We start from the raw sequence: 109,787 nt of genomic DNA on the forward strand, positions 1-109,787 counted from the left end.
CACTGTATTATACTCCTGGATCACTGTATTAGTTTTGCCATGGAGTCACAGACAATCCCTTTACTCTCTTTAGCTACTCTTTACCACCCAGGCAAACAGGACTTTGTGATAAAAGGTTATTAAAACTAAAAATTACGTATCTTCGGTTCTTCCAACCCCAAAGGATCAGTCACTCACCCCAGGTCACTGGATGCATCTTGACTCGATCTCACACTAAAGATACATGGTAGTCAATTTCTTTAGTAAACTAAACTAAAGATTTATTAGCTAAAAAAAGAAATGAGAGTTATTAATAGGTTAAAGTCAGTAAAATACATTACAGTTGGATCAGAGTTTGTAGTCCAAATGATTGCAGAGGTGTAGTAGTCTTCCAGTCTCTTAGAGTCTTTTCATAAGTTCCTCAGGTCTTCCCAAAAAAATGTTTTTGGAGCCCTCTCTCTGTTGTCTGGAATGCCTCCAATAGCATTCAGATAAATCAGAGAGGCAGAATCTCTCCCAGTGTGCCTTTTTATAGATGAAAACAATCTAGTAAGCATTTTTATCATCCCACTGGTCTTGCTTTGTTGACAAAAAGCAAAGTCTGTGGGTTTTCCATTGTCTTTCACATAATGACCCATGCTTAGAAGTCAACAACCTTCTCATTCAAAGTTCTAAGGTTTCAATTCCAGTTGGGTCATTTAGCAATAATGTAAACAAAATGTGATGGGCAGGAACAATTCTTCATTAGATTTTATACATTGAGTAACTTCACTTCTAAATCTTTAAATACAGGCCTTTTGACGTAATGTTAATTAAGCAGAATTGCATATAATATAAAGATAATTACAGAGTTACAGGACATGAAAAAGAATATACTTTGCAACAACAGGTTAATTGAGTTACACTAATATACATTAAACAGAATGTAGGTAGATGAAGACAAATACAATTAACATCTATTCTAACAAATGAATTGTCTAGATATACAATAGTATCTTTTAACACGTCTTTGAAGTTCACCCATCCATGAATTTGGTACACTTAACACTTCTTTAAAGTCTTGACCAGAACTAGCTAGTTGCCAGCACTCGAGTTTGTTTCATAGACATTTTTCATAGATCATTTTATCTCAGGCTGCTAAAAAAGTCAAAGTAGAGGAAAGTTCAAGGGGAAAGCTGTGCCTGAAACAAGGAACGTAATTGATCTAGTGTTGGACCTAATTGTGTTGTAATCTGCATAGGATAAATGCTGCAGTTCTTACTCAGGAAAAACATGGAAATCAACTCAGTTTGTTGTGATTTTTCATAAATAAGGCTGACTCTGCAAAGGATGTGGTCTACTCTCTTACAGCTGGCACCACAGCTGGCTTCCACTGTGGGAATCTGATTCCTTTGGCTGCCTTTGATGTCTTTTCTGTCTCTGTCATATGATAAAGCAGGCAGCAGATTGCAGAAAGGGAGAGGGGAAGAGTTAAAATTAAATCAATGTTTTTCAATATTTCTTTTCCAAAATGGATGCTTTTTTGATACTGCTCCACCTGGGTACACAGCAAATAAGAGAGATCAGATTATGCAGAAAAATACAATATATTCAGTGGAGCAACTGATCCTCAGAACCTCTGAAATTTAGGCTCCAGTAATCTCAGTTAGGGCTCCCACAAAACCAGCAGGTTTTTGGAAAATTTTGAGCTGGCTTTTACTTTCATTGAGCTCCCCATTTCCATTGACCCAAGATTTCTTGAATAATATACAGACATCATTTACAGTACAGGGTCTGATACAAGGTAATGGAAGACATCAATAAAGATTCCCATTGGCTTCAATGGGTTTTAGATCAGGCCTACCTAGCCCAAACTGGCAGACCTTAAAGGTTATTTTATGAAGATTTCCAAGTCTTCCGTGACAAGTCTGATTATTTGGCACATTTGTGTTAAAAGTTTCAGGCTCTTCATTGACCTTTTTCCCATGCAACTCTGTCAAAGTCTGAATTTGGTGTAGGTGTAGTATATATCAATAATATCTTTTAGCTAAAACATAATTAATTCTTCTCTTCCTTCAGTGATATGTTACCACTATGTTCACTTTATTTAATGCATGCATATATTCCCCAAACTTGATTGAGCTGTTGCAGGTCTTAAGACTTGAGCAGCAGGGATTTGTGTGTGTTTACACTCAGTGTGATATGCATAGTACACGAAAGTTTCCACAGAAATAAGCTCTGGGAACATAACTTCTTTGATGGGTGAAACAAAGATAGAATAACACAAATGAGTGTTTGAGTCACAGTTTGTGTTCATAATATTATTGTAGTGGGGGTTTGTCTTAACAAGTTATTCTGTTTTGTGAAGTACAAAGACTTTGTAAATAGGCATAAAAAAGAAAAATTGTTTGAAACTTTAAAAAAATAGAGGCTGAGATTTATTTTTTTAAATAACCCCTCAAATTATTTTCTGTTAGACAAAGTAATAAATATAATCTGGTAAAATTATACATAAGAATAGGTAAACTAATAACAAAATACATTGGCAGTAGAATTCTAGCTTCTTTTAGGGAAGCATGGATTCTCAAATTTGTCTAAGTGGTAATTATTAACTAATTATTAACTAATATCTAATTATTTAGATAAGTTAGATGTATTCAAGGCAGTAGGACCTGATGAAATTCACCCTGGGTTACTTAAGGAACTAGCTGAAGAAATCTTGGAACCATTAGCAATTATTGTCAAGAACTCATGGTGAACGGATGAGGTCCCAGAGGTCTGGAGAAGGGCAAATGTAGTATCCATCTTTAAAGGAAGAACAAATAGGACCTGGGGAGTTCTAAACCAGTCAGATTAACTTTAATACTTGGAAAGATATTGGAACAAAATTTTAAATCATCTGTCTGTAAGCATAGAGGATAAGAGAGTTATAAATGATAGCCAGCATGGGTTAGTCAGCGACAAATCATGCTAAACCAACCTAATTTCTTTCCTTGACTGGGTTAGTGGACTATTGGATGGGGGGAAGATGTAGATATGATCTATCTTGATTTTAGTAAGGTTTTTGACACAGTCCCACCAGACATTCTCATAAGTAAACTAGGGACGTGTCATCTAGATGAAATTACTATAAGGTGGTGCACCACTGATTGAATGACCATACTCAAAGAGGAGTTGTTAATGGTTCAAACTGGGTGGACATATCTAGTGGGATCCTGCAGGGGTCTATCCTGGTCCCAGTACTGTTCAACATTTTCATTAATGACTTGGTGTAGAAGGAGGATCTGTCCCCTTAAGTGCCTGTGGAAGCAGCAAGCCCCAGTCTAATGCGAAGTCCAGTGGGCAGGTTTTGCTAGCCAGCTGATCCAGCTAACCAGTGGCTAATGATTGGCTTTGATTCCCAGCTGAAAGATGTAAATGAAGAGCCAGTTCCATAAAGGGAGGGACTAGACCAGACACACTACACTAAGAGCAATGGAAGACTAAAACAGGGTGGGTAGGCCCTGTGAGGTGAAGGGAGGGCTGTAACCCTTGAGCTACTGGAGGGTAGATGACTGTGCAGTATCAATGCAGGCAGGACTATAACTTTTATTACTTTCCCATATCAGTTTGTGTGTCAGAATAATAAAAGAGCTTCTGTAGAAGGCTAAAAGAGTTGGGCATGGCTGACTGTTTTTTCCCCAAGCTGGTGGCTAGACCCACCAGACCACTTACGTTAGAAAGCATGGGCAGACTTGCCATTCCCCAGGAAAAGCATGGATCCCGAAGCCTTGTTGAAATGAATGGGAGAATAACAGCAACTACAAAATCAGCAGCAGATTCTGGGAATGGGCCACTCTCTGACAGGAGAGGCCTAAGCAGCATGTGATGCATTGTGCGTATAGTCAGCAAAGGACTATGGAACACTAACGCCACCATACCAGACCTCCTAGGACTTACCGAAGAGGGCTATCATCAGTTATTCTGACATGAACCATTTGCACTAAATTCCTGATTGGGGGCTGTATCCAATTATTCTAATTTTTGTTCGCGCTCGCTGAAACCAGAGACTCGTTCTCTGTGGAAATTGTGGAATTGATGATGATAGTCTCCTTCACTCAGTCTTAGATGGTCTAGTATGATGGTTTTGAGTGTCTCTTAATGGTTTGCTGCCTCTACCTCCAAGGCAAGATATGCTGCCTGGGCTTTTCCTGTCAGGCAAGGTGCAGTCTTAGTGGCCCATTACTCCTAGCCACCCACATAAAAGTCAGTGGGAACGCCTCAGAGTCAGTGTCTAGCCCCATTTTAATGAGGGCTCTTCCCTCCCACATAGGGAACTGCAGCCCTGCACACAGATGTGGGGGTCCAATTTTCTGGGGTTAATAGGCCAATCATTAGCTGCTACTTAGCTGGATCAGCTGGTTCCCAGTGCTTGCCTGCTGGGCTTCTCCTCAAGCCAGGGCCCTTAAAGTGGAAGACCACCTTGGATAATGGAGTGAAGAGTATACTTATAATATTTGTGGATGACATCAAGCTGGGGGTGGGAGCAGCTAGCACTCTCAGGAGGACAGGATTAGAATTGAAAATGACCTTGACAAATTGGTGAGTGGTCTGAAATCAACCAGTAGACATTCAGTAAAGACAAGTGCAAAATACTGCTCTCAGGTAGGAAAAATTAAATGCACAACTACAAAACGGGGACTAACTGGCTTGCCAGTAGTACTGCTGAAAAAGATCTGGGGGATATACTGAAATCACAGATTGAATATGAGTCAACAAAGTGATGCAGTTGTGAAAAAGGCTAATATTTTGGAGTGTATTAACAGGAATATTGTACATAAAACACAGGAGGTAATTGCCTTGTTCTACTTGGCACTGGTGAGGCCTCAGCTGGAGTATTGTGTTCAGTTCCAGGAGCCACACTTTAGGAAAGACATGGACAAATCAGAGAGAGTCCAGAGGAGAGCAATATAAAATGATAAAAGGTTTAGTAAACCTGCCCTATGAGGAAAGTTTAAAAAAATGGGTATGTTTAGTTTTGAGAAAAGAAGACTGAAGGGGACCTGAACACAGTCTTCAAATGTAAGGGCTGATTTAAGGAGGATATGGATCAATCGTTCTGCATGTCTACTGAAGTTAGGACAAGAAGTAATGGGCTTAATCTGCAGTAAGGAAGATTTAGGTTAGATATTAGAAAAAATCTTTCTAACTGTAAGGATAGTTAAGCACTGGAATAGGCTTCCAAGGGAGGTTGTGGAATCTCCATCACTGGAGGTTTTTAAGAACAAGTTGGACAAACACTTGTCGAGGATGATCTAGGTTAAGTTGGTCCTGCCTCAGTGCAGGGGCATGGACTAGATGATCTCTCAAAGTCCCTTCTAGCCCTACATTACTATTATTAACAGCTCTGAAGTGGAGATTTCATGATTGGGGTATATCCAGAAAGCGATAGAGAGGCATCGTTTAAAGCAGGGAACAAGAAGTCAGGCAGCCAGGTTAATTCTCCCTCTGTACCAAAAACTAATGACCAGTTCATTGTTAATCCTAAGTGATTTGGAGGGGGAGGAAGAAGAGAGTAAAACCATAGGAGAGGTATGGATTAGACCTCGTTAAAAATATACACATTTGACATTTTCTGATGAAAATAGGGACATATTTTTCATACACTTTTTTTTGCCATTTGGGCCCTGATCCCACACGTTTGGTTCCATTGAAATCACAGTAGTAAAGCTAATCACAGCAGTAATGTTAAGCATGTGCTTCAGTGTCTGGAGGATCAGGGCCTTCTTGTGTAGCTCTCATACAGACATGTTAGTGGGGCTGCCTTAGAACTGTGTGTAATAATGTAAGTAAATATAGGGTCCACGAGAAACTTTTTTGAATCCACCTGTTATTGGGTGCATTCTAAATGGTGGGAAATCCTCAGCTCATGAAGGCATCCTTGGCAGGGGGGACTTAGTAGGACACCGAGTTCTATAAAAACAGGAAATCTTTTAATTTGAAGGATGGGCCAGCTAGAAGAGCAAGAGTGTAAAACTAATTAGGTCATATGATGTTGTTTCAGACAGTTGGATTTTGTTTTGTAACCCAGCATGTAATACACAGACATTTTCCCCACAATTTGATTGGTTAGAAACTCACACTCAAAGGGCAATAATATATATACATAAGGGAAAAGTCCATATTAGATATGATGGCATCTTGTAGGGAGAACTCCTGGGCGAGAGAAACTAGTTCTCGTGCCCTGGAACTCTGAGCCTCATAGTTACGACCCTACCAAATTCACAGCAATTAAAAACACATCACGAACTGTGAAATCTGGTCTCCTCCCATGAAATCTGGTCTTTTCTATTCTTTTACCCTATACTATACTGATTTCATGGGGGAGACCAGCCTTTCTCAGTTGGGAGTCCTGATCCCAAAGGCAGTTGCACGGGGGTCACAAGGTTATTTTAGGGGACTTGTAGTATTGCCACCCTTACTTCTGTGCTGCCTTCAGAGCTGGACAGCTGGAGAGCAGTGGCTGTTGGCTGAGTGCCCAGTTCTGAAGACTGCACCCCACAGGTCCCAAGAGGAGATTTGACCAATCCGGGGGGAGTTACAAGGTGGGGTGATCCATCCAGAAGTGGGTCATGTGACTCCTCTAATAACTTCTACCACTGCCCTCTAATAATCAGAATAGATTTCAGCCTCACAGGACCTTCCTGAGAGCGTATTTGACTAATGAGGGGCAGTTCTGGGGCAGGGTGACCCACCCAGAAGAGGGTTGGGTGACCCCTCTAAGAACTTCCCCTACCAACCTCTACCAATCAGAGTGTAGCACCACCCCCGGATGTCCCAGCCCCACACGGAGGAGGCCATTTCATTCCAAGAACATGTGTTTTAGAAATTGTTGAAATGCTGAGAGGAAACATGGACTCCTTCACCACCCCAGTGAGAACTTTGGACTTTGTTTTAGCTCCGAGGGCCTTCAACCACCCGCGGAGGAGGTGCTACATCAGCGACAGTGCCGAGGAGGAGGAGGAGGGAGTGGCCACGGGGAGCCCTTTGGTTCCCTTCATTCAAAAAATATGCCAGTGGATTGTCATAAATGGCACTGCATGCTGAAGAAGGGATGCCCCATTGAGATCAGGCATAGAGAATCAATAAACTTGACTGACAAGCTTCTCTCTTGCACAGCTGCCATTCCTCAGATCCTAATGTCCCTACTGCAGTGGATGTAGACTCCCAATTCAATGGGTGCACTATACTAAACTGATGATGGAGCACTGACCACCGGCAGCAGCACCCTCTTCCCAAGCACTACAATCCTGATCCTGGCCTGCTGCAGATAGGAGGCCCCATGGTATGTATGGGATGGGGAGTGTTAGAGAGTGAACCCACCCACATTCACCCCACAGAAGTGGCTCCTGTCCCACGGGCTGGGTCGGCCTCTCTGCTCTGGGCATTGCAACCTGGTGCATGGGGTCACAGTGCCACTCAGGATTGGCCTGCATAGCTCTTCATGGCACAGCATGTCAGTCTAGAAGAAAAATAAACACAATTTCATATTAGATTGTCGTGCTCAATTCTGTTAGCTCTAATGTCTGCTCATAACCAAGAGCTAGCGGTAGTGCTCCACTTATGATTTTGTCTGTGCCTTTCAGTGCATGGTCAGATTCTGATCTCACATAGCCCTGTGCAAATCAAGAGTAACACCACTGAAACTGCACTGATTTATCACCAGTGTGAACTCAGACTTGGATAAGATATATGTCCATTGATGTCCTTTACTGTAAAACAGAGGAATTCTTTCTTAAAATCCTGTGGTTGATGGCAATGTGTTTTGTCCATACCATTTGAAATAGAAAGAAAAGACATCTCCCAGAGCCCTTATGTAATACTGCATGTTTAAAACATCCTCCATTTGGAAAGAATCTCAATTTGCTTTGCAAAGTTTTATGTATAAACTACATAGAGGGGTAAGTTCATTCACTAGGGAAATGCAGCCGCCTTTGACATGAAACATAGATTAATACTATACACCTAGTTTGGGGCGAGAAATGAGGCATAAGTTTTCCAGTCGAAACCTCAGGGAGGAAATTAGGTTGCACAGGAATTTGGACAGCTCACTGAGTTTGCTGGGGTGAAGAATGCCACGGTTTTATTGTCTCCTTCAATAAAGCCTGCTCCCCAACAACATGATGTTCCTAATGCTATGGTGGCTGTTGGCTCAATGTTGAGGCAGAGCAAAGTGTACCATCTCCTAGATCCCCACAGTATTGTTATGTAGCTGTTAATAAGAAAGGAATTTGAATAGTTCAGCCTTGTGTATATAAAACTGTAAAATCGGGCTGGTAAAAGTGATTTAAGAACAACTAAAAGAGCAGGCCTATAGGTCTGTAGTGTGTGAGAGAGCCCTCTTGACTGAGGGAACCATCCTAGTAGACCGAGTCCTAGACTGGTATTTGGGCAACATGGGTTCTAGTGCTGGGTGACGTTGCACAAGTTACATCACAGCTCTGTGCCTCAGTTTTGCTATCTATAAAATGGGGTTATTAATACTGACTTCTCTTGTAAAGTGCTTTGAGATCTGTTGGTGAAAAGCACTATATAAGAGCTAGGTATTATTATTTAAGAGCTATTTATCACAAAAGAGAATGTTTATGCTCTAATGTAAAAGGAGTTCAGAGGGTCTATTAGTGCTACTCAGCAGGTTTTTGCCTCAGCTGCTGTGTTGCTTTTATTGGTGTCATGGCATGAGTGGGACTGAATGATTATTGTAGGGGTGGAAGGTTCAGTAGGTGGGGGGAGATGAAGAAGACAAGTGCTGGGAGTGGATATTATTGGTGAAAAAGGATGAGCAGGAGGATATAATATTGGCACCTTAAAATGTCCCAAAATTGTGAATCAGGTTCCAAAAAATATGATTGATTGCCTTAAAAATATGAGATTTTTAAAAATAATAAATGTTGGGTTCTTTTATTTGCCTTCTTGGTTTTGAGTCTTAAGGATGCACTCACTTCACCTGTTCAAGCTTTTCTCCACAACCAGAAGGGCTAGAGACTTACCTTTTTTTAACTTGAAAGCTCAGCTCCTCATACAATCACCTGACTCCAAGGCTTTAAGAAAACACTAGATATCATGAAATTCCTGATGAAATTGCAAGACTTGGCAATACTGTGCCTGGCAAGTTTGTCATAGGTGTAGGATGGCCAAAAGATTTTACCAAGCCACTTCATATATGCCAGTCTGTCGTGGTGCATGAGTCCCCAGAGCAGTATCAGCAAGGAATGGGTAGAACAACATTTTGGTTAGAATTAGTAAATGTTTGGGGTAGTGGTCCCCAAACTTTTTACCTCTTGCTCCCCTTACCCCTTTCCATACCCTCCCCCCGAGCCAGGACCAGGAGAGGGGCTGTGGCTCCCAGAGGGGGAGACATGGACAGGGGTAAGGGGGCTGGGGCCACAGCTGGGGCAGGAGCTGGGAGCGGAGATAAGGCCAGCAGCTAAGGCCAGGGCCAGCAGTGGAGCTGGGTAGCGCTCCCTCCCCTGTGTGGGCTGGCTTGGGATCTAGAGGTGCCCCCCTGAATGTTCCTCTGTGCCCCCCAACGGGGGCTCACCCCACAGTTTGGGGACCTCTGGTTTGGGGGAATACAGCAGAGTCATGGGCTAAAGAAATTTGTGAGCTATTGGAATAAGCCCTGATTGTGATGCTAAATTTTATCAGTTTTGTTTACACTTAACTGCCCAGCCCCCTAGGAAACAAAGAGTTAAATAGCAATTAAGGCTCATGCAGGTGCTCTAGGGAGGGGTTCTGGGGTCAGCTGCTTCAGGAAAGGAAGGGGAGATATGGGACAAAGCTGTTCTCTGAGCTCTCATCTGTGGGTAAGAAATGCTGATCTAAAGGCAATTTTCATGTTTTCAACCTGTCTGTGTATATTAGGAGATAAAGCTCTCCCTAGAAAGGGGGTTAACTGATAGGGCCTGTGGGTTTTTTTTGCTGAACTACTTCACCATTTTTACAGTATTACACCCAAATGTTACTCTATGCTCCACTTATGAGCAAGGAAGAAAAGAGGCAGAATTTGGTGTATGCATGTGTGGCTTGCTCCCTCTTCATACAAAGTGTATAAAATATGTGTGGCTTTACATGTAAGCAATGTGATATGAGTCAACTTCTACATTCAATATACTCCTTTCCAAAAGTAAAGGAGAAATGAGCAAACAGATTCAAATCACACCAGTTTCTCATAACATGTGAGAATATAGGTATTATTGGTGCCGACATGAAGTCACTGCTGCAGTCTGGACTTGCAGGATGGGCCACTGACAAACTAAAAATAAGTCACTCGTGTCCTGCATCTTATACTGATGTTGTACTAACAGTGTGCCTTTATTGGAACCTGTGTGTAGTATGTATTGGCTTATGTTACTCGCCCTTGTCCCTTACAGACTAATTACTGACGGAGTGAAACATCTGTTGTTCTCTTTTCCAGTCAATGTGTTTCTGACTGCATTGATGAGATACATCCATTCACTGCATTTCCAACGGTATGTATACCAATGAGAGCACTAATTTTGAGTTGACAGACATGTGTGAGTCCAACAGAGTTGACATAGGAAGAGCTATTGGCAATAGTAAATTGTGGCAATTTCTTATATCCAGGTTAGGTATGTCTATCTCTCTGTACCCTTCTGAGTGACCTCGCTTGTGTTAGATTATTGTCTCTACTGCGTTGCCATTAGCCATTCACATGTATTCTTTCTGTGTGTGACCTCACTGATAATATTTCCTGTCTTCAATAAGAGTTTTGCCTCAGAAAACCCTGGAACTAAATGTTCAGTTGACCCCTCCACAGAAAAACATATGGGGTGTGCATGTGTAGGGGGGCAAAATGAAAGAAATCTCTCTGAGAGGTCCAGCTCATAAACCTACAGATTTCCTCCTCCCCACCCTAGGAAGCAAGGTTCCAAGATTCTGGGCTTCTGCCCCAGCTCTGGGTCCTGGCACCTCACTACATAGCAATACAGCTGTAATGGGGTCCAGGTGTGAAGGACTACTATTTGATTCCCCCTGTCCAAAGGGAGATCCCCACAAAGAAGGGGGTTTTGTAGGAAAAACAACATACCCAAAGTTTATGTTACTTCTAGTTGCTGATCTCTGTGAGGTTGCTGATGGAAAGATATTCATGGTCTGGGAGAAGGATGGCATACAGTAGTGGGCACCTTGTCTCCATTTCTGCTTGAGGATAGGGACTCTTTGCTTGTGGACTGGGGGCTCAGTTGGGCCCTGAGTAAGGCCCTGGAGAGGTAAACCGATATCCCTGAAAAGAGAAAGCTAACTGAGACCATTTCTGTTCTTCTAAAGATAGATATTTATTCAGGGTCTGCAGAGATGTGAAACTCTAGTTTGCAACCCAGGGGCAAAATCCTGAAGTCCTCAGGCAAAATTCTTGGTAAATTCAGTGTGAGTTTTGACTAAGAAAGGGCTCAGGGATTTTATCCAAAAACATAAACCCATTGATCATACATGGGAGACTGTTAAGCTCTAGGGCCCAATAAAATCAACGGCTAGACTTTAATTGACTTGGCTGGGAGATGGCTAGACCTTATATGAGGATTTAGTTTGTTTGTTTTCAGGATCCACCATAGCACACGACTAGTATATAAGTCTATTACTAGTATCAAATTCTGCATTTGGATGTGCTAGTATAAATGAGAGCACAGCTTGGCCCTTGGAGTTTAAATGGAGTGTTGTTCATCTTAATTGTAGTAGTCTCTGTGGGGTTGCCTTCTGCGAGAACAGTGTTAAGAAACAGGGTAAAAACACCTGCAGCCGTGTCTATCCTTACGCACTTTACAATGGCTTGGCTATGCCGCTGCAGCCGCGCTGCTGTAAGGTGCTCTGTGTAGCTGGTGTTTATCGCCGGGAGAGAGCTCTCCTGGGGACAGATTAAAACCACCTCCAATGAGGTGCGATAGCTTCATCACCAGGAGAGCAGCTCCTGCCGACGAAGGGCTGTCCACACTGGCGCTTTTTGTTGTTTAAAACTGTTGTTGTTTGGGGGGGGGGGGTGTTTTTCACAGCCCGAGTGACAAAAGTGTTAAACAACGAAAGTGCCAGTGTAAACATAGCCTAATACCAAGATATCATCCCAGCTAGGCTTTAAAGGTAATGGGGCTGCACAACTGATGGGATGATTGTGCCTGATCTGTTCTGTTCTCACCATACGTCAGCCTCCCTTCAGTAGCAGTACTTTGTGTTTTAACAAATTTCTTTTTAATGTGTAGATTTTCCTTACTCTTTCCTCTCCTTTTTTCAAAGGAAAACATTTTAAAAAACCCCAAAATAATACCCTCCCCCAATCCAACTATACCGTGATGTAACACTGTACCACGTTAGTCTGATTGCCTCTTTTTAGAATCATATCCCGGTCGTGTTAAACAGCCCTCTCCTGAATTCCCTCCTCGGGCAAAAATACTACTTAAATCCATGGGATATGCCGTTTCTCAACACTTCTCAGAATTTGGCTCCCGAGAGTGAAATTAACAGAGTGTGGAAGGCTCCTAGGAGCAGACTGGTTGAGTCCAAGTTAAAACTATGTGAACAAATTAACTTACATCAGAAATCACTGCCACCCCTGAGGGGCAGTGTTCATCACAATGGGCTGCCAGTCCCAGGCTCCCACCGGTGTAGAGTGAGAGGTAAAGGAGCAGCCTGTTACTTCCGTCATTAATCCCACTTATTATAGCATGAAAATGTAGCTCCTTGGGACACATGCAGTCTCAGTCACATCAAACCCCATTATTGAAACACACTGCCAGGAATCAAGCATGCTAAAAAATGTTAAGTTTCAGAGTATCAGCCGTGTTAGTCTGTATTCGCAAAAAGAAAAGGAGGACTTGTGGCACCTTAGAGACTAACCAATTTATTAGAGCATAAGCTTTCGTGAGCTACAGCTCACTTCCTCAGATGCATATCGTGGAAACTGCAGCAGGCTTTATATATACACAGAGAATATGAAACAATACCTATTCCCACCCCACTGTCCTGCTGGTAATAGCTTATCTAAAGTGATTTCCAGCACAAATCCAGGTTTTCTCACCCTCCACCCCCCACACAAATTCACTCTCCTGCTGGTGATAGCCCATCCAAAGTGACAACTCTTTACACAATGTGCATGACAATCAAGCTGGGCTATTTCCTGCATAAATCCAGGTTCTCACATATTCATATTCTCTGTGTATATATAAAGCCTGCTGCAGTTTCCACGATATGCATCTGAGGAAGTGAGCTGTAGCTCACGAAAGCTTATGCTCTAATAAAAAAATGTTAAGACTTCTTCCCCAACTCATATCATCTTCTATCTGCCACGGATATGGTGTTTTTATTTATAATAAAAGAAATTACTTATTTTAGTAAGACTATACTGCCAAATAAGCACCTGCTGCTACACCACACATTATAAAATATGTTCTGGAGAACTGTGTTGGGAGTCTCTCTGTGCATTGCTGCTCCAGTGGGTGGGGAGAACAGTTCTACAGTTTGTAGGTGGAACACAAGTGTCTTTCAAATGCCTGGTGGTAGCCTAGACGGCCACTGGTGTTGTACCAATAAAATAAAAACCAGCAGGATCTTATTAAAGGGAAAAAAGGCAAAACACCACATTTATTGTGAATACAGAAAGAATCATAGTAAGCAGTTAGTTATAGCTATAACATTCCATTCAATCTCATATTTATTCACACATTCATTCATACAAACACACACCCACACACATACACACCCACACACACAGGTTCTGCAAGGTTGTTATCATAGTTACCAGCCTTAGAGTTGCTCATGCCAAGCCACTGGCCAGGTGGCCTGGACATGAGGAGGGAGCAGGGCCTTGTCAGATGCTCATCTGATGCTCCTGGAAGTTGGTTTGCAGAATCAGACCCCAAAGTTCTCACTTTTTAGAGTCTATTTTTATAGGAATTTCTTCCTATGCCAGTCTATGGGAATTGCTTCATCATGCTGTTGCTGAATCAATCAGCAGATAGCACATTCCTGACGGCTCCAAGATGTTATCTTGTTCTTTGGTTCTCCCATTCTTGAGGCTGTTGGGTGGATTCCAGTCTGCCCTCCGGGTGGGGTCCTCTGGTTATTTCCACTTGACACCTTCTTCAGCTGATGGACACTGGATTCTTAGGCTGGCACCTCCCTGATCATTCAGTTATTATCCACACCAAGCATCCATCCACATACATCCTCTATCTCTATTTTAATCACAATTGTTAATACAACAAAAGGGTGGGGAGTCTCTGGGTGCTGTTTCTGTTGTTAGAGTATTGCTTTGAGTCTCTCTCTCTTGTGAATTGCTTTGAGAACAGACTCTGTCTTAGAATGTACTAACACAGTTAGCAGCTTGCAAGTTTCACACATAGAGGGAGAGAAACAGTACCAAAAACCAAGAGACCTCTTAATTAGTAATACCCTGGAATTTAAACTCTGGGGAATCAAACTCATTTGTGATTTTAATACAGAACTTCTTTAATATGATCCAACACTGGAACAATTTCTATAGCGGGGTTGCTGAGAGCTGTTGAACCAAACTGTGAACCCTGGATATGATGGAAACCACTTCAAGCCAGGGAGTGCAGCACCACCCCTAGTTCCAGCACCTGTGAGCAAAGATGTGTTACGCTAGTGCAGGAGGCTTAGTCGCAGTGTTTGTCCCAGCAATAGTGCCCGTGCTTAATGTAAATGAGGAAATTTTAGATGTGCCGTTATTTGGACAGAAAGCTAAACTGAACTCCAATAAGAACTCTAGGACCTCTCCACCCAGGGATTGTGTGAGCTGGACTGCTCTTGGTATAAAAGAGAGGGAGCATTCTCGGTGAGGACACCTTTCCTTTGGAATCCCCTCTCCCGTGTAGTCTGAAATTAGCCAAAATCTGCTGACCTTGTATATGAAAATCTATAATCAAAATTATGGTGGGCAGGGTTTGAAGGTGATAGCAGCAGCTACACAAGAGCCAGCAGATGTAGTGAGAGTATTTTGTCATTATTTTTGTCATTATGAATGAATAGGTAAATGGTTGAGATGCCACTCGTGTGGAAAGAGAAAAGGAGCACTAGTGGCACCTTAGCTGTAGCTCACGGCAGCTCATGCTCAAATAAATTGGTTAGTCTCTAAGGTGCCACTAGTCCTCCTTTTCTTTTTGCAAATACGACTAACACGGCTGTACCACTGAAACCACTCGTGTGTGGGAAAATCTAAATTGAGTAGCTGTTTGGATGGCATGCTTTCAAGAAACTTGGAACACTCCTTCTAACCCCGCTTTGGTATGTGCAATCCCCACTGTCCAGCCATGTGACTGTTTCAGTTGATATTTGGAAAAGTTCATCTTACTGCATGGCACTAATGGTCCTGCTCTTTGAGAAATGTATCATATGGTTCATTTAGGAGTACCTGAAACCGCTGCCATCTTTTTGGTAGAAGTATTGGTGGTTTGTGTCATAACCACTGTCTCAGGGCAAAGGATGTAATTTAAAATGAACATAAAGTATTTGAGGATCTGAATCAAAACAGTTAAAATATCTTCATTTATTAAAGGACTTTTTGTATGGATTATATAACACCCTTATGATTTCCAATTCAATTTAAATCATGAAGCTTTTTTCCAGAACTAGACAGAGTATTCCCATAAATACCATTAAAGGAAACTTGAACGTACAGTTCCTAAAATAGAAGGTTACTTATGTACATATATCACTTGTTAGAAGTCAGCTCCTATTTTAATTTTAAAATGAGTGGGGGGGGGAGAGGAGGCTTATAAACCAAAGATTATATGCTACCTCAGAGATTTCTAAACATTTAATAGCATAGATCACATCTTAATAGACTGTTGTAAAGAGCTGCACAAAGGAGGTGGTTTGCACTTGTACAAAAAGTTTTATTCCTCCTACAAAACCCAAGACTATTCTTGAGTGCTATCTACTGTCACTTTATCTTAGGGACTACTACGCTGCAAAGAAAATCCTGTGGAGCCAAGTCTCAGTAGCTGGGTCAGTTGGGCTTGGACTGTGGCACTCAAAATAGCAGTATAGACATTACTGCTTGGGCCGGAGTCCAGGCTCCAAGACCCTTCCCCTTCCATGGGTTTCAGGCTCCAGCCTGAGCAGGGATGTCTACACTGCTGTTTTCTAGTGCCACACGCCAAGCCCTGCAAACTCGAGTCAATTGACCTGAGCTCTGAGACTTGGTGCTATGGGTCTCTCTTTGCAGTGTAGACATATTATACTACAGTGGTTTTCAAACTTTTTTCCTGGGGACCCAGTTGAAGAAAATTGTTGATGCCCATGACGCAACAGAGCTTGGGATAAGGGGCTTGGGGTGTGGGAGGGGCTCAGGGCTGGGATGCGGGGGTGATGGCTGCGGCCAGGAATGGGCGATTCAGGGTGTAGGAGGGGGCTCTGGGCTGAGGCAGGAGGTTGGGGTATGGGAGGGGGTCAGGGCTCTGGGCTGGGGGTACAGGCTCTGGGGTGGGGCTGGGGATGAGGGGTTTGGGGTACAGGAGGGGGCTCCAGGTTTGGAGGGGCTCTGGGCTGAGGCAGGAGGTTGGGATTCAGGAGGGGGTCAGGGCTCTGGGCTGGAGGTGCAGGCTCTGGGTGGGGCCAGGGACGAGGAGTTTAGGTGCAAGAAGGAGTCCCAGGTTTGGGGGGGGCTCAGGGCTGGGGCAAGGGATTGGGGCATGAGGTTGGGACGTGGACTTACCTCATGCAGCTCCCAGTCAGTGGCAGTGCTAAGGCAAGCTTCCTGCCTGTCCTGGCACTATGGACCACACTGCGCCCCGGAAGCGGCCAGCAGCAGGTCCGGCTCCTAAGTGCAGGTGCATAAGCTGTTCTGTGTGGCTCTTGCCCACAGGCACTGCCCTCCCCCTCCCCACAGCTCCCATTGCCTGGCCAATGGGAGTGCAGAGCTGGTGCTCGGGGTGGGGGGCAGCACGCGGAGCCCCGTAACCTCCCGCCTAGGAGCTGGACCTGCTGCTGGCCGTTTCCAGGGCGCAGCCCGGTGTCCGAACAGGAAGGGACTTTTAATGGCCAGGTCAACAGTGCTAACCAGAGCTGCCACGATCCATTGACTTACATTCCCTGAGCCAGTACTGGGTTGTGACCCGCAGTTTGAAAACCACTCTACCATACTATATATAGGTGTGTGTGTGTATGTGTGTGGCGTGGTTTATCTCCATGCCCAGTCACAATCATGCAGACTACTTCCCCTCCCATTGGTGATCAAATAATGTCACTCAGGTAGCCACAGCAATTGTTGCAAGCCAAAGTAATACTAGGAAAGTAATGTATTTTTAGCCAACTGTTAAAGCAATAAGAAGGCTGAACCAGGAAGAGCCAGCACCATAGCCAATGCTTTCAAAAGTGGCCTCTGATTTCTGAGAGCTTCAGTTTCCGTGTTCCTGTACGGAAACATCGAAGACCTGATGAGCAGTTCTATTCCCCATTGACTTTAAATGGGGTTGTGGGTTTGGGAGATCATGCCCAATTTGTTTCAAGTTGAGCACCCAAAAACTGAGGCACGTAAAATTAGAGGCTGCTCTTGAAAACTGGCCCCAGGCATCCACACAATTCTCCTTGGATCACCAGCAAGCGCTCTGACCACTGGCAGTCCATGACTGCATTTTGGGAGCCTCTGTATTTTTTTCATTTAGAAACCTGATCAGTTTTTCTCTGTAACAGCTTATCTTGCCACAATCCATTTTTCTAGGGCTAGATTCTGACTTTTCAAGCTGGGGAGGGACCCAAGCAGAATTCCTCCTGGGGATTCCTGTGGAGCACATAGGTGAGAGTAAGTTCTGCCATCCTTGGAGAGGGCGCAGAGTGGACTCCACATTAGACCCAGTTAGCGCTGCTCTGTCTATCCCTCCTCTTTCAGGCAGATAGCACCTTCAGGGGCACAGGCAGAGTCTGTGCTGGCTAGTCATGCTGATGTTCTGGCTACAGGGCATGTTACGTTATGCATTACCAGTTGCAGCTTGCAATTTAGAAGCTGAAACAGTCATTCCAAGCAATGAATTTTGAACAGTGAAGACAGGTTGAAGATGTCTCTGAAATAAGGGTGGAGGCAGAAATTCTTACAAACAATAAGAAACACATCAACTTTATTACTGTTAGTTCCAGGTTATTGTAATCCTGGGGAATATGCCAAAGGCCTCTGATTCTAATGTGCTGTAATTTTCAAAGAACTGTCCAAACTTAATTACGAAACTTTAGATGAAACAGATGGGCTTGGATTCATGTTAGAGAGAGTGTTTACTGCAATTCCTTGTCTGTTTCTATTGCAATTCCCTGCCCCCTCCCTTTATATATCCTGAATAAATGAGCTGCAGTGTTTTGGCAGCATGCACAAGAATTGTTTTGCTTGCTCGTAGCATTTGGAAACATCAATAAGTTATCTGTGTTACTAACCACAGTAGCAGGGCCAGAGTTTGGAACATCTTTTGTTCCTAAATTAAGAGTCTGTGTTGATGCAAAGTTTGCTTCAGAAAAACAGAAAGCTTGACTTTGGCCAAACAGCTTAGGGTTTGTTAAAATGCTGCAGCTCTATCAGTGTGCAACTTGGTATAATGCAACAGCAGTCAGGGTGATAAAGAATTGAGCAAGGGAATAGGTGATGAAAGGAATAACCCCTCCGGCACACAGATGAATAAAAAAGATTTAAAGGATATTTTGGGAAACTCAACACCCACAGTCCAGTCCAAAGAAGAAAAGCAAACAAATAACAGTATTTGGTTGTGGTAGCAAAAGAGTAAAATGCAAAGCAAACAATTAGATATGTTACTTTATGAGCATTAAATCTCATCAGCAATAGCCAGTGTAATACTGGTACCTGGTCATCAAAAAAGACGTTGCCATAGGACCAGATTGTCCCTGTGCTTCTGCAAGCAGCAAGGGCCATGCAGGGAAGAAGTACTGACTCTGTAGAATTATTCCCTCCTCCCTGGAACCTGGCTACTCCTGAGAGATTTCAGTATGCAGAGATAGGGATGGGATAGGTGAATTTATGAGGCAGCATGCAGGAGGAGCTGCTCCCTGCTGTACTCTTCCCTCTTTACATAATGGTTATGCAAAGCTCAATATCTAAGTGAATGCAGCCTGAAGCACATTGACTCGGGGTTTGTGCCTGCAACATGAGTCCACAGGCAGGCATTTTGTGCAGAAACAGGATACCTAACCAATGCTATAAAAGGAGCCAGAGGGACCAACCTATAGTGGGTTTGGAAGAGCCCAGAAAGCCATACAGTTAAAATCTTGAAAACCACAACCTCTTCTCATGCTCCTTACAATTTAAGGTTATGTTCTAGTGGTTGGAGTGGGTGAGGATTGAGCTTTGGAGTGGCAAGCCTGGAAAAGACAGATCTGATGACCTGAACCCAGCTAGCTGAGAAGGGGAAGTTGTTCAAATGGTCAACTATTCCTTCTGTTGCTGAAAGTAAAATGGTATTTTGTAAAAAATTGCATACAGAAATAAGTACAATGTCTCATTGCTACTTATGTAAATTAATAATTAGTGGAATAATAATGCAAATCCTAACTGAACCGATGCATCTGTGTTGTAGAATGCGTGTTTCAAAGTTCCTCAACCTTACATTTCTGATCACAGTATGGTTTTCATTCAAACTTTCAGTCATATGGTTCATTGCTGAAAAGTTAGATAATGTAACCCTTGATTTTTTTCTTAGCTGGCTCTTTGAAGGTTAAAACTCTTTAAATAAATGATTTCTGCTGTTTGTCCCTCTGGCAGGGTTTTAGATCAGTGGGATAAATTTATCTCTGGTGTAATTCCATTTCATTTGGCCCATTGTGTCCCTGAAAAAATTGAGGAATAAATAATTCAGATCAAACTAGTAGAAGTAACAGACACAGAGGTTTGAGGGTTTGCTTTTTTTGCCTTCCTCTGCAGGAGGTGGGTGGAGGTCACTTGCCAGGATTGTCTGGGTATTGGTGATCTGTTGTATTAATTTAGGTGGATATGTGGGCCAAAGGTGTTAATATAACTCAGGCACTGCTGAATATTAAACAGTGTTTTAGATAAGGTTTGGGCTTCATATATAGCGACTTTACCCTATTTAATACCATGACACTCACACTAATAATTTATTAAAGATAAAGAAAAGAAGGAAAGCAGTTAAAGCATTTGAAATGTAAAGTATTAAATAGGGCTTTCATTTTAACAACATCCCTTTTCCCCCTCTCCTTTTAGTTTAACAGAGTTTTTAGAAAGAAAATCCTACTCACATGAGAGTCTTTTAGACGATATCAAAGATGCTAATAACTGTCTTTTTTGCGGGGTGGGAAAGAAGTAGGTAGCTGAGATGGGCTGGAGCTGTCATGATTGAAGTCTGATCTTGTTTCATCCATATGGTGTCTGGGATTCAGTTGGACTTGGTAGAGGTGGCAGTGTCATCTGGGACCCTCTCTCTGGCCTGGTCTAGTCAGGATAGCTGTAAGGATCAGAAGGACTAGGGCCTGGGGTCCCAGGAGATGGTGGTGATGGCAGCCATAATGGTGAAATTCTCCAGCAGCCAATTTTTCTCCCAAAGTTTCTTTCTTTAAGGACCCAAAATGGGGAATGATGGCGTGGAATCGCCTATGCCCTCATCATTTTGTCCACCAGTTACGCCTAGTTTCTGACATACGAATTTTGGATCACTGATTTCGAGTGCCACACTTTTCTTGTTTACCAAGCACGGTCTTAACACAGTCCTTGTGTTATATCAGTAGATCTTTTTGTTTGGACTAATTCCATCTTTCAGTCTCCCTTTCATATCTTTTTTTCCATTTGTTATTATAGGTTATTGTGACAACTTATGTACTTTCACATAGTACTTACCCTAAATGTGAGCTCAGCTGTAAGTTTGTAGGCCCAATTATTACAACAGTTCTCTGGTAATGGTGCACCTCAGTCCCCTCCCATTCTCTGCCCATGGCACATAATACTTTAGTCTTCTCTGGGCTGTAATACTTTGGTCTAATTTGGGTTGTTGGGTTTGGTGGTGATGATGATCTGTGGTGTGCAGGAGGTTAGACTTGGATGATCTGGTGGTTCCTTCTGGCCCTAAACTCTATGACTCCCTCCTACATCCTATACCCCTTTTGGGGTCCAATTCTGAAAATGATTGATTTCACACTTTTGTGCACAATTTAACTGTAACCACTCTGTGTGAAAAATAATGGCAGAAAACTGCCCAAGTTTAAACAATGTTAACAGATCTCTTGTAACCCACAACTAAACTCTCAACTATATTGACTGTTAAAACTGTGGAGACTGGTGAAGAAAACTCTCCTGAGGCATGAATCAGGATGTGTTTATTGCTGGATACAAATTCACTAAGAACTTCAGCCCTCAGAAGGTGCATTTCAAATTGTTTATCCTAGAGGAAGGAGAGGTGAAATAAGAGGGCAAAGATTTGAGGCAGTCCCCCAGATGAGGTCTCCTATCTGTTAAACATCAAGGGTCTGATCCAGTCAGGTGTGGAGTGCACTCTGGTTCCATTGACTTCCACCTCATTGTTGGAAAGAGGCTCCAGTCTCTTAAGATATTAATGTGACTAGATACTAAACATAAATGTCAAACAGCTGATGAAAACGTTGGTCTGTGTTTGCTGTAAACATGTGGTAAAAGACACCTATAAGAGTCGACGAAAATGCCTTTGTATTTGAGTTGCTCTGGCTTGTGAAATCCCTCTGAGCTAAGAAGATTTGGCATTGAGAAAGGCCTTCACATTCTCAGGGAATCTATATAAATCTGTCCAAGAAACTGAACCTTGGCTTGGGAAGGTAGATTAAATGTTATGTTAGTGATTTCTTAACTTCCCAGGAACATTTACATCTTTTCACAAAAGTGGGTGTATAGTTAGGGGTGGAGAGGAATACAGGAAATTGAGTTGCTCCATTTTCTGAGCTCTTCTGACTTCTTTGTGCACAGTATTTCCCATCAAAGAGTTTCAAAAGTTACAAGGATCATTCTGGTGGCTAAGTTTGGTGCTGGAAGCCTTTTTTTGTTCCAACAGATTGAGTCTTCCCTTGCTCACCTTTGGAGGTGCATTAATTAGGCAGTTTGTAAAGTCTGATGTCCCCAGTTTGCCTATTTTTTAGAACCTCAAGTGAATGAATGTTCCAGATCTCAGCCTTGAAACTGCCCTTCTTCCCCAGCTCACCTTCTGTGAAAATCTCAGGCTGGACGTCCAGAAACTGGGGCACTCACAGTCAGTGAACATGCCAGAAAATATGGTCCTATGTTGGAAACAGAGACCTCCAAATCTTGAACCTTAATAGAATAGAATATTCTCATAGATTAATGACCCAATCCTTCAAGTGGCCCCATTGAAGTCAATGAGACAGCTCTCATGAGTTAAGGATTGCATGATTGGGCTTTGACTACACTCTAAGAAGTGGTCGGAATAGTGGAGCCAGCACATTGCGGTGTACGCTCATTACCTTGGTAGAACAAGCACTATCATTAGCTGTTAACTATGGTGTCATAAAAATAAAGGGAAGGGTAAACCCCTTTGAAATCCCTCCTGGCCAGAGGAAAGCTCCTCTCACCTGTAAAGGGTTAAGAAGCTAAAGGTAACCTCGCTGGCACCTGACCAAAATGACCAATGAGGAGACAAGATACTTTCAAAAGCTGGGAGGAGGGAGAGAAACAAAGGGTCTGTGTCTGTCTGTAGTCGTCTTGGCCGGGGACAGAACAGGAATGGAGTCTTAGAACTTTTAGTAAGTAATCTAGCTAGGTATGTGTTAGATTATGATTTCTTTAAATGGCTGAGAAAAGAATTGTGCTGAATAGAATAACTATTTCTGTCTGTGTATCTTTTTTGTAACTTAAGGTTTTGCCTAGAGGGGTTCTCTATGTTTTTGAATCTAATTACCCTGTAAGATATCTACCATCCTGATTTTACAGGGGGGATTTCTTTATTTCTATTTACTTCTATTTTTTATTAAAAGTCTTCTTGTAAAAAACTGAATGCTTTTTTCATTGTTCTCAGATCCAAGGGTTTGGGTCTGTGGTCACCTATGCAAATTGGTGAGGCTTTTTATCCAACATTTCCCAGGAAAGGGGGGGTGCAAGTGTTGGGAGGATTGTTCATTGTTCTTAAGATCCAAGGGTCTGGGTCTGTAGTCACCTAGGCAAATTGGTGAGGCTTTTTACCAAACCTTGTCCAGGAAGTGGGGTGCAAGGTTTTGGGAAGTATTTTGGGGGGAAGGACGCGTCCAAACAGCTCTTCCCCAGTAACCAGTATTAGTTTGGTGGTGGTAGCGGCCAGTCCAAGGATAACGGATGTAATATTTTGTACCTTGGGGAAGTTTTGACCTAAGCTGGTAAAGATAAGCTTAGGAGGTTTTTCATGCAGGTCCCCACATCTGTACCCTAGAGTTCAGAGTGGGGGAGGAACCTTGACATATGGCCACTTTATTTTGCGCTGAAGGCAAGTTGACTGTGAAGTAGTGGTAGTAACTGGGCCTGCTGTAGGGGATGGACAAGGGAAGTGGAATAACTAGAAATGGTTTAAATTATCATAATAAAATTGAATCAAGTAAGGGTGCTGAATACCTCTCAAGATCAGTGTGCAAGTAATTAATGAAAACAGACGTATTTTACATTTTTCTCAGGTCTTTGGAGCAGGGACCATATCTTTGTATGTGCTTATACAGAATGTAGCACAATGGATCCCCTGTCCTGATTGGGGTCTTTGGCGCTACTACAAAATAAATAAATAACAATTTGTAATCTAGTCCTCATTTAAAATGAGGGTAAAGCTCTGAAATACAATGATGTAGTGCAAGGTGACCTGCTCTCTAATACTCCTTAGTTATCTTATATTGACTCAGAGGTAGAACTGGGTGAATAATTGACTTTTCAGTTTGCTGACAGTTCCAAAATATTGAAAGCGGGGGGAAACAGTTTAGGCCAAACTGAATCTGAAAAATACTAAAAAATTTTCCAAATTGAGAAAATCAATTTTTGGTGAAACAAAACATGTTGTTCAGCTCAAAATGTTTTGTTTCTGGGTATTTTTAGAGGGCTAAGTTCATGGAAGAGGAGATGTAGTGGTCTCCTTATAGCTTTTAATTCAATGATTAGGGTACTCACCTGGGAGACCCAGGTTTAATTCTCCCACTTTGCAGGAAAGTGTCCTAGCCGCTGTACCTATGGGATATTGTGGTGTGGGTCTTTCTCAATCTCCTCTGTTGAAGCTGTTCTACTTTGTATAAATAATTAGTCTTTGGAACAAGGACTTGAACTTGGATCTTCCCCAACCTAGGTGAATGCCCTGACCATCAGACTATAAAGTCATTTCATGCTTTCCCTGGCCCAGTGACTATTCATCGTCATTGTAAATAATCTATGAATGACGATTTCAACCACAAGTCTCTTTAGCTATTTTTATTGTTAGCTGAATTTTCTTATTTCAACAGTAAACAAAATCTCTTAAGAGTTAGTCTTCAGACATTTTATAAAGTTACACTAGTTAAACGAAGTCTCCTTATATGTCTGGTTTGTATCATGCTGGGCATTATTTGCCATTTGTATTCATATACTTCCTTCTAACAGGCTGCTTGGGTTGTTACAGTTCAAATCCCATTTATTAAAACTACAATTAAGGGTCAAGATATGGTGTAATATTTACAGACTAATTATAAGAACTTTCAAACTACATAAGAGGGATAATCTTGGTTTATGAAGAACTTGATCCAAAGCTTGTTAAAGGAAATGGAACGACTCCCATTTAGTTTGAGGTTTGAATCAGCCCCTAATGAATATATTTGACCCTGTAAATTGGGACTAGAGATGTCAAGGGTATTTCCAATTCAGGGGTGGGGGCGCTATACCCCGTGTAACAATCTGTCTGGTCAGGTCATCTAGACTCTCTGGATCTAAAATGAACTAGTACTGCCTGAGAAAGGGCCAGCTTCGTTAAGTTAGAGGTAGTACAGGTATATAAACTTCTTTCCATGCTGTAGTCGCTAATGGGGGACAGAGACCCACTGTGTTAGAGTGGATTACCCCAGGAATAAGGCAAGTACCAGCAAGGACACATCTATGCACTTAACAGAAATGACTGCAGGTACCAGCTATGAAAACTGCTACTGGAATGAAGTCATTTTGCAATGGCTATATGGCTTAAGACGTAGGGATGCTCAAAAATGATGAAAACTTTTTTAATAAAAAAAACAATTTTTACTTTGCATATACTATGAGACCTCATTACTTTGTGTCCTACATAATTTTGAGGACCCCAAAACTCTTTCATCACTTGACATGTAAAATTCATATTCAGTTTGAAATTTTGTGGCTTTTCACATGCAATAAATGGTGCAGAGTTATCACGGCAGCTATATCTGTCATGTTTTGGGTTAGGGAGAGAACATGGGGTGGATATAGCAACACAGAGGATGTCCTATATTCATTTGTAATACACCCACACCTGGAAATGGACAAGGATGTAGGTACTCTGGCTGCACTAACATAGGGTTCTATACTGGGTACATCATGTTAGTTAAGGAGACAGTGACAGAATATTGATTAGTTAAAATGAGAGATGCTGAAGTTATAATTGTTGGTATTCCTTTTCGTGTTGTGACAGCACATATTATAAGCCCCCTTTTCCATTAGAATCCTGTGATGTCCTGAAAGCATTACTGACTCTTATGGCAAGGCTAATTAGTTAGAAAGGAGAAAGCAAGCCTGTCATAAATATAAAGGGAAGAGTAAACCCCTTTGAAATCCCTCCTGGCCAGGGGAAAGCTCCTCTCACCTGTAAAGGGTTAAGAAGCTAAAGGTAACCTCGCTGGCACCTGACCAAAATGACCAATGAGGAGACAAGATACTTTCAAAAGCTGGGAGGAGGGAGAGAAACAAAGGGTCTGTGTGTCTGTCTATATGCTGGTTTCTGCCGGGGATAGACCAGGAATGGAGTCTTAGAACTTTTAGTAAGTAATCTAGCTAGGTATGTGTTAGATTATGATTTCTTTAAATGGCTGAGAAAAGAACTGTGCTGAATAGAATAACTATTTCTGTCTGTGTATCTTTTTTGTAACTTTAGGTTTTGCATAGAGGGGTTCTCTATGTTTTTTGAATCTAATTACCCTGTAAGATATCTACCATCCTGATTTTACAGGGGGGATTTCTTTATTTCTATTTACTTCTATTTTTTATTAAAAGTCTTCTTGTAAGAAAACTGAATGCTTTTTCATTGTTCTCAGATCCAAGGGTCTGGGTCTGTAGTCACCTAGGCAAATTGGTGAGGCTTTTTACCAAACCTTGTCCAGGAAGTGGGGTGCAAGGTTTTGGGAAGTATTTTGGGGGGAAAGATGCGTCCAAACAGCTCTTCCCCAGTAACCAGTATTAGTTTGGTGGTGGTAGCGGCCAATCCAAGGACAACGGGTGGAATATTTTGTACCTTGGGGAAGTTTTGACCTAAGCTGGTAAAGATAAGCTTAGGAGGTTTTTCATGCAGGTCCCCACATCTGTACCCTAGAGTTCAGAGTGGGGGAGGAACCTTGACAAAGCCCTAGTACTAACACAGCTAAACTACCCAACCTCAGCATAGCCAAATGACGTATTTCTCTAGTGATAGGAAAGCCTCAAAGGACTCGGCATTTGGATGCTTATCTGAGCTCTCACTGGCACAACTGTTCGAAAGTATCACAGTTCTACCATGCACTGTTGCTCAACCGCTCCTGATCTCTGGTAACACCAAGATTAGAAAACCCTACCCCAGTCCCTTCCTTACTGCCTTCCTTCGTGTTCCCAAGCTTGAGCAGTTATCAAGAGTGTCTGACCCCAAATTCTTTTAAAACAAAACAATCCCCCCCTCCAAACATTAATTTTAACTCTTAAAAACTGAATTAAAGAAAATCTTCTTCCCACAGTCTTGCCAGCCTGCAGGTTTTTTGGAAAGAATGGCTTGTGAGGGTGGGGGCTGTGCCTGTACTCTTACCAATTTGGGTGGGGGAATTTCTCCCCCTGGATGGAGTAAATTTTTTTTGGGGGGGAGGGGGGAAATAATGGGAAATGGGAATCAGTTTTGAGGGGATATCTCCCCTCAGAAGAAGCTGCCACTAGTGTTTTAGAGACTCATGGTACCTCTCCTGTTAGAGCAGTGTGGAGAGCTTTTCATGGACATACTCTCTAATTGCCCGGTTAACAATGTTCAGGGCCAGGATAGTCATGTAAGGTGCATATACAGCAGGACTCAAAGACTTTAAAGTCAGAAGTGACCATCATGATCATCTAGGGGAGGGCTCTGAGTTACTACAGAGAATTCTTTTCCAGCTGTCTGGCTGGTGGGTCTAACTGATTGCCATATTTGGGGTCAGGAAGGAATTTCTCCCTTGTCAGATTGGCAGAGACCCTGGGTTTTTTTCACCTTCCTCTGCAGCAAGGAGCAAGGATCACTTGCAGGTTTAAATTAGTGTAAATGGTGAATTCTCTGTAACTTGAAGTCTTTATAAACCGTGATTTGAGGACTTCAGTAACTTAGTCAGAGGTTAGGGGTCTATTACAGGAGTGGGTGAGGTTCTGTGGCATGCAATGGGACTGTGATTCTGGTACTGAAATCTACAGTAACATCATGCTCCTATTACATACACAAACCATTTATAATTACATTTGACAGAATTTGGGGGTTTTATAGTTCTGATAATATCAATATTTATTTTAAAGCAGTTTTTCTTTTAAATTTTCACTGTTGTGGGAAATTATGGGGAAGGCAGACAATAATTAAATGACAATAGACATTGAGATTCAAAAAGTTAAAGGTTTATAATGGTTAAAATACATTGTCAACATCACATACACGAAGTAAATATCCTTAAATCAAACTCTAATAAGTTCTCAAGTAGGCAAAGGTAAGAAAAATGCTGTCTGTAAATTTTAATTATCAGAAATATTTTTTCATTTTGTATCTGTACTGCAAAATTGATGTTGACAGACATTTACTGATAAAAATCTAATCCTTCCAAGCCTATTTATAACCCTGTCATGTCTCAACAGTGAAAAAATCCAATCATGATAATACTAACTTTAAGATACAGCTATTAAAACTCAGGATACAGGAAGTATCTGCTGGTCAGCCTGAGCATGTATTTAACTTGGGATACAGTTATATTAACTTGGTACATTATAAACATTAGTGCATCATCTACATAATTTTAAAACTGTATACTTTTGCTCTAACAGCTGGAATGAATGCACTGCTATAACCTAACATGCTCTGGGATTTCAAATGCACACAAGCTTTCTGGGCAGGCCCCTGAGATTTACTGAGCTGCAAAAGAACCATAGCAGAGACCAAAGGAGTCTGCTGGGTCCTGCCACTGAACTACTGGTGCCATTGAAGTGGAACAAGTCACCTTGCTGTCCCTAAAGTTTACCTGTCCCGAAAGCTAAGTGTGGTAGCATATGTTGCAAGAGAGCAAGAGGGCAAGTGTATGAAACTTTCCCCAAAACTTGAGAGCCTATATATGCAAACTGCTCTGATCATTGACAAAATTCAATGGGCTGGTTCTTGTTTTATCTTAATCAATTTACTGATCCCAGTGATTCAGTTTGGAGTAGTTTTGCATTCTCCCCACCTCCCTACCGTCGGAGTTTAGCTAGGACTAGTATAATTTTGGAAGTAGTATATGGTGTTGTAAACACACTTCTTGTTCCATAATAGTAAGTGAAAATGTAAAAGAAAGGAATAAAGAAATCTGACTGGGCTTGAAGTTAAAAAATATGAACAGTGCAAGCCATACTGGGTTTACAAGCAATTCTTTAGAGGCATTTCCAAAGCTCATGAAGGATCGAAGTATTTTTAAATATTACAAGAGTTTGATAGTACAATGCTGAGAACATTGGCTCTGAATATGAAATCTGCACTTACAGATTGGGCAACAGAACAAGTCAAGAGTAAGTAGGACATCTGCTGGCGATTAACAGCAATTAGTGATGAGTGAAACTTAAGTAGAAATCTGCTGGTACATCTGTGTAAATTTGGAGGAACTTCAGTGGAATTTAATTGGATTTAAGTGAGAGCCAAATTTCACTCATAATCTGGTAGAACATTATCCCAAGCCCTTCATTTTTAGAATATATTTCATTTCTCCTTATCCCCAGCTGGGTAAGCTACTTCCTGACCCACATTCAGATTCCTCTTTGGCCAACATTATCTCCTTTTAACCTATCCATGCATGAAAAGCCCTCAGCCACTGATACTCAACCTTCACAGATGCCCAGCTATTCACCTTATAGAATTTGTCTTGCTTTATAGTAGACCTCATTAGAAAAAGAGAGGTGGGGGGCTGTTAGCCGATGGCCAAGGATGTTTGGTGAGGTGCCAGCTATGCCCATTTATACCATCCGTGACTTTAACCGCTAGGATGCACTGTCCCTTCGCAGCGGGCAGCCCGGGCTAGGCTGACGGATGCCCCAAGGTCCTAACCACCCGTGACTTTAACTGCTAGAGCTCAGAGCTTCTTTGCAGCGGGCAGTCAATACTGACTGACAGGTGCCCCAATGGCAGCACTAAGAGCCTCTCCACACCCATGACTTTAACTGCTAGAGCTCAGAGCTCCTTCGCAGCGGGCAGCCAGGATTGACTGACAGGTGCCCCAAGAGTTTGCCCCGTGGAGGCGGCACAACTCAACGCTAGGCTCTTAATACTCTCACCTAATGGCCAGGCTTTAGAGCCAAAACGGCTGAGGTTCTTTAATTGTGTTGGCTGCTTTACAGTAAACCAGAGAAAACAAGTCAGGCTTATGCACAAATGGTTACCAAAATTTATTAAGCTAGATTCTAATCATGTGGTTACAAAATTGCTAGTGCCTACTTATTTAAATGTAGAGATGTTACACACACAAACAAGTTACAAAACTGAAGCCACAATCCCAAAGAAAGAAAACAAAGTATAGAGCTCTATTTCAAAATATGTGTACACTAAAGATAGGAGATCAGGTGTGGGTGCTTCTTACCCTCCTTGCATCTCTCGATTCCAGCGGTGCCAAGCCAGGATCGGTCACCCAATTCCGCGGAAAGACGAATAAGGGACAAGGCTTAGGGACCCTCTTAGCTGCAGAAGCCTTGGGAGGCTGTCACTTATCTGACCAGCAGATAGATAGTGAAAAGCACTCAAAAATCATGGTGCTGTAGGTCCCCTACTTATACCTCTGTACTCCTTTATTCTCTTTCTCCTTTCTTATGCCAAATTGAGGCTGGTCTGTCTGGGTGACGCCAGCTTTCGCAAGAGTAGTTTACACTTGCAAGGGAGAGAAACAATAAGTTTCGACTACTGGACATTTCTTTTATCAGGGTAAATATTTTCCCACCTAGGATGTTGGTGTGTGTGCATCACGCTATTTAGTAGGGGCTAAGAGCCATGTCTGTCACAGGGCCTCTGCCTGCTGTGAGCTTAATCGTTGTATCTGTTCCCAGAGGCACATTGTAGCAGCACACCTGTGCTTTCACAGCTTCAAAGGCTGTGCTGGAGTATATGTTAAGTGCCTTGTTCCGGCTTCCTTCTGTGTTTCCAGCAATACTGGTCTGGGGGGGGCGGGGCTGGCTGGCTGGCTGGCTGGCTGGCTGGCTACATTCCACCCCCCTGATGCACCACACTACATCCCAGATTGCAAGGTGGCGGTGATGCCAGCACCTCTTGCCCTCCTTGGAATCAAACTGAATTGGTCGTCTGGGAGCAGTGTCACTTTCTTGCCAGAGAGCATAAGACATTTCAGTGGCTCCCACAGTTAGGTACAAATGGAATGGGGCTTCAGGATGTATGGGACCCAGAGCCTGATAAGTGTGTATCTCCCCTATCAGTTGCCTGAGGGCTTCCTCATGGGCAGGAGCCCATTCCCAGGCAGCACTTTTCTTTAACAAATTGTACAATGGTCTGGCTATAATGGCAAAGCCAGGTACATGTTTTCTCCAAAACCCCAGGGTTCCCAAAATCTGTCTCAATTGATCTTTACTTTCAGGGGAGGGTGCCTGATTTAGCTCTTGCACAGTGTCATTAGGCACAGACCTCCTACCTCCCATCCATACAGTACCTAAGAATTTTATCTCTTGGGAGGGACCTTGGCATTTCTCAGCTGGTAACTCTAAATTAAGGGCTTCTAGTGCTCCTTTGATTTGATTCATAGCCTCCTGTACCTCTTCTGAGGTTTTCCCACCTATTAAGATGTCATCAATGTATTGCACAGTTTGTACATTGGGTGGCAGTATAAGGTCATCTAGGACCTTTGCCAGTGCCCCATGGCAAATAGTGGGTGAGTGTTTAAACCCTTGTGGCATTCGGGTAAAAGTGTATTGTACACCTTTCCAAGTCAAAGCAAATCTTTCCTGGTCAGCTGGTTGCAAAGGGACCATGAAGAACATGTCCTTTACATCTAATACTGCTAGCCAGGGTTTATCCCAGGTTTGTATGGTGTTTACAATATCTGTTATGCTAGGGACTGCTGCAGTTAATGGTCCAGTGTTACTGTTTAGCTTCCTATAGTCTATAGTGAGTCTCCATTTGCCATTTGGTTTCTTGATGGGCCACACAGGAGAATTAAAGCGAGAGTGGGTACGAATTAAAATTCCTCGCTGTTCCAAATCTTTGATCAGGTCAGTAACAGGGTTTATGGCCTCAGCTGGGACATTATACTGCTTTATGTTTGTTACTGTTGAGGGCGGGAGAGCAGGCGCGCTGGTAAGTAAGTTTACAGAATAGTGGGGAGGGCTTTCCTCTTCCAGGTGGGTGGCATGAGGAACAGAACTGACTCCAAAAGCCCATCTTTCCCCATTAGTCCTTCCCTTCTTTCCTCTTAAAACGTCCATGCCCAGTATGTTGGCATTGCCCAAAATCACCTCATATTTTCGGGGCTGATGGTGGGGTTGCAAGGGGATATCCAGTTTTATCTTAACTAATGGGTAAGTTATGGTACTGCCATTTACTCTGTAACAAGTACTTGCTTTCGGCCAGTAGGTGGCGAGCCCTGAAAACGTTCTCGCTTAATCATGGACATTTGAGCCCCTGTGTCCATTAAGAAAGGAATAATGTGTTTGTCATTTACAGTTACATGTATCCGGGGGTCTTTTGCTGTTGTTTTCTCCTCTTTGGATTTAAGCTGGTTTATTAGGAGAGGAGATTGACCCCCGCAAGCTAGTTTCCCTGCTCTGGTAACTCTTGCAGTTGCTGCAGCAATGGAGTATACCGGGTGTCTGCAGGTGGGGAAAGAGGAGAGAGCTGCAGAGGTGCACTGGGAGTAGCATTAGTTGTCTCCCAGTCAGCTCTTTTAAAGGTGGTGAATAATTTTAGCCGCTCTGTGGGCAGTCCATTTATCACATCTCTGGGATAACCTAAAGCCAGACATTGTCTCCACAACTTGGCTCTAAGCTCCTTTTCCTCCTGGGTTGGCTCTCGCTTGTTTTTATGTCCTTTAGATGGTGCCCCCTTGTTTCCCTGAAGGGAACGCATCTTAGCTTTGCCTGTCAGTGCTCTGATGTCTCCGAATTCTCTAAAGTATGACACCAGAAGGTTTAGCAGTGCCCGAAAGGTACTGTTATGTGCTGCAGCTTCTGATCTAAGGGACAGTGCCATAGCCCTGTGGTTACTCGGAACTCCCTTAAGCAGGGGTCTGAGATCATCTACATCTACCTGACCCTCCCATGGGCTTTCATAGGCTAACTCTTGAGGGTTTTGGCCAAGCATGCTAATGACAGCCACAGTTAATAGAGCTGTTTTTACCTCATCTATGTTGGTCCAGTGCATTACTGTGGGTTCATCTCGGTCTGCTGGGTAAATACCTCTTGCCCATCGACAAGCCAGAGACCAAAGTGTTTTAGGGGTGTTCCCCTCTGAATGTTCCCGGAATATTCCTGCACCTAAGTTAAGGCGCTCAGTTTCTTGGGCTGTCAGGCGTATATATCCACCCCCAGTGTCCCAGAGGCGGACCAGCCACTCTATTATACCTTCCTCAGGCTTTTTAGCAAAATCTCCCTGGATTGTTTTTAACTCCATGGGAGTATATTGGCGGGTGGTAATTTTGGTAAAGTGTGTTGGAGCTTTACTCCCTTTTCCCTTTTTACCTCCCTTCTTTGTTTTTGAAGAGGTGGATGGATAATTGTCATCCCCTTCTTCATCCAGCTCTGCCCCACTCAAATTTTCCTCATGTTCTTCTGATTTGTGATGTGTGATAGCTGGTCTTAATTTTACAGAGGGACCTTCCTCCTCAGAGGAGGGGGACTCATTTGCTGAATCCCAAATGTCTCCATCCCATTCCTCAGGGTCTAGCCAGAGAGCAGTCTCAACTTTAGCCCGGTTGATACTGCGTGTTTTAGTCTCCAGCTTTTCCCTTCGTTCTATCCCTTCTTTCTCAATTAAGGGAAGTAATCTTTTCTGAAGATGTTCCATATCCCTATTCAGTGTTCTTACTCTGGTATCTAAATTCTGGCATTCCTTGCGCAGTGTGTCCCTTTCCTGTTGTAGCCTATTAAATTCTATTGCCAGACTTTGATAATCCTTACAGGCAGCTTGCCAAATATTAGTAAGCAGCCATATACAAGCACCTTTTCCTTTCCCTTTCTTCATCTTGCAGGCAGTTCTCCAGTTACAGAAATGCTGCCAGATCTCTGCTGGTTTTCCCCAATATTTCTCCAGCAGTTCTTTGCTCCACAGAGGATTTCCCCATCCCTCTTGGGTCAAACTTTTCTCTAGCTCAGGGAATTCTGTGGTGTTTATCATGACTGGTTTCATTGTGTTATTGTAGTGCAGCCTATATCACAATCCTGTTCGTGATGCCAATTCTGTTAGCTGACGGCCAAGGATGTTTGGTGAGGTGCCAGCTATGCCCGTTTATACCATCCGTGACTTTAACCGCTAGGATGCACTGTCCCTTCGCGACGGGCAGCCCGGGCTAGGCTGACGGATGCCCCAAGGTCCTAACCACCCGTGACTTTAACTGCTAGAGCTCAGAGCTCCTTCGCAGCGGGCAGCCAGGATTGACTGACAGGTGCCCCAAGAGTTTGCCCCGTGGAGGCGGCACAACTCAACGCTAGGCTCTTAATACTCTCACCTAATGGCCAGGCTTTAGAGCCAAAACGGCTGAGGTTCTTTAATTGTGTTGGCTGCTTTACAGTAAACCAGAGAAAACAAGTCAGGCTTATGCACAAATGGTTACCAAAATTTATTAAGCTAGATTCTAATCATGTGGTTACAAAATTGCTAGTGCCTACTTATTTAAATGTAGAGATGTTACACACACAAACAAGTTACAAAACTGAAGCCACAATCCCAAAGAAAGAAAACAAAGTATAGAGCTCTATTTCAAAATATGTGTACACTAAAGATAGGAGATCAGGTGTGGGTGCTTCTTACCCTCCTTGCATCTCTCGATTCCAGCGGTGCCAAGCCAGGATCGGTCACCCAATTCCGCGGAAAGACGAATAAGGGACAAGGCTTAGGGACCCTCTTAGCTGCAGAAGCCTTGGGAGGCTGTCACTTATCTGACCAGCAGATAGATAGTGAAAAGCACTCAAAAATCATGGTGCTGTAGGTCCCCTACTTATACCTCTGTACTCCTTTATTCTCTTTCTCCTTTCTTATGCCAAATTGAGGCTGGTCTGTCTGGGTGACGCCAGCTTTCGCAAGAGTAGTTTACACTTGCAAGGGAGAGAAACAATAAGTTTCGACTACTGGACATTTCTTTTATCAGGGTAAATATTTTCCCACCTAGGATGTTGGTGTGTGTGCATCACGCTATTTAGTAGGGGCTAAGAGCCATGTCTGTCACAGGGCCTCTGCCTGCTGTGAGCTTAATCGCTGTATCTGTTCCCAGAGGCACATTGTAGCAGCACACCTGTGCTTTTCACAGCTTCAAAGGCTGTGCTGGAATATATGTTAAGTGCCTTGTTCCGGCTTCCTTCTGTGTTTCCAGCAATGCTGGTCTGGGGGGGGGGGGGGGGGAGGGGCTGGCTGTCTGGCTACAGGGGAAAGCTAGCAAAACTTTTCAAAGGATGCAACCTGTGTTTTTGTCAATCTCGTTTTTCATCTAAACTTTCTGATTCTGAAATGGAGTTGGAGACTCCACTGATTGGATCATAATGTTTTTGTCTTTGTTTTTTAGGAGCTATTCTACTCTGATCTTTGCTTGATCTATTTGTTACTCAGTAGTGTGAAGGGAGCTGTAAGAAAACTATCTCCCCATCAGCTGAATATTCTTTGTAATGGAACATAATGTTCTAGAATAACAGAACCTGTGTAGAAAAAGACACACAAACCCTCATTGCTGATCAATGTTATATTAAAACAAAACACATTCTTAATGGCTTTTCAATCTTAGAGTTTGCACTTTTCAGTGTGTGTTACATCAGGTAGTTAACTGTGGAACAACCACAACTTCTAGGCAGCTGGAAATGCCACCTCCTGGCTGACAAATCTCCATCTACTGCCACCCGCCTTAAAATTCAGATGAGTCATGCTGCCTAATACATGGCAGATTTTTAAGAATTGTGGGCAGCCCAAAGAAACCGCACTTTTCTCATTACAATAATTTTATTGTTAGGATTAAAACAAGTTGTTTTTTTTATAGTAAAACCCATAGATTGGAGAAAGCTTGTTGAAAGGAACCTTTGAACCTGGACCTTTGGAGAAGCACTGGAAAAGGGTCAGATACGTAAGTAGCAAAGTTCTGTTTGCTGAAGAATGGTTAGATTGTCCTTCAGTAAAAAATCTTTGTTTCTCATTATTTGGACTTCCTGTTCCTACCCATCCAACAAATCCATTTTATTTTTTCATTTCAATATCTTCTCCTTTAAACTTCACAAGTCATTCCTGTGCATTTATCAGACATATGTCACAAAGCAGAAGAAAGCATTTTAAGCTTCCACTGTGTTGCACAGCACATCTGCTATATCTAGCTGTACTGAAGAATCGATTGCATTACATAACCTCATCATGAGCCATTGCTGCAAATAAACAAAAACTGATTCTGTTATTTGACTTTGGACAAAACTCTGACCCCGTACTTTCTTTAAAGCTCTTTCTGGCTTTCATTTTAAAATAATTGATAGCCAGTTAATTGAGAGGTTCTGGCCCAAATTCAATGCAATTGCATTAAGGTAAATTTGGTCCAGTGCTTCTGGTTGTTTTCACTTTAACCTCCATGTCAGGCTTGTTTCCTTTTTAATCTTTACATATCATTTGTCCTGTCTTTCACTCACTCGAAAAGGAGCTACCTGATAACTTTCCACACAGCAAAACTATACTAATTGTTTAGTCCGGTGCTTATTAGGAGCATCAAAACACCTTGTTCTATTTAGTATTATATTGTGCTGGATTATTATGTTCAATCACTCTTTCCTTTCTGTTTGGATTTGAGGCATTAAGTCCCATTATAAGTATCAGAAGCAAGACTGAGGGGGCACATAACTGGAGTTGGGGTTAAGTTCTCTAATATCATGATTTCACAAAGTAAAGGTCTAGTCTTACAGCAATTATACGTCTTCCCTTAGAAAATAATGTGGGATCTTGCTGGCTTTTTTGCTCCACTGTATGACAGGACAGGCTCTTTTTTCCCCTCCTCCTCCTCAGGACAGCAATTTCTTCTTCTTACTGTTTCTCTGGTATTAACAGATTTGATATTACCAGGAAAAAAAGGTTTCCCAGCAAGCAATGGCCTTAGCTGTTTTATGCACCAATCTATATGCTGACCTTAAGTTCACTCAAACTCCTACTTACTGAGAAGTAAAATTGAGGCCTTTTCTCTTTTTTTGAGTGCAGAAATGGTCATTATCTCAGGGCTTAAAGTAGAGTCACAGAAAGAAATGCTAGCTCTGTCATTGCCTACTGATGGAATTTTATTAATTCAAAACTTAATTTTATCTGACAGCTTGCATAAATACATTTATTACTCCCTTGGGGAAAGATCGTATCTGCTTTGCTTCTGCAATGTAGAAATTATCTGAATTTGCCAGTCATGCAGTATTGTGTGGCTGCTCAGAGAGGCACAGTGTAAATGGGACTATATACACCATATTGACATGCCACATGAATAGAGGAGTACGCTTTGTGGACTATTCATATGGTCTTATAATTTTTGTAGTGATCAGAAATCATGCAGATCAGTGCCTTAAAGGTTATAATTTCTCCATGTTACTATCAGGTTTAATTATAAGCCCAATTTAACTAGTGGAACTATGGAACTATTGGCTAGCAAAGCTGGTTAGGCCTGAAAAGTGCCAGAATTCACTCTGAAAGCTAAGGAGAATTGTCTGTAAGGTTTCAAGAAAATAGGTCAAACTAATTTTGAATAACAAGATGCTTAAAAAGAAATGACTCTGATTTTGCAATGTTGACTACAAATTTCAGTTTGTCTCTACTTTAAAAATGGCTCATTACTATCCTGTCCAAATTCCACATTTTCATTTGTACTAGGAGACTAAATTCACTGACTTCAGTGGGGTAATTGAGAGTTTAAATCAGGGTAAAATATGGTCCTCTGCCTTCAAAAATGTCTGAAGCTCTGGTTATTATAAATACAGGCCTTCCCTATTCATTTCCATAATTTTTAAATAGTTATTTTTTTTAAACTATAACACACCTTAGTAAACACAACTTTAAGATTTCTGCTATCAAAGTTTTTATTTTGTCCATTTACATTTTGCTTCCATCGTAAATTTCTCCGGTAGCTTATTCCATCTTGACTACTTTATGCATGAAGTAGTTCTGGCTGAGAACTCTTATTTGCACTTAATTCTTTAACTCTGGTAACAAGATTTTGAACGTTTCACAAGTATGTACAGTTAGGGTCTGATCCAAGTCCAAAACAATTGGGCTCTTTCTGTTAACTTCCACAGGACTTGGACCTTAATCCTCCTCAATCTGTTTAATAATTTTGGAAACTTTGTTAAGTCGCCCTGAAGTCTCTTCATTTACTGTATTTATTGAGTCTGTTATTAGTGGAAATAAGTATGTGAGATAAGGTAATTAAGTTACTGTGAGTAACCTTTACAGCAGTTTAATTATAACCTTTTAATACTTTTTTTCAATACAAAAAGTCACATGCTTACCACAAGCTGTGTTTAAGGAGACCAAGAATGTCAAGTTTTGGTTATCCTTTCCCAGCTCTCACTCTCATTAAGGGCAAATGCCAAGGGTATTCTTGCCTTTCTAAGCACTGTGGTAGGCTGACTCATAGGTTTTTATTTATTTATCTAATCTGGGACTGACACACCCTAATTTAAATGTTGTTATGCATTAGGGGCCAACTCCTAATTCCATTGAGTTAGTTTCATGGCAAAACTTCCATAGACTTTTTAATGGGACATTTAACCATAATTGCAGGTGGACTGTGGCAGGTCAGTGGGGATACCCTCTTCTTCAGCAGTGCATCATCACTTCTGTAATAATAATTATTAGGAAGATTTGTTTGAGAGTGATGGAGAGTGACCCTGAAGAGCTGAAATTATCTCTGTGAGACCATTAATTTAGCTTACTCAAACTGCAAGAGTCTTCAACTCCATCATACATGCAATAGTGTTATGTGCCAGCAGAAACCATTTGCTCAGCGACTAAAAATTATATTGGGTTAGATAAAGATTACATCTCTCATCGTAAGAGAAAGAAACAGAGTCTTTCCAATGACTATTGTTAAGAATTCCATTGTTGCGTTATTTATAGCTGTTAAGTGGGGAAAACCAGTTGAGGTTAAATATCAATTTTCTCTTAGTATATTAAAAATGAGGGCAAGTTACAGGAGACAGTGAGGCTTTGTGCCTTGACAAGCCATTAGCATTCTTGTATTCCCTTCTTGTCTGTCTGCTCGTTCTGGGCTGGAATATTCCACTGGGGCATTTCTGGAGCTTTCAGTAGAAGAAAGATGCACAGCCAACAGAAGTTGGTGAAAACATACTCAACAATTTCTATGACTGTAATCATACTGGCTCCACAAAACAAACCAAGTTGGCCACCAACGTCAGCTGTAATAGAAGAAAATAAATGCATGTCAGCCTAAGCTTTTGGTTTAGTCTAGCAAGCAAAGAAAACCCTGCTAGGTTCCAGTACTAAAGATGCTAATTATATATAATTCGTCATTTAAAAAAATTAACTGTTTTTGAATGTTTATGGGAGAAATATTCAAATATTCAAAATAAAACCTACAACCCAACATAACTCATTGTACAGTATTTACAAGTTTTTAAAGAAAACTTTAGTAAAAGTGATCACTGTCCCCAGAACTCCCTTAGGTACAATGAAGCAGAATATGGCTCTTAATCTCCATTAGAGGTACTGTCTATGCTACTGACTCTTTTAATGGGACAGCAGCACATTCTTCTTAGAACCTAAGTTCTGGAACAGTGATTGACAGTTGCTGATAGAATAAGGTGGACATTACTCTTGCTCAGAAACTTGACCGGAGTGTCTGGAAAAAGAATAGATTTGAAAGAAAAATAAATATTAATGAATATTTACCAAGCAACTCGGATACACTCCGGGCCTTCTGCTGCCGAGTCATTTTGTAGTTCAGGTTATGATATTTAATGTCAATATACACAAGATTCTCCCTGATGACAAACACAAATATAGTCTAATTTGACAGTCAGTACTGCTACTTATTTCTGTCATTAGCTGTATAGTTAGAAATTAAATTCCTACTGGAAAAATGTTACAGGAATGATCGTCACTGTCAAAGTGCAATGAAATGAAATTGACAAAAATGAATTTGAGATGATAGGGAAATTTTCCTAGCAGTTGTCTACTAGAGTGTGGAACAATCTCTCTTGTGAAGTGCTGGAAGCCTGTCTGTTCATTACTGTGGAGGTACACCCAGAATTTCCCTCTTAAAACCCCTTTCATATAGTTAAGTCTGCACAGGCATAGGGATCCAACCATGCAGGGATCAGGGCTGAAGACTGTATTATAGGGAGTAAGCCTGAGTGGACAAAGATATGAAGTAGGGCCCTGATCCACAAGGGTACTTAGGCACCTAAACCCCAAATATAGGCACCTAAATCAGAGTTTTAGGCTACAATGTGATCCACAAGACCAATGCTCATCTGCTGCCAAATGATGTAGGTGCTAAATTTTTCCGCTGTAAAAGTACCTTGGTAGCCTAAGTTTTTGCCTCTGGGAATGTGCGCTGGTGTATTGCTCTAGGCATCTGGATGCCTGGTTCCCACCAATACATGAACCAGGGGAAAATAGATGGAGGAGCACCTATCTCACCTGGGAAGCCCAATCTAGTTGGCACACTCAGAGGCTGCATACCACATAGGGTCCAAAAGCTGGCTGGAGAAGCAGGAGGAGTCACCACCTATCTCATAACTTTTACCCCAATGGTAAGAGCACTCACCTGGGATGTAGGAGACTTGGTTTTAATTCTCTTCCCCCCCACCCCCCATTCTACCCCCCACTACCTGAGAGAGAGGGGATTTGAAAAGGGCCTCGCACCTTCCAGGTGGGTGCCCTAACCATCAGGCTATAGAGTTTCTGGCCTAATTACTCTTAACTATTTATCCAAAATAGAACACCTTCAAAAAGCGAGGTTGAAGTAGCCCCACATCAAAATAGCCCATAGCTCAGGCGTGAGAGTACCGCGGCCAAACGTTTGTTTTCTGTCACTGTAGGAACTCCATCTCCCCAAGAGATGGGAGCTATGTTGATCGTATTCTTCTGTTGACTTAGCTGCATATACATTGCGGGCTAGATTGGAATAGCATGGCACTCAGCCCTGAGCACCATAGCTATGCCAGCCTAGGAAGTGTAGACCAGGCTACTTAGAGCCCCAATCCTGCAATGACTTATGTGCATGTATAGCTTTTGTCCTCTGCCATTAGCCCCATTACTTCATTGGGGCTACTCAGTGTGTAAAATTAAGCACATGACTAAGTCTTTTCTGGATTGGGCCTATGGCATTACTCAGTGAGAATAAGGATATCAGAATCTGGCCCTATGATACCATAGTTAACAGGAAAGAGATTCCACATAGCTGCTAAATAGACACCTTAATCACAGAGATCATAAGAGTTCTTTCCATAATCACTGTAGATTAGAACACAAAAATAAGTGTTTCACTTTATTGAAAGGAAATATTGTTAAACACAGATGTGATCATGGTTTTTAATAATGTGAATTCTCTATGGAAACTCATGACTACAGTTTTTAGGTGTAACGATGTAAGGTAGCTCATTTACCCACTTTCACTGAAAATGAAGTATTTGCTGCCCAAGATTTTCTTCTGCAATCTCATCAGGTGACCATTCTAAACTGTACATGACATCTGATAATAACAATAAATCCATCTGTTAATGGATCCTATTAATTATGCTTCCTAGCATTACTGGGGAGTTGCTATTGTGTATATTTGTAATAAGGCTGTAAATAGTTAGCTCTACCCTGTTACATCCTCAAAAATCAATAGATCCCTACATTTGGTAATTTATGGTATGTACTAATTAATATATTGGCTTGATTCGTATTGGCTACAGACTTGGTAACAGAATAATTTTTGGTATTTTGACTTGGTTAATTGAGTAATTGCTGGTTTGTCTAATGTTTAAAAACAATAAAATAATTGACAAAGTGAAATACATAATGTTGTTGTGGACTTTTCAATGGCTTAATATAGATTTCTTTTAATAATATGCTTAATTCGCATGCCTTTTGTATGCCCTTTGTTCACGTGCAAAATATACGTTTAACCATGGTTTCAAGAACAAGAAATTCAACACTCTCACAAACAATTAAGCAACTTGGATATTCTATGGGCCAAAACTTCCAAACAATTCTTTAAAAGATCAACAGTCTTTTGTGTATATAGTATCTGTCCATTCACCTATTCACATCTACTGCATTTTACTGTAGAACCTCAATCACAACACCAGTGTTATGAACTGGCCAGTCAAGCACAGACCTCATTTGGAACTGGAAGTATGCAATCAGGCAGCAGAGACAAAAAGAAAAAGCAAATACTGTACAGTACCATGTTAAATATAAAAAATAAAGGGAAATCTTTTTTAAAAAAAATTTGACAAAGATAAGGAAACTTTCTGTGCTTGTTTAAATTAAAGATGGTTAAAAGAAACATTTTTCTTCTGCATAGTAAAGTTTCGAAGCTGTATTATTAAGTCAATGTTCAGTTCTAAACTTTTGAAAGAACAACCATAACGTTTTGTTCAGCGTCACGAACAACCTCCATTCCCGAAGTGTTCGTAAAGCTGAGGTTCTACTGTACTTGTGCTTCTAATTGTGCTTACAGATATACAAACAGTTTTTATGGACTGAGTTAAAGACCCTTTGACAATTGGGTTCTGTGTTTCCTAATGTCATGTTCTACAAATTGTTCTCCTCTTCCAGACTTGAAGACTACTTTTAGTAAGTAAATCCAGTAAGAATTTATCAAAACAGACTATATCAAGTACTTGCTCATGTTTTTCCTGTTACAAATTTAAGGAGAAATGGGTAAGATTACATTAGTTCATACATTTGCTAAACAGAGATCTTTATTATCGCAGGAGTGGGTGGGTGAGATTCTGTGGCCTGCATTGTGCAGGAGGTCAGACTAGATGATCATTATGGTCCCTTCTGACCTTAATATCTATGAATCTATGAATTATTGAGCTAATGTAATCTGTGAGGTTATGTAGGTATGTGATATATATTATTGGACCAATTGATAAAGTAGATTACACAAGCATCTGAAAGATTTCTTTCCCAAGTGAAGGTCTCCCTTTTGGAAAACTTGTATATTATACAATATTTGGTAATCTAATAAATAGTATTGTATTATCTGCCTTATCTACTTTTTCTTGGGAATTGATACAGCGTCAAATATTATCTGAGTACTCTGTGTGAGGGGCGAATTATATTAAACCTAATATCGATAAAACTCAACATTCGACCTGTAACCTTCAACCCACAGCAGCGAACAGTTCATTTTCCTCAGGTTTTACAGGTACTTCTACTTTATCTTAAGGGAAGGAAAAATCCTGCTTCCATTGATGTAGGGTGGCGTTGTGCCATTGACTTCAGTTGTATCAGGATCAAGATCTCATTATTGCCTATTGTACAAACTCTCTTCCTGGGGGTGATGAACAGGTTTCAGGAGGATCACAGCCATGACATCTTTCTTTATGGCTAGGTGTGGGAGGGGTTCTAAACCTTGATGGCTATAATATTTCTAATATGGGGGTCACTGCAGGGGAAAATACCTGAGACCACTAGTCTCATAGGCTATCTAATTTGATACCCACATAGCAACAGGTATAAAACAATAAAATACTGTGTCTTGGTCAATTTCCTATGAGCATACTTCACATCTATTGCAGGCATTGTTCTTAATATTGTATACAAAGCAAGAGCTCATGTAACTGAACAGAGTTCACATTTTAGTCAGGCCCTGGAAATAAATCAATAAAGATGGCATCTGTAAGTGATCCAGCATATTCCTTGTAAAGACAAAGTTTTAAATAAGATTACCTGACATACTCTGGACTTCTCTTCAGCTTTGTGGAAAGGAATTTTAAGGCTTTTTCATTCACAAAACTTGAATAGGTGACAGTGGTGGGATAATCTGTTTCTTCACAAGGCACAGGACAAGTGGAATTGTGGGTTCCCACCGTACATAGTCCCATTTGTTCTATGTTATCTGAAATTTCAGGAAAATGAATCAATACAATGTATGTTCGAAGGAATGTGAAGTTTGTAATATTTAGTTTTATACAAAGGAAGTTTGGGAAACTAACTCATAGAATTGACTCCAATAAGTATCCTAGTCGTTATAGATGGCTCTTTATATGTGAATCCCAAAATATTTTACAAAAGTGAATGAATATTATTATTCCCATTTTATAGTTGTAGAAACTGAGGCACAGGACTCTTAACTGCCTGGTTTTTCTTTTTTCCCAAAGGTGCTCAGAACCTGCTATTCTCACTCACTCCAGTGAGAGGCTGGATGCTCAGGTCCTTATAAACAACTTGTGCAAGACCACACAGAAAGTTCATGGTAGAGTTGGAAATGGGAATGTAGGACTTCTGCCACTAAGGCTCAAGGCTAATCCATTGGACCATGTCTTGCTGACCTTTTATCATGGAGTTTCTCTGTGTGCAGATGTGATTGCAGGATTGGTGTCAATGTTCTGTGGGCTAATGTTTGTTAGTTCCTGATGACTACCTTGCAAATCTGAGTAAGAACATTTTGTCCATTTAATATATTTCCATTTTGATAATCCCATTGTTTTACACTATCTGAGAAGAATCCCCGTTAAAGCACGGTATGTGCAACATTTTTTGTGTAGACAGAATCCATTCTTCTGTCTTACGCTTCTTTTGTGTGTTTCTACATTCTGGCATTGTTACTTGAAGTCACAGATATTCAGATCTGTATGGTCATTGTGACAATGAGTAATTCCACATGTAGGGTTGTCATTTTGTCATGGCAATTCTTAGGAAAAGTCACTGTGCTAGAAAACAATTAAAATTGTCAAAATTCTATAGACAGGATTTTTAAGCCTTTTATACAAATTCAGCCTGGCACTGTGTTCCCTTTTATGCTGCTGGAATAGCATAAAGAAGTACAAGTTTATAGGATCTCCCTTGGCTCTCACAGCAAATGCTCCCCTACTCCAAGCGTAAGGTGAATTTTTCTGTAGGATGTGGGAGATCCCAGGGAGCATGGCCACAGCAAACTCTATTTTAGATAGTCTCATCAGTGGAGTGGCCAGCCTTTGCCCCTCAACCCCCTTTCCTGTGCTAAGCACACTAAAAAAATGTAGAACGGTATCTGGCCCTCTGACAGTGGTTTTCCTAAATAAACTTTAACTTTTCAATTTGGTGTAACTAACATAAACTTCGTTAGTAATTTTGGCACTTCCTTGCCTTTTCTGCCAAGGTTTAGTGTGTATCAGCTATATTGTCTACGTGGAGACAACTTCATGCATTCAGGGGAAATGGACTTGAAGATCTGGTCAGACTTTATTACCTCCACTGTGACCATAATATAAAAGTTGTTTCCCTGGAGTAAACCTTGGTAAACTCAACATGGACCTCATGTGGTTTTTGTAGGGTTTTTTTAAAATAATAAATATTTGGCACTTATTAACTAACTATATTTATTTATTTTATTTTAGCACCTGAGCATCTTGTATCCCAATGTGGAATTAAAGCTCTCGGTGAAAGCCTACTGTTCTAGTTCTTTGTGTCACTGCTATATTGTTTCTGAGCTCTTGTCCTATTCACCTTCATGAAACTCAGAGTTTACATTTATTCTATCTTTCAAGGTTCTCTTTGAAGCTTTCAGCTACTTCTCAGAATATCTACTGACTGAAATACCTCCTCCCTAAAATCCCTAAATGTCGAAGATCATTGATATTTAGGAACATGAACATTATGGAATCAATGCCTCCCTTAAGAGTGGTGACAAAAATCCAGCCTCAGTCATAATAGATTTAATTTGAGCACCACATGTGTCTGACACTTAGAAGCCTTCCAATAGAAGCAAAAAGTTGACCTTATTGGCTTTTTCTTACACTTTCATGCCATTGAGAATGAAGATTCAGTTCAGGTAACGATATACAAAACAGTATTGAGAAGGTGTTTTCCAACTCTGATGAGAAATAATACATCAGCTCATCACTTGCAACAGGAGAATGCACTTTGTAAAAGTGACTAACAATTTTCAAACCTAGTGTGCACTAATCATTTGCACATAGAAGTGAATTACTGTGATATTTAACAAATGTAGAACTAATTTTTGTTTTAGAAACAAAAAATATTATTCCAATTTAAAGTTTTTAAGTGATTTGTTAGTGCAATAAGAGTGTCTAACTCCCTGAAAAGGTATTTGTTTCCTCCTGCGAAGATATCTATTTATTCTAGTACTAGAAAGAAATGATAGCTGTATAATAGTAATAACATGTAACCGCTAATTTTTGGGCCCAATATTTAAAGTACTAAGCACTTCTAATAACCAGAGAAGCAGAATTTAAGTGCAGGACCCAGAGTAGCCAGACTGGGCTCTGAGTAAAAGTGCAGGGTATGGGCTAGTGATAAATCCTTCCTTCAAGGCCAAAAAACCCCTCTGAGGAAGTTTCTGCAGCACAATTGCTGGAATAGGGTTTTCGGTGAAAGGGTTACATTTACAAAGCCTAACATGAATAAAAGTGCGGCCATTTACAAATACTCATGAAAACAGATTAAAAATTTCACTAACCCTCTGCAGCACTAGAAATGCAAGAGCCTTGCACTAGGGCAGAAGACCCAAGAAGTAAAGCTGTCTCTAAGTAGAAAATTGAAGCAGACTCATCTGCAGTTTCCAAACTCAGAAAATGCAGAAATGCAAACAAATGGTGCAAATGAATAGGTAAGCAGTCTTTGTTTTTAAAATGTAAGGTGCCATTCATAACATGGGAAACGAGGTTTTTTAAAAAAAGACATTTATTCAGTGTCCTATTGCCATTCTTCATTTTGAGACTGTCTAATAACCTAACCATGTATGTTCTAGTTCAGTTGCAATGTTTTTTGTATTCATTTTCTTACCAATTTCTAGCTATTTTCCAGTGCTCACTTGGAGCCATCTAATGTACTTTTAATGAAGCTCAAGAATAGAAAAATATTAATATGTTAATTAAACCGTTACTTACAGAGTGCAGGAGAAACACAATTGTAGAATTTTTGTAGGTCACATTCTGTTCCGTTTCCTTCAAAACAGTAATAAAAATAATAATTAAAGCTTGGAGTATACAAATTCAAATTAACTACTTCACTAAAGCTAGTGGTCAGTTTCTGCTCTCAGTTGCAGTAGTGTAAATACAAAGTAACACCTTTGAAATCTACAGCTTTATTCCACATTTTCAGTGACTGCAAGATCAGTTTGGTGCAGCACTGTTCATTGTTATCAACACAATATGGCACATAACAGAAAAAACTTTGTAAAATTTAAAAATAAGAGTAAATTTCATTATAGCTGTGAGTCTATCAATCCTGCCTATGGACTTCAGGGCATCCACCCAATATATTATGTAAAACAAATATTTTAGGGAGGTAAGGTCAGAAACTTCAGTTCTTAATTACATAAGTAAATTGGGGGAAGGAAGTGAGGAGTGTATTATTTCTTACTATTTTGATTGATAGTTTTTAAACTATGTGCAAGGCCAGCCTAAAGACCTGGCCCCATTGAAGTAAATTTCAAAGCTCCTATTGACTTCAGGAGAGCTAGGATTCCACCCCAGGCTTATCCTTACTGGCACATCCTTCTTGGCCAATGTGTCCTTTTCATAGCTGTTCAGAGGCAGCTGGGCTTCTTTGTGCCTTATCACTTCAGTTTTTTTTCTCATAGATATGCTAGATCTGTAACCTTGATTTCTATATTATGTAATATGGGTTGAGCTGGGGTTCTAAGGGCATCCAGGCTGCCTGATGCAGAGCCAGGAGCCAAACCCTCATTAGAGGGCTTCAGTTTTCCAGTTCCTGGAAAGTCCCGGAGTGGTGCATCTGACCTAGAGCCATAGACCCTACAATGCTGGGGTCCCTGGCACCCTGCCAGGCAGACTTCCGACAGAATCTTGGCTGATTCCATGAAAGTTTGTTGAACTCAAGCCATTCTCATGAAACGGTTCAGGTTTGACGAACCAGCATATTCCAACAAAACTTTCATTAGAAAATTCTGCCCAACTCTACTAATGAGCAATTAAGTTTACTCTCTACAGAAAAGTGGTGATTCAATAGACCAACACTTTCTAAAGTGGCTGCCTAAAGTTCGGCACTTTAATAAGTTACCTGACTCAATGGGAATGGAAAGGCCTTTAATCCAATGTAAGTGATGTAATTCCCTCTGCACTTTGCACTAAGGGGGATAGTCTTCTGATTTATTTGAGTGCTAGAGTGCTAGAAAACAGGGTGGCATGGAGTCGGGAGGGCTAGTGTAGGGATAGATGATCTGAGTTATAAAGAAGGGATGCAATAGTCAGGTTCCCTTTTCTTCAGCATTAGGAAATCCTTACCTCTTGACACACAAAGATCTAGATAAGTTATTAGAGAGAATATACTAAATACAATGCACAGGCTAACTTCACCTTTTATATTATACATTTCCTGCTGCTGCTTACCATCTGCTGTTTAATACTGAAATAATCTGGTTTACGTAAAATCTATTTTAATGTTTGTTTTTTTATGATGGGTGGTCTCTGTGTAAATAGTGTAAAATAAGAAGTTGAACTAGATTAGATGAAAAATCTACACCCTTGCAATGTGTGCCTCCCTGCCCTGGGGTGAATCTAGTAATCTGCCCAAAATACCCTTGTTGATGGCCATGTGATTCAAGAGAGTTCACTCTGAGCATTTTGATGTTTTGATCATAACACATATATTACAGTCCTGCTAGTCCCCATCAGCTGAGTCAAGTGCTTTAACCCCAGTGCTTTAGGGGTCAATTTAAAGACAAGACAGAAGCTATTACAGGTTTGTGGTGTAATCTTGGATGTTCATTAACATTTCTGGGTGCATCAGAAGAATGATGTCTGAGCAGATGTTGGGTTTAGAGCTGGTCAAACCTTTTCAATGCCTTTCACTAAAACATCAAAATTTGACATAAAAAATGAAATTTAAAATATTCATTAAAACTTTATTAAATTTTTCAACCTGTACTAACTGGGTTCAGGATTCTGAGATGACTGAGCTCTCTAAATGAAAGTAAAACTTGACAAGGCAGAATATTTAAAAAGAGCCACAGAGCACCTTTTGAAGCACAAACGTAGCATGTCTCAAAAAGTACCTGGAAGCAGAAATGGCAAACAGCCACACTTGTCCTGTATGTGCCTGGCCTTACATTCCTGCAAACATCCATAGGTGCTATAGATCTTGTGGTGCTGAAGTTTGATGTTAGGATTGCACTCTCCCCAAGGGTATTCTTGGATAACTGTCTTTAGATTAAAAAATAGCATTCTTTAAAATATCCTTGTCATTATTTTAAATACAGAGCTTTATCTGATGTATTGTTAACTGACGCTTGAGTAAAAGTTAAGCAGAATTGCTATCAAAAATAATCTCAAATTAGTAACAAAGTATAGTTTAAAAATCAAACTATTTTTAAAAAGTAATATAGCGGTTTCTCTCTGAGGTCCTGATTCTGCTGTGCAATCTGATAGCACAAACCCCTGTAGCTGGAGCTCACGAAAACTTATGCTCAAATAAATTTGTTAGTCTCTATGGTGCCACAAGTACTCCTTTGCTTTTGCGAATACAGACTAACAGGGCTGCTACTTTGAACCCTGGAAGATTGGGCTTCAGTAGGGCTCTACAAGGAAGAAGGGTCCACTCTGACTGGTTTCATTGCAGGATCAGGGACTTACTTCCTCTCTAAGAACTGAGTTCAAGAGTTGGTGATATTACTAGCACCTTGAAACAGTTCAGAAAGCAGAATTTCCAGGGTCAAATCCTAAATTCAGTGAGAAAAGAATTTGACTGTTGCTCTTTTTGATTTTCTAGCTATCTTGTCCACTGATGAAGGAGAAACACAAAACAGTGTTCTTGAAGAGTATTTTTGTTTTAAAATGCACATATATGCACATTTTGTGGTTTAATAGGATAGTGGTCAAAATACTTCCTCTTTAAGCAGGTCTAAAATATCTGTCTGAAATGGATGCCCTATGGGAATGTGCCTTCAAACAGCATCCCAAGAGTGAAATTAGCAGAAACACAGGGGAGTAATTTTAATCCCTGCAGAAAATCCACTACCTCCATGATCTCTCTGCGTATAGTATAGAAAATCGACACTGTTTTCAGGCTGGTGTTTTTCAGTAAAAATTGTATGTAAATATAGTACGGTTGGGCACTATTTTTATTGTCCCTATGACTTCTAGAGCAAATTTGCTCAGTTCACAAGTAAAATTATGCTTGTTTTCTAATTGCCAGTCCAGCCTGGGTTCTGAAAGTCAAGTTGCTTTTTTTTCTTCATGCATCATCCCCATTAATAAAGATACTACTGTCTCAAATTATAGTAGTACCACTGTAGCACTAGCTTTCAACGGGCTTTCAAGGTGGAACTAAAAGCAGACATACTTTGGTCTGTATCATCTGCATTACTAGTGATATATGGGACCAGGAAAGAATTCAGCTTTTTACTTGTAAACAAAGAAAATTTCCTCTGGAAGTCACTGAGACATAATGAATACTGAACCTTCAAAATACCAATTTTACTATCACTTTTCAGATTAGAAATGCACTTATACATTTGCAAGATAGGGAATGATACTGATACAAATTGCTTACCTTCTGCTGGCTGATTGCAGCGTGTGCATGCATACCTACTGGTGTTGATAAGCCTAAGCCATCAAAACGTGGAGGTTCTTTAGGTGAATGGACAACATAAATTATACCAGCATCAAGAAAGCCAAAGGTAGGGTCATCAGTGAATTGTGCCTGGTAGAAAAAGAATTCCTTAGAAAAGCAATGGCTTGATATGTATTTACCCTGTGGGGCTTTAAAGCTGCATCAACCATTTTGCTTGGATTTGAATCTCCAGTGACTGGTGACAAATCACCTCTGACAATTAAAAAAAACAAGCTCAAATATAAAAGTAAATCAAATTCAATGTCCTTTGGTATCTAAGGTTCCTCCCAGTTTACAAAATGATTAATTTTTCTTCTTTCCTCTCCCCTCCTTAACTTCCAATGAGGGACAATCCAAGCTTTCTTCACAACCCTGAAAATCATCTCTTTACATGGCACTAGTCTTCATGTTCTAGCACAATTCTCATTATTCCCTCCAGAAGCTGCCACTGTTGCTCCTTACATTGCTTAAAAAGAAACACTTGGTGCTCAGCTGCTTCCCCTCCCTTTTTTTAAATCACCATAGATTTTTTAGTTTTCTTCCTTGATGTCATTTAGAAAATTTCCCTCCCCATGAATTTCCCTCCCCATACGGTTTTCTGTATTTGGTGGTGGTATCTTATGAAATCTGCCAAGAGTGATCTGAGGTAACCAATTTAGGGCCAAATCCTAATTGGTATTGAGTACCTGCAGCTCCCATTGAAGTCAACATTCCGCACCACTCAGGATTTGGCCCCACATGACTGTCTCCTGGAGTTCTGAACAGACTTCAATGGAAAATCAAATAAGTCAGTGAATAAAGCAGAGGGCACTACCTTGAAGATATTTTAAATTCGTTTTCATTCTCACATTACTACTTCTAGTTTTTGAAGCTGTAGCAAGTCCTGTATTTGCCCTTCGATTACTAATTTCATACAAGTCAAATGTAATGATAACCATTTGTGCAATTTACCAAGGGATGTGGTGGATTTTCTGTCACTTGAATTCTCAAATCAAGTTTGGATGTCTTTTTAAAACATATGATCTAGCTCACTCCAGAAGTAGTGGGCTTGATGCAAGAATTAATGGGTGGAATTATATGGCCCTTGTTATGCAGGAGATCAGACTCGATTAACATAATGGTCCCTTCAAGCTTTCAAATCTTTGAAGCTACAAGTTAATGGATGTTTAGGTATATATCTTATTTGATGTCTATACCTGTTTGATATCAAAAAGTATACTTAAGCCTCTTCCAGAAAGACTCACTCTTCTCCTTGCTGGAAGATCCATGTGATTAAAAGTAAAGCAGTTTCCGTATTCAGTAAAGACGTGTTCAAAATCCTTTAAAACAATGAAAACAAACAGAAAAGTAAAAATTGAAACGAGAGAATCTAAACCTAAATTAGTGGGGTTGGGGATGTTTTATGGGCTAAATTTTCTAAATGATCTGCTTGTGATCCTGTGAAAATGGCAGTTGAGTATGTAAATCACTCATAGAAACAGTCCTACAGTATGAGATCTATTTGACAGAAACCAGCCTACGGAGTTCTGTAGAAGGACTATCATTCTCTATGAAATCTGTGGGTTACCTAGAGTAACCTTTATAGGATCCTATTGGTTTTAACCTGGTTAAGTTTTGCAGGATTTCTCCATAAGGAAATGGGTGATCACTTCCAAGTAGTTTAATTTTCAATAGATGATGATTAGTTCAGTAGCTGCTCCTTGTTTCAAGTGAATGGATGAAACTATAGTAAACTAGATGAGTATGGACTAGTACTTGCATATTACTCTGATGGTATTAGGGCTGAATAGTGTGACTAAATACTATTAGCTGTTTTGATTGTCTTTCATTGCTTTGGAGTCTTAGCTACAAGGGGCTTGTTGTTACTGCTAATATATTTTAAATTAGAGTCAACACAACCCTATCAGTAATTCTAAGCATGCTGTAGGTTCTCAATAAAGGTTAGGTGACACCGAAAGATTGTCAATCTAATTTTGTTCTCACTTTACTGTAAATTGGGAGTGACTCCATTGAAGTACACTGATATAAAATATGTGTAAAGTGAGGTTAGAAATCAGGCCCTCTGTTTTCTTTTTGCTCAAATTCTAAAAATTTGACTTTGGCTTTCTTGAAGTATCCCTCTTATTTCTGCACGTAATTGATATGTTTTCATGGGAGGAGTAAAGCCCTGACTAGCACTTTGGCATGTGCTTAATTTTAAGCACATGAGTAATCCCATTGATTAGCCATGTGCAGAAACTCCTGCTGAAATCAGTGGGAGATTTATTTTGCATATATAAGGGCTGCAGGATCAGGTCTTGTGAGGCACTTGAAAGGTGGCCTTTGAAAAATTAGACTTACCCACCACAGTGTCATTTGGTGATTCAGATTAGTTTTATTTCGTGACTGTAGATAAGACCTGTAAACAGCCTATTTTTGAGACAATATCACATTTTAGTCACATTGTTACTCTTAAGATAAAAGCAAAAATATTACCTCCGGGTAACATGGCTGCCCAAAAAAATCACATTCTAGCAAAGTGCTGTTGTTGAGATAAAAGCCATTATTCCTTGTAAACTCTTTAATGCTGAAGTTTTGGTGTCCCTGAAGGAAATCCGTTAGCTCTTGAGAGAACTTGTCAATAGTAAATGTACGAAGAACTCCAGCCACAATGCTCCAAAGGAAAAAAACGATACTGAGGTTGGCTACTGCATGGGCTTGGAATCTGTAGGAAAGAGAACAGTTATAACAGTAGCCGCAGTATTTTTTCTGAAACTCTCCCCGAAACACTAATTGTCTAGTCCACCGGAATCACACCTTACTCCGCATCGCAATGAATGGATAACACAATCTTGTTTTTTATAAATCAAGTTACCCTGTGTGCCTGAAAACTAAGAATATCCCGGTGCATCACTTAGACAGTCTGGTCTGTTTACAGCAGTGTCTCAGCAGAAGAGGTTGTACCTACCTTATACATCCACAACTTCTTGGAGTAGAGGAGGTTCTAACCATCTTGCACAGCCGACATCCACTACTAGGAAGCCTGGTGGCAGGCAGTGGTATAAATCATGGGTGACGGTGGGGATCTAACACCTAGCATCAGTTTAAAAATCCTAAAATATTATGGGGCCTAAAAACACCTTTCCCATATAAAATGTTAAATGCTTTTATGGTGACATGAATTAGGGATTTGCTGAACAGCCATTGTAGATTTGAACTTATGGTGTTGAACAGAGAATAATAAGCCATTATTATGTGACTTATTCTGGGACTGCTATTTTATGCTAATACTAATATGAAAGTATCCTTATACTGCAGGATAATAAATGGATCAAATGGACTTTAATATCTAAAAATAGTGGGCTGGATGGGTAGAAAGATCTTGTTGAAACTCAACAAAATGCTATTCCTTCCTGGGTTAACTTTGGTTGTAATTTTACTTTTGAAAGCACACCACATCCATGACTGTCATTTTCTCCAAAAGTAGGACTGCTAACTAAATCCAGAAAGAAATCATAAAGATTGAAATGAACAGATGGGGGTTGAAGCACACTGACGTGTTAGTGGCCAGCTGTCACGCTCTGAATTGCTGATAAGTTACTATAACATTCTGCAGCTATAGTTACAATAACTGCATTGTATTTTTATAGTATTTCCCACCACCCACCCTCTTCATGGTGCATATGTGATTACCTTGCCTACTTAGTTTAATAATTTTGTAGTATCTTTTGCTTTCTAAATGGGATTCTAGTGGTGGCATTGCATTTTCTGCAACACAACCTGCTATGGCTTTATAGCTGGAGGGACTGAGGGCCAGGGGAGCCTCAGACATCTGAGAGTTAAACCTGTGACTCATTCTGCTGGGAGATGGGAGACAGCAAAGCTCATTTCCCCGGTGGAACATTGTGGGGAAACGCTGCATGGGTTCTGAGATTGGACCTAATGGTTGCTATAGTAATGAGGTTCAATATACTATTTTAAAAAGTATCCAGCTGAATCTGTGTGAAGTATATAAATATTATTGCACTTTAAACTGATTTGGGAATTATGGCCAATATTTTCAAGTGTAGATTTCTGAAATGACTTCCTAAATAAAAGTTACCCAGTTTTCGGAAGTGCTGAATACCCATCAACCCACTGACATCAACAGGAGCTGCTGGGGCTCTGCACCTCTGAAAATCCAGTTTCTTCTATGTAGGATCTTAAAAAAGGATTTAGAAGCCTAGTTTTAGCCTCCCAGGCTTGCAAATTTTGGCCTATATGTTTGGTCTCTGTGATGGGATTGGCAACAGTCCCTTAGAAAAGATTACAGGATGAGCATCTGTCACCTAAGTATACTTATCACCCTGTGGTTATATAATGTATGTACATTCTACCTGTCAGTAAAGTATGATTTCTGATGGCCCACACTGAGTCTGACACCTGACCTGAGAGGTATTAAAACAATCTCTTAAAATCTCTCTCTTCTATAGTGAAATTCAGTGTCAAAAATTCCCTGATTCTCAAATGTCTTCCTCTTCAGTTAAATATTTTACCCAGAACTATGGGAAAGAGCCTGTAGAGCCAAACTCTGCTTGTCTTACTTACCTAATTTGTTCAAACAAGTCAAGAGCTGCTCACTTGAATAAACCGAATAGGATATGGCCCTTAATGCTGAACAACATACTTTGCCTGTTGTATCCTTGAACTGTGCTCTGTGAGCAGTTAGATGTATTGAGTGCAGTAAGATGTTTAAAATTTTGCTCAGGAATTTCTTCTATTCAGTCAACTCCCGCTAGCAGCATGAAACTAAGTCCCTGTCCACCAGGTTAAAAATTGACTGTAGGTTGTCCCAGTGTTTAGTTTTTATTTGAATAGATGTTCTGCAGAATAATTATGCCTTATAGGACATTAAAGAGATCTGTTATTGCAGCATGTATTTGATGTATCTTACCTGTTCAAGTTACAAAAAGTCACAGCAGGGAACTCAATGTTTTCCACATACTGAACTACTATTGAAGTTGTGGTTGGCCAGCTGAAATAATTGGTGAATCGATTCCAGATTTGCCAAGCGACAATGGTGATAGAGCCCAGGACCACTAACATCCACAGGACCTTTCGTATCCTGCTCCGGGTTTGGACAATATGGTGCAACCCATGGAATGAAGTGGACGTGGCAAACTCATGGTCAAACTTCTTTCTTTCTTCCAAAGAAGGCAATGGTTTCCTTGTTAAGTATAGCCTTATCTTTTCCAGCAACCCTTAACATTGGACAAGATAAGAAGTGAGCAGTAGGTTTTTTTGTTAAAATTTTTAAAGGGTAGTGATTTAAATGTTACATTACACAGAAGTTCTTCACAAAACAGACTTCTAATGCCCCTCCAGAGAGGAGTTTATAACCAGCTGGTATATTGTTTCTAAAATAGAAAGCTCCCTCCTGAAGGTGTTTTAGAATTCCGAGACAGTTGTGCAAGAGAAGATTAGCTCAGTCCATCCTGAACATCCACTGCAAAGAGACACTGAAAAAGCAAGAGCCCTGGCAACAGAGAACACGAAATAACATATCCTTATAGTTTAACTGTAGTCCTTCAGTTTAAACTAACAGTCTCTTCAGCCTGGCATGTTATGACAAAGGCTTAAATGGTGAGGTACTTTAATAAGGGCTGTAATCTGCAGAATGTTGCACACCTACTATGAGACGCTGAGCAGCTGGAGCTCCTAGTAACTTCCTATTAACCAGGCAGGGTCAGGCCTTGAGTCTTACAAATGAGCTAAAAGGGGAAACAATATTTTTAAATAAATTTCACTCTCTCATTATTGAATGTTTCAGGACAAAAGTTAGAAGGCTACAACCTCAAAGGTTAGAGCTAACTCTACATGATTTTTTCTTGGGTATAGTATGGTTCCAAACCTTTAAAGCAGAGAGGTTTTATCTTATTACCCCCAGCTTTTTTCATTGGTTTTAAAATAGTTGAAGAGCTACAGAAGTGTATATAATAAAGGACTTGAAAATATAGTAGTTACACAAAATGCTAAGTGTTAAACCCTCCTTTGAGGTTTTGGAATAGAGCCTTCTACCTCACAACATCAAAAGGAGGGAATTTTAACAATGACTATGTACAACAAAGCCCTAGTAGGATCAACAGTTTGCCAAAGTGCTTTAGTTAACGGTGGTTATGTGGAGGATATTGTATGCTAGCTCGTCATGTAAAATACAGAACAATAGTAACCTAAAGACGCTTCACCTAGAAATAATATTGAGGATCTGAGAATAGGTGATTCCCTCAGCCCAATCCATAACAGCTACTAACTACCCTCCCTACCTCCCACGCCCTCAAAAAACAACAAATCACCCATCCACCCACATAAACCTTATTTTAGCAGGAAGTAGGTTCAGTAGTTCTGCAGCCTATTTAGGGATGGAACATTATCCCTAATAGAGCCACAGAAAGCAACCAATGGGGTGTAAGCCCCACCCCCTAATGCCTCCCTGTGGCCACATTAAGACTACCTGGGATTTGGGTGGTTCTGTGCAGAGCTCAAGGGCTACATCCTAGATGCACCCACTCCAGAGGGCAAGTGGTCATGGAGGATGGAGAGGGGTGAGAAATAGGTAGATTCTTGATTCTGCCATTAACCTTCTGCCATTAACCTATGGTGGGCAACAAGCTGGCTGGGCCAGCAGGAGGAAGTGAGCTGCACCCTTTCAGGAGTTGCAGTTAACTACTGTTTCAACCTCAGAGGAAGAGTGGGGCATGGAAGAAATTGTGACCATCACAATGCCTCCTAGATGTCTTTCTGAAAAGTGCAGCTGTGCATTTCCCCTTCTTCCTCCCCCCACCTCCATATTCAGGGCTGAGTACAAAAAGAAAAGTGTAGGCCTTTATCTTGGCTAAAGGCCAATATTTTAGTCTGATCCAAAAAAAAAAAAGTCACTACTCCACATCTTTACATCTTCTGGTAGTACCCCTGGACTCCACCATACATATGCTGGCAACTGTGTGCAGTATTTGGCACTGTGGGCAGAGTTTTCATAAGCAAGCAACACTGGCCTGACTCTGATCCCATTGAAATCATTGTTAAAGATTCCATTGACTCCAACAGAAGTAGAGTTAGACCAATGCTGAGCTCTTCTGAAAATCCCAAATAAATGTTTATTTATGTAGCACCTTTTTATTCCCAAGGCTCCTCAAATACTTTTAATGGTCTGAGCTAAATCTTGTTACAGGGCAAGGAACCCATCCTACCCTAGATCACCCCTACACATGCAGCCAGGCAGAATCTCTCTATTGAGCTCAAGTAAGTTTCTTGGAGAGATGTCCAGCTAACATATGGGACTTCAGACCTCACCACCACAGGTAAGTCGTGGTTAACTTCTCCCCAAGTCACCATACGTGTATGTAGCAATTGGTATCAGTGGTAGCTGGATCTGCTCCTCTGAGCATAAGCAAAGTGAATTAATTGCATGTGTCTGAATCTGTTTCCCTCAGGTCACCATAAGCAATCCAGCCCTGGCTGAGTTCACAAGGGAGTCCTTATAACAGAGACCATGTTTGCCTGTATCTCTGCTCCAACTTGCTGCACTGGCTAGGGTTGTGCTTAGTATGTATGGTATCATTCACCTGTATATCATATGACCGATGTACTGTTACAAAACTCAAGCTACTTTATTCAGCAAAATAGTGTTTTATACGTCATGTGCAAATACGTAACATGCAATTCCAGTGCTGTACATAGCAACTACAATAAGCACACATAATACTGCATGTATTCATGTAGATACTTTTGTAATAATACATGATGTTACCAAGTATCTTAGAGTCTGCTCCTTCAGCCCTATCTCATTATGTGAGTAAGGGCTTCAGGACTGTCTTTATGTCACTTACAGATTTCTCATGAAAATACTATTTTAGAACACGATGGTAACTGAGCATTCTACAGCAATGTCTAAATATATTAGAGCAACCTGCCTGATCATATATTTGCAATGTGAATATTTTCATTTCCAATATATTGAAAGGAAGTTACAAGTATGTAATTCAGTACAGGTAAAATGTTTTAAGATTTGTGTCTGAGTGTATGAAACAACATGAGTGCTAATGATATTTAACTAACAAAATAATGGAATGGCTGATATGGGGCTCAATTAATAAAGAATTAAGAGAACAATAAGAGAGCAGGAGGGTGCTACGGTATGGGACCAATGGGTTTGGAGGGCGGGACGGGGATCAGGGATGGGGCAGGCTTTTGGGGCAATGAGGGGTGAGGGCTCTGGGGTGGGGCTGGGAATGAAGTACAAGAGGGGGCTCTGGGCTGGGGTGGGGCTGGGATTCAGCGGACAGAAGGGGCATCAGGGCTCTGGCAGGGGATTGGGGCACGGGAGGAGGGGGAAAGCTCAGGGGTGCAGGCTCCTGGCAGCGCTTACCGCAAACAGCTACCAGAAAGATGTCTTCCTCTGGCTCCAAGGCACAGCCAGGCGGCTCTACGCACTGCCCTATCTGCCAATGGGAGCTGCGGCGGCAGCACCTGCAGATGGGGTAGCAAGCAGAGCCTGGCCACTCCGCCACGTACTGGCTGCTTCCTGGGAGCCCCCGACCCAGCTCACCTGCTGGAGCGCCGGAGCAAGGCAAACCCCGACCCCACTCCCCGGCAGAAGCTGAGGGCCAGATTAAATGATCTGATGAGCCAGATGTGGCCCATGGGCCGTAGTTTGCCCACCCCTGTCCTAGTGCAATGCTGTGCCCAAAAGGGCTAATATGATCCTTAGATATATAAAACAGGTAACATTGATTTGCAATAGGGAATTTATATTATCTCTGTATCTGCCAATGGTGCAACTGTTACTGGAATATCTTGTCCAGTTCTGATGTCCACACCAAGCAGGTTGTTGAAAAATTGGAGAGGGTTCAGAGAAGAGCCATGAGAATGATGGAAAACATGCCTTACAGTGAGAGCTCCTTGAGTCTATTTAGCTTATCAAAGAGAAGAAATTATTTACTCTCACTTATGAAGTACCTACAAAAATCTGAAAATAGAGAGCTCCTGAATTTAGCAGACAAAGGTATAAGAAGATCCAGTGGCTGGAAGTTAAAAATACACAAATTCAGACAAGAAATAAGGCACATTTTTTTAATTGTGAGGGTAATTAACCATTGGAATAACTTCTCAAAGGTTGTGGTGGAAAATTTTAAAATCAAGATTGGATGTTTTTTTCTAAAGGATACATTCTAGTTCAACTACAGATATTGGACCTAAAGCAGGAATTAATTCAGGGAAATTATGTGGCCCATGTTATGCAGGAGGTCGGATTAGATGATACAATAGTCCCTCCCTCCTGGCCTTAAAATCTACCAATTATTAAATAATGCCACCACTTATGGGGCTATTGTCTAGTTAAAACTGTAGTATTAAAAGATAAGTTATTACTACTTCTAAATACATATTTCCATCTGTCACACTCATTATGTTAAATTTTCATTACATCATTTGTTTCTCTCTTCTTCTTTGTGTATTCTCACCATATATGAATAAAACTTTGGAGCAAGCTTCCAAATGAAAGGAGATTATTCCCCACTCTCATTTTGGTTGTAGATGCTAAAAACCTATTTTAAGGCAAGTAAAGGTAAAGTATAAGTTAATGCATTATAATATTTCTTGTTACATACCTCTGGCATCAAATCCAATACATTTCCCAAACAGCTCCATTAGGCTGTTCATAGATTCAGAAGGGAGGAATGCGTACATAAAGCTTCCTTTTCATTGTTGATCATTGCTAGTTAATGACTTTTATAGAAAACTAAAGGGGTGGGTATATTAGATGGCACACCACACTGGGCAATTTGCCTGCCTATGTTGCTATGCTTCGCTTTTTAAATAACGTGAGCTGCAAAGTAAAAGAAAAGATTAATTTTTATGGCAGGATAGGGTATATAATGTTAAGTACATATAATATTGGGGAAGCAACAGTGGAGAGTCTGTCTTTGTGCTGAAGTACATTGCCTCAAGTGCAAATAGTTTTTCTTTTTTAATAAATAATTTCAGTTAATAACACTTTGTTTCATTTGAGACTGTGCAATATAATGTTGTTGGAGTCTCCAGGAACAGAATACAGGAGTGTACAGGAACGTTTAAATAGTTTGGGAGCCCTCTAACAGGCCTCCATCTCTATAGCAGAAGCCAACAGAACCTACAGAGAAGCAGCATATATATGTAGCTAGACTTATATATTTATATATAGTTAGTAATCATGTTTATTTGGAAATTAACTGTGTCTGTGTGGTTTCTTCATTATTGTTAGTATTTATTTATGTACTATTTATTGTATTATTTAAAACCTTTTACAAAGGCAAAGTTACAATAAAACATTAACATACTCCATTTTACATAGTGAGTCAGGATCAGATTAATATTCACAGAATCTGGTTAAAGATTTTGGCTTGCTGGCTATTGAGCCCACCTCCTTTGAGTACACTTAAAAAGGTGTTCAAGTTTCTAAATCACTATCCTCTTTTTGGCACTTCTCTTATGCATGCATGTGGTGTGAAAGCTTTCCTGTGACAAGGATGGTCTATATCAGGGGTTCTCAAACAGGGGGTCGTGAGGTCATTACATGGAGAGTTGTGAGCTGTCAACCTCCATCCCAAATCCCTCTTGCCTCCAGCATTTATAATGGTGTTAAATATATTAAACAGTGTGTTTATTTATTAGGGGGGGTTGCACTCAGAGGCTTGCGATGTGAAAGGGGTCACCAGTAAAAAAGTTTGAGACCCACCAGTCTATGTTTTACTATACCATAATTTTATAGAAGGAGGGGGTCACATTTTTCCAGTAATGTGTAGTACAATTTCCAGCTGCTAACAATAAAAAGCAATTAAATTGTCAGCACAACTCATACATACCAAGAGCAGACATACAGTAGAACCTCAGAGTTATGAACACCAGAGATACGAACTGACCAGTCAACTACACACCTCATTTGAAACCTGAAGTATGCAATCAGGCAGCAGTGGAGACAAAACTAAAAGCTCAACAAAAAACACAGAACAATTCTATGTAAATGTAAACTACTAAAAAATAAAGGGAAAGCAGCATTTTTCTTCTGCATAGTAAAGTTTCAAAACTGTATTAAATCAATGTTCAATTGTAAACTTTTGAAAGAACAACCATAACATTTTGTTCAGAGTTACAAACAACCTCCATTCCTGAGGTGTTCATATCTCTAAAGTTCTAATGTATTTTAATTAAGGGGTTCATGAAAGGTAAACTTCTCACGTTTGCCAATGTATATGCTCCCAGTAGGGGTAAGTTGTTTTTTTTGTTTTTTTGTTTTTTATCAGTTTTTAGGGATTTAGGAAATTTTAGGGAAGGAGATATTCTAAAGGGGAATTTTAACAAGGTGATTAATCCCACATCGTATGGATCAAATGTTTGCAGAGGGTATTCAGGAGGAGGAAGTGCAAATTTGTTGCATCACATTGAAAATGAGGATCTGGTGGATGTCTGGAGGGAGATGAACCTGGACATCAGGAACTACATGTTATTCTGCAACTCATGGATTTTATTCCAGGACTGATATGATTTTTATTTCTAGGGGCTTGGCTACTTTGATCGAAAAAACTAACCTGGGAGTTATAACTTGGTTTGATCAACCCCCTGCACATATTAGATTGAAAGACTAGGATTCACTGCAAAAACAAAGGGCCAAGCAGTTGGATAGAGCTTTGTTGTATGTTGAATTCAAGGGCTGGAAAAACCATTCAGAAACATATAGAAGAAAATGTTCATGAAGGGGTCAATGAAAGTGTTCTCTGGGACACTGGAAAGGCAGCAATGAACAGGATCCTTATAAATAATAATACCTCAAAAAAAGATGAGAGTTCCCGAAGAAAAGAGTTTGGTTGAAGAACTTTATGTTTTGGAAGTCAGATGAACTATAGCATCTAAAAGAGTGTAATAAGTAAATAATTGAGATAAGAGGGAAGATTATGTAATGCTCCAGTAAAGGATCTATATTTAATCATGTTAGGGGATTTCTAGGCAGCTGGAATTTTGTCATAGATTAATCTTTTTAATAATTTCCTCCCAAAACTATCCAATTGCTGGACACAACCACCACATGTGGAAGTATGTTCCCCCTTCCTGGCAATCCTCTGAGCACCTCTCTAGTAGTAAAAATATAATGGATCTTAATTGGAGTCAAATGCCATCTATACAGTAATTTATATAAAAAAATCCTTTATGAGCTACACAAATTGAAGACACATATCGCCTTTCACTTATAGATACACACTCATCCAGATTGATTTTTGTCCAAATTCTCTCCCATCTTTTCATCTGGGTTGTTTTCTTATCAACATCTTTTTCAGTGAAAATTGTATATATCTTAGAAATTAAATGCTTTATTCCAGCTTGCTCCTGGGACAACTCCCCCAGCATGGTTAAAGGTCTAGATAGAACTGACATGTATCCTGATTTCACAATGAAATATTTAACTAGTAAATACTGAAAATACAGGCTCTTTAGATCATTCACATTATTACATCTCCTGGTATGATTTAAAATCAGGATCCAGGGACAGCTGTCCAAACTGAATAATCTCAGGTCTTACCCACAACAGTCACTTTGATATTTCCTAGGGATAAATATCTGATTATAAATGAGCATAGCTAAAGGAGAGGGCCTGGGCAACAAGAATTAAAAAAAAAAGTGTACAGAGCTGCTCAAGTGGTGTAGATGCATAGGTGCTCATTTTTTAAATTTTGGGTGACCTAAAGCTCTTTTCAACCCAACAGTTACTATGAGTAACCATACTTGGGCTCCAGTCTCGTTCAAGTGGTACCTAGTGCTTGGGTGGTCTATTGTTAGCCCAGTTGATCACATGTTTTAATTGTGATAGTAAGCCAAATTAGGGAAAGCTAGTCCACTGCACTTTGTAGGCTTATACAGAACTGGAGAACTCACCCTTTGTCTTTTATGTTTCCATATGAATCTTAATAGCAAATCATGCCATACTTAATATCACGTCAGGGATGTACTGAAACAAAAACGACGACTTTGGACGACAGTGCTACCCTACCTAGGCAAGAAATGTCACCAGTTTTTCCCTACTGCTGAGTGATAGTAGATGTTTGGGGCTTTCAGGTTCCCCTTCCTAGTGGAGAAGAAATCAGTGACATGGAGGCTGAAAAAAATCTAAGAATAAGCTGTTTTATTTACACACACTCACCTGTCCTGAAACAGAGGTGGTCAAACAGCATGCAGGGCAATCTCTTCTTCAAGGAATCTCAGCCCAACACCAGCATCTGTTTCCAGAGGGCAAATCTCAACCAAGCACTGATTCTAATCAGAGATCAATGCAAAGGGAAAATTCTCCTGCTGCTCACATGGCTCCCTCTATGCAGAACATGCATAACCCATAATAGTAAAATGTGGATTTATTCCTTGATTCTTTTGACATGTACAGTATACAGCAATCTGATAAAAGCAAACTCTGCTAATCTGAGAGTCCTTGAAACCCATAGAAATTCTTGATTTTGCATTGGAATTACAATTTGTCACAATTAAAGGGTGAGGAAAAATAAATCACTGAAAGAAAAGACACCTACGTGCTTAACTTTAAATATAAATAATCTCATTTATTTCAATGGAATACTCACATGCCCTTTAAATATAGGAGTTAGTATGATAAAGGTGTTAATTCTTGTTCAGACAGGGCCTTATACCTTCCTACACTCAAGTGCATATTTATTGTAACTGATCTGTGAATGATTTCAAGTGATGTCCATGCTGCAGCTTTTCTGCTTTACAATTATGTATATGTGTCCACAAGTACCATGCTGTCTACTGTAGATCCAACTTGGTATGCGCAAACCCCAGCAGCCAAGGACAAGGAAAATGAGAGAAGCTGTGTAAAAACAGGAACAAGAAACAATAGTGTCAGCAGCAATGTCTTAGAATGTGTGGGAGGAGGATAAGCACAAAGGGAAGAAACTATCAAAGTACAGGGAGAAAACTAACAAAATGTGCTTTGTACATGTGGCAAGAGAACAAAGCATGATATGTACAGGGATTGGTCTTGAAAATAATCTAACCAGTTATAAAGTGCATGAGATAACGTACAATGGAAGACACATGCATCAGTACTGGGTTAAACTTGCATATAAAGTAACAAATAGTTGTATTCTTTGGATTTGTGGTTAGCCCTGTACTCAATCCTTACACGTGAGTCTGATCAGCTCTGTGTAGTCTTTGTGCATGCCAATAATGAAACCTGAGCGATGAGACTGGAGTTGAATAGGGTTCTTGGAGAACTGATTGGAAGAGGTATTGGAGGAACCCAAATACCTATGTGTGTTTATATCTGTACATTCTAGGAAAATCTGGGTGGCTAACTCATTCTGCTTCTGCAGGGCACAGCATGCCTAGATGACATGCACGCTGAGCAGCATCAGCAGCCCATGGAACAATGAACTCTAGAGAGGACTGAGAGGAAAGAAGACTGGTCAGCCAGAAAACACAGGCTTGAATAGGGGGTCCTGTCTACTCTGCACAAGAGTAATGTTTTGAACTGCTTACAGGAAGACACTCGTGGTAGGGTCAACTTCGGGCAGAGATGAAATATTAACTGAGAATTATGTGGTGTAGGTGTAGCCATGTTGGTCCCAGGATATTGGAGAGACAAGGTGGGTGCGGTAATATCTTTTGCTGTATCAGCTTCTGTTGGTGAGAGAGACAAGCTTCTGAGCCACACAGAGCTCTTCAGGTCTGGGAAAGGTACTCCCAGCTTCACAGCAAAATGCAAGGTGGAACAGATGGTTTAGCATAAGTAGTTAGCACATATTGTAAAGGACCATTCAAGGTAGAGTGGCTTGTTGAAACCTCTTTAGTCATAGGACAAAGGGGTGGGGGGGGCTATTGGGTTACAGATTATTGTAATAAAACATAACTCCAGTGTCTTTTATTAAGACCATGATTTTTAGTGTCTAGCAGCATAATGAATTTAAGTTTCCAGGCTCATCTTTTGAAAGTGTTGTGCAGGAACCCAGGCAGACCCATCATATCTGGGCAAGGCACTCTTATTGTAGGAATAACGGGACCCATAGAAACCATCCTCAAACCACTCACCACACAAAGGGCCAGCTTCCTCCAGGACACAACCAACATCCTCCACAAACTCCATAATATTAACAACCTCCCTCAGAACACCATTCTAGTTACCATAGATGTCACTTCCCTATACACCAACATCCCTCACAATGACAGCATAGTTGCCTGCCTCAAATATTTACAAGACTATGGACAATCCTCAGATATCCACCCCAAACACATTGCAAAACTCATCTTCACTCATAACAATTTTACATTCAACAACAAATACTTTGTCCAAACCATGGGAACTGTCAAGGGTAAAAGGATGGCTCCTAATATGCCAGCCTCTTTACGGGCTACCTTGAAGAAGAATTTATGGACAAATGCACCACAAAACCAATGATCAACCTGAGATACATCGATTATATTTTTATCCTCTGGACAGACAGCTTAAACTCCCTCATAGATTTCCACTACAACTTCAACAACCGGCACCCATCCATTAAACTCATTCTGGCACACTCTCAGACAAGCATCAACTCCCTGAACACCACAATCAGCTTCTACAATGGAACCCTACAGACAAGCTGTCATAAATATAAAGGGTAGGGTAAACACCTTTAAAATCCCTCCTGGCCAGAGGAAAAACCCTTTCACCTGTAAAGGGTTCAGAAGCTAGGATAAGCTCGCTAGCACCTGACCACAATGACCAATGATGAGACAAGATACTTTCAAATCTGGAGGGGGGGAAACAAAGGGTCTGGGTCTGTCTGTGTGATGCTTTTGCCGGGGACAGAACAGGAATGGAGTCTTAGAACTTAGTAAGTAATCTAGCTAGATATGCGTTAGATTCTGTTTATTTAAATGGCTGAGAAAATAAGCTGTGCTGAATGGAATGGATATCTTGGAATGGATGTCTTTGTGTCTTTTTGTAACTTAAGGTTTTGCCTAGAGGGATTCTCTATGTTTTGAATCCAATTACCCTGTAAGGTATTTACAATCCTGATTTTACAGAGGTGATTCTTTTTTACTTTTTCTTCTATTAAAATTCTTTGGGTTTGGGTCTGTGGTCACCTATGCAAATTGGTGAGGATTTTTATCAAACCTACCCCAGGAAGGGGGGTGCAAGGTTTTGGTGAGGATTTGGGGGGGAAAGACGTTTCCAAACGGGCTCTTTCCTAATAAAATAAAACCGGTTAGATGTTTGGTGGTGGCAGCAAAAGTCCAAGGGCAAAAGGTAAAATAGTTTGTACCTTGGAGAAGTTTTAAGCTGGTAAAAGTAAGCTTAGGTGGTTTTCTTGCAGGTCCCCACATCTGTACCCTAGAGTTCAGAGTGGGGAAGGAACCTTGACACAAGCATATACAAGAAAGCTACAGATCACCACATCATCACTTCCTTCATAGATCCAGTAATCTCCCCAAATGTACCAAGAAATCTGTTATCTACAGGAACACAGGTACAACATAAAGTGCTCCAAGGAGAAAGTTTGGGATATACACCTTAATGCACTTAAAACCATCTTCATCAAACAAGGCCACTCCATGAGAGGAGTAGATTGCATCATGGAATGGGTCACCCAAATACCCTGAGAGAACATGCTTCAATGCAGAAATAAACACCCCTCTGACTGAACACCCCTAGTTGTCACCTACCACCCCACACTGGAACCCATACAGGATATCATGAAACAACTACAACCCATCCTGAAAGAAATATTTTCTGAACCCCCACTTCTGGCCTTCACATTACCCCCAACCTTTCCAGGCTCATCATCAGAAGCAAGCTCTTCACAGACCAAGACACACTAACTCAAAGTGATGCTACATCCTGCCAGAACAACAGATGTAAAACCTACAGCCATATCTCCACAGCTACAATGATCAACACAACATACCTTTCAAGATCCATGGATCCTACACAGGACTGTCACAAAATGTGGTATACTTCATCGTGTGCACTAAATGTGGTATACTTCATCGTGTGCACTAAATGCCCCAACAACAATTAAGTGGGTGAAACCAGACAATCACTGTGCTCTCAAATGAACTTACACAGGTAAATGATAAAAGACAATAACACCCTATTCCCTTGTGGGTGAACACTTTTTTCACAGAGCAATCACTCTATATCTGACTTATCCATCCTTGACCTCCAAGGAAACCTGCACAGCACTTTCAAAAAGATGAGTCTGGGAACTTAAATTCATTACTCTGCTAGACACTAAAAATCATGCACTGAACAGAGACACTGAGAATTAGTGATGCAGTATCAGTTCACAAACCCGTTTAGAGCCAACCATTTTGGCAGCTGCTGATGGAAACAGGCTGAAGGTTGTTGTGTGAGCAAGGCCAGAGGACGTAACATGAAAAAGAAAGAACTGAGCCTCTAATACCAGCTGATAGACAATACCAGATATTCTAGGACTGTGATGGTTTTTTTTTTTTTTTGGAAGACCACCACCATTTCCCGTCCTAGCTATGTTCTGCCCAGAAACAGAACCTTAGGTTTAAATTTTTCTATGGGGAAATGGAGGGGGGAACTAAAAGCCTGATCCAATGCTATTGAAATTAATGGGAGTCTGGGTTTTGGATGAGACCCTCACCTATTGCTCACTTATTGTGAGTTGGCTCCATTTTGTTGTGTGGCCACCAAGAACTATTTAACAGAATTAAGCTCTGTTTTTAAGCACCTCTGGTCCTTATTGTTGTTAGAGATAAAATCTATTGTTTTACAAGGCTCTTTAGTAATTGCTGTAGCTCTTGTAAAGAGTACTGATTATTGATCACAAATGAGGCCATCTGCTGGGGCAAATCTAGAATTGCATTTGTGTTCTCATCAAATTAAATACCAAACAATAAGGCTCCTCTCAGTTATGTCCAATACATTACTGGGGAGGTATTTGTTGATCTATTCATTAGCAGTGAAATGCATTCTAATGCATAAGGCCCACACAAGGTCCACTGCATCATTTAACTCACATTAGCCCTTACTGGAGAATTTCATGGCTCCTCTGCACTGGGTTGAAACATCACTTTTTCATGCACATCTGATGAGAGAAAGCAATATGAACTGTGAGCCTCTCTAAAATTAGATATTTGCCTTGTGGTCTTAAATTAGTCTTTCTAAAAAATCTCCTACAAGGGGATCAATGTTCTTCATATCTAAGCCCTAAAAGAAGGAGGAGTCAGTTTATTTGGTTTATTAAACTGATTATCTCTTATTTTCTCCCTATGTGTTTTACAGTTTTCTTTTTATTTACCTTCTGGAAATTCATCATGTTCTTTAAAGTAAAGTCTTAGCTTGCTCCTCCTGGTGTTTTCCTATCTATCGTGGCCAAACTATATCATTGTACTACAACAGAAACATAGAATAATTAGTGGAAATGTTTTATGAACTGAGCTCTTTTTTATTTATTTATTTTTTAATTATTTTTTAAGCAAATACTTTGCAAAATGAATTTTTGGTATGTATGTTGTTCGTATTTAAGTTTGCACAAATGGTTTTCAGGCTATGGGAAACTAACAATTAGTTGCTTTGTCCACCCACTACTTGCATGGTGTGGCTGGTCACCTCAGGTTAGGTCTATCCTATGACCTTGGGGTGTGATTCCCAGCTCTTGTCACACTAACTCTCATGGAGCTGGAATGCTGAAACTAGTAGCATAGTTGCGGAAGCATGGACACGGTGGCGGATTAGCCGATGGGGCCCATGCCCAGGAACCCTGGCTAATTGGGGGGCCCCAGAAAAATGGGGGCCCTGCCCCAGAAGACATCTGCCACAGGGCAGAGGAACCTGGAGCCCTAGCAGAAACGCTGGGCAGGGTGGGTGGGAGAAGCCACAGCAACCCGGGGGGAAGGGGCAGAAGGGTGTGGAGCTGTATGTGGAAGGGGTGGAATGGAGATGGGACCCCAGGTGGAAAGGGTGGGGAGGGGGCCCCCAGTTGCTCTGGCCCAGGCCCCATGAAACCTTAATCCACCTCTGCATGGACAAGGGCAGCAGCAGCATGGGCTTCACCTCAAATATGTACCCATGGGGTTCAAGCAGGTTTGTACTCAGGGCTGCTAGCCTGTGCTGCTTCTGCCACTGCTCAGGCTACCATGTCTACACTTCTATTTTTAGCATGTTAGCTGGATGAGAGTACATCTGTGCATGCTGGAAATCCCATCCCTAGCTCAGAGTGTAGATATAGCCTAAATTACATGGTATTGTATTTGCTCCCCAGTGAGTGGAACAAAAAGGGTACAATAACCAATATCCTGTGTCTGGTATGAATTCTTGGACAAATTGCAAAATTTTGGATGAACGAAACTTTCAGGGTATGCAGGCATGAAGTCAATCAGGAACAGACTGGGGACCTGCCCTCCCTGCTTCACCCCACAAAGGGATGACTTCAGGATTCACTCATCAGCCAATGCTTGTGCAATATAGTGATAGGCAATCTATCAATACTTTAGAATAGGAAGTGGAGGTCAAGATCGAGGGGCTTAAGCATTTGTCTGACCAAATTATAGCATATAATTAAAATATATTGGAATTGGAAAAAGGTCAGAAAAGGGCAACAAAAATGGTTAGGGGTATGGAATGGCTTCCATAGGAGGAGAGATTGATAAGACTGGGACTTTTCAGCTTGGAAAAGAGACGGCTAAGGGGAGATATGATTGAGGTCTATAAAATCATGACTGGTGTAGAGAAAGTAGATCAGGAAGTGTTGTTTACTACTTCTCATAACACAAAAACGAGGGGTCACCAAATGAAATTAATAGGCAGCAGGTTTAAAACAAATAAAAGGAAGTATTTCTTCACACAACACACAGTCAGCCGGTCTGTTGGTGCAACATTATTAGAGTTCATGTCCTGAGCCCTGCCCGGTCTCTCCTCTTGGTCAGCTGTGCTGACTGTGTTACAAAACAAGCAGCAACATGTGCTCAGCCATGTTGGGAGGAATGGGAGTGCCTTATATCACTCTTCAGAGTAGCAGCCGTGTTAGTCTGTATCTGCAAAAAGAACAGGAGTACTTCTGGTACCTTAGAGACTAACAAATTTATTTGAGCATGAGCTTTTGTGGGCTACAGCCCACTTCATCAGATGCATGCCTAGTACATGAACTCTAGTTCCTTTCACATGGCTTTTGAGTGGCATCCACAGGTTTAGGAGGGAAAGGCAGCCAGCTCTCCTCAGCTGGAGAGCTAGTCACTGCAACACAAATCCTGAGCAGTTATTAAGAGAAGGAAATGAGATTCCTTCTCCAAAATAATAGCTTGGCAGCGTGCTGTAAAAGTCTACAAGTTTGTGCATCTATTTAAGGTTTATCTTTGTAGGTACTGTTTTCATTGCAGTGGGGGTAAAAGATCTATCTGGCTTTAAGATTAAACTTGATAAGTTTATGGAAGAGATGGTATGATGGGATAACATGATTTTGGTAATTAATTGATCTTTAAATATTCTTGGTAAATAGGCCTAATGGCCTGTGATGTTAGATGGGGTGGGATCTGAGTTACCCAAGAAAGAATTTTCTGTAGTATCTGGCTGGTGAATCTTGCCCATATGCTCAGGTTTAGCTGATCGCCATATTTGGGGTCAGGAAGGAATTTTCCTCCAGGGCAGATTGGAAGAGGCCCTGGAGGTTTTTCGCCTCCCTCTGTAGCATGGGGCATGGGTCACTTGCTGGAGAATTCTCTGCTCCTTGAAGTCTTTAAACCACGATTTGAGGACTTCAATACCTCAGGTAGAGGTGAGGTTTTTGCAGGAGTGGGTGGGTGAGATTCTGTGGCCTGCGTTGTGCAGGAGGTCAGACTAGATGATCATAATGGTCCCTTCTGACCTTAGTATCTAGGAATTGGGGGAAAAAGGGGAGTTTTGGTAACAACTGTGAGGATATCTTTCTGAATATACTTTGGAAATAATGATAGAAATATTGAGGAGAGACAACAGCCCATTGTGTTTAGAAGGCCAGTCATATGTAGCATTTGAAAAAAATTCTCTTGGTTACTACCTTTCTTCACTATGTTTTACAAATCAGTTGTTTGGTAGTTTGCAAGACCTTGAACTTTATTCCTCCCACAAAGTACAAATGGCTGATTGGGTTATTAATGTTGTGTCAACCTTTTTCCTTATTTGTCTAACCTTGAGTTATTGAATCTTTATTTGACTTAAAACAAACTATTAATTGCAAGTGACGGTTAACTGCAAAGGGCACTACAAGCTACGGAAATTACAAAATACTCATTGAACACATGGGAACATTTGCTTCTGATGTGAATTTAATAGCACAGCAGTTTATATATTGATGTTTTGTGACAGAACTGATCTGTCAAAGTACTTTTTCCTGCCGAAACCGAGATCAAAGATTATATGTTTAAAGTCTTTGTTAGTAGAATCATTATCAAGCATTGTTATTTAATATTATCTTTCATTCACAATTTTATACATAATAAAACAAGAGGAAATGCATAAATGATTAGAGCAGCGTTTCTCAAATTGGGGTCTGCGGGCCGCATTGATCAACTCCTCCCTCTCCTTCCCAGTGCCTCCTGCACGCTGGGGAACAGCTGTTCAGTGGCGTGCAGGAGGGAGAGGGAGGAGAGGGGACAGGGCACGCTCGTGGAGGGGGTGGAATCATGTCTGGGACTGCTGGCTCCGTTGATCAACACCTCCCACTCCCTCCCAGTACCTCCTGCATGCCAGGGAACAGCTGTTCAGTGGCGGGCAGGAAGCACTGAGAGGGCAGGGGAGGAGCAGGGATGGGGCGCACTCTGGGGAGGGGGCAGAAAGAGGCAGGGAAGAGGAGGGGAAGGGGTGGAGCGGGGGCGGGAAGAGGTGGGGTGAGGTCTTGGGGGAAGGGGTGGAGTGGGGGCAGGGCCTGGGGCTGAGCAGGGGACTTGGGAGTCCGCGAAAAATTTTACAACAAAATGGGGGTCCTCGAGTTGCTAAAGTTTGAGAACTGCTGGATTAGAGCATGGATTATACGTTGTAATGAAAAGTTATGCTAGGCTCAATTTTCATGGAACCTGTAAGGGAAACTAGATTAAAAAATGAGGACCCATTGGTCTGTTTGTCTGTATTTGTCTGTTCTCTTTTGTCTGACACTTGGACTGTAAGATCTTTGGGGAAGGGACCATCATTTCATTCTGTGTTTGTACAGCACCTAACGTGATGGAGTCCTGGTCCATGACTGGGGCTCCTAGGTGCTTTTGCAATACAGATAATTAATAATAATAATAAAGAACTGAAGACTAGAGATGGTGTGTAAGGAAACCTCCTTTAATATAATCAACTATATAAATAGATAATGTGGTAATGTACACGTTAAAGGGAGCAGGACTGCGCCCCTAGTAAACACAAGTTAATGGACAATGCTGATGCATCCAACACAACTATACAAACTAAGAGGAAAAGGAAATTTATGCTTTATGTGTTTGAGGCCTCAATTCAGGAAGAGCATCCCTGTTCAGGACAGCTCTTAGGCACATGTTTACATTTAAAATTAAGCATGTGTTTAAGTGCTTATCTGAACTGGGGGCTGAGAGAGCACAGAATAATGAGGTTCTAGAAGTAATGTCATGTATAACTTGCAAATAGAATTTCTGAGAAGTGGCTGTAATGTTGCTTGCTTCTCCATTATTTACTATGCTGGAAGTGTTGTGGGATCCAAAGACCAAATTCTACTTTCATTGAATTCACTGGAATAGCATGGGTGTAACTAATATGACAAAGTTCCTCCTCTACCTTGGTGGGTCTTGTGCTTATTGGCGGATTTGCTCGCCTGGGAGCTTCAGAGCAGCCTTCAGTTTGGCCATTTTCATGAACCCACAGCCCAGGTCAACTCCTCCTGTGTCTGACCAGGAGTTGGGAGGTTTGGGGGGAACCCGGGCCCGCCCTCTACTCTGGGTTCCAGCCCAGGGCCCTGTGGAATGCAGCTGTCTAGAGTGCCTCCTGGAACAGCTGTGTGACAGCTACAACTCCCTGGGCTACTTTCCCATGGCCTCCTCCCAACACCTTCTTTATCCTCACCATAGGACCTTCCTCCTGGTGTCTGATAATGCTTCTGCTCCTCAGTCCTCCAACAGTCCGCGTTCTCACTCTGAGCTCCTAGCGCCTCTTGCTCCCAGCTCCTTACCACAAACTGAAGTGAACCACAAAAACCAGCATGCTAAACCGAAAGCTGCCTAAGCTAGCCAGTAGAAGATGGTGAAGAGAGGGGTGCGGTCAGAAGGAAATTATAAATCTTTGTCAATGAAGCAACAGTGGTGTTCAGAGTACTGTCTATTTTCTACTTCTGTTTGTTATGCTTCATGGGTGTTACAAAGGTGGTGGGGTTTTTCCCCCCTTAAAGCTATTTGGGGCTCATCAGACGCCTCGCCCTTTAACATATTTTAAGCATTTTGAAGATGTCAGGAGGAATTTTCTTTGTGTTGCATCCTGTCTGACCTATACATTATGTGATTGATTGATCAGCTGTTGCTGAATCAGAACAGAAAGTGTTCAAAGTACCGTAATGTTTTTTGCACTGCACCAGCAGAATGCCCCATCACTCCTGCATGGTTGCTCCGGTCACTCAATCTTCTCTTTACATGGCTAATGTGTTAAAAGCACAATCTAGCCCTTTATTTGTAAAGACTTAAAGTCACTTGATTTGGGAGCTTATAGCTTCCATTACCACACACCCGGGTATGAAAATGTGTTGGTTCACAGGGGCAAGAGCAGCTGATGGCACCAGAGGGTTGTCATGGGGCATCAGAGGCAGATTCTGATGCTTAGGGGAGCGGCTGGAGTGTTTGCAGTAAAACAGAACATTGATAATAAGAAAAGGAGTACTTGTGGCACCTTAGAGACTAACCAATTTATTTGAGCATAAGCTTTCATGAGCTACAGCTCACTTGCTGTAGCTCACGAAAGCTTATGCTCAAATAAATTGGTTAGTCTCTAAGGTGCCACAAGTACTCCTTTTCTTTTTGCAAATACAGACTAACACGGCTGTTACTCTGAAACCAACATTGATAATGTTTCTCTTGAAAATCCTGGCAACTTGGGGGCACAGAGGAGAAAGAACCATATCTCAGCTACTCCAGCATGTGTGTCCATTACTCCATTGTGGTTAAGTTGATGATTAAACAGAACTGAGTAACCATTGTCAACAAATATGCATGGGGTTTTTACATGGGAATATAGTTCAAGAGTTAAGAAACCCTAGTATATTTAAACCACTGGGGAGTTATCTGCCCTATGAGAATTTACATGGATATTTATTAATAAAATAATTGTTTTGCTTTTAATTGGAGAGACTGTGTAAGTAATCTTTTTAAAAAATATTATTTTGGAGTTAATTCCAGAAGGGGTTCAGGTCACCTTTGGGATATAGTCCATCTCTGCCCAACACAGACTTCACTCTTTTTTCATCAAAAGTGCCTTGAAATTTTGACTTAAGTGTTTAAAGATTACAGTCCTGTGTCAGTAATCCATGAGATTCAATATTTAGAGCCATATTCTGCCCTTGACTTATACACAGAATTCCCATTGATTTGTTTTATTATTTGTATTAGCTTTGATCCCATACTATGTGCCTGACTGAAAATGACCAAGGTCAAAAGAACTTTAGTGAAAGCTGCTCAAAGTATGTGACATTTGACCAATATGAGCATTGCAACTCTTCTTGTTTTGGGTGACTCAACTAACAGAACAGCCAACAAAACAAATACTTACTGAGGTTTGTGTCAGGATAGCTTCTGTAATTATTACTGAATGACAGGGATGGGCAGATGGAGTAGTAGGGGATTGGCCTGTACACTAAGATCAGGTTACATAAAAGGCAGCTGCAGTAGGTTTGGTAATGTTCATAGACTATATCCCTGGGGAACATTGCTTAGCGAGTTATTGGATTCTGGAGTCATGAGTGGGTGCCCATTTTGGGGGAACAAATATCAGTGAGTATATTTCTCTATTTACTGCATAATGTCAGTTAACACGATAGATACAATGTGAATGGTAAGTGTAAAATTCAAAAGGAGGCTATTCATTAACTACCAAGGGTTAAATAATTATATAGACAACAGTGAATGAAGAGAGCTGGACTAAGAATTCTTTTGAGCATTGGCTATTGGGATATACTAGATATGAATGTACCTAGATACTATAGTGATGTGTGTGCTATAAAGGTTGAAGATAGATACATGCTGTTTATTTTGCTTATCATATATGTTTGCGAAACTGAGCCACCAAAGCAGATCAGTGCCTGAATTTTAGGCACAATTACTGCTCTGATATTTTTAGCTCTGTTATTTCCTTTTGTAATTTTCTTTTATTCCTAGATTTAATTTTAATAAACTGTCTTTGGAGGATGAGGAAGGAGAAGACAAGTCACAAGAAGGGCTGAATAAAGCCAGCAAAGGTGGACTTATCTATGGCGACTATCTACATGTAAGTGTGAGGACTGGATTATGTTACTGCCCTGATGCCTGTTACAATCTGAGATGTTGACATATGGCACTGTCCTTTCCCTCCCTTTGCCAGCGAAGGTCAACAATCAAGGCAAGTCCTTCTGATCACTGTTTCACTCCCAGCTCTAAGGATGTATCCACAGGCATCGGTATCTCTTGACATTTGAGTTAAACAAACATCTCCCACCCCAGATTCCATGACAGCTCACATACCTGTTAATGTTAATGGGACGCTTGGTTATTTTTTAACTTTTTGAGAAAACAAATTGGATTTTGTTGTTTAGATGGGAATTATTTTTAGTCCTGCAGCTAAATTGTGAATGGAGAAGGGTTGAAGTAGAGAGTTACACTGAGATGCATATAACACATCACCTTGATAAATCACAGCAAAGCAGAAGATTCATTATTTTAGCAGATGGTTACTCAGGGCAAACCTTCAGTATGCTCAGCAGGGGCTGTGCAGTTCCCATTAACCATTCTGCTTAAATTCCCTGAGCTGTAATCTGAAAAAAATACATCTAAGTGTCTGTAAAATGTCTTAAATTTAGCTCATGGACCCAGTTTTTTCATCAGTTGCACTGATGTAAACTGAAATAAATTAAGTTGCTCTAGTCTTATACAGAATTTGTCTCAATAGTTATATAGTTACATAATTACATTTAAAAAACAATGTCAACAGTCAGAAGTTAGAAAATTCCAGTAATAAGATTCCTGGGCAACTTTGATTCAGCACGCTTGTGTGTCTTCATACAATACGGTCTTTAATAAGATGATCACCATAGCATTTTTTCTACAGGACTTCTGCCTCACTGAAAATGAATTTCATTCAGATATTATTTATAGACTACATTAGCTATTTTCCTTTCCTATCCTTTCCTTATCATCTTTAATAAAAAGCAAATGAAAAAGCTGTTCAAATGGCTTTTTGAACTATACTGCCTGAAAGAACACATGAGTATCTAAAAGTCATTAGATGGCTAGATTTTGCCATTTTTCTTCATGTTAGAGATTAATAGATTTTAAGACCACAGGCAACCATTGTGATCAACTAATCTGGCCTCCTGCATAACTCAGGCAATTTCCCTGAATTAATTTCTGCTTCAAGTTCAAAAGTAGTGGTTGAACTAGAGCATATCTTTTAGAAAAACAGCCTATCTTGATTTTAAAACTTCCAGTGACGGAGAATCCACCACAACCCTTGGTAATTTGTTCCAATGGTTTAATTATCCTCCCTGTTGGAAAATTGTGCCGTATTTCTCATCTGAATTTGTTGAGCTTTAACTTCCAGCCATTGGATTTTGTTATAGTTTTGTCTGCAGGACTGAAGAGCTCTCTATTATCAAATTTCTGTTCTCTGTGTAGGTATTTAGAGTGTGATCAAATCACCCCTTAACATTCTCTTTGATAAACTAAATAGACTGAGTGTCTAGACTTCCAGTATCTCTCATAATTAGGGCTCTACCAAATTTGTGGTCCATTTTGGTCAATTTCACAGGCATAAGATTTTAAAAATCGTAAATGTCATGATTTCAGCTGTTTAAAACTGAAATTTCATGTTGTTGTAATTGTAGGGGTCCTGACCCAAAAAGGAGTGTGTGTGTGTGTGGGGGGGGTGTCTCAAGGTTATTGTAGGGGGGATTTGCAATACTGCTACCCTTACTTCTGTGCTGCTGTTGGCAGCGATGCTGTGCCTTCAGAGCTGGGCAGCTGGAGAGTGGCAGCTGCTGGCTAGGAGCCCCGCTCTGAAGGCAGAGCCACCGGCAGCAGCAATGCAGAAGTAAGGGTGGCATGGTATGGTATTGTCACCCTTGCTTCTGCACTGCTGCTGGCAGACCACTGCCTTCAAAGCTGGGTGCCTGGCTAACAGGCACTGCTCTCTGGCCACCCAGCTCTGAAGACAGTGCAGAAAGAAGGGTGGCAATACCGTGACCCCCCCTTCAATAACCTTGTAACGCCCCTTCAACTGCCTTTTGGATTAGGACCCCCAATATGAGAAACGCTGGTCTCCCCCATGAAATCTGTATAGTTTAGGGTGAAAGCACTTAAAAGACCAGATTTCACGGTCTATGACGTGTTTTTTATGGCCAAGAATTTGGTAGGGCCCTTCTCATAAGGTATGTTTTCCAAATAGTACTTTATTCTGCAAATAGCCCCACTGAGGGGGCAGAATCATATTTCTTTCATCTATTCCCAGTTGTAAACAACAGAAAAAATCAATGGATTTGCTCACTATTAAAATGTAGAATAAATAAAATGCAACTAAAGACCAGTATGTGGGGGGTTTGTTTTGTTTTGTTGTATTCACATAAATTCCCATCAGAAACATTTTGTCCAAAACCCAACAGTGGAGCTTTGAGATTATTACAAAAATTCTTTCTTTTAAAGCTGGACAAAATATTGAATGCTCAACAGCTGCAGAGTGAAAAAAAAGGAAACAAGATCCATGATGAGCATCTTTTCATTGTGACCCATCAAGGTAAGCTGCAGGACAGAAAAAGGTAGTTGTTTGGTGCAATCACACCATTTGTTTGTTTTGGAGTACAGAAGCTGTTCTGATTTTGGACACAGTTATAAATTCCTTCATGAATACCAGCTTTCTCTCCCATTTCTCTGCCAACACAGTATTTGTGTGTGTGTGTGTGTGTGTGAGAGAGAGAGAGAGAGTCCATAATCCATATTTGAAGAGTTTTAGTAGAGAATGAGAATATTCTTCAACATAATTAATTATATACATAAGAATGGAGATGGCTTAGTGACCTAAGCATCAGGTTTAGAACTCCTAGACTCCTCAGAACCATAGGTTCAATTGTGATGGAGCAGATTCAGCCGTCTGAAATAGTAAAATGAGTACTATGCTGTTTACTGTATTTGGGTCTTTTTTAGATGACATGCTAAAACTGAGGTTCCATCTTTATCTTTTTGGACATTACACATCCCAGGGTGCTTTGTGTAAGAGCACTGGTTTGTCTTGATAGCCTGGCCAGGTTTTCCCCTCTGCCCAACTGTTGTTAAATTGCTATATGCCACCCTAGAGTTCCAAAAGTGAATATACTGTGATTAGTTCTGTTAACAGTCTCAGGTGCTAAATTATTTCATGCAACAATGGTCTGAAGAAGGGAGAGATTCTTTAAACAGCAGGTACATTTGTAAATCAGTATCTCTTACACCCCAAACACACGGAAATAGAACATTAATTTTAAATGAAGGTTTAACAATAAATTCGGAAATTAACCTCCGAATCTACTTGCTTAACTTCTTTCTACATACCAGCAATGGCAATGAAATTAACACTAACAATGCCTTTCTCATTGTAGCTTATGAACTTTGGTTTAAGCAGATTCTGTGGGAACTGGACTCAGTTCGGGTGATCTTTCAGAATGGCCGTGTAAGTTATGTGCAAATATTTATCATATGAAAACCCAAGCCTCTTTCTGAAAGTTTGATTTTTACTATATCCACATATACCACAAAAATGAGATTTAAGGCTGAAATTCAGCTCTTTAGTGACACCACTTAGCCATTATGATAGTCCACATATTTTGATCTGTAAAATCATGCACTGTTCTGAGGACTGTATCTTCTAAAGTAACTGGCCTACACAGATCACTCTTCAGGAGCAATCACTTTGGCCATACTAGTCACAAGCTCTGGTGATGGTTATTTGTGTGGTATTTTACTGCCAAAAAAGTATGGCTAGGGGAAAAATTATATATAATATACTAGAGGTTTTCTTCCTATTTTATTTACCAGCAATTTATACACTGATGAATAATAAAAACAAGTATTTTGCATAAGTGAACCAGAAAATTCAGAGGTAAGGGACACTTTCAACATAAAAATAATAATTGTAAATGATTTTTTTAAAATATAAATTATTTAAAATTATTATTTTTATGTTGAAAGGGTCCCTTTCCTCTGAATTTTCTGGTTTGCTTATGCAAAATACGTAATGTTTTATTATTCATCAGTGTATAAATTGCTGGTAAATAAAATAGGAAAAAAATCCTCTGGTATTTGGATGTGATTTGATGAAACTGGAGAGGAATTATCAAATCAACAGCCGATGCTTATATGATGACACCTGGGGGAAAAAAAAGGTGAATATTTTGAGCTTTTATTAACACTGCCCTGAAGCAAAATTCTTTATACACTTATGAATTGTAATGACAAACTCTTGAGTTTCTTCTGATGTGTTGTCAATCAGAGATGGCTGGCTGTATGAGATTTTAATAATAAACTGATAGTTGTAAATGAAAATCCAGCACTTGTGGATGTTATAAAGATATATATGTTGTTTGGAAGTAGACCTGGTAGTAAAATGTGGAAAAAAAATGCAAAAAGTTTCATGAAAAATTAGTCGTCCCCCCCCTTTTTTTTACTGAAATTTAGTATGTTGATTATTTTCTGTTGAAATCTGAAATTCAGAAAATTTTAACCATCTCTAAAATGGGATACATTTCTCCATGAAAGTAATATTTTGTTGAAAAGTAATTAAAAATGTTGAAAAATTGAAATTCAGAAACCGGTGGGAGGATTATGAAAAAGATTAAAATGTAGCATTTTCATCCCTCCATTGATATTTCTTGGTCGTGCTCATTGACTGCCTCAGAAATCTCAAGAGGAATCCTGATCCCATTGAAGGCAATGGACGTGCTGACACAGAGTTGGCTTGGGAATGGCTCTGCAGTTCCTTCCCCACTCACTTCTCCTGTTTCTTCCTTTATTTCCCCCTTCTGCTTGCTAGCAAGCATCTTTTCAGCTGTGCCACGACTTTCTTAGCCACATTAGTGCTCCTGCTTCCTCTGGTCTGCTTCTCCATTGACTCTAATAGAATTACACTGTGGATGACTTTGGCCTAGACTTTCAACTCTTTCAGTAACTTTCTGAGTTAAAAACATGGGGAAAATAATTCCTTTATAACTGACCCAGTTAGAATGAGTAAGCAGCCAGACAAAAAGCCCTCACAGTTGATCTTTTAAGCATAAGCCTAAAAAGTATGATTTTAGTTATATGCAGGAGTCTACATTTAATACAAGACTTTGCTATTGATTTTTACATGGAATACACTGAGCTACTGCAGTGATGGATGAATAACACCCTAAAAGAGATTGATGGGTAGAACACAAAGGTATAAACGGCTTATCAGCTCATCATTCTCAATCTGGTCATAAGTATTTCTTTTCTAATAAGGTGAGAGATGAGAGAAACATGCTCAAGGTTGTTGCTCGAATGCACAGAATTTCAATGATCCTTAAATTACTTGTGGAGCAATTTTCAATTCTAGAAACTATGACTGCATTGGACTTCTTTGATTTCAGGTAAATATGATTTATTTTTTATTGATTAGCATCAGTGCTTATGTAACTGTCCTCACTAGAGCTAACAGTGTGGTTTGAATCCAGGACTTTCAGAGCAGAAAGCCTGAGCCTCTACCACTCAGCTGAAGAACTAAATCAATTAGGTCAGCACCATGAGTGTGTATTTGGGAGAGAAGCAGCTGTACTAGTAACCGATAAAGGTCATTAACAGTCTCTAACTTGATTGCAAGTCCAATGTATTGTGAGATTTTTAAACAGGTGTTTGTCTTAATTATTGGTATGTGACTTTGCTAGCTGAGATCACCATTACAAAACTAAAATAACAGTATGTAAATAATCAAACTGTCCTGTCATTTGGTAATGCCAAGCTAAGACTTAGCAATTTCCTTACATTTCTCACAGCCATAAGTTCTCTGCAACATTTTATGTCAATTCATAAACTTGTGTGGGCGAGAGAAACCCCGCTCCACATCTAGAGCATGAGCTAGATGTTTTAACCCATTGGTTCTGGGGCTTCACACATCTAAACTTCATAAGGTTTGCAGTGGTCCTGGATCACTGAAATATAATGTTTCAAAAGCCTGTGGAAGCAGCATGTTGCTGCCAGCTTTTTGCCACCAACCCTCCATCTCTCTTCACTTCCCCATTTCCCACCAGGAATTTCTCCTCTCCATCTACCAATAGAAGCAGACAGTGGGGCCTGGAAGCCTGAATACCTCTTTCTGGCTGCTAGCCTGGCTTCTGGGACCCATCTGCCTGTCTCGCTTCCAGGAAAGAACTCCTAACTCTTTCACTCCCAAGCTCCACTGTTGCTGCATGCACCCCCATTCCTAGCTTTCCTGTGGTTTCCACTTGGGTCACCTGTGGCCATGTCATCCAACTCCCAGCCCTTCCTGGATCCTTTTGGCAACCTATATATTTGTTTCAGAGTAACAGCCATGTTAGTCTGTATTTGCAAAAAGGAGTACTGGGGGCACCTTAGAGACTAACCAATTTATTTGAGCATAAGCTTTCCTGAGCTACAGCTCATTTCTAATTCGCCCTATTACCACTTCATAATACCCCACAAAATATCATTCATGGCCCTTAAAGGTTGCCAGAATCCTTCTCTCCCATTTTTAAACTTAAAAAGAAAAGGGGGAGAGAGAGAAATAAGTGGATTAACCATCTATTTTGAGAGATCTTCCATTGAAATTTTCAGAAATGTATTATTGTATAATAAGCAATTATACAACCAAATCAATGACTTTCAATTCCATTATTATAATCATCTTATCCTTTATTTTTGAACCACTAAAACTGCCAAGGAATGGGAATCATGGCTATTCTTATTAATTAGTTCTTCCAACTTGCCAACATAGTTTAATTTTACATCAGTCCCACATAACAAAAAACTAGCCTGGGTGACACCGCTACCTTATCCTTTTGTCCAGAAAAAACCCCGAACAAAAAATTGTTCAGATCTATGGAATAATTTAAACACCAATAAACATATTATAGTTTGTTTATTTTAATTTTAATGATTTAAGACACCTTTCTTAATACCTGTTTGGCTGTGTATGTTTAGAAATAAATTAATATTCATGTTAAATTTCCTCCTGAATGTGTTTTTTTAAATATTGATTTCAATGTATAATTTGTTGTTATTTACTTAAAAATAAAGAAATCAGATTTTCATTGTGATACCTGGGTTGCAACAAAGGAGATGTCAATGTTGTAGTATATCAGAGAGTCTTATTTGAAATGCTTTTCATGTTAGAAATGTCTATGTAGGTTTTTTTTAGTTTTGGATAGGAAAACCACAAAATACCCTTATTATTGAAATAATATGTAATTGCTCTATCTTCTTCCATACCCAAAGAGATTACTTGAGCCCAGCATCAGGTTTTCAGAGCCTGCAGTTCCGCCTATTAGAGAATAAGATTGGTGTTCCGCAGAGTCTGAGAGTTCCTTATAACAGAAGGCATTACCGTGATAACTTCAAGGGACATGAGAATGAACTGCTGCTTAAATCAGAGCAGGAGCCAACACTTCTGCAATTAGTGGAGGTAAGTGTTTAAGTATAGACCTGCCCTATTTTAAATTAATATTCTTACCCTATTTATGGAAGGAGAAATTGACTGAGAAATTCCCAGTTTCTCAATGGTATTTAGGCATTTTATTGAAATCAATGGGAGTGAGGTGCCTAAACACTTTTTGGGCTGAAGTAACTTGTTCAGGTCTACAGAGGGAGTCAATGTTAGATAGGATTAGAAGTGGGGAGTTTGCCTCCCAACTCTGGGGTCATTTAAGAGTAACTCATGATCTGTATCACCTATTTGTTGTATGTTCTTTTATTTTTAAGGCATGGCTGGAAAGAACACCAGGACTAGAACCAGAAGGATTTAATTTCTGGGGAAAATTTGAAGTGAATGTGTTAAAAGGTCTAGAAAAGGAACTGGCAATAGTTCAGGTAAATTATGTACCTTAGTCTATCAACAAGCATAAGATATGTGATAAAAGAAGATCCTGCCATTTTAGTTAACATTTTAACCCAATCCTTGTTCCTTTCCCTTGGTTCATTCAGTCTTAAACAAACGTTGTTTTTAAGGAGCAATGGAACTATGCACTTCTTTCAGGTATTTATGGGCCAGTTTATTATTTGACTTCAGAAATGTGTGCTATTTGAGTGATTTTTTGATTGCAAAAAACAGGGTTGAAATCCTGGCTCCAGTGAAGTCAATAAGAAGTTTGCCATTGACTTCACTAGGGTCAGAATTTCACCCCAGGCACTTGAGTCTGAAGATCAAAGTGCAACTCTTCTAAGAACAAGTCCATGGGAATCCGTATGGAAGGAAATGTTTGCATACACCATTGCGAGGTGGAACTGTGCTGTTTCACATTGCTTTACTAAATGGTACACATGGGTTTGACAAGAAGGGACTTCTACATACTGATATTGAACTTATTGAACTATATATGAATATTACCATGAGAAGAATGTTTTGCTTTTAAAAACAAATCATTTAGTTGCTCAAGAGGACAAAAAATATCTAGACGTGAGTGATTATGTATCTAACAAAATGCTCTCATGTGGTATTTTGAGGATTCATTTTTGGAAGTGAATTTCTTTAGGTCAAATCACATTTTTAATGAAAAAAAAATCCTATATTCAAAATCTGGGAAACTTTGACCAGTTCTAAGATTAATATCTTTCTAATTGTTGGGTTTCTTTTTCTTTCTTCATTCAAATGAAGAAACTATAAAATCAGATGTCTCAGAACTTAAGGACAGATTTTTAAAAAAATAACTAATTATGTAATTGTGTCCCCATCTTGTGCATGCATTGATCTTGACTGGGTATGAAAACTGGCTAACTAATGTAGAGATTTAGGTACATTTGTGCATGCACTGATTGTAATTTTTTTTTGTTTTGCATAGGCAATGGTACATCTGACTTGTTTGAAAATATGGTTTTTACACTAAATGTGTAAATTCATAGAAGTATGATGCTGAAAATTGCAACTGTATAATAAATCAAAAACTGTAGGCCTCTTCTAAAAATAACCATTTTGTTTTATATTTTAAAGGCCAAACAAGAGTCAGAGGAAAAAGAGGACCTACTGGCTGAACTTCAAAAACAAAAAGAGATACTTGTTTCATTATTTGATGAAAAACGCCATGAACATCTTCTTAGTAAAGGTAAGTTATGTTCACATCTGGAAAAAGATAGTTTAATAACAGTAACTGGACCCTTTGTGAAAAGAAGTTTAAAAATATAAGGAAGGAAGTTGTCTTAGAAAGTTACTTGTGATTCGCTTTTTTTTTTAATATTGAGTTTTATGATTTGGCAACTTTCGAGGTAATGATGGCATTCAGTATACAGCTACTTTTGAAGCAACTCTGATAGCTAAACACTATAATATATACTTTTTTCCTACCATATATTTTTGTATCCTTAGTTTATACTATAGTGGACTCTGGACATTTGCAGGAAAATTAACACAAAAACTAATAAAATCTGTAATTTTGCAGGAGAAAGACGACTCTCTTATAATGCATTGAAAGGAGCTTTAATGATCTACTTCTACAGGTACAGTAAGGCGATATTGCTGCAAGATTTAGTGGGAATTCTGACAGAAGGAAGAAGTCAAGGGTAGATGACGTATTATGCACCACAAATTGTGTATGTACACAATTTGCGATCCACTTATTATTGCAATTAATTGTTGAAAAGCTATTCTAAATCATATACTGTACTTTAGCAGGGTCCTTAAATTCTCCTAAGGACAAATTGCTATAAACATGGAACAAAATGCAACTCCTATTTTAGGAGGATGAAAGCACCTATTAGAATACTGATTTTTGTATTGGTAGAAGAAATTGAGGGGGAAAAATTACCAAAGTCAATGCTATGCACACTTGAAGTGGTACTTTGACAAACATGACATAAGAAAATATCAATAAGGTAATAAGAACTATCTTTGTGTCTTGTCTTTCATTTTTCAAGAGAGGAGCCTCGCTTTCAGGTTCCCTTTCAGCTTCTTACTTCTCTAATGGATATTGATGTACTCATGACCAAATGGAGATGTAAGTTTCCCCTTCTATTTTGTGGTAGTATCTCTTCTAGGTACAAGACTGTTTTTCCCTTTATTACTATAGTTGTAACTAAGGTGTGTTCAATTAGAATTCAAAAGACCTCTTTCCCCTTCTTATTCGAAGGACAATTGCTTTTGCTTTGATCTGGAGGGTAGGTGTGACACCTCCTTAGCTGTTGATGCATGTATATGGAACAGCCATTGCCTTCCTTTTGAAACTAAACCTATCCCCTCCATGCTGTGCCTAAAATTGGGGCAACGCCTTTTTATCTAAGGGAACTACTGTATGTTTCCCAGTTTCTCCCCACAGCTCATGACTCTTCTTTACCCCTTCTTTGCACTGTCTTACCCCCCATCTACAAAACAGGGTGAAATATGTTGCAATCTATGGGATGATAGTCAACAGTACTCCTTTGTCAGTATGCAACACGCTGAAGAGTGACGAGTTTACCTGGTGACCTAGTGAGTCACCCTCTCTGATCTTTATCTCTGATGTCCCAGGAAAATGGTCATAAGCATTCCCCTGAACCTGAGTACCTCACATATAACTATGATACAATACAACTTGCTATATGGCCAGCTTTAACTGGCATTTCAATGGTCAACATCATTGTAACCAAACCCTTGTTTGTATCCTAAAGCAGCAACTTAATATAAAAAGTAAGTTAGAAATGCCAAATTCTATTTATTTCTGTTGCTAAGACAACCATGTCTGCATGGTGCACAGAATGATTGGCAGCAAAGCTGGCACAGGAGGATCATCAGGCTACCAGTATTTGCGCTCAACAGTGAGGTAAGCATGAAGAAAAATTATTAAACTTCATAATATTATTCATTACCACTCCATAATCTGCATACAGTACATTACTTAATATGAATAATACTTTTCATTCAGTCATATCCAGGTAAAAAGTATTTTAGTATTCGTGAAAGGTTCCAGAAAAAAGAGCATAGGCCCAAAATTACTGAAAATAAGCAATTAGTATTACATAACCAGTGTCTACTGACACTTTGAACACTGGCGTCTTTATATAAATAGCTGGGTTTAAATAGCAGGAAGATAGTGACCTTTTATCTTAAAAAAGTTAAACTATTCTTTGAATTTAGGGACTGAACACTTGAATGTATGCTGGTAAAAGCTATTAGCTTTACTGTTTATAGCTTTTCAGTTCCTTTGTGTTTTGTCAGTCAACTTGTGAGAGAGAATTTTTTTCCAAGTGACAGGAGGGGATAGTCCATAAGTCAATGTAGTTATGAAGATTGATTTATTAAAATAATCGAGAGCGGGGGCGGGGAGTGTCTAATTAATCAGTTACAGTTATCATCCTTCAGAATTTTTGGTCTTCCCTGCTGTGCAAGGAACAGATGATCACGGATGTTGGCTCCATGTCTCACTGACCAATTCCCCAGCGCAGCACTTCAGATGGAAAAATAGCTTCCTGCCTGTTGCATCCATCATCACGGCAACTAAATTGGGCTGGAAGTTTCAGCTTCAACTAGCTCTTTCTCATTCTTGAATATGCACAGTTTCAGTCATTTAATATTTTCTTATATTCAGTCAGTTAGGCCACCTTAAAGCTTATATTTGTACCTCATACCTTGACAGTTGAGTTTTGTGCCTGGAGAGCAAAATGCAAAAAACACTTTGGATTGTTTGAAGCACACATGGAAACATCTCTTCATCTAGCTGGAATCTTTTAGTTTTGTTTTGGGTAGAAGGTATTATGCAACTAGTGGTTTCAAACACTCTTTGGCTTTTGGCAACTGCTCTAATATTGATTTAGCCCACTCCCCTGACATGATGTTTGAGATAAGATTTGTCTGTAATTTTCATCAGTCAAAGTAGAAATGCAGCAGGTTTGGGGTTTTAGTACAAATGTAACTTGGGGTAGGGTTACAAAAGGGTCTCAGGCTTTTCGGTGAACCTAAATTTCAAGTCTAAATCAGCTAATGACTGTGAGTAGAAAACATGAAAAAACATGGTTTTGACGTGATGGCAGTTTTGGTTGAGTTTCACTTTGTGGCTCATTTAAGAATGAAAAATCATGGAGATTGAAACCACATGAACCCAAATCAATCTTGTGTCATTCAGCTCTAGCCTGAATTGCCACACTTGGTGGAAAGAATCTGAAATCATTACTAGTAGATGTTTTCCATTAGAAGATCATGGGGGTTAGCTTGTGTAGTATATCATTCAAACACATTGGGAGTTCCCAGGGCCCTTTGTAATGTAATCTGTTAGATCTGAACCAAGATTAGGCTTTGTAGAGGCCAATTATGGCCTCTCCAGGCTACCATATTAAAGTTAATGCATCTGATTTTCTTTTTTCAGTGACAGGTACAAGGTGTTCGTAGATTTGTTCAACCTCTCAACATATTTGGTGCCAAGACACTGGATACCAAAGATGAACCCAACTATTCATAAATTCCTTTACACAGCAGAATATTGTGACAGCTCCTACTTTAGTAGTGATGATTCAGATTAAAGAACCTGCCATGGTGATCCATTTTAAAGAACTCTGAACGGTCATATGAACCAGTTCTGACCTTTTGTGAGGTCCCTTAAATTTATTAAATGTTACAAAGCATGTATATATATTTATGCAAGCCAGGGTGTAAGATTTAAAACATGTGATGGAATTCTGGACACATAAATAGTATGATTTAGAGATGATACTAACTACTAAATATTCATATTGAAGTATTTTTAGAACATTACAGAAATAAGAAGGCACAGTTTGCTGAAGGAAACAGTATATAGAGATATGACACTTAGCAATACTGGATCAGTTGAAATTCTGTTGTTAATGCTAGGGATTCATTTTGCTCAGTATCTTTAAAGAAATATTTCTTTCAGAGTAGCAGCCGTGTTAGTCTGTATCCGCAAAAAGAAAGGAGTCCTTGTGGCACCTTAGAGACTAACCAATTTACTTGAGCATAAGCTTTCGTGAGTGAGCTGTAGCTCACTTTGTTTTTTTAGAAATATTTGTTACCAAAAATCACAGAGGATTTCTAAAATTTCTTTTAAATAATCCAATTTACTTTTCTATATTTATGCTTATTTTTGCATTTCTGGCAGCTTGGACAATGAAAGTGGACTAATCAGTTTTACTTTTGTTTAGTTCATTTCTAGTCAATTTTCAGGTTTTCATGCACTAAAAAATGCTTTAGGATGATGAGGATTTACTTTTAAAATATGTCCCTCCTTAAATTTTAAAAAGACATTTTTATTGTACTGAGATTTTTATACAGCTAAAAAGTCTAAATATTGAGCCAAACTGGACCTGTCAGTGTCCCAAAATAATTTATATGAAAAGAGAAATATCTTGATTCTTAGTGTCATAATAAAAATGTGTAATAATGCATAACTGTAAAAGAGTAACAAAATAAATATCTGATATTCTGTTAAATACTTAGTCTCCATACTTCATTTTTTCACTTCAAATAAATGGCTGTTAAAGCTCTTTATTTCTTTTCTTTTTTTTAAAGGAATTTAGTTGTATAAAAATGGTTGCAGAATGAAGGCATTAGAAAGAGAAGTCCTTTTTTATTTATCCAAAGTACTGGTATAGCAAGGGTAGCAGTAATACAAAGTTCCATCAAACCGTTCTGCCAATTTGCCTCAAATCAGGACTAAAACATATTACCTTATAGGATGTGGAGACAGTAGGTATTCTTGTCCATTAAATCTTTGTATTTGAACACTACAACCTGTTGAGATTGAGGCATAAATTATCAGGTGAAGTTTTTAATACTCTTCATGCTTGTTCACTGAAAATAGACTATCAATAGCAGTTAGATGGAAACAACTTTTAAACGTAAGACCCAAACACAAAAAAATCATTATTGCTCGTATCAGACCTCAGCTAGAACTTGTACTGATGCTATTCTTCCAATAAGTAATAAATGTTACTGCTTAATTGTCCTCACCAGTCTTTCATATCCAAGGAAAACTTCTCTTACAGCAAAGGGGCTTCATTAGAAAGCACAACAAATCCTGCATCTTGGCAGGGGGTTAGACTAGATGACCCTCGCGGTCCCTTCTAATCTCTGGTTCTATAATTCTATGAAAAAATAGAAAACTGTTCCAAATGGAAGCATTATACTTGGCCTCCTTTGTGTTTTAGTTTCTAAAGTCTGCCTTTCAGAAACTGGATGCCATAGTAACTGCCTGTAATTAGAACCCTTTTTGGTATCTCCACTGAGTGGCCTTACCTCACTGGTTTACAAAAGTGAAGTTGCAACCTCCCTCTTGCTAGCCTAAATACATGCATTGCTACCAACTCAATTTTGCTAGCAGAACAAGTTACCAGCAAGACAACTTAAAGAAACAGCACTTTTGCACTCAGGAATTTTCCCTCCTATATTTTGATAATCCAAGATCTGATTAATAGATTCTGAGGCCACAATTGACCATTATGATTATCTAGGCTTACCTCCTGGGTAACACAGGCCATAGAACGTCCCCAAAATAATTCCGAGAGCATATCTGTTAGAAAAGCATCCAATATTGATTTTAAAATGGTCAGAGAGAGATAATCCACCACGACCCTCGGTAAGTAGTTTTAATGAATAATTACTCATTGTTAAAAAAATATGCCTTATTTCCTGTCAGAATTTGCCTCGCTTCAACGTCTAGCCATTGGATCATGTGATACCTTTCTCTGCTAGGTTGAACAGCCAAGTATTAAATATTTGTTCCTCTTATAAGTAAAGTAGATACTTATAGACTGTAGTCAAGTCACTCCTTAACCTTTTCTTTGCTAAGCCAGAATGACAAATGGAGCATAGCACTAACACAAACAGCAAATATTGTGAGACACAGGATAAACTGGGGAGAGTTAGCAAAACTGTAAGTAAACAGAAACAGCAGCCATTACTGGAACTTCATTACGCTTTTCTTATCCCTTTAGCATATTTCGAATATAAGAATAGGATATAAGTGAATGTTCAAAATTCTTTATTTAGAAAGAATATTGTTAAAACACATATTCAACATTGTAATTAGCAAACCTGTTCAAAGTGAACATAGAGCAAAATATTTGTAAAAATCTCTTCACAATTCAACTAAAAGTTACAAATCTGTTTTTATAAAAAAATAACTATTGATTCACAATTATTTCTGCACAGCAAAAACAAACTACCACAGACAAGAAAAACAAAAATTCACAAAAGTTACTAAATAAATATATGATACTGGAATGCTTTAAAATTCAGAAATGACATTGCTTTCTACTCTTATATTCTGCAGATCAAAAAATTCAATGTCTTTATAATCATGTTTCAGAGATTTCCTCTGACCAACACATGGGAGAAGGGCAGAGATAAATGGGTCTTGTACAGAAATGAATCCAGCAATCTGTGGCTAGTGGGATGATCTCTGCGATAAGCCAGTTAAAGGTACTGGTTGGGGAAATACAGAGAGAAAATGAGGTATCTCAGTAGCCATTCTTCATTCTCCTGCTAATAATTAGCGACAACTGATGATTAGCCCTGGAAGAGGATAGACTGTTAGAAGACAGATATTAATATGTAAAACACAAATTTAGTGAATTATAGGCATATTTTAGCCATGACAATCATAGTCTGACTTTCCCTTTTGCTTTGGCAGAAGTGTAATTAATGGAGGTAGAGAGGGGAGATTGAAGCAAGTGCTACTCCAACACTTTTTAAAGAATGAAATGGCCCATCTGCAACCTTACATGCAAAGAGAGGGTACAGCAGATATGCTTTTGTATCTCAGGTTGGTTATTGCAGTACCCCTAATTGGCTAAGTGCTCTCTGAACTAATAGGTAATCAAGTAAATGGGACTACAAGAACTATTAATCCATTCTGAATTCTCCAAAATGCCCTGGCACTTCCCCCCACAAATGTCCTGCCTTGAGGAGCATAAAAACTAGATTTAATAAGATATGAGAGGTGAGGGTCAAAGACACTCAAAGGGAGAGGGTGAGCAGAGATGAAGTTGCATGGTTACACAAGAAGGCATATATACATTTTGATGGTTCCATCACTGTGTGGTATGCTCTCTTTCCTTCCCCCTGCTTCTTTTAGCCTTCATAATACAAGTGAGCTGTTAGGAGAGATTATAATGTGGTTGCAACCTGCTTGTTTAGGTATATAATGCAGAGTGGCCCCTAAGAGGAGAGGCAGAGAAAGCAGAAGAAAGAGAGAAAGTCCATGCTGGTGCAAACAGCACCTGCTGTCAAACAAAGTTACAAGAAAAGCCAATCCAGGCACTTCAGAAAGTACAGGAGTGATAAAGAATTGTCATTTCACACAAGGTTTTTGAAAATAAAAGAGGAGGAAATGGATAGACACATCATGCTTCGCCTCATATTAAAGTGCCTTCAGACTGCACCCTGTCATACCGCTAGATTTCTGGATTGAAAACCTCCAGCAAACAACATTATCTCCTGTCATTTCTTCCCTTGTTCCATTTCATTCTGAACCAATTGTGACATTAGTGACATTCTAGGACTCACTGCCAGGATTTGTCAGTGGGTATTATTTGGGACCGAGAAACTTCCACTGCTCCATGCCTTCCATCTAGGGTTCCCATTTCAAATATTTCAATAGGCGTTGCGTAAAGCTCAAACTTCCAAACTGACCACCACAGTGTGACCCTTGTTTCATCTTTCTTTCTTTCTCAGAACAGAGGGTCAAGTGTATGGTATTCTGCAGAGTTGTCTGTGCAGCCCCACTCAGATTTAGGGGCAGAGACTCTGGAAGCTGAAGCATCTTCCTGAATTCTGGATGTGCCATGTCTGTAATGCCCAGCAGACCAACCCCTCATACAAAAATCATTTTTTAAAATTTTGAAGTAAAATATCTTCATATTGAAGAAGTGTAAATTTACAGAATCCTGGTATCTGCCAAATGACTACTAGCAGCGTGCGTTTTTGTTCGGCCAGTCGGTGTCAAACAAACACAGATGACACTGTGTCTGCTATACCTAGAAGAAGTAAAACACAAACTAGATGTTAAGTATTAAGAACGCATTTTTTTCAAACTAAACTTGCTGTCCCAAATAACCAACTGAAACTTAACCCCCCAAAGTCCTACTTCATGAGCCAGGATAGGTGAAATGCAAAGAAAAAGGAAACAAAATTAAATTGTTTTCCCTTTTACTCCTTTATATTGTATGAAAACAGCTACAGATCTCACCTCCCCAAATAAAATAAAAGAGTTCTCCTTTATTTTAACATTAGAGATCTTCGGTTCTTTTCTTAATGCAACTCTGGTGAACTTACAAAGTGTTAGCACAACTGGATGTTTAAATGTGAGCTGTAGTTTTCCTAGCCTAAGACTCAAAATCCTTTCCCTTTTCCCCTAAGGACTGGAAAAACTGCTGGTAAAATTTTACCATTCAGATGTGCTGCCATGTTTTAGGTCCTCCACAGATTACACAAGGCCCATCTAGAGAAATTTGTGTATACAGTATAGCATGTTTTCTGGAGCCCCACCCTCCCATTTTACCCCCATTTTATCCCAGTTACAGATGTTTGGGGGGCCCTACTACAATTGTCCCTCCTTTTCTACTCTCTTATTAGTGCTCCTAAATGTAGTGGACAGATAGGGTGAGTTAAACAGCCCTGTGTAGTGAGTGGTGGGCATGCCACATTTTCACCACCAAAAGCTCCAGGAAAAAAAGCGACTCAATAATCCTTCCCGATGATGCCCAGGGTACAGAAGTCCACACCCCTGTTCACACTCATTTCAACCCGCTTTGAGTAGCTGTACTTCTCCCAAAGGTGCACCAAAGAACAGTCCCTGAATTCTACCTAACTGCAACTGTGACAGGCTCTTGTCCAAAATGAGGAGGGTAGGAGATGGAAGGGAAAGCTTCTGCATCAATTGAAGAGCCTGTCACAATCTAGTCCTAAATCAGGAAGAACTGTCTAGTTCAAAAAAGAGAAATTAAGAACAGAGAAAAACTAAGATTAATAGATTCATAGAATTTCTACTGCTCCTCTATGTTGAATTTAGGGCACAGGCAATTTGGTTTTGTTTCTTTGCTGAGAAAGATGAAGAGACAAGTGGGTTAATGTGAGAATTATTGAATTAGTGAGCTTTAATTTTACTGATTGTTTTTTTGGTCCACCTCTACAGTTGGCTTGCTTTAGTTATCAAGACTCAAATCAACAGTGTTATCAGGTAGCTAGTTCATACAATAATAAATGAATATTATCAAATTTAAACAGCTAAATAAGGGCCCAATTTTCCTTCCAAGAGGGACTTGGTCCTAGGGCCTGATTCGTGTTGCCCTGATCTTTATGTAATCACATCAGCGGAAAGTGGGTGCAAAATGTTATTCAGGCTGATTTGATACTATTTTATACTTACTTTGCACTACTGTAATTGACTACCCAAGGTACTGAGCAATCGTGAATCAGGCCCTGTATGTGTAAAATATGGAAGGTAAGTCCAAAAAACTGACACATCTAACCTGAGACAGATTAACAAACCCAACATTGCATTAGTTGCTGTTAGGATTCCTGTACAAAAGGTAGTCAGACTAACTACTAATCCAATTATTGTAATCCGATGTGAGACCCTCATTTGGGAATAAGGGTCTGATCTCGTGAACTGCTGACGAGACTTCATCCCCTCACAGAATCAGACCCTAAAAAAGTTCAGAATAAAAATGGCAGATGGTCTTTGTCAGGAGACTTGGTGATGGGTAATTTAGGGACTATTGAAGGAAAACCTGCAGGCAAGAACCCTGCAATCTCTGCAGAATCACCGGGCTGCGCACAGGTATAAGAGTACATGGTTGCAGATTTGCTTGCAGGACTGAATCCTTGCATAATAAGGTTCTCCATGCCCATGTAATTTAACTAAACTAACATGTACTTTAACTTGTTATGCCTTAGAGCTTTAAATTTCCAAGGAGCTTTATGAATATTAACTGATTATTTAAATGTATGAATTAGTGCCACTAGCAAAGATTTTGTTTTATTTACGTGTTGTTTTTCACCTGCACTCATCTCGTCCTCTTTTCATAAATAAAGTGATTTTGTGTTTTTACAATCTGAACTTCTAGCTGAAGTGTTTTCCAGGTCCTTTCACATATATGGAAAAATATTGCCCAGTATGTGCCTTTACTGTTCAAACCAACTGTTTGACTTACCACAGACATTACTACCTATTTTAATATGGGCATAACCATCTATTCCCCATGTGTGTCCCCACGAGTTGCGTACAATCCAGTAAGGGATGCTACCTGTAAAAGGAGAGACATTTTCATAAATAATTACAGAAAACAGCAAATTTCGCAAACCTGATAAGTTAGACAATGCATTAAGAGTTTTATCAGTCCTTATAATTTTTCAGTTCATGGTGACTGGATGTAATGGTAGTGGAATTTACTATTAACAGTATAGCCAACAAGCAGATGTCATACTGCTGCTGGTATAGCAGAGCCTCATTCTTCAGGAACTAATATTGAAACCCTATACTTACATTATATACTAGACTGACAAAATTTATGCTAACCTGTATTCTTATTGCTATGTTGTCAGTGGGACTCTGCAAGGGTGCGGGGGGGAGGGGTCCGTCTGCATGGATCACATTGCAAGTACAGAGCCTATATGGGCTCAACGTTTAACTATTTTTGTTTTAAGATAGATAGCTTAAATATACTAATTTCTAACCACCTTTTTTTTTTTTATAAAAGATAAAATTATTCAGTGAAGCAGAATAAATATAAAAGCCACAGTTTTGTGACTCTAACTAATGAAATTTTACCTGTTCTATCAAAACCAGTGATAAGAACAGCATGATTTGCTTTTCCACTGGAGCAGTGATACTGTATGATCCCACCCAGATAATCCTGCCAGCTAACTGCATCTACTGTCACTGCCAAAGGTCCACAGTTAACAAGCTTCTTTAACATTTCATCTTCCTGGCCACTACGAAAAAGAGAAGAGTCATAATTCAAAACTGTTAGACTTTAATGTGTCAAAACAACTCCATGTCACTCAGCTGATTCTGTCCAATTTAATATTCAAATAACCAAGCTGTTTCCCGTCAAAGTTAAATATCACAGGTTTACATGTCAAGATGAAAACAGGATAAAGTAGGTGATACAAAGCAAAGAATCTGTTTGTATTAAAGAAATGATAATTAAGTAGATTTTGGGTACAATTGTAGGGGAACAGTAGGTACTATGTAACTGTGACTCTCCTCCTCCTCACTTAGAATGGCTTTTGACAATCCATAAAATATGTTAATACACTACAAAGAAAACTTTAATGAGTCCTTAATACGTTTTTTGAAGCTCAAAGTGACTACACCACAACTAAAGTGGGGCAAACCCAAGGAAGGGCAGCTCTGTGGGGGGTTTTTTTTGCGGGAGGGGGCAGGGGAAGGAAGGAAGGAAGGAGGTCAGAAACTGCTGTAAAAAAGGTGCTTTGTAGCAGTGACTCACATCCCGCCCCCTGGCCTGGAATGTGTATAAAGGTACAAAACCCGGGTGGAGACAGTCTCTTTGCTCCACACGGCAAGGAAGCCAGCACCCACCCTCCCAGCTACAGACTAGGGACCGAATGGCTAGGCAGCAGTTCTGCGGAAAAGGACCTAGGGGTGACAGTGGACGAGAAGCTGGATATGAGTCAGCAGTGTGCCCTTGTTGCCAAGAAGGCCAATAGCATTTTGGGATGTATAAGTAGGGGCATAGCGAGCAGATCGAGGGACGTGATCGTCCCCCTCTATTCGACATTGGTGAGGCCTCATCTGGAGTACTGTGTCCAGTTTTGGGCCCCACACTACAAGAAGGATGTGGATAAATTGGAGAGAGTCCAGCGAAGGGCAACAAAAATTATTAGGGGTCTGGAACACATGACTTATGAGGAGAGGCTGAGGGAACTGGGATTGTTTAGTCTGCGGAAGAGAAGAATGAGGGGGGATTTGATAGCTGCTTTCAACTACCTGAGAGGTAGTTCCAGAGAGGATGGTTCTAGACTATTCTCAGTGGTGGAAGAGGACAGGACAAGGAGTAATGGTCTCAAGTTGCAGTGGGGGAGGTTTAGGTTGGATATTAGGAAAAACTTTTTCACTAGGAGGGTGGTGAAACACTGGAATGCGTTGCCTAGGGAGGTGGTGGAATCTCTTTCCTTAGAAGTTTTTAAGGTCAGGCTTGACAAAGCCCTGGCTGGGATGATTTAATTGGGAATGGGTCCTGCTTTTGAGCAGGGGGTTGGACTAGATGACCTGAGGTCCCTTCCAACCCTTATATTCTATGATTCCCTTCCATAGTGGAGGCGAATGGCAGGCTGGGCTGGGCTGGCTCTGGGCTTTACACTAGTTGCCCCTTTTAAAGGGGGACGTGGAAGGAATTTTTCCTCAAACCACTACAATTGGCTTCGATAGAGTGTAGTTTTTTCACCTTCCCCACAACGGGTGTCAGGGAGGATGTTTTCTGGTGAGAAGAAAAGGTGGTAGGCCATATGTCAGAACTTATTCTGTAAGGTTGGGCAGATGTTCAATGCAGGTATTCCATAGGGAGGGCAGCCAGTGACCAGATAAATAGCCTGGTAAAGGACTTAAAAGGAGGTACTGGATAATGGAACAGAACGTGGGAGGGGGTTGGGGACTCCTATGACTGGTACAGCTGGGAGCCAACCCCCCACCCCATTCTCATAGCCCTTCTTAACCCTCTTACAAGGGTGGTGGGTGGTAAGGTCCAAGCCATAGGTCGGCTGGGGGACCTGGACGGAAACAAATGGGGGCTGGTGGAAGACACAGAGAATTGATTTGAACAAGCATGGATTTGCCTGCATTGTACACTTTATCTTCCGGGTAGTCCCAGACATCTATATAATAAAGTTGCAGCCTGATTAAAACCCACAACAAGTCTCCTGTCCTTCTTGCGGTATACCCAGATAACAGCTTTTCCCCCAAAGTGTAGGCTTTGGACAATTGGTCACCAAAGCTGTATTAGAATATGTATTAAGTATTACATTTTAGCTAACAAAACTGCAATTCTAATGAAATATAACTAAATGTTTTAGTGAAAGAAGGTATGCTGTACAACGAATGTGTTGGCTAACATCACTAGTCAATCATTAATGGGAATTTCTAAATTAGTTTGTCCACTTACACTTTTCTGTAGTTATTTTAAATGTATTGCTCTCAGAACACAAGCAGTTAAATCAAGTGATTAAGACCCTCTCACAATTCTTTTTTTACTGGAGTTATGCAATGGCCCTGAAATATTCTCAGCCACTCTAAGTATTATTAGTTTGGTTATTACCAAAATTATTCAACAATAAGCTACAGAATTACTTATTTTTAGCTTTCAGAGTGGTAGCCATGTTAGTCTGTATCACCAAAAGCAACGAGGAGTCCTTGTGGCACCTTAGAGACTAACAAATTTATTTGAGCACAAAAGCTTATGCCCCTATAACTTTGTTAGTCTCTAAGGTGCCACAAGGACTCCTTGTTTTTTATTTTTACCTGTTTGTGTCTGATTGTCAGCCTCCTGCTACTGGAATGATTTTTCATGTGGTGTTTCTGAAAGCAAATTGTATTCTAGTGACAATAATTGAAAAAAATTAGAAAGTCAACCTAGTGCAAAATTAAAAAGAAAACAAGTTGTCTTTACCAATTTCAGTCAACAGCAGTGTTTGCTCAAGTCACAGGCTGGAAAGTGAGGGATGTTTGCAGTGGAAAGGAATGCAAATATATATGGACTGAAGTAATCAAATGCTTGCTGATTTTTTTTTTCCGTGAAGTTTGATGACAGCACTAGAATCAACATGCATCCGACGAAGTGGGTATTCACCCACGAAAGCTTATGCTCCAATATGTCTGTTAGTCTATAAGGTGCCACAGGACTCTTTGCCGCTTTTACAGGTCCAGACTAACATGGTTACCCCTCTGATACTTAGCACTAGGATCCGTTGTTCATGAGGCATAGGTGACTTAACATTCAAAAAGTACTTGCATAAAATTGAAACCAAAGAGAGAATGCACTTTGACTTTTTAGGAGCTGAAAATTATTTTTACTATGATCCAGACCTGAAAAGAGCTCTGTGTTACTGAAAAGCTTGTCTCTCTCACCAACAGAAGTTGGTCCAGTAACACATATTACCTCACCCACCTTGTCTCTCTAATATCCTGGAACCAACATGGCTACAACAACTGCATTTTACTCTTACTGCGATTTAAAGGATCTGGACCACAAATGCCCAAATGAGTATGATTTTATATACGGCGGCAAGATTAACATATACCTGTATGACTGACTAATGCCATAAGTAAAAATAACCTTTGGCTTCCCAATGCAGTGAAGGCTCTGGCTTCACTTCATAGCCCATGGACACAGGGAAGAGGTACAGCAAATAAAAAGAATCAATAGTGGTTACCTGAAGTCATAAGCAGCATAATCTGTGATTGAAACTCCAAAATCAGAGGGCTGGAAATAATGGCACAGTCCAGTTTGAGCTTTAAAAGTGTATTCAGAATCTTTCACCAATTTTACTTGTGTCTGCAAGAAGATATATTAATGAATGTTTGGTGCTAAAGAGGGTATAAAAGCTGGTCTCTTGAGTAATCTCCTGGCATTGCAGAATTCCAAGTGGTGTGGAGCCTGTGCATTCATGCACACTAACCCCCTACAGAAGTTTTAAGAACCACTGAAACCTCATGAGTACCTCTGTAAAATATTGTATTCACAAACAATTCATCTTATATGGCCAAAACCTCAAGCCAGCATCTGAACAGCTGGGGCTGGGCTGGCAGGGGAGAACTCAGGGAGGAATCCTTCTTCTCCAGCCACAGTGCAGCTGTGAACCTTCTACACAGGCTACTTCCACCTACTGGCTAATGAAACACCCTCTGTATGCCTTGTATGCCTTTGGTGGAAGGAAGAGGACCTATGCAGCAATGTTTCTATCCATTTCAGCTTCCTGAGCTGCCATGCAAGGAGTCCTGCAAGAATGGGGATGTGCACCCCATATAACAAAAAATTAAATTAGTCATCTGGAGTTGTTACTATCCTGACTCACATCCACCTTATTCCTCAGGAAGGGAGAGCTCTTTAAATAGAATACTTTGGCATGTAAATCCATATTATGACAGTTAAATAAATGGCTTATTTTACAGTGGCATGGAGTGCCTGCCCCTTCTGTTTGTCTGAATGGGAGCTTAGGTTCTTAACACCACTGAAAATCAGGCCCTAAAATTCATGGTGAATTGAAATTAAGATGCTGTTGAATTCCAGATGCTGTTTTGCTCATAGTGGATCCCTGAGGGCTGATCTGTTGCATTCATAAGCAATGAATTTAAATCTTCCAACTTATACACAGTTCAAACTTTAGGTACTCTGGATTCCATGTGGAACTAACTAGGTCCCAATAACTTAGACATGTTGTAATCCATGCACATTTTGTGCTATCTGCTGTTTTTTATTTTTTTTTTATAAAATACATTAGTATGGAAATCTCTAAGGAACAGTTTAAGATTTATGAAAAGACTCAGACCTGATTCAGCCAGCTGAGAGCACCAACAGTAGAGCCACCATGGCAGCCGTAATTGTTGTATGAACAGTCAATGACCTGTTGTACACTGAGTTCTTCCAGATTATTCCCTTTGATTGCATAGGCAGATTCTATTCCACCCACAATGCTGAAAGCCCAGCAGCCTCCACACTGGGGGGGGAAAAAATCCAATATTTGTCATTGAACAGTTTTCTGCCTATAACTGCTAAACAAAAAACAAAAAAAGAAAAGGAAGTAGCTTAAATAGAGTATGTTTCTTCTTATTGTTTTAATTATTGCAGCATCAGACAAAAATCACAGTAAACAGTGTCTTCTTGTATCCAGTATCATGTTTTAAAATTAAACTTAGCCTTTTTACTATTTCTTATAGAACAATGAATTTTCTTCTGTACTCCTCCATGATTTAGCATTCCTAATTTCCTGTTCTAAGAACTCTTTCTATACTCCTCTCCAATTTATCCTTACTAACACTAACATGATCTCTTCAGTATACAGACCCTAAACCACTCTCTGTCCTGTGAATAATATTCTCCTAATCTGGGTTTTGACTCTTTTGTTATACTGGAACTTTTTTTTTTTTACCAAATAATTTTGTTTTGTTTAGAACTAGATGGAATTTTTTAAAATTAACATGATGTAATTAATAAGGATATATCTAGTCTATTTTCAACAGTTATGTTTAAATAATGCTTGCTACAGAAAGTTGATATGTCTAATTTATATTTTGAAAAGCAACAATTAGGTGAAAGAATGAAACGACAACACATAAAGGGTCAGGCACAAGGCATAAATGATTGGAGGAGCATGATTTAGGGTATGTCTGCATCACAATAAAACACCCATTGCTGGTCCAGATCAGCTGACTTAGGCTCACGGGGCTTGAGGGCTCTAAAATTGTAGAGCAGATGTCCAGGCTTGGACTGGAGCCTGGGCTGTGAGACCTTCCCCAAGCATGGGTTCCCAGAGCCCACACTCCAGCCCAAGCCCGGACATCCATACTGCAGTTTTATAGCTCCGCAGCCCAAGACCCAAGAGCCTGGGTCAGCTGACCTGGGTCAGCTACGGGTGTTTTATTGCAGTGCAGACATACCCAAAGGGACTATTATACTATGAAGAGTCAAAAGAGAGAATAATACTGGGCCAGGTTCTCAGCTTTATACAAGTTACAGTTAATGCAGCAGTGAACGAGGGGCATCAGAGAATGAATAATGACTCCCTGATTCTCCTCCTGGTCTTCGGTGCAGGTTAGAGCAGCCTAGTGTTTGCTTCAGCAGGCTACTGTAACTAGGTTGAGATAGCTGGAACCAACTTTGCTATGGCTACCCTTCTGCCTGCCACTGATATGTCCCTGCCTGCTCCCAACAGACTACCTGTAGGGTTTGTGGAAAGGGAGGCACTGGAATTGAATTCTACATCCCTTGGAGACTTCCCCACACTGAGGGAATTCCTAGCAGAGAGTCTGTTTAGCTATAGTTAACTAGTTAACATAGCAATAGCCTCTCACTTTTGAGCTACTAATAGAAACAAATAACAAGGCTGGGTAGTAAATTTGTCTCATTCTGTTTAGAAAAATACAAAGGCTTGAACATGTAAGTCTGGGGGTGTAAATAGTTTTAGTCAATCAGACTGGAGATTTAAAAACCATAGATGTATCAAGTGTATACTATTATATAACTCTATAGCTTGTAGACATTTTAACTGACCTCTACACAGGTAAAGGTACTCAATTATAATGTATATGGGAATAATTCCTTTCCTTATACTGGTGTAATTTAAAAATCAGTACACAAGCAAACCATATACTATATCAAGGTATTTTTGTTCTGATCATACATTAAAAAGTAATGTTTGTTGCCTATAATCAAAGGAGTTTAGAAGTCCTTTATATATTCCAAGAAACTTCATTATGCTGTAAAATCTAGCTAATTAGAGCTTTGTCTTATCAATCATAGAATATCTGGGTTGGGAGGGACCTCAGGAGGTCATCTAGTCCAACGCCCTGCTCAAAGCAGGACCTTTTACATACCTTTTTCAATACTTTTATATCAGTTGGATTTCTTCTTTTTAATGAATTTAGACATTTATTGGGTTTATGTTGTTATTTTTTTCAGACAAGCCCTCCCATGCACTTGTGAAAACAAACTGTTTAAATCTCAAGAGGCTTTCCTGTTGCATGTCAGCACTGCATTCAAAGAACTGCTCTTGAGTCAGTAACACATAAAGTGTATAGTAGAACTGATCTCAAAATCAGAATTTCCATCCCAATTTGGGACAAAAGTCAAAATATTGACATTTTTCAGAGAACAGAGAGTTCTGAAAAATTTGGATTTAGAAGCATTTAAGTGTTTTGTTTTGATACTTTTTATTGAAACAAAATATTCCAACACTCCCAAATCAAAAACATTTAATTTCAGTTTTTCACAGCAAATCAAAACATTTCATTTTAACTGAGTTCATCACTGAGCTGTGTCCATCTGAGCTACAGGAGCATGTCAGGGTTAGGGTACCTCAGGACCCAACTGCTCTTTGTGGGATGGACTCCCTGGTCATGTTTTGATTTAGGGTGACCAACTTGAAATAAAATATTTTGTTTAGATTTTCTCAAAGGAAAATAAAAAATGTTGGCAACATTAACATTTTCTCCACAGAAAATTTTGGTTTTGCAGAAGACACATTTTTCTACGAAAAACCATTAGACAGAAAATTTCCAATTAGCTCCAGTATATAGATACATGGTAGTCACATTATTTAATACAATTAAGGCAGCTCCAGATATTCATTGTCATTGTTTTGGGAAATGATCCCTGTCATTTATATATCTGTATATCCCCTTCTGATCTCTGTGATCATAATGCCCTTTTAAATGAAATTTTAAGCTTAACAGTGCCTTTCATCTAAAAGGATCCTAAAATAGAGTACATAAAAATGATAACATCCACCACTGAAATGCAGCCATTTCTGAGGACGAATAAACTGATTTTTAGCAGAGCACAGCAACATTAGTGTACAGCAAACAAACAGACACTACGTGTGAGTTTTACGTAGGCAAAATATAATCTCTATAATCTGAATTTGAACGGGACCCTTAGATTAAGCCTTCCTCCAGTGAATGCCACTCTACAAATTAATCAGACAATGATGTACGCTGAAATGTATCATATGCCATGTAGAACTCCTTTTCAAGCCTGAGCATGCCACCAGGAGCAGTCCAGGTAGGAGACATTTATTAATCCTAATCCATAATATGTGCAACAATAAAATACTGAATGTTAGGAAGAAAAGAAAATCCAGAGCTTACTGTTTGCTGATTTCTCACTTGGGTGACAACATTCTTGTCCCTCCAGTCAAACTTTGTTGGTAACAGTGTTTCCTTTCTCTTCAGCACTTCTGTGTATCTGGGAACTCTGTAAGGTGTGCTTCTTAAATAAATAGCTAAACACAGACATACAAACAATTTTTAAGGTGTAATAGTTTGTGTAACATTACAGAAAGAACACTGGAAAGTTATTAAAATCTGTTTGTGAGCTTTAGTTTTGAGTACCATACAGCATTTTAAATTCTTTTCAAATATATAAAGATAAAATTCAAGTAATCCAAAACAATTACTATATTCTAGATCTATTTTAAAATAAACTGTATTCCTAGCAAAAGGGATACCTCTGGAATTTGAGTGTGGGCCTATCTATTAGGGGATTCTATTAGAGCTGGTCAAAAAATTGGACAAAAATTGATTTTTGGAAAACAACCTGAATTTTTTCACTTTTAAATTTTTCACAAAATTTGTTATTTTTCATTTTCGTGGAAAAAATCCCATGCATTCTTAATTTTTCCCTTCGCTCCTCCCCACCCACTGGAAAAAGGAGGGAGGGAATAAAAACAATCAATAAGCACTGAAAAACAAATGCCTGTCAAATGAAAAATTTCGTTAAAATGTTCATTGCAAGTGAAACCTCATCCTTCAGCAAAAATATTTTTGATCTGTTCTAGATCTTACTAGCCTGTGCCAGTGTCTATTTCACTCATCATTTCAGTCTAGGCCATCGTTTTTCCTTCCAAAAGGCTGATGGATTGAAAAACAGCCCACGAATTTCAATAGATAAACCCACCAATATTTTGGCCATCACAGATATCTAATTGCAAACAAGTACAGCTGTGGCAGGCAAAGTTTTTTCCAGTTTAGATGATGCACAGTTTTCAGTTCCATAAAGTGATGAAGAAAAGCTTCAAAGGGGAAGGATTTAACCCCAAAAGTGTATAACATATACATTTATGAATGCAATAGGCAATAGCCACCTAAGCCACACATTTATCCAGGCTTAGTGGACTGGGACTCAGGAGATGTGGGTTCTATTCCCGGCTGCGCCACTGGCCTGCTGGGTGACATTTGACAAATCACCTTGCCGCTCTGTGCCTCAGTTTCCCCATCTGAAAAATGGGGATAAGGACAGCTAATGATTAAAAGTACTGCAGAAGAGCTAGGCCTTATTACTGTGCTATAAACAGATAACAGTCAAGAAAGTTTAAGATTTAGGGCAAAAGAAGACTGATTTTTTAAAAAGTCATGGGCATTAATTTTACTTTTTTGTATCAGATTTTGTAAAATTGCTTCTTTGTATGTCTGTACATAAAACCATACTCTATGACTCTCCACCTGAAGTATAGTTTTATTTGTGTGGTGGTGCTTGATAGAGGTTTGGTGGGTTGGCAATGGACCTTTCATCCAAACCTCTTTCACGGATTGGCAATTCCATTGTGTCACCAGTGTGGTCAGATCCAAAGCCCACTGATGTCAGTGGTAGTCTTTCCCTTTACTTCAGTGAGCTTTGGATCAGGCACTGAATTGGAAAGTCAGTCCTACAAAGCCTAAAAATGATTTAACACAGCTAGACCAACATATATAGCAAACGTGTGTGTTTCCTTAAGGACCATCACAATGCAGAAGTATTTTCAGTCAATCTTTGAGAACACCTAGATGTTTTCTCACACAGCATAAAAGCGGTTCAGCACACTTCTTTTAATACTTCGTGTGTAACAGATCAGCCTTTCAACTTGATGGCTGTAGCTAAAGGACCTTCTTAACACCAACAGAAAGAAACAGACAACAGTTTGGTTTCTGAATCAGGTTCAAGTTCTGTGGCAATCCAACCTTGCGAACCCAAGCGAGCACTGCTGTAGCATTCAGAAATACTTACAGAGACTTTAATCAGTACTAAATATAGTTAACTGTTTGCTAATTTGAAACAATTTGTTAATATGACAAGAAGAGGGGAGGGCAAGAATTACAGAGCAAAATAATAAAAATATGAGATTAGCAGCATGTTAGTTCTTTACCTTTAAAATCTTCAGGAAACAAGTGAGAAAACTGATTTATTCCATAAAAAGCAGTCATGTTGTCACCTGATGATAAAGAATTCAAACGCCTAATTCTTTTAATACTTTCCTAGAAAAGAAAATTACAAATTCCTGAATTTCTATTCATTTAAGAAATTTAACCATCTTTGCAGGGCTTGTAGCGTTTACCCAACATCTACATGTCTGAGTACTAAGCATATTAACCAAGGGCTAATATGAAACCACAAGTGCTTGCAGAATTTAGGGACAAAAACTTTGTGTCATCTTTATTATGTGTTGTATTTAGTTGTAACATTCTCTATCAACTTTCTGTGTTTTAAACTGTCTCTTACTTTTGTTGTAGCTTCTTTCCATTCTTGGCTTCACTTTACCTTTTCTTTTCTCTATAGAGCACAGTATATCTTTTCCTCTGCTGTCTTTGGTGTCTCATTTCTTCTTTTCCTTCTCTCTACCTAAAATCCTTACATCTTTTTTTCCTTTCTCTATATCACATACCACTTTCTCTTTTATTCTCTCCTCCCATATATAATTTTTCTCTTCTTCCACTACCCCTTCCCTCTCTCTAAGTATAGGTTCACAAATAGATATTTAGAATACTTTGCAAACTTTATTTTGGGTCAAGCAAATATGGCCATTCTGAAAAACAGAAGATGTAAGTTATCTGGTACTGGGATTGCTGATGTTCTTTGTTTTGTTTATGATTAGTGGTTGTATGCCTTTGTTTGGAGTTTAGATATTATACTCTATATATGATTTGGCTCAATTTATTCAGCTATGGGCTATTGGAAATGCATTTTCCAATATTATGATGGGCAATTGTTTTTGAAGTTGTAATTTTTTTCTTGTTTCTAACACATTTTATGTACTGATTGTATCTCTCTCTCATACGCACAAACACACTCACTCTCTCTCTCTCTCCTAAGAGGTTTCAGAGTAGCAGCCGTGTTAGTCTGTATCCGCAAAAAGCAAAGGAGTACTTGTGGCACCTTAGAGACTAACAAATATATTTGAAAATAAGCTTTTGTGAGCTACAGCTCACTTCATCGGATGCATGCTTCTTCTAACTTATCCCATCAATTCCTCATCTCTCCCCTGCCCACTCCCACTTACACATCCAACCACCAAAAACGCCACCATCATCATCTGACAGAGAACTGGGCAAACTCAGGGTTTTTTGTTAGATCAAGGCTGACACCTTATGGGGAAATTGAAAAGTACAGATAGTAGTTTGGGGAAATCTTTCCTCCAAACAGAGCCAGGTTTTGTGGCCCAGGAAATCCATTGCTATGCCTCTACTCTTATTTTGAAAGAAGATTTCAGTTTTCATTTTCTTTAAAATGTCAATGCAAACTTTAGTACACAGTGGTGAATGAGGCCCAACGTGTTTTCAATCCTCTGACTAAATATCCTTTTCTTCCTGAATTGATCCATTTGTAATCACTTGTCACTTGCAATGTTACAGTTCCACTCATTCTCAAAAAGAAAAGGAGTACTTGTGGCACCTTAGAGACTAACCAATTTATTCTCAGTCATCCGTAAAATTCCTGGGGGAAAAACAAGGTAGACAAGACAAGATAGGTCTGATTCTCCACTATGTTTTCCCTGGTGTTATCTATTTATATCCCTGCAAAGAATGCAGAAGCCATAACCATTCTGATTTGCTGATATTTCACACCCACTTAACACCTTTGTAAATCATTACACAAGGTGCAAGACAGTGCAGAATAAGGCATATATTTAATGTGAAAATTCAGGCATCAATTTAAATACAAATCTTAATTCTTTCTTTAATACATCTAAAAGCAAAAAACCACAATTCCCTCCTTTTCCATATTACCTTTAAAAGATGTGTGAGGCACATAAGACTTGTTCCCATTTCACCACATACTACATAATCCCCCCACCACACAACACTGATTGAAATTTACATATACTGCTTCCTGTCAGCTATAGGATCAAGAATGGCCATATATTCACGATGGTGGGGGAATGTTTTAGCAGCAGTTTACGACCATGCAAAGGGACAGCTTTGGGAGCTGAGGTGGGGAGAGGGCAGTAGGTGGCAGATATGGAGGCTGAGCAGCAGGCAGGAGGGCTGGGTGGCGTGTATGGAGGCTGAGCAGCCAAAAGGCAGGGTGGGTGGTGAGTATGGAGGCTGAGTGATTGGCAGGCAAGAGATCTAGGTGGCACCTATGGAGGCTGAGTGGCAGGCTGGGGGGTACTATGGAGACTGGGTGGCTGGCAGGCTGGAGGGATGGGTGACTGGGTGGCAGGAGTGCCTGGCAGGTGTGGAGGCTGAGTGGCAGGCCGGGGAGTAGCAGCTATGGAGACGTGGTGGCTGGCAGGCAGGTGTGGAGGGTTAGCGGCCAGCCAGAGGGGCGGGTGACCGGAGTGGAGGCTGGGCAGTCGGCTGGCAGGAGGGGTGGATCATGGATGGCAGGTGTGGAGGCTGTGCAGCGGGCAGGACTGGTGGTGGGTATGGAGGCAAAGGGGGCTGGCTGGCCGGCCGGCCGGCCGGCAGGAAGGGTTGATGGCGAGTATGGGGGAAGAGCTGCCAGCCACGTGTGGGTGGGTGGCACATAGTGGGCCCTCTTCCTGACCCGTTCTGCCACGCAGAGGCAGTGGGTGGGAGGCCCCGGGCAGGGTAGGGGGGCGGGGCAGGGCAGGGCGGCTGGCTCTGGGGAGGTACACGGGCAGGGTGGGTGGGTTGCAGGCAGGGAGGCGCCGGGGGTGGCAGGGTGCAGGACGGGGAGCTGCCGGCAGAGACGGGGCGGGCCTGCGGCCGGAGAGGCAGAAGCCGACCTAACCCCCTTCCTTAGCGCCCCCCTCCCCCCGGGGGAGCGCAGGAGCAGTCGGTACCTACCCGCAGGGCGGCCTCCTCCCGCCCATCCCCGCCGCCCCAGCGAGCCCGGGTGAGGTTCCGGAAACCGGGCAACTCCGTGCGGCCGCCGCTGCTCCCCTCTGGCTGGGTCCCCGCGGGGCGCGGGGAGGAGCCGCCCCCGCCGGCGAGCAGGCGGCACAAGAGCCAGAGCCCCAGCAGCTTCATGGAGCCCGGGGCTGCTCGCCGCGCCAGCACCCGGGGGTCTAGTTTCCCTTTCACTTTCCGGGCTCCGGCGGCTCCGGCTCCTCCTGTCCCGGCGGCGGCAGTGTGTGCAGCGCGCCGCTAGGAGCGCGCCTCACTGGAGCCACCCTCCCCGGAGCCACCCTCCCCCCGGCTTTCGTCCGACTGATACTTTCACCAGGCGTCTGCAGCCTCCCGCTCCCTGCTGTAGGAAGGGACAACTAACGTCATGCTTCGGGCCTTAATCCAGCCGCTACCTCCTAGGGGTGAGACTCTCCCGTGGGCAGATTATCACACATCTTCCTATTGGCGGGTTTTCACAGCTTTTCCCAAGGCCATTGTTGGAGACAAGATACTGAGCAAGTTGCTGCACTATGGGGCTGAGCCAGTCTGGCAAGTCCTATGTTCCTAAATAGGCCCTCATCTTTCCTGACTACTTTAAAATAGCTTTAGGATTTCCAGCACAATTGTGGTTGGCCCTTGAACGGTTTTGTCTTGTCCAAACAGCTTTTTCTGTTTGTTTGGGTTTTTGTTTTTCCTGGTTATCTTGGGTTGTCACTTAATCCTGCAAACAGTTATAGGCATGTTTAACATTAAGGACTTCAGTCCCATTAAGTTCAATGAGACTAGTCAGGAGTTTAAAGTTAAGCATGTGGGTATGTGTTTGCAGGAGTGGTGCCTATGAATGTTTACACTCTGAGTGTATGTGAAGAGGACAAAAATCCTTTTGTAAATTTCTATCACTTAAGCTCTAGCAAGTGAAGGTTTTATTTATAAATAAGTAATACATTTACATGATTACATTTATTGCATTGCTTTCCAGCTGGTTTGATTTCTTAAACATTTCTGCTCCTTCCCTCATGTATTTGTTAAAGCATAATAAAAATGTGGAAAGGCATTCTCTTTCACTGGCCATAATACAACTAGCCAATCTTGTGATTCCGTGGATAGGAAGTAGGGTTGTTATTACTGACTCTGAAGGTAAATGGTCTGAACCATGAAGCTGATTACCTTTGCTTGTACACTATAATATAATTATAAACTTAGTGTCATAGTATCTGCCTTTAAAAATCAAGCTACAATGTTAGTGCTGATGACCATTTGTGACATTCAGTGCTTCTGCTGACAATATAAACATAAATGAAAAAAATGCCATCTAAATGAAATGTAGGACCTGTAAATTTCAGTTTTGGACTACTGTATAAAAAGTGTCTAACTTACA

The 109,787-nt window shown here is 40.3% G+C and overlaps 3 protein-coding genes across 3 annotated transcripts; 1 reads left to right on the top strand and 2 right to left on the bottom strand.

The window, feature by feature from the left end:
- Positions 1–37,501: 37,501 nt before the first annotated feature.
- ASIC5 (acid sensing ion channel subunit family member 5) lies at positions 37,502–99,061 on the bottom strand. The gene is made up of 10 exons (XM_073341440.1): positions 99,019–99,061; positions 55,186–55,492; positions 52,749–52,977; positions 51,470–51,592; positions 50,214–50,363; positions 48,718–48,865; positions 46,589–46,645; positions 43,428–43,596; positions 39,423–39,514; positions 37,502–38,929 (listed from the first exon to the last, which is right to left on the bottom strand). The coding sequence occupies exons 1-10, from the start codon at positions 99,035–99,037 to the stop codon at positions 38,739–38,741; spliced, it is 1,485 nt and encodes a 494-aa protein (XP_073197541.1). The 5' UTR covers positions 99,038–99,061; the 3' UTR covers positions 37,502–38,738.
- TDO2 (tryptophan 2,3-dioxygenase) lies at positions 75,177–88,556 on the top strand. The gene is made up of 12 exons (XM_073341443.1): positions 75,177–75,239; positions 75,624–75,732; positions 78,138–78,228; positions 79,067–79,137; positions 80,943–81,070; positions 82,932–83,118; positions 83,415–83,522; positions 84,640–84,751; positions 85,085–85,142; positions 85,560–85,639; positions 86,350–86,440; positions 87,980–88,556. The coding sequence occupies exons 1-12, from the start codon at positions 75,205–75,207 to the stop codon at positions 88,131–88,133; spliced, it is 1,224 nt and encodes a 407-aa protein (XP_073197544.1). The 5' UTR covers positions 75,177–75,204; the 3' UTR covers positions 88,134–88,556.
- CTSO (cathepsin O) lies at positions 90,613–108,711 on the bottom strand. The gene is made up of 8 exons (XM_073341442.1): positions 108,368–108,711; positions 105,484–105,592; positions 103,451–103,584; positions 100,135–100,302; positions 99,019–99,140; positions 95,399–95,562; positions 94,782–94,874; positions 90,613–92,603 (listed from the first exon to the last, which is right to left on the bottom strand). Exons 1-8 carry the CDS (start codon positions 108,548–108,550, stop codon positions 92,569–92,571), a joined length of 1,008 nt encoding a protein of 335 aa, XP_073197543.1. The 5' UTR covers positions 108,551–108,711; the 3' UTR covers positions 90,613–92,568.
- Positions 108,712–109,787: the final 1,076 nt, after the last annotated feature.

The sequence above is a fragment of the Lepidochelys kempii genome, chromosome 4 (assembly GCF_965140265.1).
Source record: "Lepidochelys kempii isolate rLepKem1 chromosome 4, rLepKem1.hap2, whole genome shotgun sequence".
Lineage (NCBI taxonomy): Eukaryota > Metazoa > Chordata > Testudines > Cheloniidae > Lepidochelys > Lepidochelys kempii.

Coding starts and splice junctions, on each gene's coding strand:
- TDO2 (XM_073341443.1), top strand. CDS start 75,205: ATGAGTGGGTGCCCATTTTGGGGGAACAAATATCA. Junction 75,240..75,623: donor TTTTGGGGGAACAAATATCA/GTGAGTATATTT, acceptor TTTTATTCCTAG/ATTTAATTTTAATAAACTGT. Junction 83,523..84,639: donor AGGAACTGGCAATAGTTCAG/GTAAATTATGTA, acceptor TATATTTTAAAG/GCCAAACAAGAGTCAGAGGA.
- ASIC5 (XM_073341440.1), bottom strand. Junction 50,364..51,469: donor TACTTTTTGATATCAAACAG/GTATAGACATCA, acceptor TTTTTCTACCAG/GCACAATTCACTGATGACCC. Junction 38,930..39,422: donor GAGTGTATCCGAGTTGCTTG/GTAAATATTCAT, acceptor CTTCTATTACAG/CTGACGTTGGTGGCCAACTT.
- CTSO (XM_073341442.1), bottom strand. CDS start 108,550: ATGAAGCTGCTGGGGCTCTGGCTCTTGTGCCGCCTGCTCGCCGGCGGG. Junction 105,593..108,367: donor GGGAGGAGGCCGCCCTGCGG/GTAGGTACCGAC, acceptor TTTCTTTTCTAG/GAAAGTATTAAAAGAATTAG. Junction 95,563..99,018: donor TATGCTGCTTATGACTTCAG/GTAACCACTATT, acceptor TCTTTTTCGTAG/TGGCCAGGAAGATGAAATGT.